Source organism: Odontesthes bonariensis, chromosome 18 (genome assembly GCF_027942865.1).
Source record: "Odontesthes bonariensis isolate fOdoBon6 chromosome 18, fOdoBon6.hap1, whole genome shotgun sequence".
NCBI classification, from domain to species: Eukaryota; Metazoa; Chordata; class Actinopteri; order Atheriniformes; family Atherinopsidae; genus Odontesthes; species Odontesthes bonariensis.
Window position 1 is genome coordinate 28,624,050 of NC_134523.1, and position 122,880 is coordinate 28,746,929.

Consider the following 122,880-nt stretch of genomic DNA (forward strand, 5'->3'; position numbering starts at 1 on the left):
GGCTGACACCATCTGGACCTGCAGCCTTGTTCCGGTTCAGTCTCTCCAACTGCCTCTTCACCTGACTTCTAGAAACAGAAAAGTGGGAGGGGGAGGCAAAGGGGACAGCAGCATCTCCTGATTGGGTTGAAGACAAACTAGTGGAAGCAGAAGAATCCATGACTAAGGTGGAGGTGGAGATGTTACAGGAAAGCTGTGGGTCAGAGGAGGGTGGGATGTCTCTTTGGCTGGGAACAGGAGGGGAGGATGGTGAGCTTGTTCCTGAACTGAACCTGTTGAAGAATGTGTTCAGCTCATTTGCTCTGTCCAGACTTCCATCCATCCGATCCTCCCTCTGCTTGAGGCCTGTGATCTTCTTCATTCCTGACCACACATCTCTGATATTGTTCCTCTGCAATTTACTCTCAAGCTTCTTTCTATACACCTCCTTGCTCTCTCTGATCTTGACTTTGAGCTGCTTCTGTATACTCCTCAGTAACTCCCTGTCTCGCTCCCTAAAGGCTCTTTTTTTCTTGTTCAATAGTTCCTTTAGCTCACTGGTGATCCAGGGTTTGTTATTAGGGAAGCATCTCACTGTTCTGGTGGGGATGGTGTTGTCCACACAGAAGTTTATATAGTCAGTCACACACTCAGTCATGGCATTAATGTCCTCTCCATGTGGCTTACAAAGAGAAATCCAATCGGTTGCATCAAAACAACCCTGTAAGGCTTCTTCAGCTTCCTCTGACCACTTTCTAACAGTCCTTTTTGTGACAGGTAGTCTCTGGACAAGGGGTTTATATGCTGAACAGAGAAAAACAAGGTTGTGATCTGATTTTCCCAGGGGAGGTCTTGATTTGGAAATGTATGAATCCTTGACATTTGTGTAAAACAAATCCAATGTCTTGTTTTCTCTGGTAGAGCAGCTGACAAACTGTTGAAAAGTTGGCAGTGTAGCAGAGAGTGAGGCATGATTAAAATCACCAGATATTGCCACAAAAGAATTGGGGTGTTGAGTCTGTATCTTAGCAACAACGGAACTGATGACATCACATGCAGTGTCGGCAACAGCTGAGGGTGGAATGTAAACAGCCACCAAAACAACACTGGTGAACTCTCTTGGCAAATAATATGGACGAAAACTTACTGCCAATAGTTCAATGTCAGGACTGCAGAGACGACTCTTCACAGTAACATGTCCTGGGTGACACCATCTGTTGTTGACAAGCACTGCCAATCCACCCCCTTTCCTTTTCCTGCTACTCTTTATATCTCGATCTGCTCGTACAGTCAGGAAGCCCGGCAGAGAGACGCTGGAGTCGGGTATATGATCCTGTAGCCATGTCTCAGTAAAACACATAATGCTACATTCCCGATATTCTTGCTGAGTCCTTATCAAGGCTAAAAGTTCATCCAACTTGTTAGCTAACGATCTTACATTTCCCATGATGCAGGATGGCAGAGATGGTTTGAACTTCTTCTTTCTTTCTCTCCTCTTTGCTCCTGCTCTGCATCCACGACGCCTCCTTTTCAATTCCAGTGGGATTTCTGGCTTCAGTTGTCGAATTATTTCTGCTTTTCCAATGTTATTCAGCTGCTCCCTGTTGTAAACCACCTTGTTGCTATGGTGATGCATCATGACAAAAGAGTAAAATATACAAAAGTATTTGGAAAAATTAATCCCGCTGTACAGCATCCAAGGCAGGAAGGAACAGTTGTCCAAAAAATGCAATTTCTTCCAAGAAATAACAGGAATGAAATTTAGAAAAAAAGAAAAATCTCAATGTGAGGTACAGAGCTACTCCAACATGCTGCCACCCTCAGCAGCGCATTCTAGAACCAGACGCCGTCTGTAATTCAGATCAGGCAAGGGGGCAGCTCCCACAATATCAAAAATCACCAGAACTGGCATCTCCAGATCAAAAGGCATCTTCTGAAGAACATAAGAGTCCAACAGCGTCAGTACCGAGTTTGATAGAAATGACGCAGGGACAGTATGTGCCGTGGCAGATGCTCGACCTAGGGGGGCTGGTTGCCAGACTGCCGGATATTCACACAGGATATGCGAAGGGGACTTTCACGGTTGCAGTTAGAAGAACTGCAAGTGAAGCAAGAGGTACGAAATGAGGCCATGACAGCGGGGGCCGCTGAACAGCCGTCACAGGGGCAAGTCCATCGTCGACCCTGTCAAAGGTCAAGAAGAGGTGCACCTGGAGGACGAAGGTCCTCGGGAGCATGTTGGGCCTGGGGCGAGAGGGGACACTTTGTTTACAGCTGTCCGAGAGCACCGAGAAACCCGAGTGTTCGGCAGGACCGTGGCCAGTCCCTGCGGGGCGGAGCAAGTGGCCCGGCAGGTCCATGGCGTTCCTCTGGCAGAGGAATCCCAGTATTGGTTTACATTGACATATAGAGGTAAGAAGTACACTTACACCAGACGTACTCAAGGGTTTAAAAACCGCCCTCAGGTGTGTCGTCATTACAAAACAAAACGAAGTTTTTAAGTTAAATGTGTCACTATTACTAAGTTTCTAAAACTTAAATTCAAATATGTCACTATTACTATAACAAAACAAAACAAATTTTCTAAATTTAAAATTTAAATGTGTCACTATTACAATATTTATTGTTAGCCTAAATTAGGATATCTATTTGTCCCATAGGGAACTACTGATATCTCTCCATCCCACGTGGAGGGACTAAGTAAAGCGCCATGTCCGAAACAAATAAACGAATAAATGTATTAATGAATAAAATTAAAATAAAACAAGTATGATCTTTTTCTTGGGAAGATTTGGCAATAAAATTTGCTTCCTCTGGAAGGAACATGAAAAATCCAAAGATCAAAGGTTGAAAGTACAACTGGAGAGGACAAACGAGGCTAAGGTAGCCTTTGAAAGTTTGAAACAAAATTAGCAAAAGTCATCCAAAACCGGCAACACTAAACTATGAGAAGCCATTTTTCTTATATGTCTCCAATAAAAACCATAAGATTTCAGAACTAATAAATCAGAGTAAGTATGTTGTGACTCGGACAGGATGTTTGCAGGTTGTGCATCTTTTGACACGTCCGGATGTGAGAATACAGAAGTGTGCTACATCGGGATCTGCGGATGTCATTCCACGTGAGTTTGAAGGAGAACCACATGAGCGTGTGTCTGAAGCTGTGAGATACATTAAACTAAGACCTGACTTAGAAGCAACTTCACTTGTGCAGGCTGATGTCACTTATGTTGTGTATGGTTCATGTTGTGAGATCATTTGGGTAATCATGCAGGTTTTGCAGTTATGAAACAGGAAGGTGGAAAACGTTGTGACGGTGAAAGCTGAGAAGGGTGAACGGCCATGTTCGGCACAGTTGGCTGAACTGAAGGCATTAACGGAAGCATGTTGACTGGTGAAAGGTAAGGTTACGAATGTGTACACAGATTCTGCATATGCTCATGGTATTTGCTATTTGTTTGAAGCAGTGTTGAAGCAGAGAGGGTTCAGGAGGTCAGACGGAAGTCCAGTGCGACAGGAGGTCCAAATGAAGGAGCGGATTGCAGCCACGATGCTCCTCGCAAAGCTGGCAGTGATAAAGTGTCAAATAATCGTAAAGGTAACGAAATGGTCGGTAAAGGTATTAACGCGGCTGATGAAGCAGCGAAAGTAGCATCAAAGTGCCAGCTTGCTGGTTTGGCACCACTGGTGTCACTGGAGCCAGATGTCACGCCACCACAAGGGTATTGGTCATACATATTGGATAAATAGTCGTAAAAAATGTTTTGGTAAGGTAATTGATTATTCTGTCTGTCATTCCATCAGAGATTAGCTCAAATAATGGTTAAGTGTTTGTTTATGAAAGTGCAAGAGGCATTCTGCAGCAGCTGCGAATCAAGCAGCACTGTGGGGCCGTTTATCATCCACAGAGTCAAGGGATGGTTGAGAGCATCAATGGAACCTGGAAAGTGAAATTGAATTGAATCTGTGCTTTAACTAAACTAAACTAGATGCTTTGCCGCTTGCACTAATGAGATGTCCTATGCAGACTCATAGAGTCACGCACTAACACCGCATAAAATGCTAACGGGTCGACCCATGCCGGCACCTCAGTTCCCACTTGAGCAGGTGCAAACAGAGTGGACAGCTTATATGAAGCAATTAACTGCAATCCACAGAACAATCTATCTACAGGAGGAGACCAGAGACTCAGGTCTCGAACAGCTGGTTGGGCGACCAGTGGGGCCAGGCGACCAGGTGCACATCAAAGTGTTCCGAAGGAAGTGGCTTGAGCCAAGACGGAAAGGATCGTACACAATGGTGCGAGCAACGTCAACAGCAGTTCAAATGGAAGGTAGCAACACATGGTACCATTTGAATCACTGCACTAAGGTTCGGAATAAAGACACAGACGGAGTTAAGTCCGAGGGAAAGGATTAACAAAAGGAAGAGGTTAAGATTTCTGACACTGTGAGCATCCAGGTGTGGGTGTTGGCCGACAGCATGGGTTCAGGAGAACGAAGCCTGGAGATGTTGGACGGGATCCCGCAAACAGGAGAGGCTGGAAGGGTCCCGTGATGAAGCCACCAGGGGAAGTAGCCAGCCTGGGTCAGATGAGAATGATGCAACAATACACAACCACTCAGACCATGCCACGCCACAAACTTTGCCAGCAATACACACTAGAGCTAGTCGTGAAGAGGTATCTGCTAAGCTTGAATTTAAGTTCATGGGAATAAACGATTTGAGGAAGGGTGGATCATGGGTCCGGAGGAGGAGACGACCAAATCACCGCCTCTGGACGCCACGACAAAGAGGCAATCTGGTAAGATCATGTTGTCCTCGGGTCAGAAGGAGTTGTTCACAATGGTTGTAAGAATAGAAAGATTTCTCGTGGAAGTCTAGGGGGAATTGATACCATTAGCACTACAGGACAGAATAATAAGATAAATGTTAATCCAAGAACAGACGGAGTGTACATGCACAGGTGGAGTCAGGAAAACAGTGCAACTGTGGAAGATGGGTCAAGGCAGCACAGGATATGTGGTATAGATGGGCATGGTACACTACGAGAGAACTGACAGCGACGGAGTGTCTCGCATGTGGAGACGCTTCAGGAGCATTGCCTGTTGTTGTTCCAGAGCCACACACCTTCAGGGACTGTGCAGTGGTCCAGCAACGGGAATGCAGGAAAGGTAGGTTCACATCGGAAGAGGATAAATGGTTATTGTTTCCTAGGTGTGGTATTAAGTGCAGATTGATGTTTGGGCCAAATAAATTACATAATTGTTTTCAAAATAAGGAAGGGCCACAAATTGGAGTCTTCTTGTGCTGAATTTAATCATAATACACACAGGATGGGCCTCCGACTGATTAAGGCTGATTCATACTCGGCGCAAACGCGCAACTGTTCTGGCTCGAGAACCATTAATGACGTCATCGAAAGCGCCAGCCCCTTCACAGTTCCTTCAGCTCATAAGCGCAGTTTGCGCCGAGTATGCGTCACATTTGCAGTTCTCTCCAGACCAGCGAGCGTCACTGTTGAGGAAACAAGCTGAAAAGCATACGAAGAAAGCATACACAATGCCACCTGTGGTGTCACGTCAGCAGAGGCTGGCACATCTGATGCGGAATGAATTTACTCTGGGTGTAGAACTGTATATGTATCTCAGAGCTAAGCGGCTGCGGCAAAAACAGAAGAGATGGTGGAATGTTCGTCCTTTGCAACAAGACGAACTTTGTCAAACGTTGTCCCAGTGTAACTTCATAGACGTGTCGTACAGATGTTTGTAGAGGCGCATCCTCTCGGTCACCGCGGTCTCTGCAGTGTTCATTTTTTCTTTTTCTTGGTCAGCTGTTTCCGGTTGAGCGCGCGCAAAGTCAGAAAAAAAGTTGTGTGCGCGCCCTTGCGCCGCGCGAGGATTTTCTAGCTTGCGAAGGGGGGCGTGGCGGAATTTTGGGACACGTGACCGTTTGCGCCATTTGCGACCAGCTAGTATGAGCTAGGTTGCGCCGAGTATGAATCAGCCTTTATAGAGTAGATTACGATGGTGAGTTTGAATGCTTTTGGAACTCACGTAGGTAATACTACCGTTGAATGCAATGTCACATAGGTTTTATCTTGGTTTCCACATGCAAATATGAAACCAATATTTATTAGGATTTATTTATTTGGATCAAAATGTGAAAATATAGAAATGATCATTTTAACGCTATATCTTTTTTGGGATCCGACACACCCGGTAGCTGAGAGTTACTGGATGTGTGGAGCTGATGTTTTGTTAAATGTGTGACCCAACAGGTGGACACTTGGGCACTGGTGAGGAGGAACACATCAGTTGTGTTAGTGTATGACAAGGTAAACGAGATAAGCACGTTTCCTTGGATGCAATATTGCAGCCGAGAGGGGTTCCTTTCGAGTTCAAAGCACGCAGGGAGATTGCAGCCGGATTTGAGTCTATTTTGCCGTGGATCACGATTAACAAAATGGGGAATGGATTAATTACATATACTACAACCAACAGAGAATTCTTAACTACACGAAGGGTTTGTAGCCTTTGGAGAACAACTACATGAGACGAGTATGATGGCTTCATAGAACAGACAAGTTTTAGAATGTATATTAGAAGGGAAAATTGGTGTTTGCCAGATGGTTGGGGAAAAATGTTGTACATTTATACCCGGGAACACTGCAGCTGATGGGACGTTTACAACGGCCGTGAAGAAGATCAGAGAACTGAAAGAGGAGCTGAAGGGTGATGCTGGTGGAGGTGAACGGTGGTGGACTGGTCTGTATGGGATTTTGGGAGAAGGGGGAGCGATGACAGTTGAAGCGGGAATAGCTATATTGTTGATAGTGAGGATGGTTTCCCTATTGGTGTGTTGCATTATACCCATTCTGAGAAGGTGTTTGCTGCAAGTGATGTTCAAACAAACAGTGGAAGGAATCTGGAGGCAGATGACCATGCGAGACCAGGTCTGAGGCCCCACGCATGGGAGAGCGGGTCAACGAATGAAGGTTATCAACGGACGGTTCACAAGATTCTTTCCTCGAGTGTGGAACCAAGGTTAGTCTAATAGGGAGAAGAGATGCTGAAGATCTCTTTGATTGGGAGTGACGTACTGGTGACCTCTCCTCCCAGAGTTAGCTTAGCAGTTCCAGACCCAGCCGGACGGATGTTCGGCCGGAAGCAGACGACACCAGAGTACAGGAGATGGGACTGGACAGGACTGGAAGAGCTGCATTACATTGCATTTTATTACTATTTGTTGTGTGATAATCCATAATTTTATGTATTGTACTTGATACAAAACTGTGATTAATTGATTTGATGGTGATGTATTCATTCTATGTGTATTATCAATCAGAACGGGTCACTAATATGTCCATTGCCGGTTGTGTTAGTCAACTGTTCGGAGTGCGACCTTTGGTAAAGTGGTCGGTCGCCAAGTGGGGAGGGGCCGTAGGTGAGTTTTCCCAAGATAAGAACATGAGTTACGAAAGTAGCAGCCGGTGGGTTTTTCGCTCCTATGCACTGCGAACAGTGGACAAGTGTGATGGCAATGTTAAAATTTGTGTTAGTGTTGAATTCATTTAATCATTGGATGTGATTCGGGTGCGTATATATATTCGGTTTCATTTATTCACAAATGTTCCCTTCGTTTGAGATTATAGAATTATCAGAATAATTTAGTGTTGATTATGTTAATTAATTCTTAATTAACTATGTGGGATGATTTTCTTTCATTTTAGATTATTTCTTTATTAAATCAGTGATAAGTGATTTCAGGGGGGACTATGTGGGAGAGAAATGTCATGACATCTGGCCTAATTACATCCTGTGCCTTGTTGACTGGTTCATATGAATATTGTTGATAGTTAGAATGAGATTGTTTATGGTTACGGTGAAAGCTAGGCGCCTCCAGAGAGGGCCACGTACGCTTGTTATGATAAGACGGTTTAAGAAGGTGTCGCGAAGTGAACTCTGCGGACATTTTGTAACATTCTGTGCGCATATTTGCTGTGACGGTTTGTTCCAATAAACTCCCCAATGGACGGCTGACCGACGCGTGATTCGACTCCTTTTCTCCACAACAAAGGGCATCCATGTATGCATCGCTTGTAGCTCTCAGGGTTGCCATTTCCGATTATAATAATAAGCAACTTTGGGGTTCTTTTTTGAGCCGTCGCTTTAAATTTTTTTGCAGTCGCTGGTTGCGTTGTTTTGGGGGGCTTGTTCTTTTCAGGGTTGGGCTTGATGTTTGCTTATGCTCTGCAGGTGATTCGAATGTGTTTGGATATTTGTAACTTAATATTTCTCAATGACAACTCTTTTTTTCTCACTCATCCTTATAAGTTAGCCTACAACAACTGTTAAGTCAAGGCTGATTCATACTTGGCGCAACCTCGCTCATACTAGCTGGTCGCAAATGGCGCAAACGGTCACGTGTCCCAAAATTCCGCCACGCCCCCCGTCGCAAGCTAGAAAATCCTCGCAAGGGCGCGCACACAACTTTTTTTCTGACTTCGCGCGCGCTCAACCGGAAACAGCTGACCAAGAAAAAGAAAAAATGAACACTGCAGAGACCGCGGTGACCGAGAGGATGCGCCTCTACAAACATCTGTACGACACGTCTATGAAGTTACACTGGGACAACGTTTGACAAAGTTCGTCTTGTTGCAAAGGACGAACATTCCACCTTCTCTTCTGTTTTTGCCGCAGCCGCTTAGCTCTGAGATACATATACAGTTCTACACCCAGAGTAAATTCATTCCGCATCAGATGTGCCAGCCTCTGCTGACGTGACACCACAGGTGGCATTGTGTATGCTTTCTTCGTATGCTTTTCAGCTTGTTTCCTCAACAGTGACGCCCGCTGGTCTGGAGAGAACTGCAAATGTGACGCATTCTCGGCGCAAACTGCGCTTATGAGTTGAAGGAACTGTGAAGGGGCTGGCGCTTTCGATGACGTCATTAATGGTTCTCGAGCCAGAACAGTTGCGCGTTTGCGCCGAGTATGAATCAGCCTTAACCCTTCCACGTAAAACAACAACTTGCACACTGCAGAAACGTCACACCACTTTATAAACCATCCGACAATAAAGTCACAAGCCTTACCATCAAAACCATATGCATGGTTCTTACATTACTGGCATGGGGACGTTACAAAACAACTTTATAATTCAATTCATTTTCAATTTATTTTTATTTATATTGCGCCAAATACAACAAATGTCATCTCAAGGCACTTAGATACTAAGTCCAATTCAAGCCAATTGGAATTCAATTAATTAATAATAATCATAATTCATAAAATAATCCAATTCGTTCATATAGAGCCAATTCAAAAACAATTTCCTAGCTAAGAAAACCAACAGATTGCACTGAAAACTTTTTGTTTTTCGGTCCAATCTCCCGGCCTGAGCGTGCCTGAGGCGACTGTGGAGAGAAACGACTCCCTTTTAACAGGAAGAAACCTCTGGCAGAACCAGACTCAGGAAGGGTGGCCATCCGCCTCGACCAGCTCGGGTTTGAGAAGACAGAAAGGGGGGGAGGGCCGCAGCGGCGGCGGCACTGTAACACCATTCAAAGGATATCTGTTGGAACAGGGAAACACGAGTTAATGACCACAATAATATCACATATACATAAAGAGAGTAAAGTGAGGAAAGGTGTGACAGATGAGGCCCCCCAGCAGTCTAGGCCTATACCTGTCACGCCCAGAGACTCTCATTTTTGGTTTTCATGTTTAGGTTATGTTTGTTTTCAGTCCAGGTTTAGCACTCACTCCCCAATCACTCCCAGCCCTCTATTTAGTTTCCTGCCTCCCCTGTCAGTTTGCCGGGATAGAGAGAGCGGGGAAATTTGACAGTTAATAGTAATTGACAAAGTAACATTACTGTCGATTTGGGTTTGGAGCACAAGGCGGAAATGTCGTGGAGTGTCTGCAGCTAGAGAGTGTCACAGGGCTCTGAACTTTGTGCAGGTAGACGGCTGGAAAGGAGGTTTTTGTGAAACAAAACAACAGAAGGACGGTAAAGTATTCACGGTGAATGTAATTTGGACAATGGCTGAGACATCTGGTGGACAGTTTGCATCTCTAAGTTTAGATAACATGCTTGATGATGGGAATATGTTTTGGGAGGATGTTATAAATAACAAAAAGCAAATAAGGCAACGACCAGACAGTGAAGGGGATTCCATAGAATCAACGATAATGGCGAAGAAGAGCAAAGCTGAATTGAGTAACCCATTGAGAGCCCAGGATGAAGTTTGGAAAGTGATTGTAGTTTTTGATCAAAAAGGAGGACCCGATATGCACCCAATTCCTATAACGAAAGCAATTGAGAAGGAAATGGGCAAGATTAATCATGCGCGGTTCATGGGAAATGGAAGGATATTGATCTTTGCAAACTCTAAGGAGCAGCAAAATAACATTCTCAAGAAAACTACACTCAATTCACTTAAGATAACATCACACATTCCTGGTGCAACATAAGAGCAGAGGGGTAATATCTGGAATTCCAATTTCGGTAACAATAGAGGAGATTATGGAAAGTTTAAAAGAGTACGGTGTTGTTGAAGCTAAACGCATGACAAAAGGCAAAGAGAAAATAGAAAGTATGTCTATTTTGTTATGCTTCAATAAAGAGATACCAACCAGAGTTCAAATGGGCTATTTGGCTTATACAGTGCGAGAGTATACTCCCCCTCCATTAAGATGCTTTAAGTGTCAACGATTTGGTCATGTTGCTAATCAATGCCGAGGAAAACCTAGATGTGCTAAGTGTGGAGGAGAGCATGAATATGGTAAATGCGAACAAGATGCTGTATTGAAATGCTGTAATTGTGGAGGCAACCATAGTGCAGCTTATGGAGGTTGTGAGAAACACAAAGAGGCCAGAGAAGCCCAGAAGTATAAAATCTCCCATAAAGTTTCTTATGCAGAGGCTGCAAAGAAAATTGATATTGTGAAGAAAAATAACCTTGAAGTTCCTCACGATATAGTTGAACAAAAGACTGGGAGGTTAAGTGCTAACAACCCAGTAGGAGCAAACCCCAGAGTGAATCCCAGGAGTTATAATGAGAGAATCCAGCAGGCCAATAAGCCCGATGCTCATCAGTCAGAATGCTGCCAATTCAAAAAGAAAATGTCAGAAGAAATGATGTTGGTTAAGAAAAGTGACTTTCTTGCCTTTATTTGCACAGTGATTACTAAAATAACAGATCTCCCACAGGGAATTGATAAGGTCAAATTAATTGCAGAAACTGCCAATGACTTTTTAGGATTCAGTTCACAAACAAACAAGATACAAGAGATGATGAATAATAAATATGCAGGGCAAAATACTAGTTAAAAGTTTGATGGTACTTCTCATTCTACAATGGAATGCTAGAAGTTTAATTGCGAATGGCCAAGAATTTAAGAGATATGTACATGAATTAGAAAAGAAACCTGAAGTAATATGCATTCAGGAAACATGGCTTAAACCACACCTGGATTTTATACTGAAAGGATACAATAGCATCAGATATGATAGAGAAGAAGGTAGAGGTGGGGGGTGTATGACATTTATTAAATTAGGAGCTCCGTATAGATATACTAAGTCCAAAGATCATGAATGTGTGATTACTGAAATATTTAATGAAGTTAGTGGGAATTTTACAATCATTAACTATTACAACCCATGTAAACCATTAACTAGTGAATTATTGAAAAGTATTGTCAAGGGAAACGGCAGAGAGATTTGGTGTGGGGACTTCAATGCTCACAATAGTTTATGGGGCAGTAAACAGACAGATTTGAATGGTGAAGCAGTAGAAGACATGATGAATGACAGAATGTTAGTATGTTTAAATAATGGCCATGGCACTAGAATTAATATTTATAAAAATGAAATGTCCTGTATTGATCTTACCTTAGTAAATAGGAAAATTGCTAGTAGATGTGAGATGTTCCTCAAAGATGGGCTTTTAAAAAAGCAGACTGGGAGAAATATGTAGAAATATGTGAAGGAAGTGGAAATCTATCCATTAATAATGAACAAACATTTGATGAAATGAATGGAAATGTCAGTGCGTTTATATTTTCTGCTGCTAGTCAAAGTATTCCTATTAATCAAAATCAAAAGAAACAAATTAATGTTCCATGGTGGAACGATAGGTGTTCTAAAGCCATCAAGGATAGGAATAGAGCCTTTAAAATACTACGTAGAACACTTACGATGGACAATCTTATTAGTTATCAAGGGAAGAAGGCTGTAGCTCGGAAAATAATTAAAGAGACTAAGAGGGAATCATGGAGACAATTTTGTTCTTCAATAGGTAGAGAAACAACTTTGAATGAAGTTTGGATGATGATAAAGAAGATGATAGGAAAATATAAACCTCCTCATATCCCTGTTTTAATCAAAGATGGGATTCAAGCCATTTCAGATATTGATAAAGCCAATATGCTGGCTAAAGGTTTTGCAGATATACACAAGGGTAACCATCTTGAGGAACGATATAAAAAACGGAAAGAAGAAGTAATGAAAGTAAACCGGAATATCTTATACATCAAAGAATCAAATATGTCTTTTATGGATTCAGAGTTTAATATGACAGAACTTAAAAGGGCATTAAATAATACTGCATACTCTGCTCCAGGGAATGATAACTTATGTTATGTTATGTTCAGGAAATTACCGAACAATATTTTAGAAAAAATACTTCATCTTTTTAACAAAGTATGGAATGTAGGGAAATTACCATATATATGGAAATGGGCGAGAATCCTTCCATTCCCTAAACCAGGGAAAGACTCAAGTGACCCAGGAAATTATAGACCTATTGCACTCACTTCACATCTTGGCAAACTAATGGAAAAACTTTTAGTAGCACGTCTAAATTATTTCTTAGAATACACCAACCCTCTTAAAGGATATCAAACAGGATTTAGGAAGTGCAAGTCAACAACTGATGCTTTGGTAAAAGTATGCAATGAAATTGAAAAGTCATTAGTAATGAAAGAAGTGATGGTTGCAGTGTTTCTGGATACTGAGAAAGCTTATGATACTATGTGGAGAGAAGGTCTTTTGATCAAGCTAGAAAAATTAGGAATTCATGGGAAAATGTATAACTATATACTTAACTTCCTTTCTCAACGGTCCATAAGGATCAAAGTAGGTGATACACTATCCGATGAATTTATTGTAGAAAATGGTATTCCTCAAGGAAGTGTTATTAGTCCGATCTTGTTCAATATAATGATTAATGACATATACGAGAAACTGGGAGAAAATAATGAAGGTTTATTATATGCAGATGATGCTGTCATCTGGAGAAGAGGGCGCAACATCACATATGTTAATGGCAAGATGCAAAAGGATATTAATATACTTGAGCAATGGGGAGTGGATTGGGGTTTTAAATTTTCTGTACAAAAATCACAGGTTGTGTATTTTACCAGGAAGAAAGTTCATGAAACCCACAAGCTTATGCTATATAATCAGCAACTTGAGAGAAGGGAAAAATTTAAGTATCTGGGAATGTGGTTGGACTCCAAACTCACATGGAAATATCATATCGAATATATTGAAACCAAATGTAAAAGGTAATTAATCTTATGAGGATGGTCACTGGACATAACTGGGGAACTGACAGGCAATCTTTGATTGACATATATATATAGCACTGATCAGATCAAATATTGAGTATGGTTGTATAATATATAGCTCAGCATGTAAGTCTTCCCTTAAGAAAATTGAAAGAATGCAATTTAGGGCTTTAAGGATTGCCCTAGGTGCCTATTCAACAACTCCTACAAGTGCTTTATTAGTAGAAGCCAAGGAACCTCCTATTAAGTTCAGATATGATAAATTGTCATTAACCTACTGGGTCAGGCTGAAGGGAAGTTCTAACAACCCATCTCTCTCTATATTTAATGATTGTTGGGAATATTCTAAAAAGTCCAATGGGTTTGGTTGGAATATTGATAAATTAGTTAATAATTATGGTTTAAAAGAGATAAAATGTGGACCAGCATTAGCTATAAGTTGTATTCCTCCGTGGGTGCTCCCTGATCCAATAGTAAACATTGATTTATTGGCAGAAAAAAGAAAACATAGTATCAAACAAAGTTTTACTAATGCTTGCTTAAACTATTTGAATAATTATTATGGATATATGAAAATATTTACAGATGGATCTAAAGACCTCAATGGTCGGTGTGGTATTGGTATTTACATCCCAGAATTTGATAAGAGATACAAATATAGAGTGAGTGACTTCCTATCAATATACTCTATAGAAATGACTGCAATAATAACAGCCCTACGATGGGTGGAAGAGATCAAGCCTCTTAGAACAATTATCTGTACTGACTCTATGGCAGCACTACAAAGTTTTATAACAGGAAACACAACACGTGAGGATCTGATATTAGAAGTGAAGCACCTGTTATTAAATATTTCTAACCTAGGATTAATAATTCAGTTTTGTTGGATTCCAGGCCATTATGGCATTATGGGAAACGAAATGGCTGACAAATTAGCTAAAGGCAATGGAATCAGAGCACGTTACGATTCAAGTTCCAATGGGCAAAGGTGATATTAAAGCATTTATCCAAGCAGAAATTATGAAAAGATGGCAAGATGAATGGGAAGCAGAGAGTAATGCCAGACACTACCATCAGAACCAGAGAAGTATAGGAGGGAAAAGAATTACATCATTGGGTCTTAACAGACAGGAAGAAGTCGCATTTACCAGACTGAGATTGGGTCATACAGGCCTTAACGCTAGTTTATATTTGATAGGGAAAAGTAATGGCATGTGCTCAGAATGTCAAGTGTTAGAAGATGTCGCACATGTTTTATTTAAATGTAAAAAGTTTGATCAATCCAGACAGATATGGAAAAACCTTGAGGCAGAAAATGAAATTAAAAATGTATTGCAGGAACAAGAAATGAAAGAAATAAGAATCAGATATTTACTTATGTATCTAAATGATACAGGTTTATTGAAAAGAATTTAATAATGTTTTCTTTTTAATTTTATTTCTGTTTATTTGGTTTTGTTTTAGTTTACTTTGTTGATTTGAAATGAAATGTCATAGGCTATGTCCTTATTACACACTCCTGTGAAATAGTTCAGTAGGTGGCGGTATATGTCGAAAAGATATGACCCGCCATTAAACAGAAGAAGAAGAAGAAGAAGAAGAAGTCAGTTTGCCGGATCTTTGTTGTTGTTGTTATTCGTCACCCTTGAAACCCATGCCAAGATTGCTGCTTTCCATGATTTCCACGTTTTGTCAAGCTAAGTATTTATTCCATGCCATGTTCTTTTTGTTTTGTTTATAGCAACGTTTTTTGAATCCGGCTTTGTTTGAACTTTGTTTGTTTTGTTGTTAATAAATCAACCTTTTTTGAAAGTCCGCATCCGTGTCCACCCTTCCATCCACCCCAACCTGACAGAAAGATCCGGCCAATATGGACGCGGCGGACTCCGACCGGTTCTGGGACCTCTATACGGACCTGTGGCGAAGCATTGACCAGGACTCCGCGTTTGCCAGGCTGCGAGCGGCTGCGGAGCTCCTGGTCTTCTTCCTTCCGTAATTGAGCTGTACGGCGACTCTCCCTCCTCTTCCTCAGACTCCCAGGACCCGCAGCCCCCGGACCCAGCAGCCACAGCCACAGTGTCCAGCAACCCACCAGTCCCAGAGCCGGTCCCAGCCGTTCCCGAGCTGGCCCCGGCCCCAGCCGATCCAGAGCTGGCCCCGGCCCCAGCCGTTCCCGAGCTGGCCCCGGCCCCAGCCGTTCCCGAGCTGGCCCCGGCCCCAGCCGTTCCAGAGCTGTCCCCAGCCGTTCCAGAGCTGGCCCCGGCCGTTCCAGAGCTGTCCCCAGCCGTTCCAGAGCTGTCCCCAGCCGATCCAGAGCTGGCCCCGGCCCCAGCCGTTCCAGAGCTGTCCCCAGCCGTTCCAGAGCTGTCCCCAGCCGTTCCCGAGCTGGCCCCGGCCCCAGCCGTTCCCGAGCTGGCCCCGGCCCCAGCCGTTCCAGAGCTGTCCCCAGCCGTTCCAGAGCTGGCCCCGGCCGTTCCAGAGCTGTCCCCAGCCGTTCCCGAGCTGGCCCCGGCCCCAGCCGTTCCAGAGCTGTCCCCAGCCGTTCCAGAGCTGTCCCCAGCTGATCCAGAGCTGGCCCCGGCCCCAGCCGATCCAGAGCTGGCCCCGGCCCCAGCCGTTCCAGAGCTGTCCCCAGCCGTTCCAGAGCTGTCCCCAGCCGTTCCCGAGCTGGCCCCGGCCCCAGCCGTTCCCGAGCTGGCCCCGGCCCCAGCCGTTCCAGAGCTGGCCCCGGCCCCAGCCGTTCCAGAGCTGTCCCCAGCCGTTCCAGAGCTGTCCCCAGCCGATCCAGAGCTGGCCCCGGCCCCAGCCGTTCCAGAGCTGGCCCCGGCCCCAGCCGTTCCAGAGCTGTCCCCAGCCGTTCCAGAGCTGTCCCCAGCCGTTCCAGAGCTGTCCCCAGCTGATCCAGAGCTGGCCCCGGCCCCAGCCGATCCAGAGCTGGCCCCGGCCCCAGCCGTTCCAGAGCTGTCCCCAGCCGTTCCAGAGCTGTCCCCAGCCGTTCCCGAGCTGGCCCCGGCCCCAGCCGTTCCCGAGCTGGCCCCGGCCCCAGCCGTTCCAGAGCTGGCCCCGGCCCCAGCCGTTCCAGAGCTGTCCCCAGCCGTTCCAGAGCTGGCCCCGGCCGTTCCAGAGCTGTCCCCAGCCGTTCCCGAGCTGGCCCCGGCCCCAGCCGTTCCAGAGCTGTCCCCAGCCGTTCCAGAGCTGTCCCCAGCTGATCCAGAGCTGGCCCCGGCCCCAGCCGATCCAGAGCTGGCCCCGGCCCCAGCCGTTCCAGAGCTGTCCCCAGCCGTTCCAGAGCTGTCCCCAGCCGTTCCCGAGCTGGCCCCGGCCCCAGCCGTTCCCGAGCTGGCCCCGGCCCCAGCCGTTCCAGAGCTGGCCCCGGCCCCAGCCGTTCCAGAGCTGTCCCCAGCCGTTCCAGAGCTGTCCCCAGCCGATCCAGAGCTGGCCCCGGCCCCAGCCGTTCCAGAGCTGGCCCCGGCCCCAGCCGTTCCAGAGCTGTCCCCAGCCGTTCCAGAGCTGTCCCCAGCCGATCCAGAGCTGGCCCCGGCCCCAGCCGATCCAGAGCTGGCCCCGGCCCCAGCCGTTCCAGAGCTGTCCCCAGCCGTTCCAGAGCTGGCCCCAGCCGTTCCAGAGCTGGCCCCAGCTATAGAGGCCTCCGGGCCTGACCCCGAACCCGACCAAGAGGCCTCCGGGCCTGACCCCGAACCCGACCAAGAGGCCTCCGGGCCTGACCCCGAATCCGACCAAGAGGCCTCCGGGCCTGACCAAGAGCCTGACGGAGAGGCTACAGGGGCCGACGAAGCCTCGGAGCCCATGGGACCCCGACCCATGGACTCGCCTCTTCGGGTCCCTCCCTCCCACCCCCAGACTTTGGGGATGTCTGGGATCCATCCCTTGAAGGGGGGGCTCCCCCCCCGCCGGATGTCCGGCCGACCGATGGACGGTGCCCGGCTCCCCCTGCCGCCACGCAGATGGAAGTCTGGGTGCCAACCAGACCACCACCGTCTCCTGCCGCCACGCAAATGGAAGTCTGGGTGCCAACCAGACCACCACCGTCTCCTGCCGCCACGCAGATGGAAGTCTGGGTGCCAACCAGACCACCGCCTGCTGCCACGTCATCGGGGGTCCGGGCGTCCGCCGGGCCGTCTCCTGCCGCCACGCAGAGGGAATTCTGGGTGCCAACCAGACCACCGCCTGCTGCCACGTCATCGGGGGTCCGGACGTTCGCCAGACCACCGCCTGCTGCCGCCGCGCCAGCGGACGTCTGGGTGCCAACCAGACCACCGCCTGCTGCCACCGCGCCAACGGAAGTCTGTGGGCCAACCAGACCACCGCCTGTTCCTGCTATGCCGTCTCCGGTCTGGGCGTCCGCCAGACCACCGCCTGTTCCTGCTAAGCCGTCTCCGGTCTGGGCGTCCGCCAGACCACCGCCTGTTCCTGCTAAGCCGTCTCCGGTCTGGGCGTCCGCCAGACCACTGCCTGTTCCTGCTATGCCGTCTCCGGTCTGGGCGTCCGCCAGACCACTGCCTGTTCCTGCTATGCCGTCTCCGGTCTGGGCGTCCGCCAGACCATCGCCTCCTGCTGCCCGAAGCCGGTACCACATGGCCGTCTTTGGTCTCCCGCCTGGCCGGCTTCGAGCCCCTCCCTCCCACCCTTGGACTGTGAAGGGTTGTCTGGGATCCACCCCTTGAGGGGGGGGCTCTGTCACGCCCAGAGACTCTCATTTTTGGTTTTCATGTTTAGGTTATGTTTGTTTTCAGTCCAGGTTTAGTTTTTTGTCATGCTTTAGTTTCCCTTCACTCTGTTCATTAGTTCACTCACGTCACCTGTGTTTTTTCCTCAGCTGCACTCACTCCCCAATCACTCCCAGCCCTCTATTTAGTTTCCTGCCTCCCCTGTCAGTTTGCCGGATCTTTGTTGTTGTTGTTATTCGTCACCCTTGAAACCCATGCCAAGATTCCTGCTTTCCATGATTTCCACGTTTTGTCAAGCTAAGTATTTATTCCATGCCATGTTCTTTTTGTTTTGTTTATAGCAACGTTTTTTTTTAATCCGGCTTTGCCGCGCCTTTAGTTTGAACTTTGTTTTTGTTGTTAGTAAATCAACCTTTTTTGAAAGTCCACATCCGTGTCCACCCTTCCATCCTCCCCAACCTGACAATAGCAGCTTAACTATGGGATGTTTCAGGATTACCTGAGCCATCCCTATTCAAGGTAAGCACAAGTTTCTTGTGTTTAACGAAAAAATAAATAATAAAATAAAGGACCAGACTCAGTGAGTAATTCCCTATACTCCCTATATAGATCTGCTCCTCACACCACAACAACCATCTTTTTACAGCCACAAGCTACCTCAGCCTCTCACCAACTGCACACCAGTCACAGCGGGGTGGGGATGCAAACCCTGGTTCGGGTAGGGGGAGAAATAAAAGAGGTAAGATAAGCGGGAATGGGATTCAAACCCTGGTTCGGGTAGGGGGTAATGAAAGTATAGAAGGTGCCAGAGGTGGAGGCAGAACAAGACACACTATCAGATTCAACAGACCTAACTATAAGCTTTATAAAAAAGGAAAGTTTTAAGCCTGGTCTTAAAAGTGGAAAGGGTGTCTGCTTCCCGGACATTTACTGGCAGCTTATTCCACAATAGAGGGGCCTGATAACTGAAGGCTCTGCCTCCCATTCTACTTTTAGAAACTCTGGGAACCTCAAGTAAACCTGCAGTTTGGGAACAAAGTGCTCTGTTAGGAAAATATCTTACAATGAGATCTTTAAGATATGATGGAGCTCGGTCATTAAGAGCTTTATATGTAAGGAGAAGAATCTTAAATTCTATTCTGAATTTAACAGGGAGCCAATGAAGAGAAGCTAAAACTGGAGAAATATGATCTCTCCTGTTAGTTCTCATCAAAACTCTGGCTGCAGCATTTTGGTTCAACTGAAGGCTTTTCAGAGAATATGTGGGACAGTCCAATACTAAAGAATTACAGTAGTCCAATCTTGAAGTAACAAATGCATGAATTAGTTTTTCTGCATCACTCTGAGACAAGATGTTCCTGATTTTAACAATATTACGAAGATGAAAGAAGGCAGTCCTAGAAACCTGTTTTATATGCGAGTCAAATGATAAGTTCTGGTCAAAAATAACTCCAAGGTTCCTCACTGTAGAACAAGAAGCCAAGGAAATACCATCTAGAGTAACTATATAGCTAGACAATTTCTCCCTGAAACGCTCAGGTCCAAAGATAACGACTTCAGTTTTGTCTGAATTTAGAAGCAGACAGTTCTGAGTCATCCAGGTCTTTATGTCTTTAAGACATGCTTGTAGTCTGACCAACCTATTGGGTTCATCTGGTTTTATAGATAAGTACAGCTGAGTATCATCAGCATAGCAATAGAAATTTATGCCATGCTGTCTAATAATGTTACCTATTGGAAGCATGTATAAAGTGAAAAGAATCGGTCCAAGCACAGAACCCTGGGGAACTCCATGACTTACTCTGGTGTGTGAGGAAGATTCTTCATTTACAAGAACAAACTGAAATCTATCAGATAAATATGACTTAAACCAGCCTAATGCAGTTCCTTTAATCCCAATAACATGTTCAAGTCTGTGTAATAAGATACTGTGATCGACCGTATCAAATGCAGCACTGAGATCCAACAGGACAAGCACAGACACAAGTCCGCTATCAGAGGCTAAGAGGAGATCATTGGTAACTTTCAGCAGTGCAGTTTCTGTGCTATGATGCACTCTGAATCCTGACTGAAACTCTTCAAACAGATTATTTCTGTGTAAGTGATCACAAAGCTGAGCTGCAACTATTTTTTCAAGAACTTTAGACATAAAAGGGAGATTGGATATAGGTCTATAATGAGCCAACACTTCTGAAACAAGAGTAGGTTTTTTAAGTAAAGGTTTAATTACAGCAACCTTAAAAGTCTGAGGTACATATCCTGTCAACAAAGACAGATTGATCAAATCCAATATGGAAGTGTCAATTAATGGGAAAACCTCCTTGAACAGTCTGGTTGGGATTGGGTCTAAAACACAAGTTGATGGTTTAGAAGAGACTATTGCTGTTGTTAGTTCAGAGAGATCAACTGGGCAGAAGCCGTCTAAATACAAATCAGGTTCTAAAGATACTTCTAAAGCTGCTGTACTTGATGATACATCACTGATAATAGTGGGAAGGACTCCATCAATCTTCTCTCTGATAGAAACAATTTTATTAATAAAGAAGCTCATGAAATCATCACTGCTGAGAGTTAAAGGAATAACTGGCTCAGCAGAGCTCGGACTCTTAGTCAGACTGGCTACAGTGCTGAAAAGAAACCTGGGATTATTCTTATTCTCTTCTATCAATGATGAATAATAAGCAGTTCTAGCTTTACGAAGGGCTTTCTTATACATTGTTAAACTATCTTTCCAGACTAACTGAGACTCTTCTAAATTAGAGGAACGCCACTGTCTCTCCAGCTTTCTTGCAGTCTGCTTTAAAGCACGCAGCTGTGAATTATACCAAGGAGCCAGCCTCTTCTGACTGATTAGCTTCCTTTTCAGAGGGGCAACATTGTCCAGTGCTGTACGCATTGAAACTATAGTGCTGTCAACAAGAGAGTCAAGTGCTGCTGGAGTAAAGTTTAGGAAGTCGTCCTCTGTCATATCTGCACATGGCAGTGAAGAAAAGGATGATGGAATTAATTCTTTAAATCTGGTTACAGCATCCTCTGATAGACACCTTCTATACGTAAATTTCTTCTCAGAAACTGTTTAGTCAAGTAATGTAAACTCAAAGGTTATCAGAAAATGGTCAGATAAGACAGGGTTATGAGGGAACACTGTTAACTGTTCACTCTCAATGCCATAAGTCAGCACAAGATCAAGGGTGTGATTAAGGCAGTGAGTCGGTCCGTGAACACTCTGAGAAAATCCAATAGAGTCTAATATAGAATTAAAGTTCATGTTTAGGCTGTCATTTTCAACATCTACATGAATATTAAAGTCACCCACTACAATGACTTTATCTGTACTCAGCACTAACTGGGATAAAAACTCTGAGAATTCAGACAGAAACTCAGAATAAGGGCCAGGTGGACGATACACAACAACAAACACAAGAGGTTTCTGGGATTTCCACTTTGCGTGGGAAAAACTGAGAATCAGAGATTCAAAAGAGCTCAAACTAATCTTGGGTCTGGGGCTGATTAGTAACCCTGATCTGAAGATAGCTGCCACTCCTCCTCCTCTGCCTGTGGTTCCAGGAACGTGAACATTTAAACAGTCAGAGGGAGTTGCTTCATTAATGCTAACATGATCCTCCTGCTGCAGCCAGGTTTCTGTAAGACAAAATATATCAATATGATGATCACAAATCAACTCATTCACTAACAGAGACTTCGAAAGGAGAGATCTGATATTCAGCAAACCACATTTAATAGTTTGATGTTTTTGTTCAGTTAAAGTTTTTGTTTTAATAATTTCTTTTTGCACAAGAGGATTTGCTCCTTTTGTGTTAATCGATTGGGTGGGTAGCAGCAGGTGGGAAGCTGCAGAGAAGTGTGTAAGACTACAACTCTGCATCCTGGTCTGAGCCCTGGGTTGTCATGTTTTAGGGTGGCAAATAAATTCGTCCATATTTCTAGAAATGAGAGCTGCTCCTTCCAAAGTGGGATGGATGCCGTCTCTCCTCATCAGACCAGGTTTTCTCCAGAAAGATTGCCAATTATCTATGTAGCCCACGTTGTTTGCTGGACACCATCTAGACAACCAGCGATTGTAGGACGACATGCGGCTAAACATGTCATCACTGGTCAGATTTGGCAGGGGTCCAGAGAAAACTACGGAGTCCGACATTCTTTTGGCAAAATTACACACCGATGCAACATTAATGTTAGTGACCTCCGATTGGCGTAACCGGGTGTCATTAACGCCGACGTGAATAACTATTTTACCATATTTACCTTTATCCTTAGCCAGCAGTTTTAAATAGGATTCTATGTCGCCCGCTCTGGCCCCTGGAATGCATTTGACTATGGCCGCTGGTGTCTCTAATGCCACGTTTCTGACTATAGAGCTGCCAATTACCAGGGTTTTGTCCTCAGCGGGTGTGTCGCTGAGTGGGGAAAATCTGTTAGAAGCGTGGACAGGTCGATGGTGAACAACGGGCTTGACTTTAGAGCTATGCCTCTTCCTGACAGTCACCCAGCCACGATGTAATCCTGGCTGCTCAGGTTCTGCTAGGGGGAGGCTAATGGAGCTAGCTACGCTAGGTGGCTCCACACTGGCAAAAGGGGCCTGGCTCGCTATCGGTTGATTTTCAACAGTGCAGAGCCGAGCTTCCAATTCAGATAACCTCGCCTCCAAAACTAAAAAAAGACTACATTTGTTACATGTACCATTATCGCTAAAGGAGGCAGAGGAGTAACTAAACATCTGACACACGGAGCAGGTGAAAGCAGGAGAAGGAGGAAGAGAACCGGTAGCCATGCTACGCTAGAGAACCAGACACACCGTTAAAAAGTGAGAATAAAGATCTGTAGGAGTGTGTTAGAACAGAACGGTAAGCTATAGAGTTTAACTATGCAAAATTGTGTAAGTTATAGATCGAAATAAAGTGATTATCAGTACTCAGTATCAGGAATTTTTACTTCCTGCTTCTGAAGAGTGCAGACGTGTCTCTGCTTCCTCCTGCTGCTTATTGCTTTATTCGCTTTTAAATCATTCTACTTCTTTCCACAAGTCTTGGATATAATTTTATTCTTTTATTCTTTTTCTTTTAATTGTTTATTTGTAAACGGTATTAGCCCTCCTGTTTACAAAGAGAATCGGACAGAAAAAATGTCTCCTAACCCTGCAGTATCAGTGAGCTGCACACAGTGTGAGCTACTCTTAGCGAAGGTAGCACAGCTCGAGAAGAGGATTGAAACGCTGCAAGACATTCGTAACAACGAGGAATTTATTGACTCTATTATAGTTCCTGCGCAGGCTGTGGAGCCTTCATGTGCCAAAGGACTAACTCAGATATTTCTACACGGGATCACAGCTGATGTGGAATCTCACATTGCAGCCCTGGCTGACACACTTCCCTGGATCTGTCCAAATGACACTGGAATATGTGGTCAAGCTTCCAAACCGGACGGTCCGACTGACATCTCCCACTGGAACAGTGTTGGTGCCAAACACAAATCATCAACCCCAGCCAGGATCTGGTCTCATGTTGTCCGTCGCAGAGGTAAATCCAGCACGAAACCTAAATCTCCAGCACTCACTCTGCCACCTGAAGTTCTATTGCATAATAGATACGATCCTTTGACTCAAAATAGAGTGTGTGATGATGAATGTAACCCAAACATGAAGACAAACAAAATAAATGGCCCCAAACCTCAGCCTAGGGCTAACCAGATCATAAGGAGAAGCCCAAATCCCACAACCAAGGTGAGGACTACAGAAGCGATCGACACCTCCACACAAAAAGGAATAGACACCATTCTGATCGGGGACTCTATAACACAGCATGTCAGAATGGCAAAGACGGAAAATATAACTTTTTCTGATACATCAGTCAGGGAACTGATAGATATTTTGCCGACCATTCTGTCTACTCATCCAGATGGCACGAGGATCATTGTCCACACAGGGTCTTTTGATATTCTGAGAAGGAAGACTGGCTCTGAGATCCTGAAGAAGGATTTTTCTCTGTTGTTGGAGAGACTGTGTTACTATGGAGCACATAGGGTCTCCATTTCTGGCCCCATTCCTACTGTGGGTAAAGGAATTGAACTTTTCAGCAGACTTCTTGGCCTGAACACATGGTTGTCAAATGCATGCATCGCCCATGGGATTAAGTTCATTGATAACTTTAATATCTTTTGGAACTGTAAGGAGCGTTTCAGAGCTGATGGCGTGCATCCCAATCGAACTGGATGCAGATTACTTGGTGCACATTTACGTCATGCTGTTGGGACGGCAAACCCAAACATGACTGTACAGATTAGACTGAAGGACACAGCAGCGAGGCAAACAACCCCCAGCCCTCCCCCCTCACCAGACCCTTTACTCCACATCACCCAAGGTCTCAAAAGGATGTCTCTATCCCAGCCAGGACTCCAGCGACCACCATCAACCGAGAAACGCAGGGCACCCCCTCCTCCTCCTCTTACATCATCTGTCCTGGCAGAGCAGGACACAGGGGGGGGTGCAGGATGTTCAAGGAGCAGCACAACACCCAGAGTTCAAAACAAAGATAGCACTGTTCAAACCAAAGATACCATGCCATGATGTGTTCAGGGTCCCTGCTATAGAAGTCCAACTTCTGACAGCTGTTCTGAGAACAAGCTGGGGCCCAATAGGATTCCTGTATTAGTTAGTAAAAGAAGGAATCGAAAACAGTCAACCTGCTGGGTGAATTTATCTAATCTGTTATCGGTACCACGTACAACTCAGAATACAACAGAGACCAGTGTAAACTCCACAAAGCTAGCCTTACTTAATATTAGATCTCTGTCCAATAAGTCACTGTTAGTTAATGACTTCATAATTTCACACAATTTAGATTTTCTTTTTCTAACAGAAACATGGTTAACAGAGAGCACAAATGCTACTGTTCTTAATGAAGCAGCCCCCCCAAACTTTAGTTTTATGGATAAATGCCGAAATGGGAGGAAAGGTGGGGGGGAGGCTGCCTTATTTAAAGATACATTCCAGTGTAAAGAGATATCATTTGGTGATTTCACTTCTTTTGAATATCTGAGTTTTATTTTAAAGGGTGTTCCTAAAATCCTGTTCTTAATCATTTACAGATCTCCAGGATACTGTGCAAGTTTTATTGATGATTTTTCTGAATTATTGTCTGTTATTTCGACTGATTTTAACCATTTTATCTTGACCGGGGATTTTAACATTCACATAGATAATATGACGGATGCTAATGCCAAAGAATTTTCTTCTGTGCTGGACATGTTTGGTTTGTGGCAACATGTAACAGAACCAACCCACCTTCGAGGTCACATTCTGGACCTGGTCATTTCTAAAGGTGTTGATATTTCTTCTGTTGTTGTTACTGATTTGGCCTTGTCTGACCATTTTTGTATTTTATTTGATTTACATATTACTCAGAATGTTCAAACAACCAGCTTCTCAGTTAAGAAGAGGTACATCAATGAGAAAACAAGTGCTCAGTTTAGGGAGGCCATAGTTATGTTACCAACAATGAGCGCAGAGTCGGTTGAAGGAATGCTGGATCATTTTAACTTGAAAATTTTTAATGTAATGGAAGCTGTTGCACCGATAAGAATCAAGAGCACCTTGATCAAACAGAAAACCCCATGGAGAAACATCACTACGGTCAAAAACCTGAAAAGAGAATGCAGGAGAGCTGAACGTAAATGGAGGAAAACAAAGCTTCAGATTCACTATGAGCTATATAAAGAAAGCCTGCGTAGTTATAACAATGAGCTGTGCAAGGCCAGACAGCTGCATTTATCTGAAATGATTAATAAGAATGTCAACAATTCTCGAACTCTGTTTGCTATGGTTGAAAAACTCACAAATCCTCCTAAACAGTCAAACCCAGACCTCCTCTCCACTGAGAAATGCAACGAATTTGCCAACTTTTTTAGCCAAAAAATCAAAACAATTAGACAAAACATTCACCCAACTCAGACAGACAAGAAAACTAATCTGTGTGTAAAACCTAGAAATAACTCTGATGTTATGTCACAATTTAATGTTGTTAATTTAAAAATCCTAGAGGAAACAGTTCGGCAGCTGAAATCAACAACTTGTTCTCTGGACATAATACCATCCGACTTTTTAAAAACTGTTTTTACCTCAGTAGAAAGTGATCTCCTATGAATAGTTAACAGCTCACTGGCATCAGGCATTTTTCCCAAGTCACTAAAGACAGCTGCCATTAAGCCACTCCTAAAGAAGAGAACTCTAGACGCCTCTATGATGAACAACTACAGACCTGTCTCTAATCTCTCTTTTATATCCAAGATTATTGAGAAAGTTGTATTTAAGCAGCTCAACGACTTTCTGAATGAAAGTGGAAGTCTTGATAAGTTTCAATCAGGCTTCAGACGTCATCACAGCACTGAAACAGCTCTGGTCAAAGTGTTAAACGACATTAGGTTGAATACTGATTCTGGTAATGTTTCAGTCCTGGTTCTGTTGGACCTCAGCGCTGCGTTTGATACTGTAGATCACAGAATCCTGTTGCACAGGCTGGAAAACTGGGTTGGACTTTCTGGAGCGGTCCTTAACTGGTTCAGGTCCTACTTAGAAGGCCGGAGTTATTTTGTTACTATTGGCAGCTATGAATCTGAGCGAGTGGCCATAACTTGTGGAGTCCCCCAGGGGTCAATTCTTGGACCTCTTCTGTTTAACTTGTATATGCTCCCTTTGGGTCAGATATTGCAGAATTTTAACATCAATTATCACAGTTATGCCGACGATACACAACTTTATGTGTCTCTGTCACCGGACGACTGCAGCCCAGCAGACGTTCTGTGTCAGTGTCTGGAGGAAGTAAACACCTGGATGAGAGAGAATTTTCTACAATTAAATGAAGACAAAACTGAGATCATTCTGTTTGGTAGCAAAGAGAAGAGGGTCAGCGTTGGTACATATCTTGAGACTCGGGACCTTACAATCACTGACCAAGTTCGTAACCTCGGAGTGTTGATAGACTCAGATCTGACTTTCAGCAGCCACATCAAAGCTGTCACCAAGGCAGCTTTTTACCACCTCAGAAATATCAACAGAATTAAAGGTTTCCTCTCCCAAAAAGACCAGGAGAAACTCATCCATGCATTCATCTCCAGTAGACTCGATTACTGTAATGCTCTTTTAACTGGACTTCCCAAAAAGAGCATTAAACATCTGCAGCTCATCCAGAACGCTGCTGCTAGAGTTTTAACCCGGACTCAGAGATCTGAACACATCACAGCAGCTTTAAAATCTTTACACTGGCTTCCAGTCAGTCACAGAATAGATTTTAAAAGCCTGCTGATGGTTTACAAATCCCAGAAAGGTTTAGGCCCAAAATACATCTGTGATATGTTCAGAGAATATAAACCCAGCAGAGCTCTTAGATCCAAGGACTCAGGCCAGCTGGTCCAGTCCAGAGTCCAGACTAAACATGGAGAAGCAGCATTTAGCTGTTATGCTGCAAATAAGTGGAACAAACTGCCAGTGGAGATTAAACTTTCACCAAATGTAGACATTTTTAAATCCAGGTTAAAAACATTTCTTTTCTCATGTGTCTATGCATGAAATATCTTTTAACTTATCTAGACTGTTGCCTGATTTTAAATTCATTTAAATGATTTTATTTGTTTCTCTTTATATTATTTTATGTATTTTTAATGCTTCTTGCACTCCCTGCTGCAATGCTTTTATTTTATGTAAAGCACTTTGAACTGTTTGTACATGAAATGTGCTATACAAATAAATTTGATTTGATTTTGATACTCCAAGCGGAGCAAGAAATTCCACAGTGCACAAGCAAGGTAACAGGAAGTGATGCAACACGTCTTACCGCAAAGCGTCACAGCATATATTTAAAACATTACAACAATATTACTGGGCATGTATTGTTGTAATGTTTTAAATACTTGAACGCAGTTTTTCTAGAGAAGATAATTGTTTTGTAAATGGGATTATCGTCCATCGACTCTTTTGGGCTTTCACATGCGCGAGCGTACAACTAACCGGTGAGTTACATGCTGTTTATAAAGTTGTTTTGTAACGTCCCCATGCCAGTAATGTGAGAACCATGCATATGGTTTTGATGGTAAGGCTTGTGACTTTATTGTCGGATGGTTTATAAAGTGGTGTGACGTTTCTGCAGTGTGCAAGTTGTTGTTTTACGTGGAAGGGTTAGCGCTTGACACTAGCCACCACGTATTAGCCTCTTCAAACTTCATACGGTGAATGCTGGAACCAGCCTGAACGTGTACATGTTACCATAGTGACATCCACCTATAGCACCACCTGCTGGTGGTTGGAAAAGTCTTTTTTTTTTTCCACACCTCGCATTTCATCGAACTCCTCCTACAGATTTAATGGTACAAGCTTCAATCTTGGCCAGGTTACTCTTAAGACATGGGGGGAAAAAAATCATGGAGAAACTTTTTAAAAACTTAAAGGGCGTGGCCAGGCGGTGAAAATCGTGTGATGGCGTTTGTGATTTGAAAGCCTTATCATCATTGCAAAGTCATGAAACTTGGCACACACGTCCACCCTGACGACCTCGTACGTATGTAAAGGGTATCGTGTGTGGGCGGAGCAAAATGGCTCAGTGGCGCCCCCTAGAAATTTTTAAAAAACCCCTCCGCATTGGAGTTATTATGTGCTCGTACGTACGCAGAGGGTATCGTGCGTGTGGGCAGAGCTGCGCGACTACGGCGTCCAGCGCATGCCCCAACGTGCGCACATCTCGGTCCCGCTTACAGCTGCTTGCAGCTTTCTAGTTTAATTAGATTTCTTGCTAATATTCTTTGTTTAGGGTATTCTGGTAATTGGGTCACCCTGGGCCCCTGGAGTACCAGCATGCACCTGGGTGGGTCAATGGTTTTTTGTACTTGTTGTAATGGCCATTTGTCCATCAAAAAAACCCAAAACAATTAATCTTAAACAAAATGGAAAGACCACAGATGCACCGTGGGGATGTGGTTTAACGCAGGGAGAAGGAGAAAGCAGCAGGTTTTCTTTGTTCTTTTCTTTGTTTTATTATTTGGAAACAAATCATCAGAAAACGCAAGAATTCAGCTTAGACCTCTTCTGCCTGCCTTAAACCACATCTGTGGTCTTTTGATTTGGTTTAATATTAGGGCTGGGCGAGTTAACTCGTTAATTGTTTAACACCGATAAACATTTAATCGTGCATCAACGCAGTTTTTAAAAAAAAATTAAAATTTTTTTTGGGGGCTTTTGTGCCTTTAATGGATAGGAAAGTTCAGAGAGACAGGAAGCAGGGGGCAGAGAGAGGGGGAACAACATGCAGCACAGGGCCATCCGATGCGGGACTGGAACCGGGGCTATAGCCTCTTTACATGGGGCGCCTGCTCAGCCCACTACGCCATGGACCACCCCTGTTTTATTATTGTAAAAGTCTGTTGCTCACAGGCTTTTATTTTGTAAAAGTCTGTTGCTGTCTGCTGTGGAACCGGAAAAGAAAGTAATCGGCGGATCCACCAAACATGGAGAAGGTTACGGAACTTTTACATGTTTTCATGTTAAAATTCTTCCAGACGGCAGAGTCGACAGAACCAAAGTCATCTGTAAAAACTGCCAAGTTGAATTGTCTTCTCACCGTAGTAGTTCCAGTCTAAAATATCACGTAAAGGCAAAAAACACAACTGCTAGCAGCAAGTCATTCAAGGAAACAGACAGTGGAGCGAGGCTTCTACAGAAAAACTACAGAAAGATGCTGATGTTAAAAGTGTGTTTGCACAACAAATGTTATGGCACTTTCATTCATATGGCAGCACATTTAAAATAAAACTAAATGCTAAAGGTAAAGTTAGTAGGAGAAGTATGCGGTTTCAAACACAGCCCGTGTTTCCGTCTGCAGCGGGTCACATGACGCCAACCTCAGGATCTGTTCGCATTTTACGGGGGTTCAGAGTAAACTGTGAATAAATGTTTAAAGGAGCCCCTCTGCAGCTGGACCAGTCCAACTGGAACCTGCCTCCCTGCAGCTCTGAAAGTCCTCACAAAGCAGCAGATTACAGTAAAATCCCGTGTTAGAAACCAGTCGTTTCACTTTAACGATGATAAATATCACAATATTAGAAGGAAATAAACCCCCTGCTGTGAATTTAAAAAGGAAAAAAAAAAAAAAAAAAAAAAAAAAAAAAGAGAAATCAGAAAACACGACTTAAAGGTAGGGTAGGAGATCCTGGATTTTGAGTCCAGCGAAGCTGCATTTTGAAAATACACAGGTAAAAAGTCCCAACCCTTTTCTTCACTTTCCCCCCGAAGGCACGCCTCTAGAGTACATGAACGCGCACGAAGGTGCACGAGCGCTGTTCTGACAGCAAGCATCGATCGTTGCCGTATTTAGTATTTAGTTTATGCTAACTATACGTTTAATAATGCTAGGTGCTAGCCAAGCTGGCTCTAGTTTAGCTTCCTGCCAAGCTTCGTTCACGGAGCAGGGTACGCGCACAGGGGGAAGGAGGGGGAGGGGGAGGGAGGAGCAGATTGCAGTTTGATAGACGGCATCAGAATCCAATCATTGTGAACGGTCCGTTCACAATGATTGGATACTGTTTTTCCTAGATTGTACGTTCTAGAGGCCACTAAAACTTTTCATATTTGTGTCAAAACTTTTAATTAATTGGTTGCAATGAGGGTGTGAAGAGTATTTCAAGCACTATGTAAAAAAATGTTCCAGAAAAAGATCCCCTACCCCGCCTTTAAAAAGCAGCCGACGAGTTTCCTCATACTGGGGAAAAAAAAAAAAAAAAAAAAAAAAAAAAAAAAATCAAAGTCTTACCAAGTATATTTGTCTCATTGAGTATCTCATTACACTTAATATAAGACACAACTGCCTAATAAGTACCATTTCAGCCAGATATAGGGAATTGTTTTAAGACAATACATCTGGAATATCTTGTTAAATGAAAAAGTCTTGAAAACAAATAGTTTTGAGTCAGATTTCATATGAAACATTTGAAGAGGTTTTAAAGCTAATTTCAAGATCACTTTTATCTCAAAAGTCCTAAATATCACATTTTATTTCAAGAAATCTTGACAAGCCAATTTTCACTAGTTCCATTGGCAGATTTTTTTGCTTATTTCAAGCAAAAACGTCTTTTATTTGTTGTTTTTTTTCCCAGTGCACAAACACCAAGAACAAGCCGACAGGATTTAAAGGTATCAGATTTATTCCAAAAATTAAATATGACAAGTAAAAAGGCTCAACGTAGGACCAGGATGAGGTGAGTGTTAGGACAAGACGAAAAAGTCTTGGCGTACAGTTTAAACCCAAACATGATGTTTCCTGCCGGCCGAGGCTCGTTTCAGAGGAGATCCGTTCAGCAAACGTCCCAAGCGCAGATTTATCTACAATTATTGCCGTCATGAAGAAGAAGAAAAAAAACAAACAAACAAACAAACAAAAAAAACCACATTTACAGGCAGAAGCGGCGGTGAAGTTAACCGTGAAACCTTTGGTTCTGGGCCGCGCTCCTCAGCGTCCGTCCAACCCAAAGCCAGCGGTTCTGCATATTTTGTATTCTTGGCATCAACTCAAACATCCACACACACTCACAGTTTACAGTATGGTCGCGCATCTTTACGAGTCTCAGCACCCTCTCTGAAATGTTTCAGCACCATCAGTAAAGGCACAGTCCATAAGGGTCCGACAGCGAAGCCCCGGCCCTCCTCCGATGAAAAACTAAAAGAAAACTCTTAAAAACACGTCTCTTGCGAGGTGATAAAAATAAAGAGGAGGGCGGAGTTTGTGACTCATCTGGACAAAACCGTCCTTAATTCATGCGTGGAAAATTCCCACAGACGACTAGAAATTAGTAGTTTGTACGATTCTGCTTCAATAGGAATTCTGTCAGGAACACTAAGCGGCTACGTGTGCATTCGTTAATATCTTTAGCTATAAATACATTTATTTCTGAGGAGAAAGGCATCTGTGAGTTCTAAAAGCTCTGGATCAAAGCACCAGCAAACCACTGCCCTTCAAGTAAAAATCAGATGCTGGTAATGTCTGACAAACTGATTTAAAAACCTCCGAGAACCACGGAGTACCATCTCCTTCCATCTCACGTTCGTTATAGCAGCTGGAGTTTGGTTGTGGAGACGTGGCGAGCCGGTCAGCGCCAAGCTGCGAGGCCGTAAACCGAGTAACTGTGACAAAAGTGGCTCAAACTGCAGAGAGTCCGACGTTCCCGCAGAGAGTCCGACGTTCCCGCAGAGAGTCCGACGTTCCCGCAGAGAGTCCGACGTTCCCGCAGAGAGTCCGACGTTCCCGCAGAGAGTCCGACGTTCCCGCAGGGAAACTACGCCGCCGTCGGACGCTCCGACCTTCACGTTTACAGCTGCGTGTTCCTTTCTCTTAACTCACTTTCTGATTTCAGTCGAGATGATTTAATGACGTTAAAAACACTGAAATCAACCTTTCAGGGTCATGATGGAGCAGAAATGAGGAAACAAAAGGTTTTCAGACACCTTCTTTAGTCCAACGCTGTTTAGTTCCACTTCAAAGGCGACCGTTAGCAGCGATTCAGACGTCTAAAATGATTTAGTTAGAAAAATAAAGCACCAATTATTACCGTTCACGTCACCTCTGCGACATTCGGAGACGAACTTCCTGAAGTGCATTTCACCCTCGGCTTTGTGTTCCGTGTTGCAGTTAAACGCTGAGACGATCCGCCCAGAACTGAAGAGAACGCATCGGAAACGCACATTAAAAACACACGCCTCCACCCGCCTGCTGCTGGGCGGAGTTAAAAACCTCCCGTCACCTTCCGACCACATCAGGCACTTCTGTAAAACACCATCACTCCTCAAATACTGAACATCCCAGAATATCCCACTTCACCGTCACGAGCACGAGAAGAAGAAAAAGACGTCCACTTCTCAGGCTGCAGGAACCTTATTGCACCGAACGACTTCTTCACAACTAAGTTGGTCAGTTTCTAAAGAAAAAACTGTAAAAAAAACAAACAAAAAAAAGGTAAAGTTCATCCGCTCCGTGTGCTCTGTCGCTGAAAACTAACTTTAATTTAAGTTAAGGAGAGAGAAGAATGCATAAATATCAAGAGGAGTAAAACACAAACTAACCAACTACAGTTACTACAACCGTAAAAATCATCCGTTTGGTGGCCGCGGCGCCCTCGCCTCACCGTGAGGCAGCACGAAGCCTCAGCGGCTGCACGTGGTTTCGTTTAAAAGTTAGGATTTTGCTACACCGAGAGGAAGCAACAGCTTAGAGACAGAAGAGAAGCCGAGGCCATCTCTCTCTCTCACACACACACACACACACACACACACGAAGCCGTCTACGACAAACAGGCTCAACGTGAGGCGATGCAGCCAGTCGGGTAAAAAGAAAAAAAAAAAGAATAAAAACTCTGCAGAGCTGCTCCAACAAAGAAAAACTGGGACTTTAACGGGGGAAGAAGCTGCGGAACGTGGCGGTAACTCCTCCCCGCCGTCCTCACGCAGCCGCAGACGGAGACGAAGGAGGGAGGGTGGAGGGAGCCGGCGGCGCTCAGGCAAAGTACATCGTCCTCAGAGTGTCGTGGTGGATCTGAACGGCCTTGGCCAGCGACTGGGGGTCCCTCCCGTTGCTCTGCCCTGAGACGTGGCTGCCCTCCGCACTGCGGCGAGAGAAAAGAGACAACGAGGCGCTGCCGTGAGAAACCATGCAACACAGAAAACAGACGCCTCCATGTTGTCGGCCATGAGCAGAGACGGCGCCACACACCCATCTTTACCTTCTCTGTCAACACAAAAACTCAGTTTTTTTTCTTCAAATCCAGGCTAAACATTTCTTATTGGTTCAGTCTGCTCAGTTAAATTTATTTTTACCTTTATTGTTAAATGTACATATCTGTTTTTATTTAGTCTACAGATGTTTATTATTATTATTATTATTTAGCCTACTCTTCATACTGTAGATTTGTTTATAGCTGATGTTTATTCTCAAATTTTATTCTACTATTTGCTTGTTTTTCCTTTAATTGTTTACATATCTTTTATACTGTACGCTGCTGTAACACGATAATTTCCCAAATTGGGATGAATAAAGTACTTATCCATCTTTTGTTCCTCTTGCCATCAGGCTGTACATCAGCTCTCAGTAATGGCACTTCTGAATTTCACTGGTCACTTTGTATTTTTTTAACTGATTTTTAAACAGTTTTTTTTTTATATATAAATTGTTTTTTAAATTCTTAGATTGTTTTTAAAGTGTTTATAATTGTATAAACATTTGTATTGCTTTATTATGTCTTGCTACTGGATGCTTGAATTTCCTTCGGGATCAATAAAGTATCCATCTACTTACTTAGGATGGCTTTTAATACCCAGTAGTATGATGACACTTTTATCTTAGATTTTGTTGTATTTTATTGCTTTCACTGTTCTTTTATTGTTTTTATTTGTTTTTACTTCTACTCTTTATTTATTACCTGCTGTAAAGCACTTTGGTACAACGTAAGGACTGTCTGTAAAGGGTTGTATAAATAAACTACATTTACATTTCATAGGACATCATGATGAAAAATATCTGTTTAAGTGTCTTCAACCGGTTTGTTTTACGATCCCTGAGGATTCTGGGTAATTATTTGTTCCTAATTCACTTCCTGGTTTATTTAAAGTGGTTTCCTCTTGCTTGGACCAATAAACGCTGAGGGCGTCCTCATCTTCTCCTGAGAGGAGGTTGGGTTCCTGCAGACCTTTACTGTTTATAACAGCATGTGGAACTGCAGCGCCACCTGCTGACCACAGTTTATTCACTCCAAACCAGCTGATGGAAACAAGACACTTTAAAAATAAGTTAAAACAACAAATACAAGACGTTTTTGCTTGAAATAAGAAAAAAAAAAAAAAAATCTGCCAATGGAACTAGTGAAAATCGGCTTGTCAAGATTTCTTGAAATAAAATGTGATATTTAGGACTTTTGAGATAAAAGTGATCTTGAAATTAGCTTAAAAACCTCTTCAAATGAAAAAAAAAAAAGCTTGTTTCATATGATATGGGACTCAAAACAATTTGTTTTCAAGACTTTTTCATCTAACAAGATATTCCACATGTACTGTCTTCAAACAAGTCCCTATACCTGGCTGAAATGGTACTTGTTAGGCAGTTGTGTCTGATATCAAGTGTAATGAGATACTCAATGAGACAAATATACTTGGTAAGATTTAGATTTTTTCAAGTGTAAAAATACCATTTCAGCCAGATATAGGAACTTGTTTTAATACAATACATCTAGAATATCTTGTTAAATGAAAAAGTCTTGAACACAAATTGTTTTGAGTCACATATCTTACGAAACAAGCTTTTTTGACATTTGAAGAGGTTTTTAAGCTAATTTCAAGATCACTTTTATCTCAAAAGTCCTAAATATCACATTTTATTTCAAGAAATCTTGACAAGCCGATTTTCACTAGTTCCATTGGCAGATTTTTTTGCTTATTTCAAGCAAAAACGTCTTGTATTTGTTGTTTTTTTTTTTACTTATTTTTAGAGGGGCATTTTTTCCAGTGTGTGGAAACTGAGTGAAAGTTTCCCCCCACCTGTCGTGCTCTTTGTCCACCAGGTGGTAGCGAGCGCGGAAGGCCACCAGGTGAGCGTAGTAGGCCGGTGCCGGGATGGAGACGGAGCGCGTGCAGCGAACGTAGGTGTGGCACAGCTGGTAGGTGAGCAGCTGGAACTCGTCGGCGGTGAAACAGTTGTCGTCCCACAGCACGTGGTAGTGGGAGGGCCGACTGGTTCCCTGGAGGGATCGGAGCAGAGTTAATCTCCAGAGTTAATCACAGCTTTTCCTTCTCGAAAAGGCACAAAATAAACTGGAAAGAATCATTATTTTCTTTAAGGCAGGAAGCCCAGAAACACTTTAAAAGTTTACCTGGATCCCAGCGTGGCTGCACAGGTAGAAGTCGAACTCGTAGGGGTGAGTGATGTCTGCGTCCACTGTGGTGCCGGCAGGAATGTTCCCGCTGCGTCCAACCTGCCAGCGAAACAATCTGAAGTCATTTTCAGACACCAGACACAAAGCAATCTGGTCGAATAAAGGCGCTCCGCCTCCCAGAAAATGGTCACATTGGTGGAGACTTTCAGTCTAAAATGGAGGTTTTCACACCTGCTCGGTTTGCTTTAAAGGGATAGTTGACTTTTTCCTGGAGAACCATTTTGTGATGCAAATGTATTACTCTGTTGAACGCATATTGTTTTGAGAACCAAAACGCTTTATTTTTTAAACCCCAGCCAACTAGCCGGACTACCTTCATCAACACCAAAACGAGGCTGGAACTCTGCTCACAGGACGCAGCGGGGGGTAAGAAAATGTTCAGAAATGATGTTGCTGATGGCGAATGTCTGACAGCAGCGACTTGTTGCTCACCCGCTCGTTCCGATCTGCGCAGAAGAGGCGCGTGTGATGGCGTTTCTGTACGACGATGTAGGTAATCCCAGGCTGGTACTCCTTCTCCAGGCCGATGCACGCCTCCCTGATGGCCAGCAGCTCGTAGTACAGCACCTACGCACACACAAACACGGACAGTTTCAATCAAACTGTGGAAAAATCACGCGGAAAACATTTGGAAACTGCACTTTACTGTCAGAGATGCTCTGAGCTACACGAGCCAGGATGCAACAAAAATGGGGGAATATCGTTGCAGTTCATCCTCACAATAGCCGCTTTCGGACTGTAGGAACCTTTGGCAGTTCTAATAACCTTTTAATCCGCGGGGCCGTTTTCTCCCGCATTCGGACATACAGGAACTCGGGGCCATCTCCCTCAGTTCCTATAACTATGTAGCTCCTTCTCCGAGGTTGGGTCTTTTCATGGTTCTATAGAACGAATATGACGGAGGTGTTTGGTGGTCGGTAGCTCCGCCCCATGTTATGCTATCACGGCTGAAATGTTTACTCATAGACACAGACACAACCGGCGGGTGTTTAATAAGTTAACTTACACTGGTCTCCTTTGTCTGCAGCGCTCTGCTCTCCTTTCTTCCTTCATGAAATGAAAAAGTATCGTCTCCTGACTCTCTCTGTGAGCTCTTCCAGCCTCGACATTAGACGCCTGATGTGATCGTCCATGATTAATATCACCATCATGCAGACCATAAACACAATGGCCTCCCCGCTCTCCATATTAGCTTCTTTGTGGTGTTTTTTCTTCTCCAATTACTTTTACCGGGTTCTGTTTTGTTGTTGAATGTGGCGCTAAACGGCTAACGTAACACGTCACTGACGCAGACGGCGGCGCATCAGTTCCTATCAGGTCCCGACTCATGTGCGAATGCAGACTGAAACAGAAGGACAGTTATCAGAACAAAATTCGAGTAGGACAGTTCTGATAACTGCGTTCTTAGAACGGTCTGTCCGAAAGCGGCTTATAAGAACACATAGTAAATATGCTGTGGTGTGGATGTTAATGTTGTATCATAAGTGCCGACTGAGTGGTTACCCATCTTGACCAGGTAAGGAAAGGTTAAAGTGATACTCGGGAGTAGATTCAACCTGGGGTCATTTGAACCGTGACATCCAGCAAAGTAGCCCACCCGCAGTTTTTTCGATATTGGCTGAACATCAGCCGAGTTACTGAGTTATCCCGAATAGCTTCGTACAAGGGTTAATGGATCCTGGTCCGTATCTCCAAAATTACCACAATAAAATCACATGCCATGACACCAAACTTCTACAGTAGTACAAATATGGTCTGTACTCACAAAACGATGCATTTGGAAGTATAGTCCAGGCGTTATTATCAACACAAGCCTAATAGCTTCTCTGCTGCTAAAGCTGCGTCGACGTTACTTCTGGGAGCTTCAAAGTAAGATGAGGGTTGATCTACTACTGTAGATAAAGCAAGGCTGCTCAATTTCTCCATTGATAAAATAAATTCACAACTCTACAACATAAAATTTTATAAAAAAAAACATGTAGAATATAGCATATACTTTGTTGTCTACAGTAGTAGATCAACCCTCATCTTACTTTGAAGCTCCCAGCTCCCAAAAGTGACGTCGACGCAGCTTTAGCAGCAGAGAAGCTATCAGGCTTGTGTTGATAATAATAAACTCCTGGACTATGTACAAACTTCCAAATGCATCGTTTTGTGAGTACAGACCATATTTGTACTACTGTAGAAGTTTGGTGTCATGGCATGTGATTTTAGTGTGGTAATTTTGGAGATACTGCCAGGGTCCATTAGCGCTTGTACTAAGCTATTCGGGATAACTCAGTAACTCAGCTGATGTTCAGCCAATATCGAAAAAACTTCGGGTGGGCTACTTGGCTGGATATCACGGTTCAAATGACACCAGGTTGAATCTACTCCGGACTATCACTTTAAATAAGACATTAAAATTGTGTGTAGTTTCCCCTCTTTCTTTTTTTGCTTTTATTTCATGTTATTTGTTCAGAACACTTTGTTTCATTCCATCTAAGCTTCACATTTTAATGATAAATAAATTAAACTTAAACTGAGGAGTTGTAGTAGAGAGGACTCCTGAAAGCCCTAACCTGTCGGAACTGGCCCTCTGAAACCCCGTCCCTGTAGAAAATGATCCTGGTCGGCTTGTAGCGGGTCGACTTGTAGAACTGGACCAGGAGCTCTCGCACCATCGACGCCAGGTCCTGGATGATCTCCTGCCTGGGCCTCTGGACCCGCACTGTGGCGCAGTACCTGCTGGGGTGGGCGTCCATGCTGCCCACCACCTGAGGAGGGAGTGGAGAAGACCGGAGTTACAGCAGAGACAAACTGCGAACTGATGCGAACCGATGCTAACTGATGCTAACTGATGCGAACCGAGGCGAACCGATGCTAAGCTTTGCCAACCGATGCTAAGTTTTGCCATCTGATGCGTACCGATGCCAACTGATGCTAAGCTTTGCCAACTGATGCTAAGCGATGCCAACCGATGCTAAGCTTTGCAAACTGATGAGTACCAATGCCAACTGATGCTAACAGATGCTAACCAATGCCAACAAATGCTAACTGATCCTAACTGATGCTAAGCAATGCTAACTGATGCTAAGCAATGCTAACTGATGCTAAGCGATGCCAACTGATGCTAAGCGATGCCAACTGATGCGAACCGATGATAACTGATGCTAAGCGATGCTAACTGATGCCAACCGATGCAAACTGATGCTAAGCTTTGCCAACTGATGCGTACCGATGCCAACTGATGCTAAGCTTTGCCAACTGATGCTAAGCGATGCCAACCGATGCTAAGCTTTGCAAACTGATGAGTACCAATGCCAACTGATGCTAACAGATGCTAACCAATGCCAACAAATGCTAACTGATCCTAACTGATGCTAAGCAATGCTAACTGATGCTAAGCAATGCTAACTGATGCTAAGCAATGCTAACTGATGCTAAGCGATGCCAACTGATGCGAACCGATGATAACTGATGCTAAGCGATGCTAACTGATGCGAACCGATGCCAACTGATGCTAAGCGAATCTAACCAATGCGAACCTATGCCAAGTGATGTTAACTAATGCTAAGCGATGCTAACTTATGCTAATGGATGCCAAGCGATGCGAACCAATGCCAACTGACACCAACTGATGCTAAGCGATGCCAACTGATGCGAACCGATGATAACTGATGCTAAGCGATGCTAACTGATGCTTACCGATGCGAACCTATGCCAAGTGATGCTAACTAATGCTAAGCGATGCTAGCTGATGGTAACATCTGGACCAAAATGGCTGCTGGCAGTTAAAAATGGATCTCCACAGGAGAGAAAAGAACCAGACAGATTTTATTGAAGTCTCACCGCTGCAATAGACGGTTTTTTCCCATCTCCGGCTGGAGGATGAGTGACATCTGCCCCGAGGAAGATGATGGGCTGCTGGAACACAGACGGTCTGGGGGGAAATTGGACGAGATTCGAGTTTATAATTCTTCAGACGAGCACGGAGATTAAAGTGGGAGTTGTGAGGAGCAGATCTATATAGGGAGTATAGGGAATTACTCACTGAGTCTGGTCCTTTATTTTATTATTTATTTTTTCGTTAGCACAAGTTTCTTGTGTTTACCTTGAATAGGGATGGCTCAGGTAATCCTGAAACATCCCATAGTTAAGCTGCTATAGGCCTAGACTGCTGGGGGGCCTCATCTGTCACACCTTTCCTCACTTTACTCTCTTTATGTATATGTGATATTATTGTGGTCATTAACTCGTGTTTCTGTCTTCTCAAACCCCAGCTGGTCGAGGCGGATGGCCACCCTTCCTGAGTCTGGTTCTGCCAGAGGTTTCTTCCTGTTAAAAGGGAGTCGTTTCTCTCCACAGTTGCCTCAGGCCCGCTCAGGCCGGGAGATTGGACTGAAAAACAAAAAGTTTTCAGTGCAATCTGTTGGTTTTCTTAGCTAGGAAATTGTTTTTGAATTGGCTCTATATGAACGAATTGGATTATTTTATGAATTATGATTATTATTAATTAATTGAATTCCAATTGGCTTGAATTGGACTTACTATCTAAGTGCCTTGAGATGACATTTGTTGTATTTGGCGCTATATAAATAAAAATGAATTGAATTGAGTTGGGAGGGAACAGCAAATCTGTGTCCGTCCTGAACACCGAGGGATTTTACCGCTGGTGTGGAACCAGGATGTTGTTGATTCCTCCCAGTTTGACGTTGATCTTGAGGCAGAGGTTGGACAGTGTCTGAGGGGACGTCTTCACCACGTTCTTCACCTGCACACACTGGGTGGCCATGCCGAGAAGCGTGTCTCCGACTCGTTTCACCTCCGCTGTGGGTCAGAGATCAGACAGTCCTTCAGATACAGACTCAGCTTCCTGTAAGCAGTCACATGACTGAAGTTTTATTACATTTCAAATCTTTCTGTACCATAGACGGGAGTTTTGCCCGGCAGGATTACAATGATGAGCTGCAGGCCGGCGTAGGCGTTCTTCAGGTGTCTGAACATCGGCTCCACGCTGTCGGCTCCCTGGGCGTACTTACAGAAACAAGGCTGGCCTTGGATGGGCATCCCAGCATCCTTTGAGATCTTCCGCAGCTGGTCAGTGAAGCTCCTGAGTGGAAAGAAACATCGAGGTCACACTACAGTGGAGAGATCTAAAGATGAGGACCAATCCAGAACAGCAGTTTTCCACTCAAATCTGTTTCTGTAGAAGAAGAGTTGGTGAAACCTTTAAAGGCGACATATTCTGAGGTCTTATTGAGATGAGACGGGCTTTGGTTAAAGTACCTGTTGCTTTAAACTAGGGCTGGGCGAGTAAACTCGATTATTTAACGCCGATAAATATTTTATCGCGCATTAACGCAGGTTTTATTTATTTATTTTAAAATAATAATTTAAAAAATGGCTTTTGTGCCTTTAATGGAAAGTTCAGAGACAGGAAGCAGGGGGCAGAGAGAGGGGGAACGACATGCAGCACCCCCGTTTTATTATTTATTTTATCATTGTAAAAGTCTGTTGCTCACAGGCTTTTATTTTGTAAAAGTCTGTTGCTGTCTGCTTTGGAACCGGTAAAGAAAGCAATCGGCGGATCCACCAAACATGGAGAAGGGTACGGAACTTTTACTCTGCCATTTTTATTTTAAAGTTCTTCCAGATGGCAGAGTCGACAGAACCAAAGTCATCTGTAACAACTGCCAAGTTGAATTGTCTTCTCAGCGTAGTAGTTCCAGTCTAAAATATCACTTAAAGGCAAAACACACAACTGATAGCAGCAAGTCATTCAAGGAAACAGACAGTGGAGCGAGGCTTCTACATAAAAACTACAGAAAGATGCTGATGTTAAAAGTGTGTTTGCACAACAAATGTTATGGCACTTTCATTCATATGGCAGCACATTTAAAATAAAACTAAATGCTAAAAGCTATACACTACTTTTGGATTCATTTTTGGATTCTGCATACAAATGAGATTAAAAAATGTAATCATTGCCCAGCTCTACTTTAAACCCAACAGGGTCACTATTTGTAAGACCTCAACTAGATTTTTCTGAGATCATTTCCCATCATGCACCAGTGAAGCAGCTTTTAGCCACAGCTGCATTTTTAACATCGTAGACACATTCGTGCCGTTTCCATCATGCAGTTAGCTGCTCCTTCTTTTGATCGGTCCAACTGAACCGTACGTTTTTTTAATTAATTTATTTATTTTATTTAAACCCTCATCGCCATGGTTACTCTCAGCCACAGCTTCCCCTGCTTCCTGTTTGGAAGTGACAACAGCGCATGTGTTGGTTGAAAAAAAAAAAAAAAAAAGAAGCAGAATGAGTCACTGAACACGTTTGATTTTGTTGTAAGTTCAAGATGTGAGAAAGACCGCCTTAAAACAGCCTGGGTTCAGGTTTATGACCTTACACCGAGATCCCAGAGCGCCACAACTATCATGAGATTCTTCCTGATTTCATTCAGACTCTGGAAAACTTTTAAAAATCGCTTGAAATATCATGTAGTTTATGGCCAGCTTAAGATGCTGCGTCAAAGTCGCTTATTGATGATGTAGAAGCTCTTTCAGTGATCGAATAGACTAGAAAAGTTCAACGTAAGTTCAGTCCGTTCATCATTTCTGGTTCATTAAAGCGAGACATGGCAGGCAAAAACAGTGATTTTTCATGCAGTGGTCAATTTGGAGATTTTGGGCCAGTCTACTCCTTCAATATGTGTTCTTTGTACCTGCTATAAAGAAAACATAAATTGGCTATTGCTCGTTTCTGCTAACGTGATTCGCTCAGCACGTCTCAATGAACTGATATGCGATATTTTTATAGTATTGAGCTTGTATTCTTTATTAATAAGATTATTTTATTCAATATTAGTATTACTAAGGGCCTGAGCATTTATTCCGTTTTTGAGCAATTGTTTCAATACAAATGTATTGAATTCCCCCATTTAAATCTTCAAATGCCGTTTTCTCAAAATCAGTTTTTTGTATTTTTCCAGTATCAATATCTCAGCCTATGGAGCACCTACTAATACCAAACTTTCCAGTTATACACTTAGCAGTATTATGAAGATATTTACAGAAGGATTTGTTGATAAATCCTTCCTGGCCTGATTTATGTGACATTACAATTAAAAAAAATAATGGCGAAAATTTATGTTTTTTAGTCTATGTATATATATCATCTATTTTTTTTAGGAAATGAAAGCAGATATCCTGAAATCCCTCTAATTTTCTTTTCATTTTGTGTATAAACAAAATGAAAAAAGAATTTTGCACCTGCCTGGCTTTATTATATGTTCAGATCCATCTTCTGGAAATATATGCTAATTTGCGCATATTTAATGAGCTAATGACAAATTAAACATACAAATTTCTAAAACTTGTAATACATTTTTTTTTCATACTTGTACAAGTAATCAACTGAGGAAGTTTCATGGTGATATCTATTATTTTAAAATATTACCCTATTCACCTGTAGTGTCTCGCCTTAAACCTGTTAACCGATGCCATCTGATCCAAACCGATGCTAACTAATGCCAAATGATGCGATGCTAACTGATGCTAACTAATGCCAAGTGATGTGATGCTAACTAATGCTAACTAATGCCAACTGATGCTAACTAATGCTAACTAATGCTAACTAATGCTAACTAATGCTAACTAATGCCAACTGATGCTAACTAATGCTAACTAATGCCAACTGATGCTAACTAATGCTAACTAATGCCAAGTGATGCGATGCTAACTAATGCTAACTGATGCGAACCGATGCTAACTGATGCGAACCGATGCTAACTAATGCTAACGAATGCCAACTGATGAGAAGTGATGCGATGCTTAAACAGTTTTCTAAGTTTGGAACCACTTTCATAGAAAAGAGGTCTTTCATTTCCCTTTGTTAACGTGCATCCATGCAGTAATAAAAGGCTTTCCGAGCGCTCACTTGAGGATCTCCTCTCTGCACTGCCTCTGTGTGGCGAAGCAGGCGATGGCCCACATCTTGATCTCCACTCCGGTGTGAAACTGCTTCCCCCTCATGTCCCACACGCCGTGGCTGGGCGTGGCCACCGTTCGGTTCTGCAAAGACAGCGCAGGGTTCATCTGCTGGTCCGGCGGCCGCAGAGAGGCATACAGACACATGGACAAAGCGTGCATTCAAAGGAGTCGGCCTGCAGGTGGAAGCTCAAAAATCAGCTGATTATCGACTTATGATGGCCATGCATGTTCAGTCAAAAAAAAAAAAAAAAAAAAAAAAAAAAAAAAAAAAAGTACATCCTCTTATAAGTAAGATTTGCAAACCTAAGCTGTGCTGCCATCTTCTTTTTAGAGAGGAGAGGTTTTCTCCTGCAGCCCTTCCACACAAGCCACACTTGTTCAGTCTGTTTCTAACTGTGCTGTCATGACCTTTAACCTTTAACATGCCGACTGAGGCCCGCAGAGTCTGAGATGTAGCTCTTGGGTTTCTGACCTTGGGGTGACCTTTCACCTTTAACATGCTAACTGAGGCCCGCTGTCTGAGATGTAGCTCTTTGGGTTTCTGACCTTGGGGTGACCTTTTGGGGGGGGGGGGGGGGGGGGTTATGCCTTTAATGGATAGACAGTTTGAGAGAGACAGGAAGCAGGGGGCAGAGAGATGGGGAAGACATGCAGCAAAGGGCCGTCCGGTGCGGGACTCGAACCGGGGCCAGCTGCGGCGAGGACTGTAGCCTCTGTACATGGGACGGCTGCTTAACCCACTACGCCACCGATAGCCCCCGGGGTGACCTTTAACATGCTAACTGAGGCCTGCAGAGTTTGAGATGTAGCTCTTGGGTACACACTCAGACATGCGTATGAAACGAGATTTAAAAGGAAAAGTACCATGAAGGGTTCAGAGCTCATCCTGCCACCGTACTGCAGCATGGGCGCCGGCAGGACGCGGCCCGTCACCTGAGCCATCTCATCGCGCACGCGGAACTGGAACTCCTGGACGAACGGATCAGCCTCGTAGTTCGCGCTCCTCACCTGAGAGGGAGAAAATGTTGTTCCGTTTAAAACCGAAGGGCAGGAGGCGCTCCGTGGCGAGATGCCGCTTCGCACAGGTCACTCACCAGCCGGCTGATCTCGTCCTGTCGGTCAGGAGCAGAGCGGGCGGTCGCCTTGATCATGGTCGACGTCTGGTTATCCGTCAGCTTCTTAATGCAGCGCTGACCGGCTACTATGTTGCACACCTGCAGGGGGAGAAACAAAGCAGAACTAGGGTTGGTCAAACGCTGAAGTAGACCCTTTTTGGTCCTATGTGTGGTCTGATGTGTAAGAGAAGTCTGAGGTTAAAGGTGACATATTGAGCTTTTTTATGCCCTTTTTTCTCTTATTGAGATGTCTGAGACAGAATTTTGAGGTTAAAAGTGACATTGAGCTTTTTTATGCCTTTTTTTCTCTTATTGAGATGTCTGAGACAGAATTTTGAGGTTAAAGGTGACATATTGAGCTTTTTTATGCCCTTTTTTCTCTTATTGAGATGTCAGACAGAATTTTGAGGTTAAAAGTGACATATTGAGCTTTTTTATGCCTTTTTTTCTCTTATTGAGATGTCTGAGACAGAATTTTGAGGTTAAAAGTGACATTGGACTTTTTTAATGCAGTGGCTCTCTGCCTCAGTCCCGTTTTCAGGGTGGAGACTTAGCAGGTGCTCCACCCCGTCATTTTGGTGAGGTGAACTGCTCAAAGTTGTGTCCAAAAGGTCAGTTGAAAAGTAATTACGGCTGCTCAATTGACTGAATGTTACTACGATCAAACGAACATGCAAACCAAGCGCTCCCTGCTGAGCACCTGCCTGCATGAGCCAATCACAGCCATCATAGAAGCTTCCTGTATAAAGATCTACAGGAACAGAGAGCAGAGCGTGGAGACAGGACCGACTACTTCTTCTTCATTAGGCGTTTGTGTGTTACTGTGAAAGCCTTAAATGTAATTTATTTATACAGCTCTTTACAAACAATCCTTACGATGTACCAAAGTGCTTTACAGCAGGTAATAAATAAAGAGAAGAAGAAGTAAATACAAATAAAAACAATTAAAAAAAAACAAAACAGAAAGCAATTAAATACAACAAAATCAAATAAGATAAAATAAGATAAAAGTGTCCTCATACTACTGGGTATTAAAAGCCATCCTAAATAAGTAGGTTTTTAGCCTAGATGTGAAGAGGCCCAGGTCAGAAATAAGACACAGCTGGGCGGGGGGCTTATTCCAGAGCCTGGGGGCAGCTTTGGGAAAAGGCTCGCTCACCCCAGGGTTTGTATTCTGACCTGGGCACTTCCAGCAGAAACTGATCTGTTGACCTCAGAGCTCTACCAGGACTGTTAAAAGCTCAGATAAATACGACGGGGCGAGGCCGTTAAGAGCTTTAAAAACAAACATTAAAAGTTTAAAATCAGTTCTATAAAGGACAGGAAGCCAATGGGAGTTAAGAACAGGAGTGATGAGCACACGTCTGTTGGTGTTGGTTAAAAGACGGGCAGCAGCGTTCTGCACCAGCTGAAGGCAACTGAGAGAAGACTGGGAGACACCGACATAAAGAGCATCGCAATAGTCTGACCTTGAACTTATTAGGGCAAGCACTGGAAAAAAATGCCCCTCCAAAAATAAGTAAGAAAAAAAAAAAATACAAGACGTTTTTGCTTGAAATAAGCAAAAAAAGAAATAGTGAAAATCGGCTTGTCAAGATTTGACATAAAATGGGATATTTAGGACTTTTGAGATGAAAGTGATCTTGAAATAAACTTAAAAACCACTTCAAATGTAAAAAAAAAAAAGGTTGTTTCATATGAAATATGACAATTTGTTTAAGACTTTTTCACCTATATCTGGCTGAAATAGTACTTGTTAGGTAGTTGTGTCTTATATTAAGTGTAATGAGTGTAATTGATTTTTTTTGCAGTGTGGACGGCTTTCTCAAGGTCATGACGACTTAAAAAACATTTTAACTTTGGCCAGGAGACGCAGCTGGAAAAAAAAAAAAGAAACTAGTCCTGACGACATTGTTCATTTGTTTGTCCGATCTCAGATCAAAGGTCAAAGGTCACTCCCAGATTTCTGACGGTTGAACTAAGCTTTCAAGACGAGGTGCCAAAGCAGCCGTCACCGTATCCCCAAACACAATGAATTCAAATTTAAGGTGGGAACAACACGAGGCTGGAGATTAACTGAGCAGGTGTAAGATGAGGGCTTAATTTCAGAAAGCAGTTTATGGATGAGGCCGAACAAAAAAAAAAAAAAAAAAAAAAAGGTGCATTTCAAGTCAAAACTTTAAAGGTTTAAAAGGGAAACTGGTTGCCAGTTTAAAAGGTGTTTGATGGAGTGGAAGCTCTCACCTCCAGCGGGAGGTAGGTGTGTTTCTGCTCCTGGCCCACCTGCAGGCAGGGCAGGTGGGGGTACTTCAGCTGCAGGCTGTACTTCTCTCTGAAGTACTGGGCCACTGTGCGCTCCACGGTCTGTCCATTCTCCAGCTGCAGAGGAAATCTGTGGATCAAACAATCTGCATTACCGTCCAACAGTTCCGACCATGCGTTGGCAGCGTGTGGCGTGCAAACACATACGTCTGCAGGCTGGCGGGGCGGCGCGTCACATTGCAGACTCTGTACTTCCGGCGCATGGTTCCACAGTGCGTCACCTCCACTTTAAGGCCTGTGTGCACATGCTGTGTCAGCGGCCGAAGCCCTGAGAAGGTTTACATCTCCACACCATTAAACAGTCCTCACGCCCTACCTTTGATCTCTTTGGTGAACTTGACCCTGTGGGAGTCGGTGAGCGGCCGCGGCTGCTCGTCGATGTTGTGAATGTCCAGCACCTCACACATGAACTGAATTATGGGCTGGGCTTTATAGAAGGCTGTGGCCGACACTGAAACGACACAGGAGCAGGTTTAGCAGCTAAAAGTAGCCCATCCTCAGGATGAAACATCCAAACAAACTGAGCAGCACTGCACATGTTACTCGTGATTCCCAGAGTATGGAAGTTTTTCTGTGCCATCAGAGTTTGAATATGAATTTCTAATATTTAATTTTTAGAACATCAAAATCAGACTTTGAATTTGAAAAACCAAGTGTTAGAAAAAAAAAAAAACAATTTCTAAAAACAAAAATCAGTGTTACGCTCCATTGGACAGATCAGCCATGTCCACCAACGCGGGTGATGGTGCTTCAGTGAGTGAGTTTACTTTATTTGCCATTTGTGTTCATAAAATTGAGTAATAGATATTACTTAATATCTATTGAGCTGATCGATTGCTTCTCCCTGTTTACCCGGATGTTGAGTCTGGTTCTTTTTCCACTGAATTTTTTTAATTTTTTTTTTTCTTTTTTTGTAAACACTGTTGGTTTTTCAAATTCAAAGTCTGATTTTGATGCTGTAAAATTTCAATATTACAAATTCGTATTCAAACTGATGGCACAGAAAAACTTCCATACCAGAGTGTCTAAAAGCAGAACGGGAGGCAGAGCCCTCAGTTTTTACTGTCTGGAACTGAATCCAGCAGCTCTGAGGCTCATTAATTATTTCATCTTCTTGCTCTTTTTATGATTTGATCCCAATCCACACTAAATATTTAACGCGTTCTTCCTTTGTCTCCACAATGATTTTCACTTTTAAACATACTTATATTCCATTTCTGCCAATATAATCTCTCTGGATTTTATGCATTACTCCTCACACAATATTAAACGATGGATTATAAATTGGAGACGCCGATCAATAGGTTGCATGTTGACTGGAGAGGTTGTGGAATGCACTTTATTTACTTCCTTCCAACGCTCATTTAAATGTGTCAAACGTTTCCTGAAAACGACCTCGGCGTCACAGTTCTTACTCACCGTCGATGTTGAGCATCATCTTCCACATGGCTGGCCGCACCGACTGATGGAATCCAAACCAAACCTCCCTTCCTCCTCCCAGTGGGTGGACATAGGGTTCCTCTGGGGAGGAAAAGAAGGACCGTCCCACTGGGGTGTACCTGGTTCGGAACGAGAGGACACATATGGATGGAGAGAGATGTCCAGTGAGGGTGCAGCAACACACAGGCCCTGATGTCTAAAAGGAGCATGCATCTTCCATCCAGCAGCAGCCTCAGAGGATATCAGAGCCAAGTGGATAAACTCTATCTGAGGCTAATGTTCCAGCAGAGTTAGCTAAGGACTGTGGATGTGCTGCAGCCACTTTTAATCCCACTGTTTTAACAACTTGGTCCAGTTCAATGCTGGCCTGAAGAAGCTGAGCCACAAAGAGGGATCAGCTCCAACTCTCAGAGCCTGAACTTCAGAGCAGGGAAATGGAAGCATCTAAGAAATAACTCCTCCTAGTTTATTTATTGAGTTATTTTCTCCTTTAGCAGCAGCTAACGCTAACAGCTTAGCTAATGAAGGTGGCGTACACCAGCTTCTAAGGAGTTATTGCTGTTCCTTTAGCAGCAGCTAACGCTAACAGCTTAGCTAATGAAGGTGACGTACACCAGCCTCTAAGGAGTTATTGCTGGTCCATTAGCAGAAGCTAACGCTAACAGCTTAGCTAATGAAGGTGACGTACACCAGCTTCTAAGGAGTTATTGCTGGTCCATTAGCAGCAGCTAACGCTAACAGCTTAGCCATTGAAGGTGACGTACACCAGCTTCTAAGGAGTTATTGCTGTTCCCTTCTGAAAGATGAACATCATTGTTCCCACATTATTTTGTTAGCTGAAGCTTTCTAGCTGAACGGTTCCGTTCTGTAACTCATCAACCTACAGCTGTGTGGATAAGGTGTGTTTCCAACACAACACCGGCCCTCTCCTCACTCTCGCTGTGCTAGCGTTACATTATCGGCATGTTTCTGGTCTCCTAATACAGTTGTTTAATGACATAAATGTGTATAAAGTGTTTAAACGCAGTAATTAACGGTACACATGCATTACTACGAGTTACGCTGCGTACATCTCCGGCTTGGTCCATCACTGTTGATGAGAAAGCATTGTTTACTAGCATCTGCTGCTAGCTTACAGCTAACCTATGTCCCTCTGGGATCAATAGAGGAACCATCTACATATACACATACATATATATATATATATATATCTACACACACACACCAACAGTTATTTTGACCAAAGCCCGTCTCTTTTCTCAATAAGACCTCAGAAAGTTCTGTCAAATTGTTAAAAAAAAAAAAAAAAAAAAAAAAAAAAGGGGCAGAATGTGTCAGCTTTAAGTTTCATCTTCACATGAAACTTAAAGCGTAAACTTAAAGGTGTAGATTGATATTTATAGTTAATCAACACATAATCTGCAGGTGTTTTTAAGGGGACCCACTTCATGGAGGGCAGGTGTCGCAGGACGACGTCCACGGCGTGAATGGGGTTGGTGCTGATGGGTTTGTCCAGGTCGATCGGCTCGGCGACACCGCGCCCCGTCAGGACTTCGTGCAGCATGTGCCAGCTGACCAATGACACGAAGCTAATGGTGACCTTAAAGGGGCGGTCCTTCCCCCCCTCACCTGGCAGAGTGACATCCAGATCAACCTGAAGAGGACAAACCGGTTTTTAAAGCTGCTGTTCAACCCAGCTCTTATGGCGCTTTTCCACTAGCTCGCCACGGCTCGGTTTGGTTGCGTTTTCATTACAAACGAGTATACTTGGTGCCTCCTCGACGTGGGCGTGGTTGTTGTAACATGGCTGCGCGTGTTGCTGCTCACCCTGTGGCTTTTTGTCGCACAGAAGGCAAGAGAAGACTCCTGGCCACCAGACAAAACAGTATTGAAAAGTACCGGAGAGTTTTGTTACGAGCTTCAAAAAGACGACGTTTGGAGGTAAGCTAACAATAGCTTTTATTATCCGTGTTATGACGCTTCCAGTGACGACACTCATCGCCCAATCAGTGGAAGGCAGTCGGCTGACGTCACGTTTTGGTAACGCTTCGGCCCGCTTGGAACCAGCGCTGAGGTGATATGGAAAATTGTCCCGGTTGCAGATATGGCGTGCTAGTGGAAACATGCAATAGCGCGCCGAGCCGAGCCGAAGCGAGCTAGTGGAAAAGCGCCATTAGCTCCCTGATAAGTTCCAGGCAACTTACCCCACTGGTGGCAACAGGAAGTGGGCTGGCCGTGTAGAGGCTTCTCTTCCCATCGTAAACCGGCAGCCGGTCACCGAAGATGGTCACCTTGAAATGCTGCACCATGGTGTCCACCACCTCCCTGGAAACACCCCCCAATCCCACCCCCAACAGTTAACAACCAATCACTGCTCCAGCTGGGGAAAAAAGGAGTTCACAGACAGAACTCAGACAGAACAGCCAGTTCCGCTCGCCTCCGGTACCTGTTGACCCGTCGGGGACATTTGTCAGGCTTGATGTCCACCTCGTACAGGTAGACGTCGATCTTTGGGATTTCCACCTGGAAGCAGTTGGCCAGAAGCTTGATGGGCTTTCCAATGGTGCCATAGCCTGGTCGTCGTGGTGAGGAAAACAGGGCTTGGGCTGCGTCGGCTCCTGCATCGGCACAAGTAGAGACAAAACATTTTTTCCTGTTTAATGTCATTTTTAACTAGAAATTTAAAAAAACTAGGCTAGAAATTACTTTGGTATCAACTTACTCCCATTTCAAGAAATGGAACAGACCCACACAAAGCTGTAGAACACACGAGTTTGGCCTCCTTTGAAAGGCTTTCAGGTCTGGGTGCTAGTCCAAGGTCATGGAAACTCCAGATACCCTTATAAGGAACGTTGGGGTAACTTTCCACTCAGCTCAACTATGATACAACTCAGTCCCGTTTGTTTCATCACCTCCAGATTATTGTGATTTGTCCACTTTAAGCTCCTGGTTTGGACTTTTACAGCTCTGCATGGTCATGCCGCCTTAGCAAACTCGCACTGCCGCCTTGCCAACGTTCCAAAAAAAATAAATAAATAAATAAAATAAATAAATAAATAAAAAGGCGGGGGGTGTGTACTTGGAATGGGACGGGGGCCGTTAGAGCAATAACAAAGCTGTTTAAGAGCTGTAACACTTTATTTACATTAACTATTTACATTAACAACCAGTAGGTGTCGCAATTCAATGTTATCAATGCTGTCTTTTAATGTCTGAGTCTGGCAAAGCATTATTACTTCGGTTTAAGTAATAGGCCGTGTTTTTTTTTGTTTTTTTTTAAACCGAAGTAATAATGCTTTGCCAGGCTCAGACATTAAAAGACAGCATTGATAACATTGAATTGCGACACCTACTGGTTGTTAATGTAAATAGTTAATAATGTAAATAAAAAAGTGTTACAGCTCTTAAACAGCTTCGTTATTGCTCTAACAGCCCCCCGTCCCATTCCAAATACCCCCCCGCCACCCGACGGAACGCTATCCGCGCAAAACCCCTGGTCCCGGCCGACGACTCACCATCTTGACTGAGCAATTTCCTGCGGGAAACACTACATTGTGATATTTATATAACAGCAAAGCGTGGAAACAGAGATGCTAACCAGGAACAGATTATCTGCAGAGCTACTGGAGCATCTGAAAACAAACGGTCCGATGGCTGTTCACGGTCCAACATCAACCAGAAACTCTGTTTTCTGCAGGTTTGAATAATTCAAAAACACAAAGTGGAACTTTATTTTATTCCTGTTTCTTCTCAGAGATGCTCTGAGTTTATCTGGATGAGGATCAGTAGTTTGGTCCTGATGAGAAGAAACACTCAAATCTGTGAATAATCCAGATAAATAGTTCCAACCCAGACCCCCTCAGTAATACTGAAGCAGAAACATATTGAAGAGCATTTTCTCTACTCAAGAAACCTCATGCGGTGCCTTTATAGGACTCATTATGACAGCGACTGCACAATATCCTCCAGTGTTGGTTTTGTTTAGCTTGATTTTACCGTCTTTTTGCTCAAAAAGACAGAAAGACTCCAGGAGCTGGCAACTTGTTTTATGTAAAGGCTCAGTATATCCCCGTTTTAACTGCGGCTGGTTCAGTCTACAGATGGATGAAGAGGAGCCGATAATTCCCCCCGTAGACTGATGAGAGCGGCCAGAAACAGCCATTAAATCCAGTGGACACTTTCAGTGTCAGAAATCTGAATTCAAACGTTAAAAATGAAACACTTTAAAGTTCGTTTTATAACTTCTCTGTATGAAACTGCAGAATTTGAATCAACTTTACCGCAGGGACGGTCACACAGCAGATGACTCGCACCATCACAGAAGCTGCTTTTTGGTATTTACCCCACTTGTTGAACTCAGGATTTCCCTTTAACGTGTCAACAGTTGGACCATTTCAAGCCACAAGAACCAACGGAGTCCAAAATGACACAGTCAGACACCAAAGTATCGGTGTTACTTTTTCACAGGTGGGTCAAAGTGAAAGGGAACAATTCGGTCAGATCACTGGTTCAATTCCTCTGCGTCTTCTTCTTCTGTACAATCGCCAGCGTACATTTCAGCACGAGGACTCAAACTCACTCAGCTTTTTGTGCTCCTACTGATCCAGTGCAGGTTGACTGGTGTCCTGTATAAGATGCAGACACCGAAGGGCCGACACAATCAAAAAGCACGATCATTTGTTCCCACACCAAGCCAGAATGCTTAAATCGTTCCCTGCACTCAACCTCTGAGGCGTAACGATGTGAAAGTGGTGCTCAAAGAATTATCAGCCATTTTTACTCTGATAATAGTTCAGAGAGTTCTTTGTGGTAACTTTACAGCTGTTTTTGGCTTAAAAAAAAAAGAAAAAAAAAGACAAACATCTTAAGTTTTACTGATGTTAAGCAAAGGTTTAACATTGATGCCAAGCACTTTTTCAAATACTTGCGGATTAGACATTTCATAAAACAAACTCAAAACTCCTTAAACATGCCCTCCCTGAAATCAATGGTCATATATTGTAAACTTGAAGCTAAACATAAAATTGCTCTCGTGGAGATCTATGTATAGGCCAAGTAAGCAAATGTGGGCTGAAGGACTCTCACACTGTATAGCCATGGAGAAATTGACATGCTTCATCAAGGGAAAATATAACATTTGTTAAGATCTGGGATTCGTTTATGGAGTTTTTGGAGGGGGGGGGTTTGTCGGAGATTGTATAACTTATTCTTTTTTTTTCTCTTCTGCTCGTTATTCTTTTTACTTTCTTCACTAATGTTAATTTCCAGATTTTGTATCTACTTACTGTTGTGCTTGATGATTATGTCTGTTAATGTGCCTTCTTTTGTTCTTGTTACTTTGTTTTTGTATTTGGTTGTTTGTTAATTAAAAAGAAAAAAAAAAATAAATCAATAAAGATATTTGTCAAAAAAAAACAAAAAACAAACAAACATCTGTGCACTTCCTGCCAAGTCACAGACAAAGTTTGCAGCTACTTGGTGAAAATGGTGGAGCTTTTTTTTTACTGAAAAATTAGGTGAAAATGCTCTGCAGGTGCCACAAAAAGACATGATAAACCAGGACTGCCACACAAAACGGCGACTTGTGCTGCCTCCAAGCAGCCAAAACGGATCCATTTCCGTCTTTAAAAGTCAGATACATTTCACCCTACTTCTCTCCATAGTTCAGAACGGCTCCAAAAAAAACCTGAAACACGATAAAAAACGCGTCGACCGTTACAAGCTGCGAGCTTCGATATGAAGACAAACCGGAGGAAGGAAGTGGTTACGATGGAGGAAAGTGCAGAAGACGTGTGCTGGAACTCAAGATGGACAATGTTGCTTCATGTTCAACTGACAAAAACTGAAAACCGTCATTCCCCCGGCAGCGCGAGGATGGCGGCGATGTGAAAGGTTACGGAGCGGCGTGACATTTCAGAATAAAGCCCTGAACTGGAAAGTGACTAAACGACCCCACAATTTCCAACCAAAGTGAGTCAGAGGATCGGTCTAAGTGCTGGATGCGTCACGGGGACAGAGGCGTCCTTTCTGCCAAAGCATCCCCAGAGGTCGCCTCCTCCCCTGAACCATTGCCATCGCAACGGCACCCGTGTTGTCGCAGCGTCACCATGGCAACTAAAGGCACGCTGAGAGCGTGAGGAAAACAGGTGCACAAGTTTGTCTTATTTATCTTCACCTGAGCTAAAATTAGATCCAGATCCAACGGGAGGGAAAAGGGAGAATGTGATGGGAGGCGAATCGGACGTCCAGATAACGGCTAATGAACCAGCGATGAGCCAAGAACACAAAGGTTCCTGCAGCCCGAGCAACGGCGGAAAGGTTAATCACCACTTATCAGGCTGCTTCAACACACAAATGCACCACACGAGCAGAAGCAGCCCACACAGGACCGACGTTCAGCCCACACGTTTCCAAAGAGCTGATGTCACACCACCGACATCACATAAAGCTGGTGGCAAAACACTAAAAACAAGCCCATTTACCCACCTCGCTGCTTTTAGTTCTCACAAAATGCAGACAAAAACACTTTAAACCCCCCCCCAAAAAACCCATCTTTAAGGCTATTTCTGTCACAAATTTAACAAGAATCGCCCCAAAATGAACCAATAATAATCTGCATGTACCGTTAGGAGAGAAATTTAACAGAAATATTCAGAAATTTAAGTGGCAGCACGATGCAAAGGTCCTGATACAAACAGGAAGCAGCTGCAGAGATTCACTGAAACATGTTCCAACATGAACATAAACCCAGAATCTGAGGCAGAACCAGAGTTAGTTCAGTTCTGAGCAGGTTTAAAGTGAATATCTGCTCTGAGCTCCTTTCTCCTCCAACACAGCCTGAACCCTCTCAGACGAGCTTTCTGTCCTTTCTTTAAGGAGTCTTCAGGAATAGTTCTCCAGGCTTCTTGAAGGACATCCCAAAGCTCTTCTTTGGATGTGGGCTGCCTTTTGTTCCGTTCTCTGCCAACATGATCCCACACTGCTTCAGTAATGTTGAGCTCCGGGCTCTGGGGAGGATTCATCCCTCCATCAGACCTGCTGCCACTGATTTTCAGCCCACTTCTTGTGTCCTTTGGCACAGCTCAGCCTTTTCTCCCCGTTTCCCTTCCTTAAGAACGGCTTCCTGACAGCCACCCTTCCATGGAGCCCATTTCTGATGAGGCTTGGGCCAACAGCAGATGGATCAGCTGAAGGTCCAGATTAGGGATGCAAATTATCGATTAATTCATTAATCATTAGTTGACTGATCTTATCGATCGACTTACGATTAATTGATAAGCGGCGTTTTTCACCTGAATTTCAGTGTTTCAATAGGGCCTTTAAAAATATCAGCTAGTTAAAACACTGAATTCAAAAAGTATATATTATATTATGATAATTATATTGTATTATATTATATTACATATTCCTCAAGTAATTATGCATTAGGAAAAGAAAGCAGACATGTTTGTTTATGGTATAACAAAATACATTCTTTAATAAAAAATGTTTTTAAAAAAATAAATAAATTAAGGACTGGCTCAGTTCGTGCATTTGAAACATTTAACATTTAAAACAAAATAAAACAATAAAAGAAATTAAATAGAGCCAAACAGAATATTACTGAGCCTATAGATTATGAAGAAACTGCATCTAGGCTATTTTAGCTGCCAGTTCTCGTCGTTGTAGTGGCACGTCACGGTAATGTAGCTTTCTGTTGTTAGAGCCGTCCAACAGTCTGTTGTCAGAGCTACAGCAGTAGCAGTAGCTAGCGTTGTTTTAAGCTCACTCTTCCTTTTTTCGTAGCGAGCCTCGAGGCAGGAGGTTATTGATGGCCTCGAAGGGATATTGTAGCCTGGCTCTAGGATCGCAATGAGATCCTGAAATCCTGCACCGTCAACTGTGTTGATTGGCATCAAATCTCTCTCGATCATGCTGCATATGCTCTCTGTAATGCCCTCCGCCCTTCTCTCATCACACGCTTGCCTTCCCAGTGTAGCTTTGATTGTAGGTTGACCAGGTGCACGGGTGCCATGCAGGACAGCTCCATGCACGGTGTTCAAATGATAACTGAGTGAGCTAGTTGAACTGTTGTATTTCAATACCGCATGACACAGCGAACATTTGACTTCTTTGCCTGCATTAATAATGTTGAAATGGTCCCACACAGCACTTCTTTTTGCCCGCTTCATTTTGTCTTCAACCCTGGTCCCTCGCGAGATGTGTTCACCTGTCGTTCTCACGCTCTGTTCAAGTTACTACAGACAGTAGCGCCCTCTAGCGATTAATCGTGATTAATACATTTTGTTCGAGCAACCTCTTGATCGACAATTAATCTAAAATCGATTAATCATTTGCATCCCTAGTCCAGATGCATCTCTCAGCTCCTGTGTCAGGTCTTTGCTGGATTTTTTCCTCTTTCTTAAGGACATCACTTTCAGATCCTGTTCATCTGCTGTAGATAGTTCTTTAGGCCTGACACTTCTTCTTTTGTCCTCCACTTGTCCAGTTTCCTCAAATGTTTTAAGGACACACTGCACACCATGCTGAGATATGCCAAGTTTTCAGCTAACAGCTCTTTGGGAATCACCTTGTTGCTGCAGAAATCCTGTTTTCTGTCTGTCAGACTGTGTTATCTTTGCTGTTTTTCACAGATGCAGCTAAAGAAATGGGAACAAATGATGCGTCTCTGGGACAGGCAGCTGGGAACAAAGTGCCTAAAGATTCTGTGTGGACACAACACTGGTTCATCCCTTGAGTTAGGAGCCTTTTTCCTGCCTGAATGATCCAAAGAAAAACTCTGAAAGACCTTCAGAAAGCTGGAGAACTGTTGCTCAGGACCACTTTAAAGATCAAAAGTGTTTCTGCTTGTTCGGTTACCTGTGATGAGACTTCATTTAACCTGCCGATACAGAAGCTTTTTACAGTCAGTATGATATAATTACTGGATTCTAGCTGCTTGAAAAGAGACAAAAATCAATTGAAATCAAGAGTAAAATCCCAGCTGGTGCTCACGTGTCACCTTCTCTACGACAACTTTTGGTTTATTTGTATAAAACCAACCCGGATCATTTAAAAAAAAAAAAAAAATTTAATTAAATCTCTGATATTCTGTGTGGACACATACTTTACGCCGCTTTGTAGGGACTAAAAGATCAAATAAATCTACGGTTGTTTGGTCTCCTTCTCTTCTCATTTCTAATATTCCTGTAAATCTAATGTTTTAACATCATGACTCAAATCAGAATTAAGAAGCTATTTTATAGGCCAGGGAGGGGGTGATGGACGTTTGTAAAGGATTCAGATTGGCTGATGATTTGAATGTCAAAATGTCAAAGTTAGTCTCTGGTGAAGCTAAAGTCTGTTTTTAACGGCAGAAAAACTCAATCTGTGAAGTAAATCTGCAGAGCCGAACATGTTTCAGTAGTTCTGGAAGCAGCTGCCCCACAAACGGACGCAGACATACCAAGTCTCCCAGAAGTTCCGGATTTTAGACTATGGGAGGGAGTGTTTTTTTTGTTTTTGTTTTTTTTCAATGCGAGTGAGAGCGTGCAGGCAATACAATAACTCATGCACCATGCGCGTTTCGACTGCGCAGGCACGAGAGAGAGAGGGGTGTGAGAGGTTGCTTGTGAAACCTGTGCGTATCTGTCCAAAGCGATGCTCTGTTCAACGAGCGTTCAAGGCGACTGCTTGTCAGCTGATTGGTTTAGTCAGCAAAATAAGCCAATAACGTTCGGTGTGGGAGGGCTTCGATTTACTCTCTGACAGTCACCTAAGTTACCACTCAAAACTGTGCATCCTGTGAAATGGCAGAGGGTGAATCCTCGAGTAAAAAACCAAAATATAAGACTCATTTTACAGCAGAACATACTAAAGTATATCCATGTCTAGTGAAGGTGAAGAATGATGACACCGTGGCGAGGTGCACTGTATGCAATAGTGACTTCAGTATTGCCCACAGCGGACTTAAAGCTGCCATCGGCAACTTTTTTTTAGTCATATTAGCTTGAACTGTCATGGGATTCTGGAAGTAGAATATTAAATAGGCTGTTTAGGAAAAATCCCGAATTCTATAGCTCCCTCTAAAGCCTGTAATCGTGCTTGCAAAAATCGAGCGCTCCCGGCTGTTTTTAACCAATCACGTTAGGCTGGAGGAATCGCTACCTGTCAATCACAGCTTGTGCACACGCTGCTGAGCGTGAGTCTGCCCCAGCTGTTATAAAATAAAGCAAAACGTATCAAAGACTTATTTGAAGTATCAATACACATTTAGTTACTAAATTGTGTAGGCCTATATCTAACTAGCCAGCTACAGTATCTAACTATTTATATCCAGCCTGTCTAAGCCTTTTTAAAAAAATCCCCAATTTAATCTGTTGATAAATAGGCTAAATAAATTAATTAAAGAAAATATGTGTGTGTGTGTGTGGGGGGGGGGTCTGCGGACGGGACACCCGGCAGCCTTCAGCTACACCTGGCCCGATCACCACCTGCCTCTGAGAACCGACAAAGAGTGGCGTCGCCGTCAAAAGAAACCCGTGAGACTGGTTTTTTTTTTTTTTTTAAGCGTGAAACACGGACATCCCGGGTATGCGATCCGGGTTCTTTACCTCTAAACACGGCTGTTAGTTTAACCCATTTTTATTCCCTGGCTTTTAACCCAGCATGAGACTCTGTTTCTGTTATTGTTTTAATATTGTTGTTGTTGTTTATTATTGTTTTTGCATTGTTCTTGTGTTTTATGCCTTGTATTTTGTGTTGTACAGCACTTTGTTTCAGCCACGGCTGCTGTGTTAAAAGGCTATATAAATAAAGTTGAGTTGAGTTAAGTTGAGTAGTTTGAGGCTCCCACCTGTTGTTCCGATTTCCATTCATGAGGTCTCTCTCCGGGTGACCCGGGCCCCGGCGGTGATTTGAAAACAGCGGATCCGCTGAGCGACGCTCCGCCGCCGGCTTCGGTTGGTGATGTGGAACCGAGCCGCTCCGGAGCCGCTCCGGGGTCTCCCACCCCCCCCCTGCGGCTGGAAGTCTTCTCCCCGAAACTGACAGCTCGGAGTTGAGCAAAACGTCCCCCGCCTCCGTTTTTAAGGCGATATTTCCGCTGTGAGTGGAATGAAACGAACATCTTTCACTTCGAAGACATTTGTCGTAGATTCGACACGAATATTTTGATATTTTCAAACAAATTATTGGGACAAACTGTGGTGACTCAGTGACGGCGAGGAAGCTAACCGTGTTATTAGCTTTAGCCCCCCGACAACTAATGCGAAACCGGCAGAAATACTTACCCGTTCAGTCACTGAATTCGGCGTCACTTTGGCTTGACGTGACAATCCGGTGTTCTTCTTTATCACACGGATCTGAGGGGCTCACAAGCCCGGCGTCCTGCTCAGTAAAACCGGTCTGAAATCAGCTCTTACGCCGCCCTCTGTCACATCGAGCGGGAAGCTAACGCTATCAAGCAAGCTCCATTTCCGGTCCGGCCTTTCAAATTAAAAGCACGCCCACAAAACGAATCATCGTGTTCAGTCAGTGTCCGTAGACACACGTGCATGTTTCCTTAGATTAATTACATGTTGGAGCTATTTATTCCTGTTTATTCTTGTCTTTCTTTACTTTGAATTTTGTTTAAATTTATTCTTGGGTTACTTTGTATTTTGGGGGTTATTTACGGAATTTATTTGAAGATTAATAATTGTTTGTTTTTTGTTTCTTTGTTTTAAGTTGGGCAGAACAACTGTGGGTCCATTCCCTATAAATATAGGCACTGGTATTAGACCAGGATGGATTGGGGTGGAGCTATGGTTTTTTACCAGATTAGGAGAAGCAGCAGAGAACAAAGGAATGTTGTACCTGTATCATTTGCTTGCCAACTGGAAAATAAACCTTCAAAACGCAATTTCCAGGTATTGGACATTGGACTGCTTTTCTTTGCCTGTGTACGAAACCCAACCCCAGTCCAGTAGTGGCAAGTTTCACAGGATGTTTGATTTGACAAACAATTGCCACTACATTATATTTATCTCATGTTTGACTTCTCAAGTCAGGTCTAAACCTCTCGGATTCAGGTATCACTATAGATATAATAAATCCAAATCAAATCAAATTTATCTATATAGCACATTTCATGTATAAAACAATTCAAAGTGCTTTACATAAAATAAAGCATTGCAGCAGGGAGTGGAAGAAGCATTAAAAATACATAAAAGCATATAAAGAGAAACAAATAAAATAATTTAAATGAATTTCAAAACAAGCAACAGTCCAGATAAGTTCAAAGATATCGTGCAGATTTCATGCATAGACACAAATGTCTCCATTTGGTGAAAGTTTAATCTCCACTGGCAGTTTGTTCCACTTGTTTGCAGCATAGCAGCTAAATGCTGCTTCTCCATGTTTAGTCTGGACTCTGGACTGGACCAGCTGACCTGAGTCCTTGGATCTAAGAGCTCTGCTGGGTTTATATTCTCTGAACATGTCACAGATTGTAAACCATCAGCAGGCTTTTAAAATCTGTTCTGTGACTGACTGGAAGCCAGAGTAAAGATTTTAAAGCTGCTGTGATGTGTTCAGATCTCTGAGTCCGGGTTAAAACTCTAGCAGCAGCGTTCTGGATGAGCTGCAGATGTTTAATGCTCTTTTTGGGAAGTCCAGTTAAAAGAGCGTTACAGTAATCGAGTCTACTGGAGATGAATGCATGGAGGAGTTTCTCCTGGTCTGAGAATAATTATAAGAATAAGCTTTATATACATCCAGTTCACAACATGAGATTTAAATAATCATTTTGACAGTAAATACCAGCAAATACAAGAATAAATCTTTAAAAAAAAAGACGTTATTAAAAGACAACACAGGTGGCTCGCCTTACTCTCATTATAAGATTATGCTCCACCACTTTCTTCCTCCATCCTCGCCCTGAAAACAGCGAACAAACAGCTGGTTTGCAAATAAAACTGTGTGGGCAGGGGTGTAAGGTGAAAGAAGGTCAAGTTATAGGATGGTGCTCGGCCACTCTGATTAAAAACAAGCAACATGATTTAAAAATGGAATATATTAATAGTTTTAGCTGCAGAATTTTACACAAACTTCAGGTTGTTCGGTGCTTTTTCTGCACTAATCTAAACGGGCAGAGATAAATTATCTTATTTTAGAAATAATCTCTAACAGGATTATCCATAGCAGCTTTGGCAATGGTACTAAAATATATTAAATATCCAAAAACAATGACAAAACAACCAAAATAGGACAGAGGATATGAAGAAGATATATATATTTAACAGAAGATATGAAGAACTTAAGGCGACTCAACTTAAAATATAAAATATTAATAAAATATTTAGCAAATAAAAATAAATAAATAAAATATTTAGCAAATTTTTTTTTTTTTTTTAATTAAGAACAAAAAAAATAGGGCGTTGATAAAATTAAAATGACAATGTGATTTGTAAAGTTACATTTAGGCTGCGGGAGTTTTACTGAGAAAATACTTGGTATTAATGTCGGAGTGTGAAGCTGAGGCTGTGGTTTCCGGTTTGTCCCTCTTAAATTCATCTGTTTGACACGGCTGTTAGTCCCTCCTTCCTCCTCCACAGAGGGAAACCCGTCAGGAAATACCAACCGCGGAACACTGCGTCACTTCCGGTGAACTTTTCACGTCGCGTTTCTGGAGCCAGAAACCACAGAAAAAGACAACCAGGAGGTGCTGCACAGAAGCAGCTGAGGCTGGTGGAGCTGTTGCAGCAAACAGCTGTTTTTCAGAACTCCACCAACGTTGGTGCTTCCTGTTGTGTGTGTGCCCAGGATGGACAAAGTGATCAGCTGTTTCAGCAGGAAGCCAGATGCTGTGGCCAGGCTGATCTGCTTCCCCTGGGCAGGTGGAGGCTCCATACACTACGCCCGCTGGGGAAACCTCCTCAGCAGCTCCTTCGAAGGTAAAACTGGCTGGAAGATGGAGGCAAAGAGCTGCTCTCTGATCCGATAGTCTCACATTTGCACGGCACGTAGAAAAGAATCTGCTTTAAAGGGATAGTTCGCCTCTTTTGACATGAAGCTGTATGACATCCCATATTAGCAACATCATTTATGAACATTTTCTTACCCCCTGCTGCGTCCTGTGAGCCGAGTTCAGCCTCATTTTGGTGTTGATGAAGGTAGTTCCGGCTAGTTGGCTGGGGTTTAGAAAATAAAGCGTTTTGCTTCTCAGAACAATATGCATTCAACAGAGTAATACATTTGCATCACAAAATCGTTCTCCAGGAAAAAGTCAGACCTCACAATCGCTTGGCCCTATTTTCTCTCCCTTCGTTTCACTGCCGATAGCTGCACCTGTTACGGTGTTTTCTGCTCGGAAGCAGGGGACTGCTCGGTCTGCACTTCGGTCTGCACGGTCTACACAGCAGGCAGTAACGTTTCCTTCTCCCACTCTGTAACGTTTCCCATTTTTCAGTGTTTTGATTGAGTTCATTCACATTCAGAAGAGTTGCTTTGCAGCAAAAGATAGAAAATACAAGTAATATCCTTCGTTTAAAGCTGCGGTCGGCAACTTTTTTTTAGTCATATTAGCTTGAACTGTCATGGGATTCTGGAAGTAGAATATTAAATAGGCTGTTTAGGAAAAATAACGAAATCTGTAGCTCCCTCTGAAGCCTGTAATCATGCTTGGAAAAATCGAGCGCTCCCGGCTGTTTTTAACCAATCAAGTTAGGGTGGAGGAATCCTACCTGTCAATCACAGCTTGTGCACACGCTGCTGAGCGTGAGTCTGCCCCAGCTTGTGTGCGCTCACACTGCTGTGAACTCAAGTGCACAACCTCGTCCACAGAGGGGGAGGGGTTTGGGGGGCGATTCGGAGCTTGGTAGAGGTTTGGGGAGGGACCTGAAAGTTGTATCAGTTCGAATTTTCCGACTTTAGACTCGGAATTTTGAAAACCTGCCGACTGCAGCTTTAAGGACTAATTCATCAACTTTATGGTTGCTTTCACACAAAGTTAAAAAGCTGGATGAAGAAATATGTTTTCCATCTGTTTGATGTAAACGTAGAATAAGAGGATGAGTTTATCTTGGAGGTTTCTGTGTTTTCCTTCCTTCCTCTGAAGGCTGGAGGCTCTCACAGTTTTCCGGACTCTTCTTCTACGTTTCTTCCGTTACTTTCAGTGTTCGCCGTCAAACTTCCGGGCAGAGAGAGTCGAGCCAAAGAGCCGTTCTTCCAGAACATGCAGCAGATCGTGGATGAAGTCGTCCTCGTGCTGCTGCCGCTGCTCAAAGACAAGCCGTTCGCTCTCTTTGGACACAGGTATGGTGAGATTTAAAGGGATAATCCAGAGTAAAATGCACTTTAGATCAATTTACGGGATGTTGGGAGTACATACGTTGGATATTCGACAGATACTCACAATAAGGAAATAAGGTGTCTTTTTTTTCAAACCAATATCAAACCAACTTCACCACGGTCTTTAGCGGCAGCTGCAGCAGCAACATTTCCGGAAAGGTACTGGCTTGATTAAATTCATTCTGGACTCTATATCCGACCACATGAAGACCTCGGGACACTTCGGTTTGGCTTTAGGGACCATCTACTCACTACCACGTAAGTGTTATGTTGTTTGGAGCTGTAGAAGAGGTATAAAAATAGCGTTTTGTAGCGGTGACATGATATGCCCCTCTGACTTCCAGGCTAACGACATTTGGCTAAAAACGGTCAAATCGAAATTCTCAAAACACATCCGAATGACATGATTTTGACGTCAACTCAACGTATGTACTCCCAACATCCTGTAAATTGATCTAAAGTGCATTTTACTCCGGATTATTCCTTTAAAGGGATAGTTCGCCTCTTTTGATATGAAGCTGTATGACATCCCATATCAGCAACATCATTTCTGAACATGTTCTTACCCCCTGCTGCGTCCTGTGAGCAGAGTTCCAGCCTCGTTTTGGTGTTGATGAAGGTAGTCCGGCTAGTTGGCTGGGGTTTAAAAAATAAAACGTTTTGCTTCTCAAAACAATATGCGTTCAAAAGAGTAATACATTTGCATCACAAAACTGTTCTGTTACGGTGTTTGCTGCTCGGTCTGCACACTTAGTTTAAGAATAAAAATGTTTTCATCTCAAATTTAAAGCACTGTAAATTCAGTGTAATTTTTATTTAGCTCTTTGCAAAACTATTCTGGTTCTTTTGTATTATTTTAGGTTCTCATGTTCTAAAGTGTTTTAAAACAAGCAGCTTTAAAATTATAAAAATCTGGACATGCTAAAAATCCAAAAGTGTCAGCATCCCAAATGTTTGCACTTCTTTGAAAAAATAAGAATAAATAAATGACTGATATTTACAATTAAATATCACTTGGTTTAAAATGCAACATTGTTTTCATTTAAAATGTACAGCTCGGTACATAAAGTGTGATATACGCCACCGTTTTTTAGCTCAAAACTATACTAATTAGTGATGCTCCGATCAGCATTTTTTGGACCGATCACCAAAATCATGATCTGCCCGATTGCCGACCACGGAAGGAATCTGACATTTCCATGCCTTTCATCTAGCAGAGAGTGCACCATTTATAGAAATTAAACCACCAGAGGTAGCTGGGGACATGTAGAACAAGAATCTGGTGGAGTTTGCAGAAAACAATTGTTTTTTTTATTTTCTATTAATTTTTTAATCTGCCCATATACACCATTCATTGGGTATGATGTCAGCATCAGATTATTAAACAATGATACCGTGGAATGACTTGAAAATCACCACAGAGGTAGCTGTGGACATGTAGAACAAGAATCTGGTGGAGTCGGCAGAGAACATTTTGATTTGGTTCTAAATGAAGTTTTCAAATCTGACTATGCAGAAATGAGTTTGATTCTGAATATGCTTCAATAATTTTGTTCTATCATTTTGTTTTAATCATTAAAAAGAATGTAGTAAAAAAACAACCAAGTAATGACAGGTGTATGTATTCCAACAAATGAAAAATCAACTTCGATATAGATTTCTGAGTTTACGGGGTGCACTTGAATCCACCATAAATCCACTCACACGCTTTACCGTACAACGCGATGTAAACGGGCACTCGATTTTCAAGTGTAGCTAGCGCGACCGTGCCTCTCCAAAGCGTAGATGGCGTGACCGCAGTAAGTTTCACATCTTTCTGACACACTTTGAAGAAATTCCAGACAGGAGAGGTCATGTTGTCGAGATGCACTGTAGAGGTTTTGCCTGTTCGGTTCTGTACACACGTCACGTACCACATTAGAAAGTGGTCGCTAGTAATTTACGTCACGTGATCGGTTTTTTGATCGGCATATTTTTCCGATCGCCGATCAGGCTATTTTTGGGCATTATCGGCCGATCATGATTGGCAGCCGATCGATCGGAGCATCACTAATACTAATTCTTTTTTATTATCGATGAGAGGAAATCGGTATGTTTATTTTCAGTTTTAAGCATTATGTTGAAGCTCTCATCTGTTTCAAAGCAAAACAGCTTTAAAGTGACAAAAATCTGAAGAATAGTTTGCAACCAGCTCAGGAAATGCATTAGCATTAGCTTACGGTAGCTAGCTGTTAGCTGTTACGGTGTTTGCTGCTCGGAAGCAGGGGACTGCTCGGTCTGCACTGCGGTCTGCACGGTCTGCACAGCAGGCAGTGATACGCAGGGAGAGAAAATAGGCCCAAGCGATTGTGAGGTCTGACTTTTTCCTGGAGAACCATTTTGTGATGCAAATGTATTACTCTGTTGAACGCATATTGTTTTTTGAGAAGCAAAACGCTTTATTTTTTAAACCCCAGCCAACTAGCCGGACTACCTTCATCAATACCAAAACGAGGCTGGAACTCGTTTAGATTATTTAGATAACTTTCAGACCCTCCCATTAATCAGAGAGATTAAGAACACACCGGGGGGGCGTGTTGAAGGAGCTTTTTGTTGGTCAAATGTCCGCTGTGAAGACGGGAGGTTTTGGTAAAATGAGTTTTTGACCACTTTTTGAGCTCGTAAAATCAGATTAAGTTAACTTTCGTTTTTCATCTAAGTTGTGAGAGATTTTTAGTTATTGTTTTGTTCATATTTTTTGTTGGAAATAAACTACATATATTTTTTTAAACAATCAAGCCGGAAGTGCAAGAATCAAAGCACCTGTTGCCCCCCACGGCCTTTCTTAGAAAATGTAGTTTGGAAACTTAGAAGGCCGCGACACAGCGCCAAGCGATTGTGAGGTCTGACTTTTTCCTGGAGAACCATTTTGTGTTGCAAATGTATTACTCTGTTGAACACATATTGTTTTGAGAAGCAAAACGCTTTATTTTTTAAGCCCCAGCCAACTAGCCGGACTACCTTCATCAACACCAAAACGAGGCTGGAACTCGGCTCACAGGACGCAGCAGGGGGTAAGAAAATGTTCATAAATGATGTTGCTGATATGGGATGTCATACAGCTTCATGTCAAAAGAGGCGAACTGTCCCTTTAAAGTTTCGTGAAATAACGCTGCCGGGAAAACGAGTTCCAACGTTTGAACCTTTGATCTCTTTTAGTTTTGGCGCCTTCACGAGCTTCGCTGTTGCAGATGCTCTGAAGAAACGTCACAACATGGAGCCAGTTCACGTCTTTGTGTCTGGTGCTTCTGCACCGTATGTGAGTCCAGCCTCCAATCATCTGAATCATGCTGTTGGGTTAACGTGCGTCCGGCCTCAAAGCTGAATAGGTGTGATGCGGCACCGCCGTTTTTGTTCTTTCAGTCAGAAACTCGCATCAAGGCCCCGAAGAGAAGCGACTTATCAGATGAGGACTTCCTGGGGTGGCTAACTTCGATCGGAGGAACTCCCCCCGAGCTGCTGGCGAACCCTGAAGTTCTGAAGCTCTTCCTGCCCGCTCTGAAGGCCGACCTACACGTGGTGGAGAACTACAGGCACGGCTCAGTTTTCAGCATTTACAGTCAGAAAGAGAAAAGATTTGGGTCTGTTTCTAACTGTCATGACCTTTAACCTTTAACATGCTGACTGAGGCCCGCAGAGTCTGAGACGTAGCTCTTGGGTTTCTGACCTTGGGGTGACCTTTAACCTTTAACATGCTGACTGAGGCCCGCAGAGTCTGAGATGTAGCTCTTGGGTTTCTGACCTTGGGGTGACCTTTAACCTTTAACATGCTGACTGAGGCCCGCAGAGTCTGAGATGTAGCTCTTGGGTTTCTGACCTTGGGGTGACCTTTAACCTTTAAAGTGATAGTCCGGAGTAGATTCAACCTGGGGTCATTTGAACCGTGATATCCAGCCAAGTAGCCCACCCGAAGTTTTTTCGATATTGGCTGAACATCAGCTGAGTTACTGAGTTATCCCAAATAGCTTCGTACAAGGGTTAATGGAACCTGGTCCGTATCTCCAAAATTACCACACTAAAATCACATGCCATGGCACCAAACTTCTACAGTAGTACAAATATGGTCTGTACTCACAAAACGATGCATTTGGAAGTTTGAAAATAGTCCAGGAGTTTATTATTATCAACACAAGCCTGATAGCTTCTCTGCTGCTAAAGCTGCGTTGGGGTGACCTTTAACCTTTAACATGCTGACTGAGGCCTGCAGAGTCTGAGATGTAGCTCTTGGGTTTCTGACCTTGGGGTGACCTTTAACCTTTAACATGCTAACTGAGGCCTGCAGAGTCTGAGATGTAGCTCTTGGGTTTCTGACCTTAAATAAAGACTCAGACTGATCTGTGTTGCTGATCATCTGAGGCTGTCTTACCTCATTTTAAACTAAAATAACTTATTTTTCTCCTGATTTTGAGTATCTCTGCTGCCCTTCGGTGGGCTTTAAATGATGGTTGGTCTGTTCTGGTTTCAGGTGCAATCAGCCGGACGCTCCGATCCTCTCCTGCCCCGTCACATGCTTCGATGGGAAGGATGACGTTCCCCATGACTTACACGGTCAGTTCTCCACCTCCACGACGGGCTGGTTTTTAGTTTCTAACCCTAAAGATTAAACCTGAACACACACTTTTCAGTTAAAAGCTGATCGATTCAGAGGTAGAAACAAAGTGCACGTTGCCCTCCAGCAAGAGATAACAGCCAGCGGCTGCATGTGCACAGCTCTGAGCGCTCTGGGCTGAGATCAGTGACTCATTGTGTTCTTCATTCTGTTTGTTTATCCCTGAACAGCTTGGAGAGACGTCACATCTGGAGATTTCACCGTCAGGATGTTGGCCGGCTCTCATTTCTACCTGAAGGAGGCCGAAAACGAAAAGATCATACTGGACTACATCACCAAGCACTTGGAAACTTCAGAAATGGACTATTTGTGACACATTAGGTCGTGTTTAACCTCTTTTTTTCTGGGCACAAACGTAACTTTTCCCTCTTTATTCCCAGTTTGGGCCATTTTTTAACATGTAAACGGTACATTTACTTTGCAGCACAAATGGAGCCAGATTCCTCTGAAAAAGTGCAACGATCGTTATGACGCCATTAAAAAGTGTCATGAAAGGGAAGCCTATTGATTTTCAGTGGCTGTAAAGAACATTCTGGTCTCACCTGCAGGAGTTAATTACAGAGATGAGATCCAAGGTCCAAACTTCTTCTCTCACTTTTTACCTGCTTTTTTTTTGTATTTAATTCTAGGGCTGGGCAACGATTTAAATGTTTAATTAATCACATGATTTCCCTGATTAATCACAATTAATCTCATTTGTACGCAGAATCCAAAAATGAGTCCAAAAGTAGTGTATACCTTTTAGCATTTAGTTTTATTTTAAATGTGCTGCCATATGAATGAAAGTGCCATAACATTTGTTATGGAAACACACTTTTAACATCAGCATCTTTCTGTAGTTTTTATGTAGAAGCCTCGCTCCACTGTCTGTTTCCTTGAATGACTTGCTGCTATCAGTTGTGTGTTTTGCCTTTAAGTGATATTTTAGACTGGAACTACTACGGTGAGAAGACAATTCAACTTGGCAGTGTTTACAGATGACTTTGGTTCTGTCGACTCCGCCGTCTGGAAGAACTTTAAAATGAAAATGGCCGAGTAAAAGTTCCGTACCCTTCTCCATGTTTGGTGGAGCCGCCGATTACTTTCTTTTCCGGTTCCACAGCAACAGACTTTTACAAAATAAAAGCCTGTGAGCAACAGACTTTTACAATAATAAGATAAATAATAAAACCTGCGCTAATGCACAATAAAATATTAACTCTCCCAGCTGTAATTTATTCGCAGTTCAGGTTTGAAAATGGACTCCACAGAAGCCAAAAAGTTTCCTTATTTTTATTTCTAAACCAGCTTTAGAAACATTCAGCCAGTTACATGAAGTTTATAGATGTGCAGATCTTTGTGAATAAATATATTTCTCTACCGTACATTGGTTTAATATTCATCCTGCAGTAGTACAGCTCTATAAGAAACACCAAGAAACCACAGAAACACAACTGATTTAGTTTCACTCGAATCATAAACCCCTTATCTTTTATCATCTCACGTTCAGGAATGAGAATTTCCTTCGGCACCGTTTTCCCTCAGATCTGGAGGATGAGCACGGCGGTGACCAAACTGGAAATGTTTTGGCCCCAGGAAAGCATCCTCTGAGAGGAGACGGTGCAAAGTCCGAGGTCAGTTTCTGTGGGGACGGAACGCGGCTACAGGAGGTCGCCGTCTCTGTGAGGCGGCGGCAGCTGGCCGCCCCCCCCCCGCTGGGCCGCAGGAGCGTGGGCCAGCATGAAGGAGTCGCTGGACTGCGTGCTGACGCGCATGGGAGCCAGGCGGTGCAGGTTCCCGGAGGCCCACGGCAGCCTCACCTGAGCTTGCTGCGACGGAGCCACGGTGCCGCTGTCCGGCTCCGCCTCCGCCAGCCAGGGCGGGATGTGCAGCGGCGCCGAGGGGTCCAGGTCCGGTATGAAGGCCGGGTTCTCGATTCCAGCTGGATGAGAGACAGGAAGGGAGTGAGCGCTTCAGAGGTGTGACCAGAATGGCATGTGTGTCGGGGGGCAGTTAGCTCATCGGGGGGGCAGAAAACAAGGACTGACAGACATTATTGAATTCAAACAAACCAACTGGAAAGCAGTTTTGACGATTGTTCTGCCCCTTAACCCCTTCGCCATGTTGCAAATACTTCCCATTTTGAAGAGGTTTTTAGACCAGGACTTTAGGATGCAATGGCTTTTGTTTAACATGCTCCACATTCTCCATTGAGGGTTTAAATTCAAGTAGATCCTTGGGGCAAGACATCCAGCCAACTCCAGCTTTTTATTACCTTCATTAAGTCTATATTTCAGATCATTAAATACAACAAAAACATCCGAAAATGTGAAAATCGCCTTTTTTTTCCAGCAGGGGTTAAGGTTACGGAGGGGAGTGGGGGAGGGAGAACACGATAATAAAAAAGTAAATAAAGCTATAAACTTTGCAGATATATGTCTTTTTTTAAATCACCACCTGCATTTATTCTACCAACACAAGACACAAACAGAGATAATAAATTGTGGCCTTTTTTCTGGCCAGTTTTCTTTGGATGGACAGGGCATTTCTCAGGGGGGCAGGACTTGTCCCCCCCCCCCCCCCCCCCCCCCCGTAGCCTAGCCCCTGGCTGGAAGGGTTTTAGGGTTAGAGAGAAGGCGGCCAGGGGAGGGATTTACCTCCTGCTCTGTAGGTGACCCTCATGGGGATGGAGGTGCGGTACGGGTCGTATCCAGAAGCACTCTCGCCTTCTGAGAACTCGAAATCTGAAGAGAGGAACGGGAGATCGTTTTTACAGAAACCTTTAAAGCTCTTCAACACAACAGAAGCTGTTAGGAGTCAGACAGATACCAACCTTCATCACCTGAGTGGTGGCTTTTATTCTTTCCATTCGGCATCTGCAAAGAAAAAAAGTCAGAATAATTCAGAAGTTCACTTTTTAATCTGCAGATTCTGGGACCTTAAAGAAGCCATGGCATGAAATTTTCACTTTTTAAGATTGTTTAACATTAATATGAGTTCCTCTAGCCTGCCTGCGGTCCCCCAGTGGCAAAAAATGACGATAGACCTAAACCATGCAATGGAAATTATTCTCCTCCTTTGGTAATGTGACCATGCAGCTGGCCTTATCAGGAAAGCTGCCTCTTATGACGTGGAGGTTGTTTCCTCCCAGGGCCCATATATGGCTATGCCAAAACTGCCTTTCCCTGCCCACAGCTCTTTGGCCAGCTCGTTGCGCTGCACATCGATGTAAAAAATCTGTTTAGAGCTCCTGCATCACAACCTTTAAAGAGCCAATGGACAGATTTTGTTTTTTTCTGGGAAAGTGACGACAGAACCGAAGAGATTTGTGTGTGATACACACTTGTGTGAAAACACTTGGTCACTTTTTGTTCAGTTGCATTGAAAAATCTGTTGTTTATTTGTGTGGATAACTTTACACAGCACTTTAATATTGCCAGTACTAACTAGCAAAAAATGTAATGATTTAAAATTCTATTGTGGGAGGCAATGTTACTGCACAGAAAAAAATGGAGAAAGCGGAACCAAAGTGCGGGAATCGTTGCACTGCAACTTCTTAGGTGCGGAGCCCGTCCCTCTGCTCTCAGACCAAGATTCGGGGAAGAAGATGGCGGCTCGCTCTTTCACTTAAGGCTCTAGCATGGTTGCCGCATCTGCTAGCGCGAGCGGTGTTGATGACGTCACGATTTCGTGCCCGCCATGTATAGTGGCGCAAGTCGATGCGCCAGTAGTTGCAATCTTCTCCGTCACAGAGGTGGCGCTGCTACGTTAAGGTTACCACTATTCTACAACCACGAAAGTGGAGAAGAAAACAATGCCGCTGTCAAGACCAGGAATAATGTCATTAATGATACTGCTGCAGTATCTGGATAATTATTTTTTTTTAATTCAGTTAATAGAGGTGAAGGTCTGAAGCCCCCGGCATCAACAGAGTCTCTGCCCTCTTCTTTGCCTTCACGTATCTGTCCCGTAGCTTCTTCCACACATTATTACAGAACTCGCCCTCTTTCCCTAAAGTTCTGCCAATCTCTGTCCACGAGTTTGGGGAGTTTACGTGCTCCCTGTACTGTTTCACTGCAGATTCGTACAGGTGGTGTACAAACGCACCTCCTCACTGAGCCTGGTCTCACATCGGTCCATCCGGTCTGTCGTTGTTGGCGCCGCCAAGTTACAAAAATCGACTGGTGCACGACGACATGCTGTGCTGTCTTTTCAAGGCAAACGCCATGCCTGAAATGTCATTTTTGACGTCACGATCCGCCACCGCCGTGACAGACGCGTCAACTATACAGATTCAATGATTCTGTTTTCCAGGTTAGTACAAGGTCAAATGTACATAAATCTGTGCATTTCATAAGGATAATCATCATTCATGGTTCCAGCGCTAGCGCTACGTGCATCTTTGCAAACCAGAGCAATCAGATGAGAATGTCAAAATCCTCACTCCTGCTTTCCCCTTCACGCACGCCTTTTTTGCTGTGTTTTGTGTAGCACTTGCTTGATGTTTGACTGTGTTAGGAGAGTTGTTCACCAACTAGTTCGTCATATTGTCAAAGTAAGCTCATATTTACAGGTTTCGCTAGTTTTACGGCATAGGGCTGCCGTGCCATCTACGTGCCATAGCGATTCACAAAACATTTGCGCACGCATGGTACCACGGGTGTAAGTAAGGCCACACCCCCACCCTCCGCTTTGCCCCGCCTTTCTCTTCCTAATTTGCATTTAAAGTTGCAGACCCTAAACAGCTCATTCTGAGGATCCGAAGGAAAGCTCATTTTTGGGACTGGCTGTAATTCTGCACCAAGGCAGAATTTTGGGGAAAAAAACTCAGATACAGTATTAGGGGACCCCTAAAGCCTATAAAAATATATAAAAGCCTCCATTTATTTTCATGCCATGGCACCTTTAAAGGGGTCGAAAATTCTGTTTTTAATCTGCAGATTCTGGGATCTTAAAGGGATAATCTGGAGTAAAATGCACTTTAGGTCAATTTACGGGATGTTGGGAGTACATACGTTGAGTTGACATCAAAATCATTTAATTCTGATGTGTTTTGAGAATTTTGATTTGACCGTTTTCAGCCAAAAGTCGTTAGCCTGAAGGAGAGTGGGGCATATGGTATCGCCGCTACAAAACGCTATTTTTACACCTCTTCTATAGCTCCAAACAACATAACACTTACGTGGTAGTGAGTTGAGGGTCCCTAAATCCAAACAGAAGTGTCCCGAGGTCTTCATGTGGTCGGATAGAGAGTCCAGAATGAATTTAAAACCAGCCAGTCTCTTTCCGGAAATGCTCCTGCTGCAGCTGGCATCTTCAGCGTAAAGTCTGTATAGTAGAGCCGAGTGTGGAGTAACACGTTCTGGAAATTCACAATTTCGTTGCCGTTTTTTTTACAAACATAGTCCAGTATTTCTTTCGAAAGTGAAATGAAGTTGTATGCAACAGCAAAGCCTAGCTTACTAACAGGTTGGAATTTTATAAAATGTCACGTGACCTTACGTCTCGCGTGACCTAGCCTCCTGTTTACGGAAGACGTCTTTTGCGTGACTGGAGTGACCATCACAGAAGAAGGAGAGGTGTGTGAGCAGATTGTTGAACAAACAGCGGAGCAAACTTTTGGAGTTATGGTGCGTGTTTGATCCTATCCTGGCTTTCGAAAGAAATACTGAATTATGTTTGTAAAAAAAAAACGGCAACGAAACGGCAACTCGGCTCTACTATACGGACTTTACGCTGAAGATGCCAGCTTCAGCGTTTTGTAGCGGCGATACCATATGCCCCACTCTCCTTCAGGCTAACGACTTTTGGCTGAAAACGGTCAAATCAAAATTCTCAAAACACATCAGAATTAAATGATTTTGATGTCAACTCAACGTATGTACTCCCAACATCCCGTAAATTGACCTAAAGTGCATTTTACTCCGGATTATCCCTTTAAATAAGAATTTAAAAATTCTTATGTAAAATGTTGACTTGAATCTTTTTCCCATCACAGAAGAGCATTTCCATGAAGAAGAAAACAACCTCAAAATAAGAACCTCACAGGAAAAACATCTTATTTGCAATTAAAGAAATAAAAAGAAAGTGAATCTGCTCAGTGCTCGGTAGGAACTGCTGCATGTGTGCACATAAATCTGAAAGCAGAACGCACCTTTGCTCATTTCCAGATGTCGGGTTATAGCAAAGTGTTTCCAACCTTTATCACACAAACCTTCTGCTGCTGTTCTCTCTTGGTGTGCTTTGAGAGGGTCTTCGGAATGGCCACGCCCATCTTGGCAGACTTGAAGGACTCCAAACGACTCCTCATGGTCCTCTGGAAGATCTCCTGCACCTCATTTTCATCCTTGTTGATATCGAAATGGCTGCGGCTGTACCTGTGGCGATGCTTTAAAGCAGAAAAGGAGAGATGAGAGTCGCAGGGAAGGACAGAAGGCAAGTTTTTGGCACCTGTTTGCTCACCTCTTTCCTGCCCTTGTACAGATGCTGCTGCAGGAGGTGGTGAGCGTTGACGTCCTCTGGTTCTCTCATTCCCTTCATGTTCTGCTCGTGCATCTCCAGGCTCACCGACGGCACTGGGTCCCTCCTGCAGGGAAAACGGGTCACATCAGCCCCGCTTTAGAGCTCCGTGATTAAAAGCAGCTGAGAGGTAAAAGGTTGTTTCACCCTTTGGTCACTGCAGTGTCTGAGTAGATGTAGCTTTATTCACAGCTCTGAGTCATCACTGTGGTCTTTTGATTTTATATCTAAAAACTAGCACTGGGCAACGATCAAAATGTTTAATCTAATTAATCACATGATTTCCCTGATTAATCACGATTAATCGCATTTGTACGCAAAATCCAAAAATGAATCCAAAAGTAGTGTATAGCTTTTAGCATTTAGTTTTATTTTAAATGTGCTGCCATATGAATGAAAGTGCCATAACATTTGTTGTGCAAACACACTTTTAACATCAGCATCTTTCTGTAGTTTTTATGTAGAAGCCTCGCTCCACTGTCTGTTTCCTTGAATGACTTGCTGCTATCAGTTGTGTGTTTTGCCTTTAAGTGATATTTTAGACTGGAACTACTACGCTGAGAAGACAATTAAACTTGGCAGTGTTTACAGATGACTTTGGTTCTGTCGACTCCGCCGTCTAGAAGAACTTTAAAATGAAAATGGCCGAGTAAAAGTTCCGTACCCTTCTCCAGGTTTGGTGGATCCGCCGATTTATTTATTAATTTTCTAGGTAGGTCTAGTTTTTTATACTGTGTATCTCACTTCTCCATAGCATTTTTATCTTAAATCTTACACAGTGCAACCCCCCCAACCCAAAAATTTATTTATTCAATATTATTATTATTCTTTTTATCTTTTTACAAGTTTTATAATGTCTTGTGGAAGTATGTGAGTGTATGTGTGTGTACTACTGCTGCAAAACAATTGCCCAAGTTGGGACAAAAAATAACTTACTTACTGTCTTTTCCGGTTTACAAAATAAAAGCCTGTGAGCAACAGATTTTTATGATAATAAACTAAATAATAAAACAGGGGTGGTCGGTGGAGTAGTGGGTTGAGCAGGCGCCCCATGTACAGAGGCTATAGTCCTCGCTGCAGCTGGCCCCGGTTCGAGTCCCGCATCGGACGGCCCTGTGCTGTGTGTTGTTCCCCCTCTCTCTGCCCCCTGCTTCCTGTCTCTCTGAACTTTCCATTAAAGGCACAAAAGCCCCAAAAAATAATAATAATAAAAAAATACTATTAAAAAAATGCGTTAATGCGCGATCAAATATTTGTCGGCCTTAATTATTTAACGAGTTAACTCGTCCAGCCCTACTAAAAACATTTATCAGCATATTTAGGGTTTGAATTAGAATAATCGAAGGAATCGGAGGGGCTTTGGGGATTTATTTGATCACCTCATCTGCAACGTTGCTCCGTGATCATCCGACATGTCCGCCATGATGTCAGGCATAACCGCCGAGACGTCTTCTCCAAACTTCTTCTTGAAGTCGATGAAGGCGTTTTCGTTGCGGATGAACTCCAGAGAGCCTCTGCGCTCACCCTGAAATGACACAAGGCGAGGGCTTCCGTCACCGCCTGCAGGCTCGCGTCAGCCTCCTTTGACCTTCACTTCAGCAGAAACAAACTCACCTCGGCCACGTAGCTCATAGCGTCCTTCAGGTTCAGCTGGTGGAAGACGTTGAAGAGGCGGTCCTGCGACTTCCTCGCCGACGGCTTCATCAACAACCACGACATCCACTTTTGCTCGAAATTGTTCCACCTTCGCAAACAAGAGAAGAAGTCAGCGTGGCTCCGGTGAAGCTGTCGAGATCTTCTCAGTGACTTCTTAACCTACTTGTCCCTCATGTAGTTGTGTCCTATCTGTCCTGATATGTCTTCGATGGCAATCAGCATGTGATCGAACATCTAAAGCACAAAGAGATCAGAATCCGTATGAGCTGCACGACCAGGTGGTTCGTGTCTGAAAAAGGTCGGATGTCTAATTCAGCTGCTTACCTTGTTTTGGACTTTTTCTACCAGCGTCAGCTCGACCACGGCAGCCCTCTTGACTTTGAGCCACGTGACCAGAGGTTTCATCGTTAATCCCTGCAGTCACGTGCAAAATTTAAGCTTTTATGAGAACAGAATAAAGCAGAGATGGGGACTCGAGTTACTGTGACTTGGACTCGAGTCGACTCGAGTCGCTGTTTAGATGACTTGTGACTTGACAAAAATGTAAAGACTTTAGACTCGACTCGGACTTGGAAGTTAAAGACTCGGCACTTGACTTGAATTGAGACACAATGACTTGAATGACTTGAGTGTTAAGCATCTAGCATAACTTCGAACTTCGTCATTTGAAGATCCATTCTGACCAGCTCGTCAAATTAGCTAATATTAAACCTGTTAGCCTAGTCGGTAGTTAGCTAACGTTAGCTTGATATGATACGGGGTGGACAGGTTGGACACATTGGCCAATGATGTTTACTCACAGTTACTTATATCTTGTCTTTTCACTTTATTAAGATCAGATTCTGCAGGTAAAATTGCAATAATAAGGTGACTTGACTTGACTCGATTTGCCCAAGAAAAAAGTACTTGGGACTTACTTGAGACCTGAAAGCTAAGACTTGAGTCTTACTTGAGACTTGGAAGCTAAGACTTGAGACTTACTTGAGACTTGGAAGCTAAGACTTAGGACTTACTTGAGACTTGAAAGCTAAGACTTGAGTCTTACTTGAGACTTGGAAGCTAAGACTTGAGACTTACTTGAGACTTGAAAGCTAAGACTTGAGACTTACTTGAGACTTGAAAGCTAAGACTTGGGACTTTTTTGAGACTTGAAAGCTAAGACTTGGGACTTACTTGAGACTTGAAAGCTAAGACTTGAGACTTACTTAAGACTTGCACATGTGTGACTTGGTCCCGTCTCTGGAATAAAGCAGCAATGAATAAATCGAATCAATATTCTAACTGCTTACCTGAAGGATAACAGTGAAGTACACGACGATGAGAGTCGTGCTCACCATCAGGTTCTTCTCCTTTATCCTGCTCTCATCAAGCATCGTGGCCAAAGCGTAAGCAACTGCCCCTCGCAGGCCACCGTAGCTCATGATCACCTGATCGATGAGCTCTATGGGCACCAGCCTGAACTTGTTCAAGATCCAGGTGAGGAAAAACACACCTGGAGCACACACACACACACACACACATAAAACGGTTTGCTTTGTTTCCGCTCAACAACTCACAGCCAAGGAGAAAAATCTCACCGATGAATCGGTACACGAAGATGAAGAAGAGCGTGAGGAGGATGAAGCCCGTATTCCACACCCAGATGGTCTTATCAATGGCCGAGATGCCGAGGAAAACAAAGATGATAGTTTCGGATCCATTGGCGAACACCTTCATGGCGTACCTGACGGTGTTGACGGAATTCTCGTCCATGTTTGCGTTGATGTACTTCTGACAGCACATGGCGCAGAACATGATCCTTAACACAGAAAACAAGATTGCAGACACATCTGAGGTTTCCTCAGCAAGACGGAGCCCAGAACAGCAGATTTGGACCCCGCCAGGTGATCTATGGCTCCCTACTTGTTATCGCCATCGTTTAAGGTCAAATGTAGAGGTGGGTAGTAACGAGTCACATTTACTTGAGTAAGTTTTTGAAAAATATATACTTCTAGGAGTAGTTTTAAATCTCTATACTTTTTACTTTTACTTGAGTAGATCTGTGCAGCAGAAACTGTCCTCTTACTCCGCTACATTAGGCTACAATGAGCTGGTTACTTCTCTTCTTACCTCTTTGGTATTCTACGCCTCATTTTAATGTTTTATTCTGACAGAGAGAGAGACTTCCACCAAAGGCTCTACCACCTGACTGTGTTTCACCAATCAGACGTAGCCGTGCAGTCTGGTCACGTGACCGTATTCAATCTCAGCGGCGGGGTGGGTTAGCTTTGCAGTTTACAGTCGTGGCAAACAAACAAAAGCCCCTTTCACACTATAACCTCCAAATTGAGGAAATCCAGCTCATATTTGAAGCAGAAGAACGCGAACACCGTCCCCAAAATGTGGCGGAAAATAACGTCCTCTGTTTGGAGGCTGAGGAGCTCGCGGACCTCCTTGTCTCCCCAGTTGGCCATATTGAAAAATGTCTCCAACTTGATGTAGGCTAAAACAGAGTAAAACTTGTCCTCACCTGTCGCTGTTGTTCTGAATCAGCTGTCCATTCTGTCTTTTAAACTCCTCACGTCACGCCCACGTCCGACCCGCGTCGATTGCGTTCACATCAAACTCGGCTCGGCAAAAAGACTAGGGTCCGACGCGGGTCGAAAAGCGAGTCGAGTTGACGCGGCAGCCCGGGTCGGCAGTGTGAACGCAACAGCGGACACGCTGAATTAGCGAATTAAACGCGGGTTATTCGGCAGTGTGAAAGGGGCTACAGAAACAGATGAAAAATGTCAGAATCAACGGTGGGAAATGAAGACACAGACGAGGCCTCATACTGAAAGCATGTTTACCTTACAAAGAGTGCCAAACAGCAGCTACATTATGTGTCTTCTGTGTCAACCAAAACAAACGCACATTTCAGCAGAAACTCGACATCTAACTTGAGGAAACACGTAGCGTTTCCTAAACTCATTTTTTTTCCTCATGGATAGGTGAATGTTTGTTTTTTAGGTTACATATGTTTTAAACATTTCCTGAGTCTCTTTTATTTTTTATTGAAGTTCTTGAATTTACCTGGATTATTTTATTCTAAGCCATTTTATAATTAATTAATTAATTTTAATTTATTTGATCAATTGGATGAACTCTAATATGCCTAAAGATGATTATTTAGTATTTTTGTCTGTCTGATTTAATGCTTGTGTTAACAAATAAATCAGACGTTACTCAACAGTTACTCAGTACTTGAGTAGTTTTTTTCACCAAGCACTTTTTTACTCTTACGCAAGTATTTCTTTGGATGAATACTTTTTACTTTTACTCGAGTCATATTATTCTGAAGTAAATTTTTGGCTACTCTACCCACCTCTGGTCAAACGTGAGCCAAACGCTGTCATTTCATTACTCTTGGTGGGTACTCACGAAAGGATGGCAGACAGGGAGAGCATCTCGGCTGTCAGGTAGGCGAGGTATCCCAGCACGAAGATGAAGCCGGGCTCGATTATCTGGACGTTTTTAGTGCATCTGGTCAAAAGAGCGATCAGCAGGCCGAACACGAAGCCGAGGAAGGAGCCGCCAAACGCTACCACAAAGAAGGAAACTGGAGAAGGAGAGTAAGCAAACCTCAGACTGTCCAGGTAACACGTCACACCTCACGCTCTCTTCATTAAAGGCTGAATAAATTACTCACTTATTCCTTTAATGATCTCTACTGCATCAATTTGGGATCCTCCGAGTGTAACAAACGAGTCAAAGACATTAAAGAGCACCTAAGGGAAGAAAATCCGTCCTCCGGTTATAAACAGAAGAGTGACACTTCACTGGGAAAAATCAAAGTCTTACCAAGTATATTTGTCTCATTTCTAGTAAAATATCTTATTACACTTAATATAATACACAACTGTCTAACAAGTACCATTTCAGCCAGATATAGGGACTTGTTTTAAAACAATACATCTGGAATATCTTGTTAAATAAAAAAGTCTTGAAAACAAATTGTTTTGAGTCGGATTTCATATGAAACAATAATTTTTTGACATTTGAAGAGGTTTTTAAGCTAATTTCAAGATTCACTTTCATCTCAAAAGTCCTAAATATCACATCTTATTTCAAGAAATCATGACAATCCGATTTTCACTAGTTCCATTGGCAGATTTTTTTTGTTTATATCAAGCAAAAACGTATTTTATTTGTTGTTTTTCTTACTTATTTTTGGAGGGGCATTTTTTCCAGTGTTCGTTGCTGAACCCCAAATCAGAACATAAAAAAATACTCAGTTATATAAAAAAATACATGGATTCCTACAGGAAACAAAGTAGAACCGTGAGCATTACTGTGCTTTTTCCATCCTGACCCAACCTTTTTGTGGTTTTGAGTTTTGGCCTTTTCATTTCCTCCCACTTCATGTTGTTTCAGCATTTGAACCAAGAGCAAATTCATGATTCCTGATCCCTAAAAGCAACACTTAAGGGAGCTAAATGGCCTCTAAATCATCGGTAAAGATAAAGGAGCTCCCTTTACAGAGCAGAACGTCTCAGAGTGGACAGAACACGAACCACTGTTACGCCGTCGTTGAGGACCGACTCTCCGAACACCATGATGAAGAGCACCTCGTTGACGTGGACCTGCTCGAACACAGCGATGACGGCTACGGGGTCCACGGCGGCAATCAGGCTGCCGAACAGGAGATACTCCAGCAGGCCGACGTCCAGGTCGCCTGCAGCACGCAGAGCGGGAAAAACAGGAAATTTGAGCCCACATTTACCATATCTGGAGCTTAAAGGAATGGTTCGGCGTAAAATGATAATTCGAGCATCACATGGTCATGCCACATAATTTATATGGGCGATGAGACTTTCTCCGAAAGACCCCGGCATTCCGAAGTTGGCTATTTTGAAGTGTTTTGTTAGAAACGCAGCCAATGCAACTGTACGGGGCCAATTTGGAAAATATAAGAAATCGGTTGTTTTTCCGCGATAAACAAGCTCAAAAGTGCTACATACTTCAGCTGTGTCATAACAAAGGCCTCGTCAAGCAAACCGAGGCACAGAGAACTTCATCGGACCACACAGCCTTTCACTGGCTTGTGTTTTTTGAGGCATCACCGGTAGTTCCAACTCCTGCTTCAAGTTATCAAAGGGAGGCTGAGACGCAAATATGGCAGAAGACGACCATAATATTTTCAAAGACGAGCCATTTGCGTTTGAAGGCCAACCATACTTGTTTGAGCCCGAATATACAGACGAGGAGTTGCGGGAACGGGAGGAACACCAGAGATGTGCGGAGCAAGCGTCAGTGGGAGCTTCTGCTCGGTCGCGTAGGTACATGGTGGTACGACAACCGGTGAAAACACAAGCCAGTGAAAGGCTGTGTGGTCCGATGAAGTTCTCTGTGCCTCGGTTTGCTTGACGAGGCCTTTGTTATGACACAGCTGAAGTATGTAGCGCTTTTGAGCTTGTTTATTGCGGAAAAACAACCGATTTCTTATATTTTCCAAATTGGCCCCATCCAGTTGCATTGGCTGCGTTTCTATCAAAACACTTCAAAATAGAAAACTTCGGAATGCCGCTGTCTTTCGGAGAAAGGTTCATCACCCATATAAATTATGTGGCATGACCATGTGATGCTCAAATTATCATTTTACGCCGAACCATTCCTTTAAAATCCAAAAGACGGCCTTGTATCTGACTCTAGAATACTTTGGTGTACAGAGGTGCCTCAGTTTCTACATCCCTGACTGATACTCATTTTTTTTTACTTGTTGTAATGGCCATTTGTCCATTTAAAAAAAAAAAAAAAAAATTTATCTTAAACAAAATGAAAAGACCACAGATGCACCGTGAGGATGTGGTTTAACGCAGGCAGAAGGGGAGAGCTGCAGGTTTTCTTTGTTCTTTTCTTTGTTTTATTATTTGGAAATAAATAAATATAATAATAAATAAATCATCAGAAAATGCAAGAATTCAGCTTGGACTCTCGTCTTCTTCTGCCTGCCTTAAAGATGAACTGAAACGAATGTTCATCTATCATTCAAATGAAATGTTTGTCTTTTTCTAAAACCATCAATCCAACTTGAACTAAATTTTCCGGGCATAACTTGTTAAAACGGCCATTTAAAGCTGCAGTCTGCAACTCTTTTTCAAGCATAATGCCTGGAACTGTCCGGGGATTCTGAAAGTAGTACATTAAATACCCCAAGACAAAAAAAATGAGTTCTCTAGGTCCCCTATATGTCCCGCTAGGTCCCTCCAAAGCCAGCAGGTTTGTTTACAAAATTGCAGACCAGACTGGTAAAAGGTAACCAATCAGGTTACGAGCTGGGCTCTGCTGCCTGTCAATCACCGATTGTGCACGCGCGATACAAGGTAGGCTCGTCCCCACGCTTATTTATCTGGACTATTGAACTTCATTACGGGCTAGTCTACTTACTGTGTCTTCCATGATCGCAAATGACAGGTGAGTTGATGAATGAGGAGTCATGTACGCGAATCTGGCGTGCACGTCTACGTGCACGAGTTCTCATGTGTTTTGATGGGGCGGGACAGGAAGTTGAATAACTTTTTATTTTTCGGTTAAAAAATAAGCATTTCTTGCATTTTGCGACTACGCAGGTCACCGTTTTCAACTTCAAGCGTTCTGATAGATCATGTAAACTCTTAAAATGCCAAAAATTAGGACTTTACGTATGACAACAACAAATCCTGCAGACTGCAGCTTTAAAAGTGTGAATTGTGGCCTTTGGTGCGAAATTGGCCACGTGACCGTGACGTCATAGGGTTGACTCCCTTATTTGACAGTATGGCTGGCTGCGAAAACAACATACATTAGATGGACCTATATCTCATAAAGGAACCAAAATTCTGATACAAACATCAGGAGGTCAAAAGAACACACCTCTAACATTATGTGGAAAAACTTTCGTTGAATTTAAGCCACACAAATCGATTTAGTATCTATATTGTAGAGGCTCTCTGCACCTCCCGTATGGGTAATGGAAATGAAAGATATCATTTTGGCACAGGATCGGCGGCACAAAACAGCCATCGCTCCTACTACACGCTGATTATTATTAAGATGTTATCAATCAAATGACACAATAGTGTATGTTTGCTGTGGTAAACTGGAAAAGATTTGAACATGCTGGTGTTGTGCCGAGAAGTGCATGCCTGCCGAGAAATGCATCCCCTGCTGGTCCCCTGCTTTAAAGAGAGTCTGGAATGGAATGATATAACTACATTAGAATTTGTTTACCTGATTAAATTAACAGATGCGTATTTCAACAAGTCCAAAATTGCCACTAAAATTAAATTAAAATAGTAAAATTTCGTAGTTCTTGGTTCATTTTTGGATTATTTTATCTGGGCTACTCTGAATAAAGACTGATAATCATAGAAAATGTCTCCAACCGGCTTTCTGGCTTACTTCAAAAGTGATAGTCACAGCCCTTACTTTGGAATATTTGTACAATAATATAATAATAGGTGTAAGGGATGCTCTAAACTGTACAATTGTGGGATTATAATAAGTGTACTGTACATGTATTATTCATCTACATGAAGAAAAGAGATGAACGAATGAAAAACCATTGTCAGCTCAATATCATCACTGTAACTTTATTGGTTTACGCGCTCTCCCGCGAATGGGGATGCATTTCTCGGCAGGCATGCACTTTTCGGCATAACAGTTGCAACCGACCAGGTAGATGCCATAGGTAAGAGGGTACAGACGCCAAAACAGGTGGCGGTGGCTTTGTCTGATCGTTGACGTGATCAATATTATGTCCACAGAATCTCTGATTTTCAAGAAACTCAGGTGATCATGCATCAGTAGTGATGAAAACGATAAAAACATGACAAAACACAAAAAAAGCTAGCAGAGGTAGACGGCCAGCCACTCACAACGGCGCCAAATTCTAGCTGGATATGTGTGTAGACCGAAGAGCAGGCCGAGCAGTCCCCTGCTTCCGAGCAGCAAACACCGTAACAGGCGCAGCTATCGGCAGGCGGCAGCAGGCAGCGATACGATCCACCGTGCTCTTGTCTTTGCCTTCTTCTTGTCAGCCTCAGTTCCAGTATTTTTTAGTTTGGGAAACATGTGCAGAGAGATGCCTTCAGTGAAGCTGCTATTTTTGCAACTAACATCATTTGGCCCTCCAGCAACACAATATTTTCCACCGTGCTTTGATGTCTTAGCCATAGACGCCGCCATTATAGTTAGACGACTAGAACTTCTGTGTCAACCCTATGACGTCACGCATAAAAAAATGAATTCGCACAAAAAGACAAAATGTGGTTCCTTTTGAGCCTGTTTTAACATGACTTCCCGGATAAATTATTATCCAGACAATATCTCATTTTAATTGCAAGGCTTGGAACCTTTAGAATCAGCAGCAAAAACTGTGAAATTCCAACAATTAAAATTAGTTTCATAAGTCCTTTAAACCACATCCCCCATAGTGCATCTGTGGTCTTTAACGCGTTATTATCGCGTTAACTCGTTAATTATTTAACGCCGCTAAATATTTTATTGTGCATTAACAAAGTTTTTTTTAACTTTTTTTTGTTTTTTTGGGGGGCTTTTGTGCCTTTAATGGATAGGAAAGTTCAGAGAGACAGGAAGCAGGGGGCAGAGAGAGGGGGAACAACACGCAGCACAAGGCCATCCGATGCGGGACTCGAATCGAGGCCAGCTGCAGCGAGGACTATAGCCTCTGTACATGGGGCGCCTGCTCAACTCAATACGCCACCGACCACCCCTGTTTCATTATTTATTTTATTATTGTAAAAGTCTGTTGCTCACAGGCTTTTATTTTGTAAAAGTCTGTTTCTCACAGGCTTTTATTTTGTAAAAGTCTGCTGCTGTCTGCTTTGGAACCGGTAAAGTAAGTAATCAGGGGATCCACCAAACCTGGAGAAGGGTACGGAACTTTTACTCGGCCATTTTCATTTTAAAAGTTCTTCCAGACGGCAGAGTCGACAGAACCAAAGTCATCTGTAAACTCTGCCAAGTTGAATTGTCTTCTCAGCGTAGTAGTTCCAGTCTAAAATATCACTTAAAGGCAAAACACACAACTGATAGCAGCAAGTCATTCAAGGAAACAGACAGTGGAGCGAGGCTTCTACATAAAAACTACAGAAAGATGCTGATGTTAAAAGTGTGTTTCCAAAACAAATGTTATGGCACTTTCATTCATATGGCAGCACATTTAAAATAAAACTAAATGCTAAAAGATATACACTACGTTTGGATTCATTTTTGGATTTCGCGTACAAATGCGATTAATCATGAATAATCAGGGAAATCATGTTATTAATTAGATCAAACCTTTTTTATCATTGCCCAGCCCTAGTTTTAATAAAGTTAAAACGCTTCTGTTACCCATGGCTCCTCCTTTGTGACACCCCCACAGTGACAGCCCCAAGCTGGCGGCATTCCAGCAGGTCCCGATGATGGCGTAGACCAGGATGCCCCCCATGTTGCTGAAGAAGAGCTTGTTCGGCATGGCGTAGCCCGCATCCAGGATGACTTGAGGCAGCAGGTAGAAGAAGAAAACCGTTGGGGTCAGCTTGAAGGTCTGCACCTTGTCGGCCCCCCAGATCATCCCCCCCAGGATGAAGCCAAAGGTGATGAGCAGGGCGCTCTCGGGGATGATGTTGGTCACATGGTGGTTAGACTCGATGACTGAAAGAAGAAGACGGATACACGTGAGACTTTTTAAGTTAAAGGCGGGGTAGGGGATCTTTTTCTGGAACATTTTTTTACATATTGCTTGAAATACTCTTCACACCCCCATTGCAACCAATTAATTAAAAGTTTTGACATTAATATGAAAAGTTTTAGTGGCCTCTAGAACGTACAATCAAGGAAAAACAGTTTCCAATCATTGTGAACGGACCGTTCACAATGATTGGATACTGATGCCGTCTATCAAACTGCAATCTGCTCTCCCCCCCCCTCCCCCCCCCTCTGTGCGCGTACCCTGCTCCGTGAACGAATTACACGTCCAGAAGCTTGGCAGGAAGCTAAACTAGAGCCAGCTTGGCTAGCACCTAGCATTATTAAACGTATAGTTAGCATAAACTAAATAATAAATACGGCAACGATCGATGCTTGCTGTCAGAACAGCGCTCGTGCACCTTCGTGCTCGTGCGCGTTCATGTACTCTAGAGGCGTGGCTTCGGGGGGAAAGTGAAGAAAAGGGTTGGGACTTTTTACCTGTGTATTTTCAAACTGCAGCTTCGCTGGACTCAAAATCCAGGATCTCCTACCCTACCTTTAAAGGGATAGTTCGCCTCATTTGACATGAAGCTGTACGACATCCTATATCAGCAACATCATTTATCAACATTTTCTTACCCCCTGCTGCGTCCTGCACTGGAAAAAATGCCCCTCCAAAAATAAGTAAAAAAAACAACAAATACGAGACGTTTTTGCTTGAAATAAGCAAAAAAAATCTGCCAATGGAACTAGTGAAAATCGGCTTGTCCAGATTTCTTGAAATAAAATGTGATATTTGGGACTTTTGAGTTAAAAATGATCTTGAAATTTAGCTTAAAAACCTCTTCAAATGTCAAATGTTTCATATGAAATCCGACTCAAAACAATTTGTTTTCAAGACATTTTCATTTAACAAGATATTCCAGATGTATTGTCTTCAAACAAGTCCCTATATCTGGCTGAAATGGTACTTGTTAGGCAGTTGTGTCTTATTTTAAGTGTAATGAGATACTCAATGAGACAAATATACTTGGTAAGATTTAGATTTTTTTCAAGCGTGTGAGCCGAGTTCCAGCCTCGTTTTGGTGTTGATGAAGGTAGTCCGGCTAGTTGGCTGGGGTTTAAAAAATAAAGCGTTTTGCTTCTCAGAACAATATGCGTTCAACAGAGTAATACATTTGCATCACAAAAGGAGCTTTTTGTTGGTCAGATGTCCGCTGTGAAGACGGGAGGTTTTGGTAAAATTATTTTTTGACCACTTTTTGAGCTTGTAAAGTCAGATTAAGTTAACTTTCATATTTCATCTAAGTTGTAAGAGATTTTTTAGTTATTGTTTTGTTCATATTTTTTGTTGGAAATAAACTCCATATATTTTTTAAACAATCAAGTCGGAAGTGCAAGAATCAAACCGCCTGTTGCCCCCCACGGCCTTTCTTAGAAAATGTAGTTTGGAAACTTAGTAGGCCGCGACACAGTGCCAAGAGATTGTGAGGTCTGACTTTTTCTTGGAGAACCATTTTGTGATGCAAATGTATTACTCTGTTGAACGCATATTGTTCTGAGAAGCAAAACGCTTTATTTTTTAAACCCCAGCCAACTACCTTCATCAACACCAAAACGAGGCTGGAACGCTGCTCACAGGACGCAGCAGGGGGTAAGAAAATGTTCAGAAATGATGTTGCTAATATGGGATGTCATACAGCTTCATGTCAAAAGAGGCAAACTATCCCTTTAATGCCTTTTGGTTTCACAGGCTCTTGTTTTGGCATCTTTAATCCTCTAGATGTCCCTGCTGTTTCTCCCCTGCCAGTCGGATGTCTTACAGCTAATTAAAGCTCATTGTGCCTCCTGAAGGCGAGCCTCGATGACCAATAAGACTGTCTGTATTCAGGCTGTGGCTGGATGACTTTTAAGCTTTGCGCTGTAACTAAACCAGAAATATAAACCTCGTGTGAGGTTGCAAAATGTGCAAATGATCAACAGTCGCTCTCAGAAAGCATCACTTTGTTCTGAGCAGATGATCAACCAGCACAGGGAGGCCCGATGAAATCTGCGAGCGGAACTAAAGACAGACTTTTGCTTCAGGTTACAGATGAATATCTAATAATAAAACCTCCTGAAGCGTCGCGTTACGGCCACTTATGAGACACTCCTTCCTTTTTTCAGCCCACATGAATGGAGTTCTGTTGTGCCATTATTTTCCACTCAAAGTCAGTTGAAGATTAAAGAAACTTTGATCTGTGAAACTGCATATTTTTTATGAGCAGTTTTAATGTATCTGAGTGGGCGAGTCCAACGGTCAGCACCTGAGAAAAAAAACAAAAACTACTCAGAACATTTGGAGTTCAAAACAGGAACTTCTAAGATGTGAAGAAGTGATTTTTAAAGAATGTCAACTTCAGCAGAAACATGTAAAAATAGTAGAAATTCTTCTGTTCCCTGGAACAGCACTCTGTGGAGATAACAAAGCTGTTCGCAAAATATTAGAGACACATCACAGGAACTGTACTAAAGTCCTGATCCAACCTTTCTATTTCTGACTTTCCTGTAATCTCTCAAAGTGCTCTTGACCTCTGACCTTTGAAGCATTCAGGCAAGAAAAAGGCTCCTAACTCAAGGGATGAACCAGTGTTGTGTCCAACTCAGCAAAGAAGCCATTTTAAACTGGATCTTTAGGCACTTTGTTCCCAGCAGCCTGTCACAGAGACGCATCATTTGTTCCCATTTCTTTAGCTGCATCTGTGAAAAACAGCTTCATAGTTTCAACTTTTTTGTACATTTAAGTTAAAACTGCTTTCAGTTACCAAAAGAGTCAAATTAATATAAGAAATTCAGTTTAAAAAAATCCCAATCCCAAAATAATGAACGTTATCACGTCTAAAAGTAGGAAAGTTGAAAATAAACAGACAATAATAAGAATTATATGTTGTCCAACATCTAGAAAAAGTAAAGAAGATTAATTTTAAAGCTTAAAAAAGGACTAAAAGATATAATCTAATGACTAATTATGGAACAATTAATATAAATGAAATGATTAAACTGTTTTATGCCACCAGAAATGAATAATCTAGAAGCTCTTTGTGGGTTTTAGACTGGAATTAAGATTTGTTCCCATTTCTTTAGCTGCATGTGTGAAAAACAGCAAAGATAACACAGTCTGACACACAGAAAACAGGATTTCTGCAGCAACAAGCTGATTCCCAAAGAGCTGTTAGCTGAAAACTCGGCATATCTCAGCATGGTGTGCAGTGTGTCCTTAAAACATCTGAGGAAACCTGAAATGCTTCAGTGTACTCATACAACACCGTCTTATTGAGGACACTGAGTGGCTGTTGGACAAGAATAGACAGAAACCTGCTGAATTCATCAACATATGTGACTCACATAAGTGAAAGATTATCTAATTCCTGAAATATGCACTGGAAAAAATGCCCCTGCAAAAATAAGTAAAAAAAAACAACAAATACGAGACGGTTTTTTCTTGAAATAAGCAAGATCACTTTTAACTCAAAAGTCCTAAATATCACATCTTATTTCAAGAAATCTTGACAAAGCTGATTTTCACTCGTTCCATCGGCAGATTTTTGGAGGGGCATTTTTTCCACTGTGAAGTCGATCACAAATTGTCCTCTTTTAAAGGAAAAAGGAAGAAAACATTATCCTGTTTTATGAGTCAAACGTGCTGTTTCACAGTGTCTGTGACAAAAGGACGACTTTGTATATACTTCAACTCAAACTTTATCTCTTTTGACTCAACAATTACGCAAACTGCAACATCTAAACATTCCTAGAAGTCAGTCCGACAGGCTTCGCGCGCTTCTGTTTTCAGTGAGAAAAGCGTGGTTACGTACCCAGTTTACCCAAAAAAGACACTAACACCCACAAGGCAACGAGGTAAGGCACCTCCACGTGGCGCCACTTAAAGGAGACGATGGGGATTCCCGTGATGCTGGACCCGTGCTCGGTGCGATTCGGGCTGGACTTCGGATCCCCAGGATGCGTAATCGCCGCTTCAGGCTTGGCCGGCGACGCGGAGCAGAGCAGGAGCGCTGACCCCAGCAGCCAGAGGCGCAGATTTCCCCAGCGCCGCATCAGATAAGGCAGCAGAAAGCAGCAGGCTGAGAACAGAAGCTCTGATAAAACAGCCTGTGCTCAGACGTTGGGTGAAACTGTGCGTGCCCAGGCCGGGCCGGGCTGCCGGACAGACTGTCACACCTCTTATCTTTCCTTTCTTTTCTGCTTCCTCAAGCCTACTCTTGTTTACTTTGAGTTGTGACTACTTAATCTTTTTTATTTTCCCCTCTGCATCCTCTTTCTTCCCCCCAGCAGGAACTTAGAAAGAGCACCTGAACCTGGACTCAGCCTTTTATACACAAACATGATAAAGGGTGAGATGGTGGAGTTAAAGGTGGAGTAACGGGTGTCAGAGAGCTCTCTGGTTATTCAGTCATTCACTGCTCTCTCTGTGCTTTCCGGTCCCCAACACATCCACTCCGAGCCGTTATGACAGAGGTCGGATGACGGTTTGCACCATTCACGCCTCGGCAATGATTGACGCTGACGTTTCTCAATCTTGGTTAAAGACTCCCTACAGATGAGAGAGAAACGAGCGAGACGTCAAACATTCCCTAAAATAAACCATGACTGTTATCCGGTGCAAGAGAGGCTGATCTAGTCTGTTGACTTCTGCTATGTCACCACAGCCGGATTTATTCCATTTCTCCGTTTGTTTAGACTTTTAATTCATAAACTCAACATCTTTTCTGTTCAGCTTCATTTCATCTGTTAACAAACATCATTTCCCACTCTGTAAAGTGTCCTTCTCCCATTCTGGATCGTGGTGCTGGACAAAGGTTTCCCACAGTAATCTCTCGTCCGTGTGCTTCTATCAGCTGCTGATGAATGAGGGTTCTTGATGCAGCGTCGTCTGAGGGGTCAGAGGTCACGGGGGTCCAGCTCAGGCTTGCTACCTCGTCCTATACGCTGAAACTCCGCCAGATTGCCTGAATGCTTTGATGATATTCTGCTCTGCAGAGGGAGAAATATGCAGATCCCTTCCAGTCTTTCTCTATGGGGAACATTGTTTGTAAACACGTTTGTGGACAAACTGGAGATCCTCTGAACATCTCTGCTCCTCACAGACTCATCATGGAGGCTGTAGGACCAGATCCTGGTTACAATCACTTGAAATAACTTTCTTTTCTCTTTTTGTACACCCTAAAATGCCTGAGTCCCAACATTTTTTGGAACAATATGTATATTTATATATAAACATAGATAATAATGAGATAATAATATATAGATACAGATATGAAAAGAAATACAATAATAATTAAGAAAATCACAAACAGATGTTCATTTTATTTTGTTTAAGATATTGTTTAGGCCAGCAGAGAAGGCCTTGCAGGTCCTGACGGCCCACCACTGTATAGATATCATGCTGTCTGTAATGAAATAAAAGTCCTTTTTCCTGGGTTTTTTTGTGCATATTCTCCATTCTGTCCCAATAGCTGGTTCATTTATGTCTGAGTGAAGGATTTTAGGTCCTAAATGTTGAGTTGTAAATACATGTATTGTTTGTTATCCCATATATACTCTGTTTTTGCTATTGATTAAAAGTCTTGAGTTGAAGTGTGCCTCGCTTGTTGTGTGAGGGTCATAACTTTTACTGTCAGGAATGTGGCCTGGTCCAGGCTGAAACTGGATACCTTTCCCTTGTTTGCTTTTTGGATACACCCATTTTCCTAATAAAATTGAGGAGGCGTTCAGACAGGGACGCAGGAAGTGGGGTGCTCCGGGTGCTGCAGCACCCCCCACTGGACAACAGATGCAACTACACCACTTGTGTATTAGCCTAAATTCAGGCATAGTTTTTCTCCCCCTAATTATTATTCTAAAATAAAAACACAAAATATGAATGTTTTCTACTTTTTTCATACTTATAAGTAGTTTTAAATGTCTTTTAAAAATTTGGTTTGAAATGAATGATAAACTTTTAGACCTCAACCAGACCGGAAAGAACAGTGGCGTAGAACAGTGTGACGGGAGAGACGTTTGTTTATTTAGCTTGTGGTGTCAAGCTAGCAGCAATGCGCCCTTATGAGGGAGTTCATCAGTGCCACACCAAAGCGCAAGGCAACCTTTGGAGTTATTCCATCTGGTAAGCAATGCTTTTAATTAAGTTCGCTTTGGTTAAATTGTTCTCAGCTAGTTGTGTGGTTTTGCTGCTTGATTAGCCTAATTATTTTTCTAGTTTCCTTTATGTTATCAGGCTACTATTTCAGAATAGCAGACTAATGCATGCCTAATTGGTCCTGTGTATTTCTTTTTTCATTATTACTTTGCTGTAGTTCATTGAATGAGCGCAAGTCTGAGGAGAATCAGCGCGGCTGCTTCCGCTGGGTGCCCAGGAGAGCGAGAGAGTTTCACACTGCCCATGCAAAAAAGACAAAGTGCCAGGGCAGCGCGATTTTCTCTTGAGCGCGTCCTCGTCTCTATCGCATATCGCAAGCCTATGCTGCCATATCCATATCCATAAAGATCGCGTTCTGTTTTTTTATATCACGCGTGGTATAAGGACACCCGTAAAAAGCGCCCCTTTTCCTCCTTACGGGACGCGCTGTATAATGCTTGAGCACGCGTGCCGAAATACACCACGTGTCCTCTAGACATCTAGGCACAGTGTACAGTTGCAACACTGACAGCATTGTCCAGATATATAGCGTGTGCTCTCGACGTGTGGATATGGCAGCTTAGGCTTGCGATATGCGATACGTCTCCACATCAGGTGCGCGTTTCCCTTCCGCAAGAAGAACTTGATCATTTCAACGTGAGATTTAAAATAAAAAAATGGTAAAATCTAGCCTCCTTGTTTAGGCTACATAAAACATGCGAGAGTAAGTCAGATAGCCTAGGATTACTCACCCTAAAATTGATTAGAATGCAGGAAATTGCATAAAAAAAAAATGAATCCCCCCCAGCACCCCCTGGTGAAAATGTGTTCCTGCGTCCCTGCGTTCAGAGATGCTTCAGAGCGGTTTGGAGATTGTAATGAAGGGTCTCTTTAACGCTCTCCTCATGAGTTAAAAATCCTAAACGTCTCTCTCTGTCTTCTTTATAAATTTGTAGGTATTTGAACCTGACACTCATCAAACGCGGTTGGACTTGGATGAAGTCAACGACCTGCAGCGTCGATGCATCATGTCTTTATGCAAATAAAGACATGATGCAGTAAACTTCTACCTTTAAATTCAAGATGGGAGGATATTTTTCGTGTGTTATTTTATATTTTTATATAAATATTTTATATGTTCCATGTTCCATGTGTTATTTTATATTTTTATTTAAATATTTAATATTTTTCATGTTTGATGTGTTATTTTATATTTTTATATACATATTTAATCATTTTCATGTTTCATGTTTCATGTGTTATTTTATATTTTTATATAAATATTTTATATTTGTCATGTGTTATTTTATATTTTTTATATAAATATTTTATATTTTTCATGTTTCATGTGTTATTTTATATTTTTAAATAAATATTTTATATTTTTCATGTTTCATGTGTTATTTTATATTTTTATTTAATTATTTTATATATTTTTTTATGATGATGAAGAAAATTGGACACTGTGTTCCTTCGCCTGGACGTGGGTCACCGGGGCCTCCCCCTAGAGCCAGGCCCAGGGGTGGGGCCCGCCGGCGAGTGCCTGGTGGCCGGGTCTGTGCCCGTGGGGCTCGGTCGGGCACAGCCCGAAGAAACGACACGGGTCCCCCTTCCGACAGGCTCACCACCCGTGGGAGGGGCCATGGGGGTCGGGTGCAATGTGAGCTGGGCGACAGCCGAAGGCAGGCCCTTGGCGGTCTGATCCTCGGCTACTGAAGCTGGCTCTTGGGACGTGGAACGTCACCTCTCTGCTGGGGAAGGAGCCTGAGCTGGTGCGCGAGGCTGAGCGGTTCCGGCTAGATATAGTCGGACTCACCTCGACGCGTGGTTTGTGCTCCGGAACCAGCCTCCTCGAGAGGGGTTGGACTCTCTTCCACTCTGGAGTTGCCCGCGGTGAGAGGCGTAGAGCAGGTGTGGGCATACTTATTGCCCTGCTGTGCGCCTGTACATTGGGGTTCACCCCGGTAGACGAGAGGGTAGCCTCCCTCCGCCTTAGGGTGGGGGGACGGGTCCTGACTGTTGTTTGTGCTTATGCACCAAACAGCAGTTCAGAGTACCCACCCTTTTTGGAGTCCCTGGAGAAGACACTAGAGAGTGCTCCCCCGGGAGACTCCCTCGTCCTGCTGGGAGACTTCAATGCTCACGTGGGCAATGACAGTGAGACCTGGAGGGGCGTGATTGGGAGGAACGCCCCCCCCCGATCTGAATCAGAGTGGTGTTTTGTTGTTGGACTTCTGTGCTCGTCACGGACTGTCCATAACGAACACCATGTTCAGGCATAAGGGTGTCCATATGTGCACTTGGCACCAGGACACCCTAGGCCGCAGCTCGATGATCGACTTTGTGGTCGTATCGTTGGACTTGCGGCCGTATGTCCTGGACACTCGGGTGAAGAGAGGGGCGGAGCTGTCAACTGATCACCACCTGGTGGTGAGTTGGCTCCGCTTGTAGGGGAGGAAGCCGGTCAGACCTGGCAGGCCCAAACGTATTGTGAGGGTCTGTTGGGAACGGCTGGCGGAATCCCCTGTAAGGAGGAGTTTCAACTCCCACCTCCGGCAGAGCTTCAACCATGTCCCGGGGGAGGTGGGGGATGTGCCTCCATTTTTGAGGCGGCCGACCGGAGCTGTAGCCGTAAGGTGGTCGGTGCCTGTCGTGGCGGCAATCCCCGAACCCGCTGGGTGACCCCAGTGGTGAGGGAAGCCGTCAAGCTGAAGAAGGAGTCCTATCGGGCCTTTTTGCCCAATGGGACTCTGGAAGCAGCTGATGGGTACCGACAGGCCAAGCGGAACGCAGCCTCGGTAGTTGCTGAGGCAAAAACTCGGGCTTGGGAGGAGTTCGGGGAGGCCATGGAGAACGACTTCCGGACGGCTTCGAGGAGATTCTGGTCCACCATCCGGCGGCTCAGGGGGGGAAAGCGGTGCACCGTCAACACCGTGTATGGTGAGGGCGGGGCTCTGCTGACTTCAACTAGGGACGTCGTGAGTCGGTGGGGGGAATACTTCGAGGGCCTCCTCAATCCTACCGACACGCCTTCCGATGAGGAAGCAGAGTTGGGGAGCTCGGACGTGGGGCCTCCCATTTCTGGGGCTGAGGTTGCCGAGGTGGTCAAAAAACTCCTCGGTGGCAAGGCCCCGGGGGTGGATGAGGTCCGTCCTGAGTTCCTCAAGGCTCTGGATGTTGTGGGGCTGTCTTGGTTGACAGGCCTCTGCAGCATCGCGTGGACATCGGGGGCAGTGCCTCTGGACTGGCAGATCGGGGTGGTGGTCCCCCTCTTTATAAAGGGGGACCGGAGGGTGTGTTCCAACTATAGGGGGATCACACTCCTCAGCCTCCCTGGTAAGGTCTTTTTGGGGGTACTGGAGAGGAGGATCCGCCAGATAGTCGAATCTCGGATTCAGGAGGTGCAGTGTGGTTTTCGTCCTGGCCGTGGAACAGTAGACCAGTTCTATACCCTCGGCAGGATCCTGGAGGGTGCATGGGAGTTCGCCCAACCGGTCTACATGTGTTTTGTGGACTTGGAGAAGGCGTTCGACCGTGTCCCTCAGGGACTCTTGTGGGGGGTGCTCCGGGAGTACGGAGTGCCGGACTCCTTGATATGGGCTGTTCGGTCTCTGTATGACCGGTGTCAGAGTTTGGTCCGCATTGCCAGCAGTAAGTCGGACATGTTTCCTGTGAGGGTTGGACTCCGTCAGGGCTGCCCTTTGTCACCGATTCTGTTCCTAATTTTTATGGACAGAATTTCTAGGCGCAGCCAGGGCATTGAGGGGGTCAGGTTTGGCGACCTCAGAATCGGGTCTCTGCTTTTTGCGGACGATGTGGTTCTGTTGGCGTCGTCGGGCCGTGACTTTCAGCTCTCACTGGAGCGGTTCGCAGCCGAGTGTGAAGCGGCTGGGATGAGAATCAGCACCTCCAAATCTGAGACCATGGTCCTCAGCCGGAAAAGGGTGGAATGCTCTCTCCGGGTCGGGAATGAGATCCTTACCCAAGTGGAGGAGTTCAAGTATCTCGGGGTCTTGTTCACGAGTGAGGGACGAATGGAGCAGGAGATTGACAGACGGATCTGCAGTGATGCGGGCTCTGCACCGGCCCGTCGTGGTGAAGAAGGAGCTGAGCCAGAAGGCGAGGCTCTCGATTTACCGTTCAATCTATGTTCCTACCCTCACCTATGGTCACGAGCTGTGGGTAGTGACCGAAAGAACGAGATCGCGAATACAAGCGGACGAAATGAGTTTCCTCCGCAGGGTGTCTGGGCTCTCCCTTAGAGATAGGGTGAGAAGCTCGGTCATCCGGGAGGGGCTCGGAGTAGAACCGCTGCTCCTCCGCATCGCAGGAGTCAGATGAGGTGGCTCAGGCATCTGGTTAGGATGCCTCCTGGACGCCTCCCCGGTGAGGTGTTCCGGGCCCGTCCCACTGGGAGGAGGCCCCGGGGAAGACCCAGGACACGTTGGAGAGACTATGTTTCTCGGCTGGCCTGGGAACGCCTCGGGGTCTCTCCAGAAGAGTTGGAGGAAGTGGCCGGGGACAGGGACATCTGGGTGTCTTTGCTCAAGCTGCTGCCCCCGCGACCCGATCCCCGGACCAGCAGAAGATAATGGAAGGATGTGTTATTTTATATTTTTATATAAATATTTTATATTTTACATGTTTCATGTGTTATTTTATATTTTTATATAAATATTTTATGTTTTTCATGTTTCATGTGTTATTTTTCATATTTTTAATTTTTCATGTGTTTTCTGTTCTTTTGTGGATAAAATATTGGTTTAAGAATCATTTCTTCAGAAGAAAAAAAATTCTATATTTAGCTCTATATTTGGTTAAATGTCAGACATTTGAAGGCTTCTGTCTTTTCACTTTTCCACAGACGGCTGTTTTCTCCGGCCAACAGTCCCGTCCTGTGTGAGCAGAACAAAGGGACAATGGGCTTGTTAGATGGACCGGTTTCACACAGGACTTTTCTCTTAAGTGTGAAACATTCAGCCTGCAGTCGCCAGGGGCGTATCTAGCCATTTTGGGGCCCTAGGCAAAATATAGACATGGGGCCCTCATTTTTTAAATACACACATAAAACAAATTACCATCCCAATACCCTTACTTTAAATTGAGATTAAAGAATCGCAATAAACCAATACTGCACTGCCACTAACAATGGTATCAACTCTCCACAGTAAAATCAGTTTCAGATTTCTCCAGCATTTGCCAAAATTATATGTTTATTATTCAGATCAAACGAGAGAGAGAGCACGAGAGAGAGAGATTAGAATTTCCATGACACAAGTAAGTTACATGTGAAAATCAAATAATGTTTTCACTGCCAGAGATACAAAATGATCTTATGCTTAACAGAACTAAAATACAAAATGGACATGAGTAAAACCACCATTTACATTTACCAATGAAAGGACCAACAAAAAGATTTTGTGTGTGGACAGGAATAACAGTGGTTCAGTGTTTGCTTTGAAAGCAAAATCAAGCCATAGGAATGATTTAGAAATTTGAGGACTTCCCAGCACTTTACAAAATTCCAGCATTATCCTAGAAGTAAAGCCCTCCCTCAAAGGCCTGCCTGCCAAAGTATTTTGTGAGTGTATGTGTACAGAATAACAACAATATATCAACATAGTAAATTGGGGATTTTTTAAAAGGCTTAGACAGGCTGGATATAGATAGTTAGATACTGTAGCTGGCTAGTTAGATACAGGCCTACACAATTTAGTAACTAAATGTGTATTGATACTTCAAATAAGTCTTTGATACGTTTTGCTTTATTTTATAACAGCATTTAACCTACAGAAATAAAATGCAGATGATGGCGCATTCACCTACCTCCACATATTTTACAGTCATTAAGTCCCCTGTGGGCAATACTGAAGTCACTATTGCATACAGTGCACCTCGCCACGGTGTCATCATTCTTCACCTTCACTAGACATGGATATATAGTATATTCTGCTGTAAAATGAGTCTTATATTTTCGTTTTTTACTCATGGATTCACCCTCTGCCATTTGGCAGGATGCACAGTTTTGAGTGGTAACTTAGGTGACTGTCAGAGTGTAAATCGAAGCCCTCCCACACCGAACGTTTTTGGCTTATTTTGCTGACTAAACCAATCAGCGCGCCCTCTGACAAGCAGTCGCCCTGAACGTTTGTTGAACAGAGCATCGCTTTGGACAGACACGCACAGGTTTCACACCTCTCCCCCCCCTCCCCCCTCTCTCTCGTGCCGGCGCAGTCGAAACGCGCATGGTGCACGAGTTACTCTAGGCGTCCACTATTCCGGCACGTCAAGCCGTATCCAACGCATTCAATTAATTTTCAATGAAACCCGGCCGATCGTTGTCGCCGTGCTCGCAAAGCATGCTGGGATTCCGGCACGGCGAGCGGGGGACTTGCGGCACGTCAAAAAGTTGGGCTCGCTCGAAGTTTATGCAAATTTGCCACGGCAGACGGAGTGCGTTATCCAATGACAGTAGATCATGTGATCTCCTGTGTCGCAGCAGCAGCAGCAGCTCTCCTCGCTCGCAGATCCACAGCCATGGTGAAATACGAAATAATTTTCCATTGCTGACGATTTATACACATTAATTTCCCTCCAAAACTCAAATTTTTAGAGGGAGAAACTTCGGTTGGTTAAAATCACAAGTTATTTACTTTTCCCCCGGAGCCCGTATGTTCTATACAACTTCGTATACAGGCCCCTCTGTACACGCCCACTGCAGCAGCAACACGGCGACACTAGGCATCCAATCCGGCGAGTTACGTTGACGTGCCGGAATAGTGGACGCCTAGCCTTATTGTATTGCCTGCACGCTCTCACTCGCATTGAAAAAAAAAAAAAAAAAAAAACACTCCCTCGCACTGGGATGGCAGACCCCTTTTCAGGGGTGGCGGCTGCCACCCCGTGCCGCCCTGGTAGTTTCGCGCGTCTGAGAGTTTCTCAGAGTCTGTTACTACGGTAACTGACTGAGAGGTTAAGTTACCTCTCTTTGTGAAACAGGCTAGAGTTAGCCCTCTTTCTCGGGGTTGAGTTACCTCCCTTTGTGAAACGGAAAAACTCAGTTTCCCTGATTTCAGGGTTAACCAACTCAGAGTTTTCACTAAACCTGCTTTGTGAAACGGACCTCTGGTCAATCATGGAGCATTATAAATAAATATAGCATTATAAATAAATATCCAAGTCAAGTATCAATGTTTTTTGAATGATTACCTTCTCTCTTTCTCCCTATCTTCTTTTTCTCTGTCTGTATCCCTGTTACTCTTCATCTGTGTCCCTGGTTTGCCTTCAAGCTCCTCTGCTTCACACCTGTCTCACTCATCTCTTCTTCATGTGCTTTTCCTGCCCTTTATCAGGTCTCATTCTCTCATTTTTTCAGCAGTGCATCTGCAATTCTTTTGTTCTCTGTCCGTTTCTTTCTTTTAGCATTACCACTATCATAACTCCGCTTCATTTTTCACCGAGTCGCATACAGTTCCCTCGCTTTGATTTGAAATCACGTTATGTCGCACATTGCTACGTCATCATATTCTGGACTAGTCCAATGCACAATGGATGGGGACATGTGTGCTTGGACAATTATTATTTAGGCATTAGTTCGGTGTTATGCTGATATGTCTGTTATTTTTCATAGAAATATGTTTTTTTACTTTACATAAGTAACAAATTAATTAATTAACAAATTAACATTAGTTTTTTTGTGTATTTACTTGGCTGGGACGGTCAGATTTGGGGGCCCCTATGAAAGACAGATTTGGTTGGGGCCCTAGGCAAATGCCTAGGTTTGCCTAATGGGAGTTACGCCACTGGCAGTCGCACATTTCAGGTTAAAATCTGAAAGTGCTCGCAGCTATAATCGCTCGGTTTATTTCAGCTGCACAGTATCTTACGCACATTAGAGTTTGAAGTGTTTTAAAAGCCGTAAATCATGCTTATAAGAGCTGCACAGCCAAGCGTGAACACCCCTTTCAGCCTTATTAACAAATTACCTAATACATCCTGCTAAACAGCGGCTGACACTTTAACTTGTACCCTTGGGTCACTGTACGCTGGAGTGAGGTGAACTTCATGGAGGTCAGACGGAGGCTGTTTTCAGCCTGAGAGCTAATGCATCCAACTCTGCCTCATTAAACCCGTCACCTGTGAGCTCACCTGAGTTAACGCAGATTAAATAAGATTTTTACTAAAGATTAACCCTTTGTAAGCACTGTTACACTGGAAAAAAATGCCCTTCCAAAAATAAGTAAAAAAACAACAAATACAAGATGTTTTTGCTTGAAATAAGCAAAAAAAATCTGCCAATGGAACTAGTAAAAATCGGCTTGTCAAGATTTCTTGAAATAAAATGTGATATTTAGGACTTTTGAGTTAAAAGTGATCTTGAAATTAGCTTAAAAACCTCTTCAAATGAAAAAAAAGCTTGTTTTATGTGAATGTGAATATGACTCAAAACCATAAAGGTAACCATAAAGCGGCGGTGCGATCATTTTCGCAGCGACCCCTCGAGACGAAAAAACTGTGTAATTTTAGTGTATTATTATATTTATATCGTTAAGTTATGTGTCTGAAATCTACAAACTGCACTATAGAGGCCGCTAAACTGCAACACTCAGATGCAGATGCATCACAAGTCTACCAACGGAGTCTACTTATGGGACTTAAACACTGCCCAACGGCGTTACCAACGGAGACAATGGACGCGCTATAGTCTACCAGCCTGCTTCGCAAATTCCCGAGCTCGCCTGAAGACAAGGGCCGGGTGAGGAGGCGCTGAAAGCGGTGTGAGAGAAGACGGAAGAGGGGCAAGAGAGCCGGTGTCCGTGCTAGGCTGATGGCTAATGCTAGCCGACCGGCTCTCCCGTCCATCCTGCTCTCTAACGTCCGCTCCCTTGAAAATAAACTGGACTACTTCAAACTACAACGGACTACTCAACGGGACAACTAGGGACTGCTGTGTGTATGTTTTCACAGAAACAAGGCTCAGCGGCCGCGTCCCGGAGGCGGCCATTCAGCTAGACGGACTAGCAACACCTCCAGCACCACCACACTGAGCACAGGGGCACCTCAAAGCTGCGTGCTCAGTCCACTGCTGTTCACACTCCTAACCCACGACTGCACAGCACTACACGACTCAAACCACATAATCAAGTTCGCTGACGATACGACCGTGGTGGGTCTCATCGAAAAGAACGACGAGTCATCATACAGGGAGGAGGTGGAAAAGCTGATCACCTGGTGCAAAGCCCACAACCTGTCTCGGAATGTGGACAAAACTAAAGAGATGGTGGTTGACTTCCGCAGAGCACAGAGGGACCACGAGCCTCTGCACATCGAAGGCTCCCTGGTGGAGATTGTGGAGAGCACCAAATTCCTTGGTGTCCATCTGGCGGAGAACTTCACCTGGTCCCTCAACACCGGCTCCACCGTAAAGAAGGCTCAGCAGCGTCTCCACTTCCTGAGAAGGCTGAAGAGAGCCCACCTCCCTCCCACCATTCTCTCCACCTTTTAAAGAGGGACCATAGAGAGCCTCCTGGGAAGCTGCATCACCACCTGGTTCGGTAACTGCACCCAACTGGATCGCAAACCTTCAACGTGTGGTGAGGACGGCTGAAAAGATCACTGGAGCCACTCTCCCCTCCGTCTCAGACATCTACACCACACGCTGCATCCACAAGTCAACCAGGATTCTTAAAGACCCCACCCACCCCTCACATAGACTTTTCTCACCCCTCCCATCTGGCAGAAGGTACCGCAGCATACGGTCTGTCACCACCAGACTACAAAACAGCTTCTTCCCCCAGGCCATACGACTCCTCAACGCTCAGAGACTGATCTGATCATCTCTGTTGTCCCAGCTGTTCTTTATTGTTGCGCTGTTCTTTGTTGTTGCTGTTTGTTGCACTGAAAACTTCTCGAGAAATGTTATTTCATTGCACTGTGTACTGTGTATATGGCTGGAATGACAATAAACCCTCTTGAATCTTGAAAACAATTTGTTTTCAAGACTTTTTCACTTAACAAGATATTCAAGATGTATTGTATTAAAACAAGTCCCTATATCTAGCTGAAATGGTGCTTTTTAGGCAATTATATCTTATATTAAGTGTAATGAGATACTCAATGAGACAAATGTACTTGGTAAGACTTTGATTTTTTCCAGTGTGTAAGAACTGTTAGCATCCTGAGGTCTGAGGTAAGCAGTCACAGTGAATGTGTAGATGTGTTGAGGAACGCTAACTCGTCTCAGATAAGTCGGCCTGTGTTTACTGTCCATCGTGAATTAATTAAGGAGGATTGGGGGATTAAAGGAAGTATTGTAAGCCTGAGAAGAGGATGCATGATCAGGAGAAATGTGATGCCACTGTCTGCACAACATTTACTGTTTGTGGATTATTTTCAACTGATTTACACTGATGTAAATGTAAATGTGCTTTATTCATCCAGCCCGTTACAGACGATCCTTACGGTGTACCAAAGTGCTTTAGAGCAGGTAATAAATAAAGAGAAAGAGAAGTAAAAACAAATAAAAACAATAAAAGAACAGTGAAAACAATAAAATACAACAAAATCTAATAAGATAAAATAAGATAAAATGTCATCATACAACTGGGTATTAAAGCAATCCTAAATAAGTAGGTTTTTAGCCTAGATTCGAAGAGGCCCACACTGGAAAAAAATCAAAGTCTTACCAAGTATATTTGTCTCATTTCTAGTTCAAATATCTCATTACACTTAATATAAGACACAACTGGCTGTTTCGAAACTTTTTTTTAAAGAATCTGACACTGTGGGATATAGTGACATCTAGTGACTCAAACGGCAAACAGCAACCGAGTCAACCAGCCCCTCAGCTGCCCTTTCTGTGGCTGCACAAACACAGAAAAAACGCTTTAAAGTCAGTGTTTGATTGGGCCTTTCTGGGATGCTGTTGCTTCTTAGCATCTCTGAATTAAAATCATGAAATAAAAACGCTTAAATGTCGAAGCAAATTTAACTGGACGGGTATTTTATGCAAGAAAAAAAGTACTTTTTCTTTATCAATGACATCTCTAATGGGTTTCAGCTCTACACTGGAAAAAATGCCCCTCCAAAAATAAGAAAACAGTAAATACAAGACATTTTTGCTTGAAATAAGCAAAAAAATCTGCCAATGGAACTAGTGAAAATCGGCTTGTCAAGATTTCTTAAAATAAGATGTGATATTTAGGACTTTTGAGATAAAAGTGATCTTGAAATTAGCTTAAAAACCTCTTCAAATGTAAAAAAAAAGAGCTTGTTTCATGTGAAATATGACTCAAAACAATTTGTTTTCAAGACTTTTTCACTTAACAAGATATTCAAGTGTATTGTATTAAAACCTTAAGTCCCTATATCTGGCTGAAATGGTACTTGTTAGGCAGTTGTGTCTTATATCAAGTGTAATGACATACTCAATGAGACAAATATACCTGGTAAGATTTAGATTTTTTCCAGCGTAAGAGCTAGACTCACTTCCTCTAAAGCCGACCTAAAACTGAGCAACAATCTGCAAAATAACAGAAGAAGTCAGCCGCCGCTGTCTGCTTCTCCACATCCTGCATCACATCCACCACATTCCCATATTTACGTCACCTCGCGTACACAAACACACACTCACACTCATTCATTTACATTGTCCACACAGTCGCGACGTATCTGCATCTGTTGTGTACACACGGTTAATGAAACTGTTCAGAGATTGTAAAGGACAAGACGTGCTCTTCATGCGGTGGGACATTCAGCACAGGTCAGACTCAAACACTGGAAAAAATGCCCCTCCAAAAATAAGTAAGAAAAACAACAAATAAAAGACGTTTTTGCTTGAAATAAGCAAAAAAATCTGCCAATGGAACTAGTGAAAATCGGCTTGTCAAGATTTCTTAAAATAAGATGTGATATTTAGGACTTTTGAGATAAAAGTGATCTTGAAATTAGCTTAAAAACCTCTTCAAATGTAAAAAAAAAGAGCTTGTTTCATGTGAAATATGACTCAAAACAATTTGTTTTCAAGACTTTTTCACTTAACAAGATATTCAAGTGTATTGTATTAAAACCTTAAGTCCCTATATCTGGCTGAAATGGTACTTGTTAGGCAGTTGTGTCTTATATCAAGTGTAATGACATACTCAATGAGACAAATATACCTGGTAAGATTTAGATTTTTTCCAGCGTAAGAGCTAGACTCACTTCCTCTAAAGCCGACCTAAAACTGAGCAACAATCTGCAAAATAACAGAAGAAGTCAGCCGCCGCTGTCTGCTTCTCCACATCCTGCATCACATCCACCACATTCCCATATTTACGTCACCTCGCGTACACAAACACACACTCACACTCATTCATTTACATTGTCCACACAGTCGCGACGTATCTGCATCTGTTGTGTACACACGGTTAATGAAACTGTTCAGAGATTGTAAAGGACAAGACGTGCTCTTCATGCGGTGGGACATTCAGCACAGGTCAGACTCAAACACTGGAAAAAATGCCCCTCCAAAAATAAGTAAGAAAAACAACAAATAAAAGACGTTTTTGCTTGAAATAAGCAAAAAAATCTACCAATGGAACTAGTGAAAATCGGCTTGTCAAGATTTCTTGAAATAAAATGTGATATATAGGACTTTTGAGATAAAAGTGATCTTGAAATTAGCTTAAAAACCTCTTCAAATGAAAAAAAAGCTTGTTTCATATGATATATGTGACTCAAAACAATTTGTTTTCAAGACTTTTTCATTTAAGATGTACTGTATTAAAACAAATCCCTATATCTGGCTGAAATGGTACTTGTTAGGCAGTTGTGTCTTATATTAAGTGTAATGAGATACTCAATGAGACAAATATTCTTGGTAAGATTTAGATTTTTTCCAGTGTGATTGGACTAAAACTACTCAAGACAAAGGCTGCAGTCACTGATAATCCTGAGAAGGATGAAGGTGAAGGAGCTGGAAAAATAATAACATCAGCAGGTTGTGCATCATTAAGTTGAAATACGATTAAAGGTGCTGAACTGTGCTTACACTGGAAAAAATCTAAATCTTACCAAGTATATTTGTCTCATTTCTAGTCAAATTATCTCATTACACTTAATATAAGACACAACTGCCTGACAAGTACTATTTCAGCCAGATATAGGGACTTGTTTGAAGACAATACATCTTGAATATCTTGTTAAATGAAAAAGTCTTGAAAACAAATTGTTTTGAGTCACATATCACATGAAACAAGCTTTTTTTCTACATTTGAAGAGGTTTTTAAAGCTAATTTCAAGCAAAAACGTCTTGTTTTTGTTGTTTTACCAACTTATTTTTGGAGGGGCATTTTTTCCAGTGCACCTAAACACACATGTATGGAGGCAATGAAGGCTCAACAGTGTTTCAGGGGAGGAGAAGTTGGCCGAGCCGGCTCTCCTCTCCAGTAGAGACAAATAGGTCAAATCACTTCCCGGGTAGTTTAGATCTGAGACTCAGGTGTGTTGGACTGACCAAAACTGGCTTCAGGAGACATGTTTGCCTCCTTTTTTTAAGCATTTTCAGCCAGGAAAGCTTCAACAATCTTTGTTTGGACCTCCTTTAACATCATTTGGTTTATACTCTATACTCTGTTCTATCAAAGATTGATTCTAAAAGTATCTGTCGTTACTTTTTCAAACTTTCATACTCCCAAACTGTTTAAAACAATTCGATTTATGTCTTAAATCTAAAGATACTGTCTCAAAATGTTTATTTAGTGTCACAAAATATGGAAATTCTACCTTAAAATTGTGTCTTAATAGTTCAAATTTAGTAAGAAAATGTAAAATGTTCGAATTTCAGTTCAGTAAAGGGATATTACGTAATCGTGTCAGTCTGTGCATTATTTTTACAGATTTTTTTGCTTATTTCAGGCAAAAACGTCTCGTATTTGTTGTTTTTTTTAAAATTATTTCTGGAGGGGCAATTTTTTCCAGTGTTAAGTGTTTAAAGTCGGGGCCGATCAGCACTCACTGAGTTTGCACATCCAGGAGACCAGGATCCACAGGGCCACCAGGTACGGGATGCTGACGTGGTGCCACTTCCAGGTTACGATTGGCACGGTGGTGATTGGCTCTTTTCCATGGCCAGAGTCTCCACCACCAGAGTCTCCATGACCAGAGTCTCCAGAGTCTCCTTCACTTTCAACGGTCGTGTTGTGGCTCGAGTCCCCGTGGTCGCTGCTACTGTCATGTGACGTGTCCTCACTGGCCAGACTCGGGCTTCTGGACACCATCAGCAACACGCAGAACAAAAGTGCGAACCTCCAGGCCGCCGCCGCTGCCGCCATGTTTTGGACAAACTCTTCCCCTGTTGGCTCAGGTCAACCTCTCATATCCTTCCTTTCTCTGGGCTCCTCACATCCACACCTCCGTCCGATGAGCCCTCTCCCTCCTCAGGTCTGTCAGGGATCCAGTTTTCACAGCAGGTGAAGCTCAGCCCATTCTGATGCTCACCCGTCTCCTCCCACTCGGCACCCAGATCGGCTTGTTTGACCACTTTCATCAAAGGGAGTTTTAATCCTCCTTGTCTTCTCACTTACAGCTGGGAATGACTGCACTCTAACTAAAAACCCTCTCAGATGGACCGAGTTAACACACTCTGGGCTCGCTCTCTGGGCTGCAAACACCTGATATTCTGGTGTGAATTCGTATAAAAGATTCCCCGAAAAGCAGTCAGCAATAACATACCTTGATGCGAGCTGGTTCGAGCTGGTTTTTCTGCATTTTAGGGTAAATTAAGTTTTTAGCAAACACCAGATTTGGTCAGCATCTCCCGCTTTCCTCACCAGGATTACGCGGAGTCACGGAAACGGCTTTACCTGCACGTTAGAGCTCATTAAGTTAAGAAAGTGACGAGTCACACTGGAAAAAATCTAAATCTTACCAGGTATATTTGTCTCATTGAGTATCTCATTACACTTAATATAAGACACAACTGCCTAACAAGTACCATTTCAGCCAGATATAGGGACTTGTTTGAAGACAGTACATCTGGAATATCTTGTTAAATGAAAAAGTCTTAAAAACAAATTGTTTTGAGTCAGATTTCATACGAAACAAGCTTTTTTTGACATTTGAAGAGGTTTTTAAGCTAATTTCAAGATCACTTTTATCTCAAAAGTCCTAAATATCACATTTTATTTCAAGAAATCTTGACAAGCCGATTTTCACTAGTTCCATTGGCAGATTTTTTTGCTTATTTCAAGCAAAAACTCTTTTATTTTTTGTTTTTTTACTCATTTTTGGAGGGGCATTTTTTCCAGTGTAACAGTGCTTACAAAGGGTTAATCTTCTTTAAAGCCTTCAGAATAAAACACCTGAAGTTCTGAAAAGCCGGGACAGTAAATCAAGCTCAGAAGACCAAATAAAAGCTGTGATTCTCTATCAATTTCATCCATTTTTTTGCATTTCAGGCCAAGTCGATGAGGAAAAACGAGAGTAAATGAACTCGTTTCATTCCTTTTTGTATCTCAAAAAAAGCTCATGAAGGAAGGCAAATAAGATGCTGAGGTGTTCACCGAGCCTGCGAGCTCCCCACAGACTGATTTAAAGGCGTCTGTGGGAAGCTTGGTCCACAAAGGCCCTGCCCCAGCATCCACTGGACCAAGAGGAAGCAGACAGGACACCCTGTTCTGTACCCGCTCCCTGACACTGGTCATAATGTAATGGCTGATTTGTACAGGAACTCCTTCGTATATCTAAATCAAAGCAAACGGTCAAAGTTGACAATAGATATAACTTAAAAAACTTTTTTATTAAAACAAAAGTATCCTTTAAAGTAAAAAATTTGAACATTTTACATTTTCTAACTAAATTTGAACTGTTAAGACACAATTTTAAGGTGGAATTTCCATATTTTGTGACACTAAATAAACATTTTGAGACAGTATCTTCAGATTTAAGGCATAAATCGAAGCGTTTTAAACAGTTTGGGAGTATGAAAGTTTGAAAAAGTAACGACAGATACTCTTAGAATCAATCTTTGATAGAACAACTTTAAAAACTTTTTTATTAAAACAAAAGTATCCTAAAAATAAAAGGTTTGAACGTTTGACATTTTCTAACTAAATTTGAACAATTAAGACACAATTTTAAGGTAGAATTTCCATATTTTGTGACACTAAATAAACATTTTGAGACAGTATCTTCAGATTTAAGTCATAAATCGAAGCGTTTTCAACAGTTTGGGAGTATGAAAGTTTGAAAAAGTAACGACAGATACTCTTAGAATCAATCTTTGATAGAACAGAGTATAGAGTATAAACCAAATGATGTTAAAGGAGGTTCAAACAAAGATTGTTGAAGTCTCACTCAGGCCACATTTACAGATAGCCGGGTATCAGAATCAGAATCAGAATCAGAATCAGAATCAGCTTTATTGGTCAGGTTTGACTAAACAAACAAGGAATTTGACTCCGGTAACTTCACTCACAAAGTACAACACTCAACAATAATATAAATTAGAAATGCAGAACAGTAAGAGTTGAATTGATTATAAATATAAATAAAGAGAAACTATGGGTGGGAATGCTATTCCTGGGTGTTCAACAGAGTGACTGCTTGGGGGAAGAAGCTGTCTTTGTGTCGTCTGGTTTTGGCAAGCAGTGCCCTGTATCGTCTGCCAGAGGGGGGGGAGATTGAACAGTTTGTGACCAGGATGTGAGGGGTCTGCAGAGATTTTTACTGCCCTTTTCCTGGCCCTGGACCGGTAAAGGTCCTGTATGGAAAGGAGGTCAGTTCCAATAATCCTCTCTGCAGCCCTAATTGTCCGTTGCAGTTTGGCCCTGTCTCGTTTGGTGGCTGACTCAAACCAGACAGTGATGGAGGTGCAGATGACAGACTGGATGATCGCCGAGTAGAAAGTGGTCAGCAGCTCCTTAGGCAGATTAAACTTCCTTAGCTGTCTCAGGAAGTATAACCTCTGCTGGGCCTTTTTCTGGATAGTGACAATGTGGGGAGACCATTTTTTTTTTTTAACTTCTTTTTATTTTTCATTTCCATAATGATACAGTGCATCGGTGCATCCACATTCTCCTTTATCAAATAAACAAAAAAAATGTTTTATGTCAGATACACATGTATCAGTCTTAGCAGGTACAAACAAGTAATCCACGGCTTAAATATACACAATTGTCCTCATGATTTGCATACTTCAAAGATTAATTGACTTCTGTTATATTCTTTACATTCATTACATCAATGTATTGATTTTCCTCTCCCTCAGTCTCAATATTCTAACAAGTAACAGACAGATAGGGCCACAGCAAAGAAAGAAGAAAGAAAGAGGAGAAAAGAAAGAGAAAAGAGAGAGATAGTTATATTATAAGTGAAGATGTAACACAACACATGTCCAGTTATTAAGGAATGATTCTGGTTTGAGCTGTAGAACTGCAGTGACATGTTCCATATGGTACAACTCTTGAACTCTGTCCCTCCATTGGGTTATTGTGGGGGGCTGTGGTTTCAACCAGGAGACTGTAATGGTTTTATTCGCAATTAACAGGAGTGTCCTTAACATTTTAGTACAGTTATTCTCCATGAAATCTTCAGGTATTATGCCCAACAAAAAGTGTATTGGTTCTAATGGCAGATCTATAGATAAGCATTCATTTATTTCCTTGTGTATGCTTTTCCAACATTCTGTTAGTTTTGGGCAGTCCCAGAATATATGTGTGTGGTCTCCTATTGAGCCACAACCCCTCCAACACTCAGGTGACATGTTGTTCCACCTTGATGTTACAAGTGGTGTTCTAAAGTATCGCATCCTCAGCTTCCAACCATATTCCCTCCAACTGGGACTACTTGTTATCTTATGTCCTTTTTCAAAGGACAATTCCCATTGTTTATCTGTAATGATTGTATTCATCTCCAGTTCCCATTTTTCTTTAATATCTAAGTTATTCTCAACCAAATGTTCTTGTATAGCTTTATATAAGTATGATATGAAGTGTCGCGTCACTTTTCTCTTTTTAGTCGAAATGAAGGTATGCTCTACTTTCGATGGCAGTGAACAGAGCTTATCCCATTGTTTATGCTTCTTTAGATAGTCTCTTATTTGTAGGAATCTAAAGAAGTCTTCATTTCTTAAATCATACTTCTTCTTAATTTGCTCAAATGACATTAATACTGTTCCATCAAATAACTGATCCATAACCTCTAAACCTTTATCTCTCCATCTTTCAAATCCTCTATCAAGTCTTGACGGAATAAATTCTACATTTTTAGCTATGCTTATGGCTCTGGAAATGGTCTTGATTTTTTTCCTTACTGTTGACCATACTCTCAAAGTATTTTTAACTCATACATTTGTGATCTTTTTCATTTTATCAGTGTTTAAGTTAAGGAATGGTAGTGAATTCAATGGAATGTCTAGGCATTCCGCCTGTTCCATGCCTACCCAGATAGTATCTTTCTCTTCAGTTATCCAGGAGACTATAGCCGCTTTCGGACTGTAGGAACCTTTGGCAGTTCTAATAACCTTTTAATCCGCGGGGCCGTTTTCTCCCGTGTTCGGACATACAGGAACTCGGGGCTTTCTCCCTTAGTTCCTATAACTATTTAGCTCCTTCTCTGAGGTCAGGTCTTTTCATAGTTCTATAGAACACATCTAACGGAGGTGTGTGGTGGTTGGTAGCTACGCCCCATGTCATGCTATCACGGCTGAAATGTTTACTCATACAACACAGACAGAACAGGCGGGTGTTTAATAAGTTAAACTTACACTGGTCTCATTTGTCTGCAGCGCTCTGCTCTCCTTTCTTCCTTCATGAAATGAAAAAGTATCTCATGACTCTCTCTGTGAGCTCTTCCAGCCTCGATGTTAGACGCCTGATGTGATTGTCCATGATTAATATCACCATCATGCAGACCATGAACACGGTGGCCTCCCCGCTCTCCATGTTAGCTTCTTGGTGGTGTTTTTTCTACTCTCCTTACTTTTACCGTTTTGTTTTGTGTTTGAATGTAGCGCTAAACGGCTAACGGCTAACACGTCACTGAAGCAGACGGCTGCGCGCGGCGCATCAGTCCAGGTGGTCCCGACTCATGTGCGAATGCAGACTGAAACAGTTCCGCTGGGGAAGGATAGTTATCAGAACGAAATTCGAGTAGGGTAGTTCTGATAACTACTTTCTTAGAACGGTCTGTCCGAAAGCGGCTTATATGACGTAGTTGGGCAGCCCAGTAATATTGCCTTAAATTGGGTAAGTTGAGGCCTCCATTAGTTTTTGTGCACATTAATCTTTTAAGTTTAAGCCTGGGGGGTTTGCTTTGCCATATGAATTTAGAGAACCATCTTTCTATTGTGGTAAAAGTACTTGAGGAGACAAGAATGGGCAGAGACTGGAAGAGAAAAAGCAATCTAGGGAGTATATTCATCCGAATAGTCTCCACTCTCCCCATCAAAGAAAGTGGTAAAATCTCCCATCTTATAAGATCTGCTTTAATGCATTTCATTAGCTTCCCATAATTCACAGTGAACAAGTTTGATAAATCTTTAGTAAGAAATATTCCCAGGTATCTGAATGTTTGTGACCAGCGAAAGTTAAGTTTTCCTGTCAATTGCACAGGCCATATCCCTTTCAACATCATAGCTTCAGACTTGGATTCGTTAATCTGATATCCAGATAGTTCACCATACTCTTTAAGAGTGTTCATTAAGGCTCGTACAGATACAATAGGGTCACTTATATAAGTCAAAATGTTGTCAGCATATAGTGATATTTTATGTTCTGTATTACCCATGTCCATTATCCCTTTTATTTTCTCATTCTGTCTAATAGATGCCGCCAGGGGCTCAATGTTAATGGCAAAGAGCAGGGGGCTAAGACAGTCCCCCTGCGTCACCCCTCGCTGCAAGTCAAAGAACTCTGAGCGGCATCCATTTACTCTGACTCTTGCTTTGGGTTTTTCATAAATAGTTGTGACCCAATTTATGAAATCTGAATGGAAGCCCATTGCAGACAGTGTCTTAAATAAAAACTCCCAATTTACAGTGTCAAACGCCCGTTGCGCATCAAAGTTTATAAGCATTGAAGTTTGCTTGTTTCTCTTTGCACAAGTAATCATGTTTAAAGTTCTCCTTATATTATTAGCACCCTGTCTGCTTGGAATAAACCCTGTTTGATCTGGCTTAATAACTGACCCAATATGTTTTTGAACTCTTTGCGCTAATATGCTTGTCAGCAGTTTCTGGTCGTTACATAACAGGCTAATGGGTCCGTTTGCTTCACATAGTGTTGGATCTTTACCATCCTTGTGTATCACAGATATGATAGCCTGAGACCAGGTCTCAGGGGGGTTATTCTCTGAGAGAACATACCTAAATACATCAGTTAACACTGGCACTAGGACATTAATGAAGCACTTATAGAATTCTCCAGGAAGGCCGTCAACTCTTGGGGATTTGTTATTTTTTAATCTCTTTATTGCGTCTCTTATTTCTATATCTGTAATGGGTGATATCCTTTGTGATGATATTTCTCTTGATAATGTAGGAAGTTGTAAGTTTTTAAGGAAAACATTAATGTCATCGGATGTCGTTTGTGATCTGGGTTCTTTGTATACATTATGATAAAATGTAGCAAATGCCTCTGCCACTTCTTTAGGGTGAGATGTGGTTTTACCGTTTATTGGGTGAACTACCTTAGCGACAGTGCGATTAGCTTGAGCTTTGCGAAGCTGAAATGCCAGGAGACGGGTAGCTCTTTTGCCATTTTCGTAATACCGCTGTTTAATAAACCTTAACGCCCCTTCTGCATGTACTGATAGCAGTTTATCTAACGCTTGTCTTGTTTCTTTGAGTTCAGTAAGAATGGTATTTGAGCCACCCTTATGTTGCTGCTCTAACAATTTTATTTTATTTTCTAATCCTATCTTTTCCTCCAATCGTTTTCTCTTTAGTTTAGATGAAATTTGTATGATTCTTCCTCTAATTACTGCTTTTGCCCCCTCCCAAAGTATTGTAGGGTTAACTTCTCCATTATCATTTGTCTCAAAATATTCTCTTAAGTGTTGCCTCAACTCCTCCACCACTTCAGTGTTGTTTAATATTGATACATTCATTCTCCAGTACTTGAAAAATGAGTGCATTCCTAGGTTCAATTTTAGTATAACTGGAGCATGATCACTTAAGGTGATGGGTTCAATATGACAATCAATAACATTATGCATATATTGTGGGGGGAGACTAAAGAAATCTATTCTGGAATAACTGGTATGTACATTAGAAAAAAAACTGAAGTCTTTTCCCTTGGGGTTTTTTTTCCCTCCATGGATCCACAAGACCCATTTCAGAGATGAAATTATTTAACGTGTGTGTTTTAGAACTTGGAGGCCCCCTTTCCAAAGGCATTCTATCCACCTTTCCATCCTGTACTGTGTTAAAATCTCCTGCTATGATCAGCATTCCTTTTGAGTTATCTGTGGTTGTATTTGCCAAATCTTTGAAAAAATGTGGGTCGTGTTCATTTGGGGCATATACATTAAGGATTGATATTACACAATCACCAACACTTCCCACCACCATCACAAATCTTCCTAGTTTGTCCTGTACAACCATGACGTCGGGAGACCATTTTAGATCCTGTGAGATGGTTGATCCCAGGAACCTAAAGGAATCCACATTGGACACTGTGTCATTCTGAATGGTGAGTGGGTAGAGTTGGGGGGAGCTTCTCCTAAAATCCATTTTCATTTCCACAGTCTTCTTGGGGTTAAGCTCCAGGTGGTTCTGACTGCACCACTGGACCAGCTGCTCCACCTCCTGTCTGTAGTCAGACTCATCCCCATCCTGGATCAGACCAATGACAGTGGTGTCATCCGCAAACTTCAGGAGTTTTACAGATGGGCTCTTTGAGGTGCAGTCATTAGTGTAGAAGGAGAAGAGCAGTGGGGAGAGGACACACCCCTGTGGGGCGCCTGTACTTATAGACCGGGTCTTTGATGAGGAACTCCCCTGTCAGACAAGCTGCTGCCTGTCTGACAGGAAGCTGATGATCCACTGACAGGTAGAGGCAGGCACTGATAACTGAGTGAGCTTCTGGTGTAGGAGTTCAGGCATGATGGTGTTGAACGCCTAGCTGAAGTCCACAAACAGGATCCTGGCGTACGTCCCTTGGGAGTCAAGATGTTGCAGGATGAATTGCAGTCCCATGTTGACGGCATCATCCGCCGACCTGTTTGCCCTGCAGGCAAACTGCAGAGGGTCCAGCATGGGTCCTGTTATGTCCTTCAGATGGGACAGCATCAATCTTTCAAAGGATTTCATGACCACAGACGTCAGGGCGACAGGCCTGTAGTCATTCAAACCTGAGATGGAGGATTTTTTTGGGACTGGGATGATGGTGGAGCTTTTGAAGCAAGAGGGCACTTCACATAATTTTAGGGACCGGTTGAAAATCTGCGTGAAGATTGGCGCCAGCTCTTCAGCACAGACGCGCAGACAAGAGGGTGATGCGCCATCAGGTCCTGGAGCCTTCTTGATCTTTTGTTTCTGAAAGAGACTGCGCACATCCTTCTCACAAATCGTCAATGCAGGTGGGGGGAGGGGGTTGGGTGTTGAGGGGAAACCCATTGTACGTGATGGGTGTGATAATGGGTGCTTTTCAAACCTGCAGTAAAAGTCGTTCAGGTCATCAGCCAGTCTGGGATCATCATCAGGGTGGGGGGGTGGTTTCTTGTAGTTGGTGACATGTTGCAGACCTTTCCAAACTGAAGCCTGATTTATACTGGGAAACCAGGTCGTCTGCGTGTGTGTCGCAGTTAACGCAGACACTACGCAGACACTACGCAGACACTCTGGTGCACCTCCTCAAAATTGTAACTCACCGCAGACAGTGCCGCAGACATCGCCGCAGACAGTGCCGCAGACATCGCTGCAGGGAGGAGAGAAAGGAGGCCTCTGATTGTTCAACTCTACAGCCGCTCTACACTATGCGTATTTCCGGTTTGCTAACCGGCTGACGCTAACCGTGCTAACCGTGACGATTCTTTCGCCTCTCTGCCAGCTCCAGTAGTAGCAATAATTCTTCTATTTCTAGATCGATCAGCTGCATCTCAATCAAAATGCGCATTCGTCCAGTCGCCATTGTTGTTGAATGACCTCCGTAACCGTAACACCCACAATCCTAGCTTGTTCGTGATTGTCCCTCTTGCGTTGTGGCGTGGGATTAACATAGCACAGACAGCGCTTCAAGGCATAAATCAAAAATAACTGCGTCGTGTCTGCGACACACTGCTGCGAAGTATACACGAGCCTTGATGCAGGATCATTTGAAGCTAAATTATTTTTTAGCTTCTCACTGTAGGATCTTTTAGCTACATTTATTTCCTTAGACAGTTTTTTCCTGGCCTGCCTATACAGATCCCGGTCCCCACTCCTGTAGGCCTCCTCTTTGGCTTGGCGTAGCTTCCTAAGATTAGGAGTGAACCAAGGTTTGCTGTTATTGTAAGTGCAGAAGATCTTGGATTGCACACAGATGTCCTCGCAAAAACTGATATATGATGTTACAGTGTCAGTGAGGTCATCGAGGTCTGTAGCTGTGGCTACAAAAACACTCCAGTTGGTGCAGTCAAAGCAAGCCTGCAGCTCCAGCTTGGATTCCGTTGTCCAGTTCTTAACAGTCTTTACCACGGTTTTAGAAGTTTTCAGTTTCTGCTTATAGGTTGGGATGAGGTGCAGCAGACAGTGGTCTGAGAGTCGTAGAGCTGCCCGTGAAATGGCGCGGTAGGCATCTTTTAAAACGGTGTAAGAGTAGTCCAAAGTGTTTTTGTCCCTGGAGGGAATCTTGATATGCTGTCTGTATTAAGGGAGTTCCCTGAGATTGGCGCTGTTAAAATCCCCAACAATAATGATGAGAGAGTCCGGATGGTTTTTCTCAATGTCTGTTATCCGATCAGCCAGTTGTTGTAACGCGTCTACTACGCAAGCTTGTGGTGGGATGTAAACACCGACCATAACAAACGACGAGAATTCTCGCGGAGAATCAAAGGGCTTGCAGTTTATGAAGAGAGTCTCTAAGTGTGGGCTGCATGTTTTTCCCAGCACTGTGATATCTGTGCACCAACCTTCGTTTAAATAGAAGCATATTCCTCCACCTTTCGTTTTCCCTGCTAATCCTGTATTCCGATCTGAACAGATGAGTTGAAATCCAGGCAGTTGAAGTGCGTTGTCCGGGATTCTATCGCTGAGCCATGTCTCGGTGAAAAACAGGGCAGCAGATCTCCTTAAGTCCGAGTTGGTTTGGTTTAGAAGCAGCAGCTCATCCATCTTATTTGATAGAGACCGCACGTTTGCCTGATGAATTGCTGGGAGCGAGGTGCACAGTCCCCGCTTCCTTAATTTCACTAGCACGCCAGCTCTGAAATCAGTATTTCGGAAAAAGTTGTTGGGTTGGGAAAAAAAGGAGAAAAAGTTCCAAAAGAGCTTGGCCTGATGCTTAGCAGTTCTTCCCTTGTAAAAGTTACTGATAAATTATCACAGAAAACGTGATAAGCACACAAAAACAGACAAAGTACAAGAGAGCGAAGTCCCGAGGCTGCCATTTGTGGCGGCATGGCAACTATTTAGAGAAACGAATATTTCCCCCCCTCCGTTTTCAATAATAACATCGTGCACACAACATCGTTTTCAAAATACTTGTCATTTACATCAACCCGCATAAATACGCCATCAAGCGCCATAATAACTATGCCAAACCTATTGGCGGCAGTGTAGGGAAAGGAATAAAGCCATGCAAGCCAATCAAAATCCTCAGAATCGAGGACTTTCGTCATGTGAATGAGGAGATAACGCGAGCAAATATCACAACAAAACTGAAGACAATAAGAGGGAAATATAGACAGTCAGTGGATACTGGACGCAGGAGCGGCCACTGAAGAGTGGTGCTCCTCTATTTTGAACTGTGCGAGCAGGTTTGGGGTGGCAAATGCAATAAGGCCAGAATCGTTTGCACAAACGTAAAAATTAGTAGAACTTTAACATCATCCATGATAATCCTGATCAGTAGCCAAACAAACTGTAAACATAAGGCGCTCGCATGACGTTAAGCATTTTCTGGCACATTAAGTGACGTTTAAGAACATTATGCGCCACCTCCGGCCCACTTTGGCCGGAGGTTTTAGAAATAATCGTTTACTGTGATAAAAACGGAGTTTTGTGTAAATGAGAAAAGAAAAGAAAAGAAAAAAGAAAATATCTGCGTCTTCCTATCGTGTAAACGGGGCCTAAGATCTAAACTATCCGCAGGTGATTTGACCTATTTGTCTCTACTGGAGAGGAGAGGCGGCTCAGCCAACTTTTCCTCCCCTGAAACACTGTTGAGCCTTCATTGCCTCCATACATGTGTGTTTAGGTGACAGAAACTTGTAAATGAGCCTTAGTTTGAATGTACCGTTTGTGTTGCGTGAGTTGTAAATCAGGGTTTTTCCCCCCCAGCTGGTCTCAGTCCTTTCAGGTACGACTTAAACAATCATATCAGCTGCTGCTCATGAAGAAGGAAGCTTTACATACTTCCTGTTATCAGGGCGCATTAACCCTTTAGAGCAAATCTACACAAAAGAAGCTAAAGTCTTTCCCTTCAGATTTGTTTCCTGTACTCACACCAGAGGCAGAAGGAATAAAGCACAAATGTTTACTGAGGATATTACAATATTGGCATTAAGTTAAAGCAAAGTGAACTTAATTTAACCCTCTTCAGACGGGCACGTTCTCTGGATTCGTAGACTAGATCGGCATCGATGTCGAGCTGTTCTACGAGCATTTCAGCAAGCATTTCAGCAAGACAGAGGCGGGAATTCAAAGCAAGCAAGTACAAAAAAACTGCCTCTTGTTTCAGCGCAGAGATATCTAGAAAGTTTAAAGAATAAAATTTGAATAAAAATCATCAAACAAAGGGCTGCACGGTGGTGTGGTGGTTATCACCGTCGCCTCACAGCAAGAAGGTTCCAGGTTCAACACCCAGCTGGGGCCTTTCTGTGTGGAGTTTGCATGTTCTCCCCGTGTATGCGTGGGTTCTCTCCGGGTACTCCGGCTTCCTCCCACTGTCCAAAAAATCATGCATGTTAGGTCGATTGGCATCTCTAAATTGTCCTTAGGAGTGAGTGTGAGAGTTTGTTTCGTTTGTCTCTATGTGGCCCTGCGATGGACTGCTGGCCTGTCCAGGGTGTACCCCGCCTCTCGCCCATTGACTGCTGGGATAGGCTCCAGCCCGCCCGCGACCCGACCGACGGATTCAGCGGTATAGATAATGGATGGATGGATCATCAAACAATGAAAGTAGAGTCCAAGTTTCTGTCTGCTGAGAACTGCACTGGAAAAAAAATCTAAATCTTACCAAGTATATTTGTCTCATTGAGTATCTCATTACACATAATATAAGACAAAACTGCCTAACAAGTACCATTTCAGCCAGATATAGGGACTTGTTTGAAGACAATACATCTTGAATATCTTGTTAAATGAAAAAGTCTTGAAAACAAATCATATGAAAGAAGCTTTTTTTTTTTCATTTGAAGAGGTTTTTAAGCTAATTTCAAGATCACTTTTAACTCAAAAGTCCTAAATATCCCATTTTATTTCAAGAAATCTCGACAAGCTGATTTTCACTAGTTCCATTGGCAGATTTTTTTGCTTATTTCAAGCAAAAAGTCTTTTATTTGTTGTTTTTTTACTTATTTTTGGAGGGACATTTTTTTCCAACTTAGACACGATCCGAAGGTTCGTTTCAGAGCTTTTACACCATTTATTTACCTTCCGTTTCACTTGGATTTTACATTTTAAAAACCTGTGGAGTCGGTTTCATCCTCCACGCCAGCATGGAAGTCAGGAAGTCGGAGCTGTTTGCACGACACTTCTGTTGACAGTTTATGAGTAAACTGGCGGCATCAATTGTTAACCCCGCTTCACGGAAGTGTAATGCCCAGGTTTAAGATCTGCAGTGATCTGGGAAAGATTTAAGGTGAAGCAGGTCAGCAGAGACCCCAAAGATAAGCATTCAGACGGACACTCACACCTGCACTGGGAAAAATCAAAGTCTTACCAAGTATATTTGTCTCATTTCTCGTCAAAATATCTCATTACACTTAAAATAAGACACAACTGCCTAACAAGTTCCATTTCAGCCAGATATAGGGACTTGTTTGAAGACAATACATCTTGAATATCTTGTTAAATGAAAAAGTCTTGAAAACAAATTGTTTTGAGTCCCATATCATATGAAACAAGCTTTTTTTGACATTTGAAGAGGTTTTTAAGCTAATTTCAAGATCACTTTTATCTCAAAAGTCCTAAATATCACATCTTATTTCAAGAAATCTTGACAAGCCGATTTTCACTAGTTCCATTGGCAGATTTTTTTGCTTATTTCAAGCAAAAACGTCTTGTATTTGTTGTTTTTTTACTTATATTTGGAGGGGCATTTTTTCCAGTGAGTCACAAATGCAGTAAATCAGCATGAATTCACATGATTCATTTACACTTGAAGGATAAATACAGCCACTTAAAAAAGTGGCCAAAATGTTTGCTGCTCGTCAGCAAGGGAAACGATGACGTGATATAAAACGGGCTTAAAGTTAAAGGTCTCACTTTTAAGCTGCAAAATTCAACTCCAAAAGTAAAAGTGAAACATATCTTGATGCCCATGAAATGGATCTTCATATTCACATCCCAGTCATGTGTTGTTGTTCAGCCAAGCATCTTTAATAGCTGATACAAGCGGATCATTTCTGCTAAATCCTGTGAGAATGCAGAACTAAAGCAGTGTTTCCAACACTTTGAATAATATCCCACGGAACGCTATGGATAACCCAGGCGGAAGTTTGGATAACTTAATATATTAAACTTTCACCAAATGGAGATATTTTTAAATCCAGGTTAAAAACATTTCTGTTCTCATGTGTCTATGCGTGAAATCTGCACGATATCTTTGAACTTATCTGGACTGTTGCTTGTTTTTAAATTCATTTAAATGATTTTATTTGTTTCTCTTTATTTTCTTTTATGTATTTTAATGCTTCTTACACTCCCTGCTGCAATTCTTTTATTTTATGTGAAGCACTTTGAATTGTTTCTGCATGAAATGTGCTACAAATAAATTTGATTTGATTTGATTAGATCCATAACAGAAATAATCAGCTTACATGGACTGTTGGTCCAGGATCTGTTGAGATAATTCATAAAAAAAAAGGACGAACAGTGGAGCTAAAGCTCTAACAGTGACTAATGTCTAGTTCCTAACTGTCTCATTTTAAAACTCTTCTTAAAACGCACCTCTTTTCCTCGGCTTTTAATACTACATAGGCTGTTTGATTTTATGTTCACAGATATTTTATTTGGGGTAGGGTGGAAAGTCTATTTATACATTGTGTTTTATTGTATTTATTCTATTGTACAGCACTTTGGAAACCTTTGTGTTTATCTAAACTGTGCTTTATAAATAAAATGGATTGGATTGGATTGACTAAAAATAACGCTTTTTAAACAGTTCCAGTCTCTGAAATAACACTATGATAATTTAAACTAACTATAAGTTAAATAACTTTGTTAAATAATGTACGGCACAGGTAGGTAAAATAGGTGCTTTACTCTTTCTTCTCTTGTGTGTTTACATTTATTTAGTGTAGCTGCGACTAAATCCACATTTTCCAGTCCAACAGAGGGAGAAAAGGAGCGATATCTGTCATTTGTTGCTTAGTTTGAACCTTTATTTAACGGAAGAAGAAAAGATTTTCAGCATCTTCACTGAACAGTTTCATCGTAAATCCAGAATCTGCTGCAGTAACACTCAGTAAAAGTTGTTCTGGAGTCACAGAAAGACAGAAAGTTTACAGAATCTACAGGAACAGCGTTCTGGAAGCTTCTCCAACCAGCAGATGGGAACATGACTCTGGAACAGCTTTTACAGAGTGTTGATGCTTCAGATTCTGGATGTGGTTCTGTTTCCTGAACACAAAGAAGTTGGTGAGTGAAGAAGCTGAAAATAATTAAAGTCTGAAGTGTTTTAGAAAGCGTCTCGATATTTCTGGAAAAAGGGTTCGTACATACAGGAAAATGAACTTTTAAGCGCAATAAAACATTTATTTTGGGTTAAATAAAGGTGTCAGGACTATTATATGAAGTGTTATTGATTCAAATCTTGAACATGGGGGCGTGGCCTTTTACGTGTCATAGGGTAGTGGTCTTCTATTGGTGAATAAATAATTCAGTAACTGTAAGTTATTTCTACGTAGATACAAAAAGAACATTAACGTGACGTTAAAAAAATAAAAAATAAAATAAATAAATGAATAATAACTCAGTAACTGTAAGTTATTTCTATGTTGATACAAAAGAACATTGACGTGACGTTAAAAATAATAATAATAAAATAAATAAAATAAAAAAATAAACTGGCGGCCTGTCCAGGGTGTACCCCGCCTCTCGCCCATTGACTGCTGGGATAGGCTCCAGCCCGCCCGCGACCCGATCGACAGATTCAGCGGTATAGATAATGGATGGATGGATGAATAAAAAAATAACTCAGTAACTGTAAGTTATTTCTACGTAGATACAAAAAGAACATTGATGTGACGTTAAAAAAATAAAAAATAAAATAAATAAATAAAAAAATAACTCAGTAACTGTAAGTTATTTCTACGTACATACAAAAAGAACATTGACGTGACGTTAAAAAAATAAAAAATAAAATAAATAAATAACTCAGTAACTATAAGTTATTTCTACGTAGATACAAAAAGAACACTGACGTGATGTTAAAAATAATAATAATAAAATAAAAAAATAAAAAATAACTCAGTAACTGTAAGTTATTTCTAC

At 42.9% G+C, this 122,880-nt stretch overlaps 3 protein-coding genes across 3 annotated transcripts; 1 reads left to right on the forward strand and 2 right to left on the reverse strand.

Moving 5' to 3' along the window:
* Positions 1–31,427: 31,427 nt before the first annotated feature.
* Positions 31,428–60,481, reverse strand: ago3b (argonaute RISC catalytic component 3b). The gene is made up of 20 exons (XM_075449239.1): positions 60,336–60,481; positions 59,900–60,148; positions 51,512–51,683; positions 51,270–51,390; positions 50,511–50,719; positions 49,045–49,184; positions 47,942–48,076; positions 47,773–47,860; positions 47,548–47,695; positions 45,283–45,402; positions 45,053–45,196; positions 44,136–44,269; positions 41,122–41,306; positions 40,864–41,023; positions 40,046–40,136; positions 38,776–38,970; positions 36,647–36,781; positions 36,152–36,253; positions 35,820–36,019; positions 31,428–33,895 (listed from the first exon to the last, which is right to left on the reverse strand). The coding sequence occupies exons 2-20, from the start codon at positions 59,916–59,918 to the stop codon at positions 33,787–33,789; spliced, it is 2,607 nt and encodes an 868-aa protein (XP_075305354.1). The 5' UTR covers positions 59,919–60,148; positions 60,336–60,481; the 3' UTR covers positions 31,428–33,786.
* A 2,206-nt stretch (positions 60,482–62,687) lies between these two features.
* On the forward strand, positions 62,688–70,225 carry olah (oleoyl-ACP hydrolase). The gene is made up of 6 exons (XM_075449900.1): positions 62,688–62,978; positions 64,200–64,338; positions 67,573–67,672; positions 67,777–67,946; positions 68,879–68,961; positions 69,193–70,225. Exons 1-6 carry the CDS (start codon positions 62,849–62,851, stop codon positions 69,333–69,335), a joined length of 765 nt encoding a protein of 254 aa, XP_075306015.1. The 5' UTR covers positions 62,688–62,848; the 3' UTR covers positions 69,336–70,225.
* Positions 70,226–70,278: 53 nt separating this feature from the next.
* LOC142367877 (sodium/hydrogen exchanger 3-like) lies at positions 70,279–107,492 on the reverse strand. Its single transcript, XM_075449899.1, has 16 exons — positions 107,041–107,492; positions 86,534–86,836; positions 81,712–81,872; positions 80,847–80,925; positions 80,579–80,756; positions 78,754–78,974; positions 78,466–78,668; positions 77,501–77,590; positions 77,340–77,410; positions 77,135–77,264; positions 76,900–77,045; positions 75,464–75,587; positions 75,216–75,389; positions 71,835–71,877; positions 71,659–71,745; positions 70,279–70,943 (listed from the first exon to the last, which is right to left on the reverse strand). The coding sequence occupies exons 1-16, from the start codon at positions 107,354–107,356 to the stop codon at positions 70,663–70,665; spliced, it is 2,607 nt and encodes an 868-aa protein (XP_075306014.1). The 5' UTR covers positions 107,357–107,492; the 3' UTR covers positions 70,279–70,662.
* Positions 107,493–122,880: the final 15,388 nt, after the last annotated feature.

Excerpts from the sequence above, each read along its gene's own strand:
- ago3b (XM_075449239.1), bottom strand. Across the intron at positions 51,391-51,511 it reads TGTCCCCGACGGGTCAACAG|GGAGGTGGTGGACACCATGG; the intron begins GTACCGGAGGCG and ends GGGTGTTTCCAG. Across the intron at positions 48,077-49,044 it reads GATGATGCTCAACATCGACG|TGTCGGCCACAGCCTTCTAT; the intron begins GTGAGTAAGAAC and ends GTGTCGTTTCAG.
- olah (XM_075449900.1), top strand. The coding sequence starts at position 62,849 with ATGGACAAAGTGATCAGCTGTTTCAGCAGGAAGCCAGATGCTGTGGCC. Across the intron at positions 67,673-67,776 it reads CTGGTGCTTCTGCACCGTAT|TCAGAAACTCGCATCAAGGC; the intron begins GTGAGTCCAGCC and ends TTGTTCTTTCAG. Across the intron at positions 68,962-69,192 it reads CGTTCCCCATGACTTACACG|CTTGGAGAGACGTCACATCT; the intron begins GTCAGTTCTCCA and ends ATCCCTGAACAG.
- LOC142367877 (XM_075449899.1), bottom strand. The coding sequence starts at position 107,356 with ATGGCGGCAGCGGCGGCGGCCTGGAGGTTCGCACTTTTGTTCTGCGTG. Across the intron at positions 86,837-107,040 it reads CTCCTGGATGTGCAAACTCA|TCATCGAGTCTAACCACCAT; the intron begins GTGAGTGCTGAT and ends TTCTTCTTTCAG. Across the intron at positions 77,046-77,134 it reads CTATGAGCTACGTGGCCGAG|GGTGAGCGCAGAGGCTCTCT; the intron begins GTGAGTTTGTTT and ends GTGTCATTTCAG.